The 109,536-nt window shown below is 30.6% G+C and overlaps 17 protein-coding genes and 1 pseudogene across 22 annotated transcripts; 9 read left to right on the top strand and 9 right to left on the bottom strand.

The window, feature by feature from the left end:
• Positions 1-10,738: 10,738 nt before the first annotated feature.
• LOC113872129 (vacuolar protein sorting-associated protein 60.2) lies at positions 10,739-15,272 on the top strand. 2 transcript variants are annotated; one of them, XM_027509420.1, is made up of 7 exons: positions 10,739-10,975; positions 11,387-11,538; positions 12,071-12,164; positions 13,088-13,159; positions 13,250-13,361; positions 13,696-13,850; positions 14,857-15,272. In XM_027509420.1, the coding sequence occupies exons 1-7, from the start codon at positions 10,907-10,909 to the stop codon at positions 14,908-14,910; spliced, it is 708 nt and encodes a 235-aa protein (XP_027365221.1). In that variant the 5' UTR covers positions 10,739-10,906; the 3' UTR covers positions 14,911-15,272. The 2 variants fall into 2 exon arrangements, with proteins under 2 accessions (XP_027365221.1, XP_027365219.1); XM_027509418.1 differs by having other exon boundaries at positions 10,907-10,975; positions 13,696-13,856; positions 14,857-15,182.
• Positions 15,273-19,668: 4,396 nt separating this feature from the next.
• On the top strand, positions 19,669-20,462 carry LOC113873731 (RING-H2 finger protein ATL70-like). Its single transcript, XM_027512015.1, has one exon. It carries the CDS (start codon positions 19,734-19,736, stop codon positions 20,268-20,270), a length of 537 nt encoding a protein of 178 aa, XP_027367816.1. The 5' UTR covers positions 19,669-19,733; the 3' UTR covers positions 20,271-20,462.
• A 2,646-nt stretch (positions 20,463-23,108) lies between these two features.
• On the top strand, positions 23,109-23,600 carry LOC113871733 (RING-H2 finger protein ATL70-like). Its single transcript, XM_027508833.1, has one exon. The coding sequence runs from the start codon at positions 23,109-23,111 to the stop codon at positions 23,598-23,600; it is 492 nt and encodes a 163-aa protein (XP_027364634.1).
• Positions 23,601-25,124: 1,524 nt separating this feature from the next.
• On the top strand, positions 25,125-25,538 carry LOC113871732 (RING-H2 finger protein ATL70-like). Its single transcript, XM_027508832.1, has one exon. The coding sequence runs from the start codon at positions 25,125-25,127 to the stop codon at positions 25,536-25,538; it is 414 nt and encodes a 137-aa protein (XP_027364633.1).
• Positions 25,539-31,791: 6,253 nt separating this feature from the next.
• Positions 31,792-32,190, bottom strand: LOC113871731 (classical arabinogalactan protein 10-like). Its single transcript, XM_027508831.1, has one exon. The coding sequence runs from the start codon at positions 32,188-32,190 to the stop codon at positions 31,792-31,794; it is 399 nt and encodes a 132-aa protein (XP_027364632.1).
• A 1,843-nt stretch (positions 32,191-34,033) lies between these two features.
• LOC113871730 lies at positions 34,034-35,173 on the bottom strand. Its single transcript, XM_027508830.1, has one exon. It carries the CDS (start codon positions 35,171-35,173, stop codon positions 34,034-34,036), a length of 1,140 nt encoding a protein of 379 aa, XP_027364631.1.
• Positions 35,174-37,749: 2,576 nt separating this feature from the next.
• Positions 37,750-42,227, top strand: LOC113872772 (7-methylguanosine phosphate-specific 5'-nucleotidase A). Of its 3 annotated transcripts, none has more exons than XM_027510579.1 (10): positions 37,750-37,957; positions 38,112-38,253; positions 38,451-38,511; positions 38,747-38,879; positions 38,988-39,111; positions 39,256-39,312; positions 39,432-39,528; positions 40,649-40,856; positions 41,430-41,490; positions 41,861-42,227. In XM_027510579.1, the coding sequence occupies exons 1-10, from the start codon at positions 37,863-37,865 to the stop codon at positions 41,921-41,923; spliced, it is 1,041 nt and encodes a 346-aa protein (XP_027366380.1). In that variant the 5' UTR covers positions 37,750-37,862; the 3' UTR covers positions 41,924-42,227. The 3 variants fall into 3 exon arrangements, with proteins under 3 accessions (XP_027366380.1, XP_027366379.1, XP_027366381.1); XM_027510578.1 differs by having other exon boundaries at positions 38,112-38,269; positions 38,437-38,511; XM_027510580.1 differs by having other exon boundaries at positions 38,133-38,253; positions 41,861-42,157.
• A 3,374-nt stretch (positions 42,228-45,601) lies between these two features.
• Positions 45,602-47,414, bottom strand: LOC113873445. The gene is made up of 2 exons (XM_027511568.1): positions 47,009-47,414; positions 45,602-46,875 (listed from the first exon to the last, which is right to left on the bottom strand). The coding sequence occupies exon 2, from the start codon at positions 46,756-46,758 to the stop codon at positions 45,946-45,948; it is 813 nt and encodes a 270-aa protein (XP_027367369.1). The 5' UTR covers positions 46,759-46,875; positions 47,009-47,414; the 3' UTR covers positions 45,602-45,945.
• LOC113871729 lies at positions 46,988-50,000 on the bottom strand. The gene is made up of 3 exons (XM_027508829.1): positions 49,600-50,000; positions 47,883-48,035; positions 46,988-47,695 (listed from the first exon to the last, which is right to left on the bottom strand). Exons 1-3 carry the CDS (start codon positions 49,936-49,938, stop codon positions 46,988-46,990), a joined length of 1,200 nt encoding a protein of 399 aa, XP_027364630.1. The 5' UTR covers positions 49,939-50,000.
• A 3,254-nt stretch (positions 50,001-53,254) lies between these two features.
• On the bottom strand, positions 53,255-54,422 carry LOC113872365 (probable glutathione S-transferase). Its single transcript, XM_027509869.1, has 2 exons — positions 54,072-54,422; positions 53,255-53,775 (listed from the first exon to the last, which is right to left on the bottom strand). The coding sequence occupies exons 1-2, from the start codon at positions 54,378-54,380 to the stop codon at positions 53,413-53,415; spliced, it is 672 nt and encodes a 223-aa protein (XP_027365670.1). The 5' UTR covers positions 54,381-54,422; the 3' UTR covers positions 53,255-53,412.
• A 3,500-nt stretch (positions 54,423-57,922) lies between these two features.
• LOC113872232 (pentatricopeptide repeat-containing protein At3g23020-like) lies at positions 57,923-60,749 on the top strand. The gene has a single exon (XM_027509626.1). It carries the CDS (start codon positions 57,978-57,980, stop codon positions 60,432-60,434), a length of 2,457 nt encoding a protein of 818 aa, XP_027365427.1. The 5' UTR covers positions 57,923-57,977; the 3' UTR covers positions 60,435-60,749.
• Positions 60,750-64,788: 4,039 nt separating this feature from the next.
• Positions 64,789-66,587, top strand: LOC113872233 (annotated as a pseudogene).
• A 3,963-nt stretch (positions 66,588-70,550) lies between these two features.
• On the top strand, positions 70,551-71,941 carry LOC113871188 (ethylene-responsive transcription factor ERF062). Its single transcript, XM_027508097.1, has one exon. It carries the CDS (start codon positions 70,726-70,728, stop codon positions 71,911-71,913), a length of 1,188 nt encoding a protein of 395 aa, XP_027363898.1. The 5' UTR covers positions 70,551-70,725; the 3' UTR covers positions 71,914-71,941.
• Positions 71,942-73,532: 1,591 nt separating this feature from the next.
• LOC113871189 (superoxide dismutase [Fe], chloroplastic) lies at positions 73,533-78,925 on the bottom strand. The gene is made up of 9 exons (XM_027508099.1): positions 78,851-78,925; positions 78,722-78,762; positions 75,453-75,503; positions 75,011-75,199; positions 74,762-74,933; positions 74,359-74,477; positions 74,208-74,234; positions 74,059-74,082; positions 73,533-73,958 (listed from the first exon to the last, which is right to left on the bottom strand). Exons 1-9 carry the CDS (start codon positions 78,864-78,866, stop codon positions 73,854-73,856), a joined length of 744 nt encoding a protein of 247 aa, XP_027363900.1. The 5' UTR covers positions 78,867-78,925; the 3' UTR covers positions 73,533-73,853.
• Positions 78,926-82,247: 3,322 nt separating this feature from the next.
• Positions 82,248-83,823, top strand: LOC113873036. Its single transcript, XM_027510990.1, has 3 exons — positions 82,248-82,341; positions 82,907-83,195; positions 83,749-83,823. Exons 1-2 carry the CDS (start codon positions 82,275-82,277, stop codon positions 83,122-83,124), a joined length of 285 nt encoding a protein of 94 aa, XP_027366791.1. The 5' UTR covers positions 82,248-82,274; the 3' UTR covers positions 83,125-83,195; positions 83,749-83,823.
• Positions 83,824-83,990: 167 nt separating this feature from the next.
• Positions 83,991-84,739, bottom strand: LOC113873035 (stellacyanin-like). The gene is made up of 2 exons (XM_027510989.1): positions 84,580-84,739; positions 83,991-84,415 (listed from the first exon to the last, which is right to left on the bottom strand). Exons 1-2 carry the CDS (start codon positions 84,737-84,739, stop codon positions 84,018-84,020), a joined length of 558 nt encoding a protein of 185 aa, XP_027366790.1. The 3' UTR covers positions 83,991-84,017.
• Positions 84,740-91,872: 7,133 nt separating this feature from the next.
• LOC113872067 (wall-associated receptor kinase 2-like) lies at positions 91,873-100,676 on the bottom strand. Of its 3 annotated transcripts, XM_027509296.1 has the most exons (5): positions 100,261-100,676; positions 99,953-100,150; positions 95,312-96,450; positions 94,147-94,329; positions 91,915-93,335 (listed from the first exon to the last, which is right to left on the bottom strand). In XM_027509296.1, the coding sequence occupies exons 3-5, from the start codon at positions 96,183-96,185 to the stop codon at positions 92,104-92,106; spliced, it is 2,289 nt and encodes a 762-aa protein (XP_027365097.1). In that variant the 5' UTR covers positions 96,186-96,450; positions 99,953-100,150; positions 100,261-100,676; the 3' UTR covers positions 91,915-92,103. The 3 variants fall into 3 exon arrangements, with proteins under 3 accessions (XP_027365098.1, XP_027365097.1, XP_027365095.1); XM_027509297.1 differs by lacking the exons at positions 99,953-100,150; positions 100,261-100,676 and having other exon boundaries at positions 91,873-93,335; positions 95,324-96,223; XM_027509294.1 differs by lacking the exons at positions 99,953-100,150; positions 100,261-100,676 and having other exon boundaries at positions 95,312-96,534.
• Positions 99,978-100,513, bottom strand: LOC113871728. The gene is made up of 2 exons (XM_027508828.1): positions 100,261-100,513; positions 99,978-100,150 (listed from the first exon to the last, which is right to left on the bottom strand). The coding sequence occupies exons 1-2, from the start codon at positions 100,511-100,513 to the stop codon at positions 99,978-99,980; spliced, it is 426 nt and encodes a 141-aa protein (XP_027364629.1).
• Positions 100,677-109,536: the final 8,860 nt, after the last annotated feature.

Below are 109,536 nucleotides of genomic sequence, written 5' to 3'. Positions count from 1 at the left end.
TTATTGTTAAATTAATATTTATTTTATATTTTATATTTTTTAATAAATTTTAATTTAATAATAAAAAATATGTTGCCAGCATTCTTAATGTAAAATGATATTCGGAGGATCAACTTATGTGTTTCAAATAAAAAAAATGCATATAAAAATAATAAAACTGTTAAAACTTTCGTCTTATATCTTTATTTGAATCAATATTTTTTTTGACAAAATTACAGTTAAAATCTTATTGAGAGCAATAGTCTGATATGAAGACACGTATTCTATGTTTGGTGAAATAAAAATATTATTTTAAAAATTACTGTTTCGTAAAAAGTGGTCTAATTCAAAGAGTCATATTGACATAAAAAAAGTTTTGACTCGTTTTAAAGAATTATCTGAATGTTAGAGGAAGCTTTTAGTTTTTTTATGTCTATTTGGCATCAAGCTGAACTCTTTAACTCATTCAGTTTTTAATTTGGCTAAGTTAAGATTTTAATTTCTAAACAAAATATTCAATTTTTTAATTGCATACATATAGACTAAATAGTCTCTTTATAATTTTTTTCCTGTTTTGATTTCTTTAAAAATCCTGAATTTTTCATTTAATTTCTAAAAAATTGTATTTATGTTTTATTTGTAATTTAAATTATTTATCATAAAATTTATTTTAATAATTTTCTCCGTGTAATCACGATGATGTTTTTTAAAAAATACATGTGCAATTTATAAAAGAGGATTTTGTCGTAAGATGAATAACACTTAACTGAAATTTAATGGTATTAATTTTCAAGGATTTAATTATAAATATTTAATCAAAAAAATTCAATTATAGGAACTTAAAAAAAAATTATAGATATTAACATATTAATTTATTCAATAGTTTTTTTTAGGGACCTTCCAATTACTTTGAACTTATTGATAAGCATGTTGAGTAATAACAAAAGCTTCTTCTTTAACTTAAACAATTCCATCATTCACACCAACAACACTAATTTTTTACTGTATTCCTCCTTTATCTATGGTCGCACCGGGAATGGCTTCCGAGAAGGGTAGTGGTGACAATAGTGCCACTTAAATTAGGCATTATTGCATTGGCTGGAAGAGGATGATCGCAATGTTAGACAATGAGGTAGAAAGAGATTTTTATGTAAGGATATCACAAGAGTTGAGAGTGATAAAGATTTAGACAACAATTTTTTTTTTTGAGTGAATGAATTATGTAACACCCTTATTTTTTTATTGTCTTGGTTTTTAGAAAACAGAATTATGTGTGGGGTTTCTTGTTCAGGTGATATAGAGTTTTCTAAGTCATGCATTTTGGGCACTCTCACTTAAATGAACTGTGTCTCGCTCAAGCAAGAAAAGATATTATCATCCCAACTGTCATCTTGCCCAAGTGAAATGAAACTTGTCTAGTTGAGGAATCATAAGAAAAATGAAGAACTCTTTAAACTCATTCTCACTTAAGCGAGAATGCATTTCGCTCAAGTGAGAATATAAAAAAACTAGGTAAAGTTCTTATCTGTTTTCTTGAGCAGGCAAAAATTGACTTCACTCAAGCAAAAACGCGCGAATTTAGAGGGATATTTAAAGAACTTCTAACTTAGGAATTTTCATTTATAACGAAACAGTTTCTCCTCTCATTTCTCTCTATTCTCTCATCTTCTCATTCCAAAGAAAACTCTCTTGCACTCTGAACCTCTTCCAGATTCAAGCTTGAACATCTATTCTATTTGGATCCTAAGGTGTTTACTTTGTAATATTTTGAGAGATCTTCATCTTTTGAACAAAACCTTCCATCGGAAGTGTTATACCTTTCTTTTGGATCTCTAGAACTTGATCTTACAGATTCGTTTTCAAGTGAGGAAAGTCAATCCCAAACCCTAATTCCTACTTAAGTATTTTAGTTTTGAAAATACTAAATTCTTCTATTAGAACCATAAAATTCAAATATTTTCTTAAAATCTGAAGTGTAAGAATGGAGATTTTAGACACGAAAAACTCATGATTGGTTTTAGAACCATCTAACTATAATTTTATAGTAAAGACTCTAAACAAAACCATTTTTACAAGTCTTATAATTTTATTTTTGAATATTATGCATGTACAGTGAAGGTTTGCTATTTATTATTTTGAATATGTGTATTGTGAATACTGGATGATGTTAAACTCTAAGATAGAATATTTTATTAAGATCGAGAGAGTGTCCGACCTTCGACATATTTTATTGACTTGTATAATATGAAATTAATTGATCAATGATTATCTGCATGAGAATGATATATGACAATGACTATGGATTGTGTTTGATAGTCTATATATATTGAAATTAATGAGTTTATGTTATTGATGAAAAGTATTTGATTGCTCTTGAATGATAAAAATGTTTTATTAGTGAAAATTGATGAATAGAGAGCTTATGTGAATGAGTATACATGAAAAATTAAAGTTGTTGATATTATCGAAATAGAAATAGAAATGTTGATAAAATATATGTTATGTGAAATGTTGAGAAAGTAAATATTATGAGAAACGCTGAGAATATGTATAGATAGTTATAGAAATACACTAGAAGTATATAGTCTAAAAATGATTTGAAAAATCTTCGAGAAATAAAAGTGATGAATGTTTTAGTAAGTCGGTGCACATGATTTGCTAAAAATGAAAGCATCACAGGCCACACATTCATCTCCTGTGTTGTTCAGGCTAGCTAGCAACTATCTATATTTATGAAAGACTTTAATAGATTTTAGGGGCAATAACTATAAATTTGTGAGATGTGTGTTTGTAATAGGTGAGTCATAACAGACTGATTAATGTGATTATAATACATATATTGTAATACATCGACGAGTGTAATTATAATGCATGTTTTGTAATGCATTAATTAATATAGTTGTAATGCACTTATTATGACACACTGCTCGGTGTGAAAATGCATGAAGTGACATAAACCTAGTGTATGTTATAAAGTAATGACGATATGATGGATAATATGTTAATTTATTGTAGCATTTGTTAGTATAATGTATGATTTGGTATTATTTTAGTGCATATTATATGATTTAAAGTATAAATAATATAACTTTTGCAACTGTGATTTTGTTAATAGAGTATTGAAACTAATACTTTTTACTGTATTTTGGCACTAATTACGATGAGAATACTCACCCTTATAAAATATGTTTCTAAGAAATGTTATATTGAAGAAGTTAAAGAATATTAATTCAATTCAGAATCATACTCACCCTCATGCTATAAGGAGAAATTGCTCTGGTAGTGTTAAGATTAATTGGATGATTGTAATAATTTTGATTAGGTTTTCATTTAAAGTTGTCAAGGATATGTAATTACTTTCATATTATTTATTCTAAATATATAATATTTAGATGAAATTGATTGTAATTAATACTTTGAAGTGTATATGTAATATTGGTAGTTAGTTATTTTATTGAAATTTACAATAAGTTTTAAATAAGAAAATTTGTACGTTCAGATCTGAAGAACTAGTGCCAGATCAGATGTTCTCTAACCCCTAATCTTTTTACTTCCTGTTCGTCCAAGGATAAAGTATTAGGTGTAAATGATTTGGATTTAGCTTTTAATGGTTCTAAAATTGTTAAATCAGTATTAGAAGATTTTAACCTAACATCTGAACTAGAAGATAATGAAAAAAATTTGATATTTGTCTCAAAATCTTTGTCCGGACCTTAAGATTCCCCTTGAGGATTATGAGGGGTGGTATACCCCTTGGAAATTCACATTAATTGTGAAACTTCTTGGCAAATCAATTAGTTTTTAGTACCTAAATCAGAAACTGAGTAATATTTGGGGAAAAAATGGCTCTTTGAAAATTTTAGACTTAAATAATGAATATTTTTTAGTCAAATTTGATAGTACGGAGGATTATAAGCTGGCCCTATTTGAAAGGCCTTGGTTGGTCTTGAACCATTACCTTCTAATTCAAAGATGGAGGCTCCTTTTGAAGACAAAATTATAATGTTAGGAAAATTGTTGTCTGGGTTCGCATACCTGATCTTCCTTTAGAGTTATATAATTCTAATTTCCTTTGGCAGGTTAGGGCGTGTTTGGGATCAATGTTAAAGATTGACCCCCTATACATCTTTACTTTCTAGGGAAAAGTTTGCTAGAATCTGTGTCGAAATAGACCTTAGAAAGAATTTAATTCTTGCTTTCAAAGCTTTAGGACAAGAATTTAAAGTGGAATATGAGTGTTTGCATTTAATATGTTTTAAGTGTGGTAAATATAGGTATCGTCAAGATCAATGCATTGAGATAGAAAGATCTAACCAACCTAGTATGGGGACTGAAACTAGGATTCCTAACAATTCTGAAGCAGCTGGGGATGTGTTGGGGAATAACTCTAATCTGAACAGGGACATGGTTGTGGATTGCACTGATCTTGAGGAAGGAAAAGAAGATGTTCAGAAGAAAACCTAGTTCTTCCTTTCCAACTGGGGTATCATCTAGAAATGGTAAAGCTAAAGATATCTCCTTAGGATCAAAATTTGAGGTTTTAAGTAGTTGTCCTAAGGTTCAAAAACCTGTAGATATTTCCAATACTGAAAGATCGTTAGGCTCAATTAGACTAAGGTTTCTTTTTCTAAAGATACTTCTGCTAATCTGCATCCCAATAAGCCTTCTAATAATTCTAAAATGTTTGATATCACCAAGAGGAGTGCAAAACCTAGACTCAACTATAGAAAGAGTGGTATCAATAAATGTATAGGAGGGAACACTCAGCCTGCCCATAACAGTAGTGAGAATAATAATCACGATGTTCATGGTTGTGATCTAAGTAAGGAAAGTAAGGAGACTTTCATGTTAATGAACACTTACCAACATATTCTTAAGGAAACTATGGGCTCTAGTCATAGTGTTAGAGACCTTGTAGGTCTTAATCCTACCTTTCTTTGGAAGGATCAAGGGTCCCCCAACCTAAACCCAACTGATAGGCCACCTGATGGGACCTTATCTATGGATCTTGATAAAATTCCTATCCAAGAACAATTTCTTTTGAGCAATACTAACTCTTTAGGTATTTCTTTTAGTTCATCTCTGCATTCTGAAGATGCATCTACCCTTAATTCTTTGAATTCATGAATTGTATGTTTTGGAATTGTAGGGGAGCTGAGGGAAAGACTTTCCCTAGACTAATTAATGACCTGATTAAGATACATAAACTGGATTTCTTGGCTCTGTTTGAACCTAGAATTAATCTTAGTAAAGCAGATCTTGTTTTGAAAAAGATCAATATTGATGGCTCAGTTAAAGTTGATGCTTTAGGTTTTGCAGGAGGTATTTGGTGTTGTTGGAATACTAGGACAGTTAAGATAGACATTATAGACCAGAACAAATATTTTATTCATCTAAAAATTAGGAATGGCCAGCAAGAGTGATTTTTTTCTTCTGTGTATGTCAGCCCTCACGAAGGGCTCAGAGCTCAATGCTGGGAATCCCTCATTAATTTTAGTCACATAGTCTCTGGCCCTTGGTGTTTAGTTGGAGACTTTAATTCTGTTCTTTTTGAAAAAGAGAAAATGGGTGGTAGGCTTGTTAACCTTAGGCTTTTAAATCAATTTGCTGATTGTCTTAATGTTTGTGGGCTTCAGAATTTAGGCTTTAAAGGGAACCCTTTCACTTGGTAGAGACGGGACATTAAGGAAAGAATTGATAGAGTAGTGAGTAATGATTCTTGGCGACTGCTTTTCCCTAATAGTTCTATCATTCACCTTCCTATTATGAAATCTGACCATGTTGCCCTGTGGTTAAAATTTAGAACTAAAGAGTGTCATGTGCCTAATAATAAATCCTTTAAATTCTTAACTCCGTAGATAGGCTATGAGGATTTTAAAAATCAGGTTAAAATTTCCTGGATTCCTTCAAATATTTGGAATGATAATGTTATAAATTTTCAAAGGAATATTCTGACTGGAATATAAATGTTTTTGGTAATATTTTTAGAAGAAAAAGGAGGTTATTAAACAGGATTAGGGGCATTACTGCTAAGTTAGATGTTCAGTGTGAATCTTAGGAAATTTTTATGGCTGGAATACAATAATATTCTGGACTTTGAAGAAGCTTTTTGGTTCCACCATTATAAATCTAGTTGGATTAATTTAGGGGATAGGAATAATGGGTTTTTTTGTAAGGCTGTTATGACTGGAATATAAATGTTTTTTGTAATATTTTTAGAAGAAAAAGGAGGTTATTAAACAGGATTAGGGGCATTACTGCTAAGTTAGATGTTCAGAACAACCCCTTCCTTGTGAATCTTAGGAAATCTTTATGGCCGGAATACAATAATATTCTGGACTTTGAAGAAGCTTTTTGGTTCCACCATTATAAATCTAGTTGGATCAATTTAGGGGATAGGAATAATGAGTTTTTTCATAGGGCTGTTATGATTCGTAGACAATGTAATCAAATTGAGGCCCTTAGAAATGACATGGGAGACTGGGAATTTGATCCTCTCATTCTTCAAAACATGGTGGTCAAGTATTTTCAGGATATCTATAATGATCCTTGTCCACATGCTGCCCCCCTTAATACTATTTCTAATTTTCCTACCCTTAGGCCTGAGGTTCTTGACATTATAAATTCTGTCCCAACCATAGCTGAGGTCAAAACTGCTCTCTTCAATATAGGGAATTTTAAGGCGCCTGGCCCAGATGGGCTCCATGCTGTTTTTTTTAGGACCTAATGGGATTTATTGACTCCTTTCATTTTTAAATTTGTTACTGAAATTTTTCAAAATCCCTCCAAAATTACTGATGTTAATAAGACTGTAATTTCTCTAATCCTTAAAATTGATGCCCTTTCTCATGTAAAACATTTCAGACCCATTTCCTTTTGCAATGTTAGCTATAAAATCTTCACTAAACTATTGGCTAATAGAATTAGGGGAGTCCTTCCTCACATTATCTCTCCCAACCAAACATTATTGATAATTTTATTCAAGGTAGACAGGATATTAATAATCCTCTTATTCTACAAGAGCTTGTCCACTCTTTGCATAACATTAATCATAAACAAAAATTCATGATAATTAAAATTGATTTAAAGAAGGCATATGATAAACTTAGATGGAATTTTATTAGATTACCTTGCAGTCCATTGGTTTTAATGATCCCTTTTATTCTCTTGTGAGTCATTGTATTTCTTCCTCCTCTATGTCTATAAATTGGAATAGTAATAAATCTGAGGTTTTTAAGCCTGGTAGGGGTATTAGGCAAGAAGATCTTATTTCTCCCTACATTTTTGTTATATGTATTGAAAAATTGACCCATATGATCCAGGATAAAATTAATGATAGATGTTGGGTGCCTTTCTCTTTCAATAATAATGGTCCTAAAATCTCCCATTTAATGTTTGTTGATGACATTATTCTAGTGACCAAGGCTGATAGACAAAATGTTTTAGCTATTTCTGATGTCTTAAATAGCTTTTGTGCTGCCTCTGGTCTCAGTTAATAAGAATAAATCTTCTGTGTTTTTTTCCAAAGGTTGTGCTCCTAATATTTCTCAGAATCTTAGTAATTGTTTAGGTTTTAAGCAGTCCTCTCAGATTGGTACCTACCTGGGAATTCCTATCAGTCATCTTAGTCTTTCTAGGTAGGATTTTAAATCAGTTCTTGATAGAATTGGAAAGAAGCTTTCTATTTGGAAAATGAATTCTTTGTCTATGGCAGGGAGGATCACTCTTACCCAGAGCTGTTTAATGAGTATTCCTAACCATTTGATGCAGGTTGCCTCTATCCCTATCTCTGTTTGTAAAGAGATTAATCAAATATGTAGAAGATTCATTTAGGGATCTTTGAGTGGGAAAAAAATGCCATTTAGTTAGTTGGAAAACCATTTGTAAACCTAAAAGTGAGGGGAGTTTGGGATTTCGTGATATTCACTTAGTTAATAAAGCTTTTTGTATGAAACTTTGTTGGAGACTCATTACATCTCCTCATGATCTTTGGGCTCAAGTGGTCTGGCATAAGTATAAGTTTAGTTTCGAAAAATCACCTACTTCTTCTGATTATAATAAACCTTCTCCTCTATGGAAAAATCTGATTGTTGTTTGGGACTCTTTTTACAAAGGTCTTAGTTGGATTCTTGGCAATGAACAAACAATTAGATTTTGAAAAGATTCTTGGCTTCCTAATATTAATAATCTTGCCAGTTTTGCTCTCCATCCCTTAAATCAGGACGAATTGGGTGATCTTGTGACTTTATTCTCAAATCTGGGCTGTTGAGACTGGAAAAAAATAAGGCAAATTTTTCCTATTCATATTTGTAATTTGATTGCTTCTTTTGATCCTCCTTTGCTGACTAATAATAATGATCAATTTTTCTGGAAGTTAGAAGGTAATGGTAAATTCTCTCTTAGGTATGCTTATAACCTATTATCTGATTATAACCATGAGAATTTAGGAAGTAACCAAATTTTTAATCTTATTTGGGATTGGAAGGCCCCCCTAGATTTTCTGTTTTTCTCTGGAAAGTAGCTCATGGAAGGCTTTTAACAAATGTTGAAAGATTTAATTACAATATGACTTCTTCCTCTTTGTGTCCCAGATGTAATGATGTTCTTGAGACTGTGATTCATGTCTTGAGAGATTGCCGGTGTGCTACTCAAATCTAGTCCAAGATTTTGCATCCTGATAATTGGGTTTCTTTTTTCAATTTAGGTCTCTTTAGTTGGTTAAATTTTAATTTGTCTAATAATGATGGTCCTGGTCAGGTTTGCTGGAAGTCTCTTTTTATGTTTGTGGTCTATAATCTTTGGCATAATAGAAATTGTTTTATTTTTAATAACTCTCCTTTGGATAATAATGCTTTGTGGCAGAAAATTATTCATGATTTTGATTATTTCTCTCTTTGTAGTAGGGGTACTTTGAATTTAGCTGTTGATCTTTCCAAGCACCAGAATTAGATTCGTTGGCATCCCCCCTTGATCAATCAGTTCAAGCTGAACACGGATGGGTCAGTTTTGACTAATTCTGGTCTTGGTCGCTGTGGTGGCCTCATCCGAGATCATAATGGTGTTTTTGTGGCTGGCTTCTATAAATCTCTCTTTAGCTGCTCTCCCCTTGCTGCTAAGCTCTGGGGTATTTGTTGGAGTTTGCAGTTAGTCATTCATAAAGGTATCCATGTTATTTGGATTGAAAATGATTGTAAAGAGGCTATCTCTTTAATTGTAAACATTCAAGGTAGTAGTCACCCTCTTTTTCCTGTAATTTAAGAAATTAGATCTCTTTTGCGTAGTATTAAATTTGTTAGATTTAGTCATGTTTTAAGAGAGACCAACCATTGTGCTGACTGGTTGGCTAAATCTGGGGCAGATCTTGATTTGAAGTCTCGATTTGATGAAGCTCCTGCTTCCCTCCTTCCCCTTCTTAGACGTGATTTAGTGGGCTATTCTTGGCCCAAATTTATTTTCTAGTCTGTTTGTTTATTTTGGGTTTTGAAACCCCGTTTATTAGCAAAAAAAAAAAAAAAGAAAAGAAAAATTGTTTTGTTAAGTGACAATATTGATTATGTTTTTAAACTTATTTGTATGTAATATGAACTAAATAAATTGTTACATGTAAATTTTGTTTTTACTCTAACTATAAATTTAAAATTTTGAGAATTTTTTCAGTTGAAAACTTTTAAACATTTCAAGTTTTTATAATTCAGTTGATAAAAAAATATAAAATTTTCTTTTCTTCAATTCTTTAAATCATAAATATAAAGAACTTCACTTTATATTTCTTTATATTTTTATTATTCATATAAATTATTATTCATGCTAAATAGGAAATTAAGTATGTTACACATTAGACTCAATTTGAACGAAAGAAAGTTCATAAAAACTTGAAAAAGAAATAAATTATTCTAAATGGAGTGGTGTGGTCTCAATAACAACAATTTAATAAACTAGACTATGTACATATTTTTTAGTTTAATTATTAGAGAAGTGGTGGAATATGGCAATGGTCATAACACAATTTTAAAAAAAAAATGAAATAGAAGAAAGAAAGAAGATAAAGAAATGTGAATGTTTAAAAATTTTAAAAGTTAAGAATAAAAATGAATTATTTTTAAAAAATTTTAAAATAATATTATTTAAAGTTTAAAAATTAAAATTTAATAAATATAGTTCAATGAAGTAATACATTTTAGAAACTAAAATAAATATTTATTTTTAATATATTTTATAATTATTTTTTATATATAATATTTAAAAATAATATATACCAAAATATAATATTTTTAGAAAAAATACAGAATATGAAGTTTTAAAAAACACCAATGGTATTGGTACTGATGCAAAGATTTAGGAATGGAATAACAAAAAAATTGTAAAGTTTAAAACATCGTCAGGGTGATTTTTCAAAAAAATATAAAAAAGATTTAAAAATCAAAACTAGTCAATGTCAACTTTTTAAAAATAATTAAAAATAAAAAATATCAATGAAAAATTTAAAAAAATAATTTTTTAAAGTACTAAAAAACTTCATTGATAATTTTTAAATTTTTTTTATATTTTCATAATTCTATTTAAAATACCGTTCTTTTAGTAAAAAACAATTTCATATAAAAAAGCCTATATTTCAATAAACGTAACCCAGAAAAAAATATGGGTTTGGCTGCGAAAATGGGCCTGTCCTCATTTTTGTATTGGGCCCAAAAGTGGTCCTCGTTGCAAAAAGCAATCTTTCGCTGGGTTTATATGAACATTTGGGGGAAGCTTCTATTCTAAGCTGAAAATTGATGAGAAAGTTCTTAATTTCCCAACAGGGTGGGGTGATTTAACGCGTTAAGCAAAACCCCAAATTCAGAGTCTCTCATTTACGTTGTTTCGGTCCTTCCATTGTTTTCTTCTCTCTTTCATCCAATTTCAAAGGTTTAGAGAGAGATCCTGAACGATGAAGAGGGTCTTCGGTGTCAAGAAGAACAAGGATCCTCCCCCTTCCATTCAAGATGCCTCCGATAAGGTCCCTTTCTCTCTCTCTCTCTCTCTCTCAACTATCAATTTCGCTCACTCCCGCAGATCTGTTTAATTTTCCCATTCGAAATCGCGTTTTGAAGCTAAGATTATAATTCACATTATAGCCCAAACCCTAGAATGGAATGAAAGACAAAATGAAATTTAGATCCTGAATAACTCTTTTAGTTTGGATGCTTGTATTTTACTACACTTGATTGGATTTTGGAATTCGGAGTTTTTTTTTTTTTTTTGCTTCTTAATTCTGTGATGAGAAACTTATGTTTTTTGGACATTGCTTCAATTGTTTTTACCGCCTTCCCCCCCTTTTTCTACTTGTACATTTTTAGTTTATTTTGTTTCACAATTTTGTACTTCAATAATTTTTCAGAATTTCTAAAATATTGCATATATATTTCAGATTACTAAACGAGGTGATTCGGTGGATGACAAAATTAAGAAGCTTGATGTTGAACTTAGTAGATATAAAGAACAGATTAAGAAAACAAGACCTGGTCCTGCCCAGGAAGCTATTAAAGCTAGAGCCATGAGAGTTCTTAAGCAAAAACGAATGTAAGTTGCTTATTCTTTGTTTGCTTAGTTTATTTGTCCCACTTTAATCATCAAATTGATTAACCCAAAGTTATAGATCAGAGATGGGAATTTATCGCAAAGTTATAGGATAGCTTTGTGTTAATGAAATGGGACATTGATCAGAAATCTGGTAAAGCTTAGCTACTATTCCAGATGAACCTTTGCATTGATACTGCTTATTCTGTCAAATACTAATATGTCATTACTTTGTGGTGTATTTGCTATAAATTTCAAGATCGATAATGTATTATTTGTTGACCAGAATTTGTTATTGTAATTTTAAATTGTCAGATTTTTTATTTATTTATGAAGCCTCTCGACCATTTCCCTCCCTAACCTTATAACTTTAAGCAATATATTTATAAAACAAAGGAAACAACTTTCAGTATGCTGTAAGTTCAACTTAAGCAGAGGAAATTACTTATAAATTTATTCATGTAGCAATACACTGCACAAGAAATGAATATTATATAGCTGTATTCATGTAGCTATACACTACACCTTTGGTCAGGTATGAAGGCCAACGTGACATGCTGTATAATCAGACATTCAATCTTGATCAAGTTCAATTTGCTGCTGAGGGCATCAAAGATGCTCAACAAACTGTATGTATCCAAGCACTTACGAGTTTTCTTTGTGACCCTTAAATTGAACTCTCTTTTATCCTGTATTCATCTGTGTATCAGGCTTCTTTGTTCTGTGTAGAATGTGTGGAGCATTTAAGTCATAGTAGACAGTCTCAAAAAAATCTACAGATTGAATCCAATAATTTATGGCATAGTAGACAGTGATAACATTGCTCGCATTATTGCTGTTTTCCTAAGGATATTAAGCTGCGAGGCTTAGTAGCTGTGTTTATTGAATGGGGAAACTTTATCAAATTTCTGGTTGTTTTATGATTTACCCTGAGGCTGGGCCCTGAAGGTACTGCCTTGTGAGTTGTGACTTACATGTCACAGGTTTTAGTTGGGAAAACAGCTTCTCCAATAGCTTGGTAAGGCTATGTTCATTTGAAGTTTGCACGTCCCAAGACCCCACAATGGTGGTAGCCTTGTGCAATACTAGGCTGCTCTTTTATTCTATGATTTATTTGAGCTTAATTTTTAAACACAAATTATTTAGATCTGTAACTATTTGTTAATTCCTAGAAGTTTGAAGATGCCAATTGTATGCTATATATAAAGTGCGGTTGATTGGGGTACCCATATTCACTATAAAACATTCGTTTGTCTTGGTAGCGCTTTAAGGGGCATGGTTCGAGGAGGAGCTTTGTCACCCTGTTTGGAACCTGCTGCCTACCTCATGAGAGGTAGGTCATGAGGTAGGGGATGAATCGTCTGTCATTTGGGAGGGGTTTCTCTATAGAGATGTTACACATTATGCCTTATACATCTGTTATAACCAATTCTACTATATTTAAATTCAGAAATCAGATGACCTCAAATAATGTTTTTTTTCAATCTGATATAGAATTTGCATTCAATTGTTTACAACTTTTTCTTTTTTCTTTCGCTCTTCCCCTTTTCAGATGTCAGCTTTGAAGTCTGCAAACAAGGAGTTGAAGGGAATGATGAAAACTGTGAAAATCCAAGACATTGATGTCTGTATTCTCTTTCCTTTTCACTTATAGCTTCTATATAGCTGATATTAAAATTTTTGACCCTTAACTGCTGAGCTGTGCTATGTGTAGAACTTGCAAGATGAGATGATGGACCTCATGGATGTAAGTAATGAAATCCAAGACACTTTGGGTAGAAGCTATAATGTGCCTGATGACATTGACGAGGATGAACTTTTGGGTGGTAAGTTAAGAAATCGGTTAGGCTTTTAATATTTATGTTGGATTCCTTCTAAAAACTCGTAGTTAACATGGCTCCATGGTTGAATAGGGCAGTCGGATTTTCTTGCTATGTGATGAAAAATGGTTGATCTTGTACATGCTTGCCTTCCTAGTTTCAATTATAAAATGTGCAATATTTTAAGCAATATATTTTCAGCTTGTGAAGGGTGTCATCAGCTTCATTTTGTGTGTTGGATACTTGGATATGTCCTAATATACCATACTTTGTTAGGGAACTTGTAGTCCAATAAGTTTTTGAATGATCTATTTCTTTATTTTTGGTTTTGGTAAAACAGAACTTGATGCACTGGAAGCAGACATGGGAAATGAGACTGAAGCTGATGGGGTCCCATCCTACCTCCAGCCTGATAAAGAACCTGATTTGGATGCAGAGCTGAACTTACCCTCAGCTCCAACAGGACAAACAGCAGTGCCGCCTGGCAGATCCGAGGTCCAAGTATAATGTTTTGTCCTTATTTTTTTATCAGAAAGGAAAATTTTGCTGTGTTTTTGTATTTAAGTTAATAGTTACTAAATTTGTGTGTTTATTAGAATATTACTTGGCAGCAACTTGGATGTGTTATGAATGTTGGTTATGGGCGGACACTATTTTTCTTGAGGAGTGATTAACTTAATGGAATGGCAAGAGCATGTGATAATTTATAAAATGCAGGAAAAGCTATAGGAAAAATGGTTGTTATTCATTGCAGTCTTGGTTGCAGAATGTCAAGACCGCAAGATATTTTCTTAATAAATAAATAATCTGTAGCTATGTTGATTGTGGAGCAGTCTTGGTAATTTGATTGGAAGTCCCTTTAGCTGGGTGGGGTTTTGGATTCTAAAGCAGGTCAGAAAAAGATGATAGCTAAACCTGTTTGATTGCTTGCCAATATTGTCCCAGATATTGAATCTGATTTTTTCCTTGGTTTTGAAGGTTGAAAGACAAATGTTGGAATTAGAGTTTTAAAAGATAGCATACCAACGATTACTCTAAAGCACTGAAACTGGTTATAGTTGAATATAATCAATAAGAAAATGGAAATTAGTAGGGTTGTTTCAATGCATCTTTTAACTGTTTTTTTCACGATAGGGAGGAAGGGAAGCTTTACCTGGTAAACTTATGGATGCTTGAGGTAGCATTATCATTTTTATGTATACTGATGTAACTTGTAAGAATATGCCTCTGCTTGATTTCCCGATTTAGGTTTATGTGCAACTTTTCACTTGAACTATGCTTTTGTGTTTTTTGAAAGGATCATCATCAGTGTTCGAGTCAACCTTTGTATAGTTTACACGGAGCCTCTGTTGCTCTGGTTATCTGCTGACTGACAAGTGATTCTTGATACTGTTTAATACAAGAATCTGAACTAAATGAATTGCTCTATTTTCTGCCTTTTTGTTTTATTAATATTATGTGCCTTTCGTTTCTGATTGATTGATTACTTTGACATTGACAGAGTGAGGATGAACTGGGTTTACCCACTGTTCCTCGGGCATCCATACGTGGTTAAAGAATGCTTTTTATCCGTTGGCATAGCTGGTGCAGTCACGAGCAAGTCCATGTAAAGATGTGCAGATCTTGAGAACGTTGATACTATGATTTAATTGGTCTGATGTTGGCATTATAGACTTCTTCAGTACCTTTCTTGTAATAAACCAACCTTGTGGGAAGCTTACTTTATATTTGTATGAAAAGCTTATGACACGGGAAAAAGAAAAGGAAAAATATTACCGAGTTTGTCAAAAGCTTTGGACCCTGCTAGTGGTGTTTAGAGTAAATTATATGTTCACCTTCATTATCCCAATTTCACTGTCTTCTTTAAAAAATGATTTTAGCGGGTTTCCTAATTTATTTAATATTAATCAAACCCTTAAATATGAAAAACTATGAAGTTGTGACAAAAATGTTTGAACGAAATTTCTGATCCGAAATTATTATCAACAAGTGCGACATTAATGATTAATTCCAGTTAAAAGAACAAATAAAGGTCAGTTGATTAAGCTAAGTGGGCTTAAAAAATTTCGTCTGAGCCATATTACTTTTATTTTTCTTGTTATAATTCATGAGGATATTTGATTGGATTTTTTGGTCAAAACTTGACGCTGATTATAGTGCCACTCAGCAAAGGAACTCCCTTTAGCGATTGAAATTACAGAGAATATTTAATTAGAGCAAGAATTTGGACCTTGATTATTTTTTAATCTTTTGGCTAGTTCTGCGAGCATGATTTAGGTGCTTCATGGCGATAAATTTTGAATTTTTCGGAGATGAACATCATGCATGGATTCTGGTTTTCATGGTTTGTGCTACGAAAGTGACTCCACCCAATCATAATCACAAATTTTAAATTTTAAATTTGACTAATTATGCGACCATGGTTTTTAAGTGCAACTTTACTAGACAAAGGAAAACAATATGTTACATATTTCGAAGAAAATTTGGCATTTATGTTCCTCATATTTACGTTATTTCTCATTGACACAGCGAATCATCATCTATATATTTTTGAATTTTTTTTGGGATGAGCATGTATGTGTATTTTGCTTTATATGGGTTGGGCTGTGAAAATGACTTCATCCAATTAGAATAAAAAAATTCAAATTAAAATTTTGGCTAATTAAGCAACCACAGTTTTAGTGCAACTATGGCTTAAATTATTTAACCATGATTGAAGTGCAAGAGTGGTTTTAAGTGCCGTGCATTGAAGTGAAGAAATGAAGGACTCACTTGGCCATTCCCCAGAACTAAGGATGGAAAATTCATTAGTAACGGTAACCCCTTTACGTCACGCTCATGCATGCATCAACACCCTCTATACAAGCACGCTGTTACTACTACTATAAGCCATATAGAAGGGAAATTGAAAATGGATTGTAGGATCAAATTATCCAAGGCACCTTGGTTTAGTCTTCATATTGATATGCTGGAGAACATCTCAAAGAGGCTTCACATAGTTGAGTGTTATAATTTTCGTGGGGTGTGTTCAAGTTTTCGTGCTGTAACTGTTCCTCGTGTGCCAGTGCATCCAAAGCTTCCATTCCCAATTGAACTCCATTAGAATGAGAGCATTGAAGCAGGTTGTTACTTTTCTGTAGTTGAGAGTACCACTTTGCGCATCCAGGAGTGCAGGAACAAGTCTTGCTTCATGAAGGTTGAGGCATTGGAAGTTGCCGGCAAGGTGCATCTTAAAGTGAAAAATCCACTTTCTAGGAACCCCTTGATGATTCTCACAAGGAATTGCCCAGATATTTGAACTTGCTCCTAAACAAGGTCACTGTGGTAGCTACAAGCTATATCCTTGAACTTGTTGACAGTTTTGGGAAGAAAGAACTCGTTGAACAACACATGCCTATGAGAGTTGCCGTGTCTTCTAAAGATGGTTTTGCAATAATGGCAATTCACTCGGGTTGGAAGATTTCTGCTTGGAAAAATGGTTTTGCAATAGACAATGTAGTCACGTAGATAGTGATGGTGATCATCATTATGAAGATGTTTACCATAAGGGTAAGTTCTATGCTGTGGATCACACAGGATTAGCTATAACTGTGGACAAACAGTTGATAGTTACCACAGTAGCTTGCTTCCCTCTAAATCTAAACAAAGTTTTGGTAATAGCAAGCATTTGGTGAAAAGTGAAAGAGGGGATTTGTTCGGTGTAATTTCAAACTAAGTTAGCATTGCTTCCTGTCTTAGTTCTCATACCTGTTTAGGACCTTTGAAACCATGAAAATGATTGAAAATGGCATGTGTGTGTGTTACTGTTATGTCACCACTCCAAAATTGCACTTCAATTTGACTCTAGAATCCCAGCTGAGAGTGATATTGCATCCATATTTCTACCATTTGACATTTGTCACCGTTGTTGTAATTTTCTCTCTCTTTCTCTGTTCAATTTTGTTTTTGGTACCATTATAATGCAATTCACTTGTTTATTGCTGCGTATGACTGGATGACCGGATTAGGGAACTTCTAATACTACTATGTTTGTAAAGATTTTAATCCAGCATGTTTCCTCAGTATATTGTCCTTAGCAAGTATATGTTGTACTACATCTGCCCCATCCATACTCAAATTCTTTATGGATAACTCATTTAAAATGAAGATTTTGAGTGTTTTAACTTTTAGTACCAGTGGGCCTTGCTTGTTTCCTCACAATCCCCAAGCAAGTATATTTTTTGTGATGCCAAAGCAATCATTTCCGTGGAATGTGGCTAAGCAGCAAGTGAGTTCATGTCATCATAATTTTTTGCTTAAAGAATGTATGTAATTTCCAGACACACGTTGAACAAATAGTCCAACTTTCTATGATTTCTCAAACTTGTTGCTCCTACCAACCTGAAATAAAGTGACCATACAAAGTAGTAGGGTTGTTTTTTTTAAAGCAAAAACTGATCAATTGATATTAAAAGAAGGTCTTGAGAACAACCCTTTAATTATTTAGGCATAAACTAGGTGGATACAAAATCAAATAAAATATGCCCATAATGCACCTATTTGACATCCTTGTTTCATGACATCATCGACTGTTTTCTTCAGTTGGTACCATTTTTGTGACGACCGTATTGCATGGTAAACTTATGGATGAAAGTGTTACAAAAATGTTGTGACTTGCACGACAGTTTGGGACAAAAGCATAATTAATTTTTTAATGAATTATTTTCCATTTAAAATTTTATCCGAGTGATCCTTCCCTTTTATTTTTCTTGTTATAATTTTATGGGAAGTTTTAATTTGATGCTATTAGTTGAAACTTGAAAATGTGATTACAATGCCAGTGAGCAAAAGAATTCCACCCTTTTTGAGCAATTACAGTTGAAGAACATTGACCTTGAAATAGGGTACGGAAAAACTTGTGTGCAATTTAGGCTAGTAACATCCATATACCAGAAAAATCATCAAGCTTATACTAATATATATTATTTAGCATATTCCTTAGCCTAGCAAGTAGCAACTATGGATCCAGCCGGGGGAAAGCTTTTTATATGGGTTGACCAATTTTCTTATCCTCAGCTCCTCTTTTTTCATTTTATAGTATATAATCACAATCCAATGCCGAAATTTGCACATACCACAAATCAGTGAAGCGTGAACACATTAAAATCATCCAACTTAAAAAAATTTGGCGGCCACAGACAAAACTTCATAATTTTTAATAAGGGTGGTTACTTCCTAATTTGATACATGTTAAATTAGTCACAGGTCTAGTTTGGAGAAATTTTTTTAAAAAAATCTTATAAAAAATCAGTATAAACAATGAATATATATATATTTTTTTTACATGAGTTAGAAACAACTTATTTTCTTAAATTTTAAAGAAGTTAAATGAGAAATTTCTCAAATGACAAATAAGCATAAGTTGTTTCTAACTTATTGAAGAAATTTTATTATTTTTTATATTGATTTTGTTTCTTTTGTAAAGACTTCTTTAAGAAGTTATTCAAACAAAGTTATATTTAAAAATTTTATTACAGTACACATATATGGAGTTCCTATTATCCATTTAAATTGCATTTGAATAAGATATTTTAAAATTACTACAATTATTCATGTATTTAGATAGTAAGAAAAAATAGTTTTAAAATACTAAAAAAATTTAATTAGACAATTTTTATGTCAAATAAATTTTTTTAAATAACCTATTTTTAGAGAAAATGTCATACCTAAATCCTAACTTCACTCATTGTTATTTTCATATTTTATAGAATTTTAAAATTCTCGGTACATACAGATATAACCTGGGAGAATTTAGTACCAGCATAAAGAACATGCCTAGCACTTGATTTCTTTTTCACCCTTGTTAAATAACTTTGTTGGATTGGACAGCTTATATATTATTATGCTAAGAATTATTGTTAGTAGTGATTTGCAGTCTTTTATAAAGTAAATGCAGAATCAGAAATAACATATTTCAATTTGAATCCGACCCACTTAAAACATTGTCTAGAATCTAGATAAGTAGCACTAAACCTTGGTTGTTAAGGAGACACTTGGGGGGGGGGGTGGTTGTTAGAATATGACACATGCATTTAGCCGACACCAGCTAGTAACTCCAAGAGCATACGGTATACATAAACTACCACCACCACCACCACATAGCAACTCCCCACGAGTTGACAATTTATTCCTTGTCTCTATTAGCACCCTACAAGTTCTAATCAATTGACTTACGCAACATAACTCTCTTTCTCCTATCCAAAGGAAGATAAAACAAAACAAAAGGGCAACCTCTACATTATTCCTATCCTCTCTTGTACAAGCCTTTTGGTTAGTGACGTTTCTAAAGCATGCTACGAAATTGCCATGGAAATTGAACTACCCAACACATAGAAGATCATGAACAGAACTTCCAATTCTGATGACCCTTCAGATGCCTCAAACGCATATGCATATTTCTCCATTGGATTGTCTCTTGGCTTCCTCCTCCTGATGATGTTCATAGTTCTCACTACATACTATTGTAGCCAAAGAAATCTTCGAAACAGCCAATCTAGAGCCAGAGCCACTGCTAGCAGTTTCAGCAGTTCTCATAGGACAGTGGTCATGGATAGTGATCATAGAGCTATCACTATACAAGTTGGTGAGGAAGAACTTGATGCCATCCTCAACAATTACCCCATGTTGTTGTTCTCTCAAGCCAAGCTTCATAAGCCTGATTCAACACCACTAGGCTGCTCAATATGCTTAGCAGATTACAAGGATTCGGAGTGGTTGCGCCTCTTACCCGATTGTGGTCATTTTTTTCACAAGGAATGCATTGACATGTGGTTGAGGCTTAACCTCACATGTCCGATGTGTCGAAATTCACCATTCCAAACTCCTCTTCCAACTCCCCTTGCTGAAGTTACTCCCCTGGCAACAAGACGTGATTGAGTAGCACAATGTGGAGTTCTTAAGTTTTACAAGGCAATAGGGTAGAATAAGATGGAATGCGAATCTTGTCCATGAAACTGTTTAATGTGATTTGAGTCTTGTATGGTTAAGTTAGAACATGAACACAACATTGTCCTAAAGTTGTTATTTGTTAGCATTGATTAGTTGCAAAAGGATACAAAGAATATACTGTATGATTTGATTAGGCACCAAGTGAACTATGTAGCTAATAATTCTATATATCATTAAAAGCATCACAGAATAAAAATTTCTCATGCTGTGATTTAGGTCCACACAACGACATGTAATGTGAACATAATTCATGAAACTGATTTTGAAGATAATCAACGCATGGAATATTACAAGACAACAAATCCAAGGATTACGACAGTACAATCCCCATTGTAAGGGTTAAATGGTGTTAAATCTCCTTGAAAATTATTTTACTTTGCGAGGTCGAAAATTTTTCATTAAGCTGAATAAACCTTTTACTTACACAAAAGATATGGTGTTAAGTCTACTTGAAAATTATTTGCAAAATGCTTGGACCAAATTTTATCACTTAGCTTGAATACATTACGTTAGACAAAATTAGAATTTAGAAACTTGTATCGATTACCATCAGTTGGTATTGGAATACCACATATATCCGATTCCAGAGAACTTATAATCAAATGTCATATTTTGGTATTCGAATACAACGTTTGAAAACATGTCTTGTCATTTTATAATATTTATAATAAATATATAAGATATATTGCAGAAACAGACATGTCAATTTATTAAAACTAAATAGATAAATCCCTTAACAACCATGTGGTTGTGAATATTTTTTTTAATTTAAAAATAATACTTAATTATATTTTTATCTCTATGAAGTTAATACATTTTGTGATAAATACTTATAAAATTTTTGGTTAAGATTTAGTCTCTAAAAAGTTAAGAAGTTAAAATTTAATTTATACTATTAACTATCTTTATTAAGTGGTGAGCTAACTAATAGAGAATCAGTTTAATACTGAGATATAACAAGTCATGTCATTTAATTTTAATATATATTATTATTTAAAATAAATATTTCTAAACAAATCTCTTAACATATTTTAAAAAAAAAAATTTTAAAAAAGTCTCTCATCTTCTTTTTTTCCTCTTCTCGCAATCTCACCTCCTTCACCCTATTCCTCTCCCCTTCCTCTCACCCCTAAATTTTCAATAACAATTAGCTTCAATAAACATAAAGACATTGGTAAAATCAAAGAAAAGTCATACAAACACTACAATGAAAAGACAGGCAAAATCAAAGAAAAATTATACAAACATTACAATGAAAAGACACATTGTAGCCACAAACTCAGAGCTCCTTCACTATATTTTTCTTTATTATATTCAATTAATTCTACAAAGAACTTATTATTAACAAAGAGAAAAAAAAATTTGTGGTTCTCAATTTTTTAATCAAGGGAGAGGGTGAGGTTGGGAGAAGGGGTGTGGAGAAGGAAAGAGGAGAAGGTGCAAAAAGAAAAAAAAGCTATAAAATTTTTTATGCAATTATGTAAAATATATTCAAAGATTTATTTATAATTTATAATTTTAAATAAAAAAATAAATGATATGACATATCTGTTTATTAGCGATAAAGATTAAATTTTAATTTCTTAACTTTTTACTAAATCTTAACAATTTTTTTTTTATAAAAACTTATTGTAAAATATACTAACTTTATAAAGACAAAAAATATAATCAAGCCTTAAAAATAAATAGACTTAAATCTTAGGATTAAGAATAATATAGACATGTATTTCTATCCAAAATAATAAAATTCTATATTCTAATTATTATATTTTTACACCCAATTTCTCTTACTATTTATTTTTTATCCCCTCTTTCTTTTTATTTTTATTTTTCATTACATCATTTGTTATGTATCTTACTTTGATCTCTCTTTTTAACACCCAAAATAAGTTACTTATATGATATAGTTTTTTTTTAATTTTCTTCCACTCCTTGTTACTTGTAACAATTATATATTTATAACAACAAATATTTAATTTTTCATAAATTATTTAAGATTCATTTAAATAAAATTCCAATCATACTTCCAATTTTAGTAACTAAAGATACATTAAAAGGATAAATAGATAAAATATCCTTACCCAAAACGGAGTTATGTATTTGTAGGTTTGATCTTGATTTGAAAACCGACCAATAACATGTAAATGTGATGATTAATTTCACTATGGAAACTCAGAAAAGAAAATATTGAAGAAGCTTGAGGCCAATCAAACATTGCCAAGTAGTAGCATCAAAAGCTGATTTTGAATGATTCCACTTGTAATTTGCAGTCCCGTACACGCATTGTTGATATTTTAAAATACATGTATGGGTCAAGTAGTTTTTTTAGTCGTTAGTAATCACTAATTTTAACAACTTTGCTATATCCGTTTATATATTTTTAAATAAAATTTTAATTATTTTATAAAATAAATACAAAATAAGTAATATATTTATTTATTATCTTAAAATATACACATTTAATAATTTCTTCAAGGTCAGATATATATATATATATAGAGAGAGAGAATTTAGCTTAGCACAAAGTCCTTGTCATGGCCCTTCGTCCTACACCACATAGAAACTTCTCGCACAAAGAGAAGCCAACGAACAAATGCCATTAAATTATATGAACGAGGTTAATGTATGAACTATGAAAAAGACAAATACAAACGTTGACCACTAAAACTATGATGCCTCATCCAAATTTTGTTAAACCTTGTAACAAAATTAATAAGCATAATAAGCAATTCCACCTACAAACCCCACTAAAATTTTCAATTGAAGATGAATAGTAGCACCAACAACGACGACGGTGGTTTTGACACAAATGGCTTCACATATGGCTTAGTATTTGTAATTGGGTTGATCTTCTTGCTTCTCTCTGTAGCTTTTGCATGCTTTCGCCTTCGCATGTCTCGTGGCCCAAATATGCTAAATATTTTGGCTGGTTTTGCACCATCTCATGGAGAAAATCGAGACCCAGTTGGGATCATGGATCGAGGCCTTCATCAATATCACATTGATACTAGTTTTGAAAGCTACCCAAAGTTACTTTTCTCTCAGATAGAGAAAAATAAAGGGGGTTCAAACAATATGATTTCTTCTAGCTGCTCCATCTGCTTAGGGGACTACAAAGAAAGTGACATGTTGAGGTTACTTCCAGATTGTGGCCATCTTTTCCACCTTGATTGTGTTGATCCATGGCTTATGTTGCATTCAACTTGTCCCATATGTAGAAAATCTTCTGTTCAAGCTTCAAATAGTGCCTCCAATTAATATTAGGAAATTACTTTCTGTGTTGTGTAGATGCATAATGTTGTTAAATTAAATCACTGTATATAATAAGATTAGGACTTAGGAAGATTAATCGTATACCCGGATTTAATTCAATGCAGTTCTAAAGAGTGTTGTTAGTGTAGTCAAACGCAGAATATCAACATTTTGTGATATTTTACATTTTGGAACTACATATTATTCTTATAAATAATAAAGGGTATTGATACTTTGCATTTGAATTCATCAACAGTTTACTTTTCAACTAAATTGAATCTGGATCCGTGTTGTTATCTCATGTGGATACGTGATCAATCAATTGTTTTGCTGAACTTCTCATGTAAAACTGCTGCAATTCTCATGAATTTCATATAGTCCGCACCCAGTTTGCTTTCCTTACCGCATTTTAATATTCTAGAGTGGCACTCACGCTTTCCTATATATAGAAATCATACTGATAATAAAATTAGTAACTACAATTTTTGTTTTTTTTTTCTTTTCATATTCTATGTTATTTTTTCATCGTCCTATTTTTATTTTAACTACATCTGATTAAATTGAGTGGTAATGTAGTGAGTCATTTAGTAAATGAGTTGTGGGAATAAAAAAAATACGTTTTTATAAACAAAATCATTTTTAAATATTGAAAAAAATAAATATAATAGCTAAATGATAATGTGCAGTATCTGTTAATAAACTTTGGATTTGTTAATGAAATCTCCAAAAGTAGCAAATCCTGCTACTTGTGGGTATCAAATAAATGACTATTAGAATTGAGGTTTTGAGACTGCCCTAAAAAATGGACCAAATTCTTGAGTGTCTTATAAAACAACTCATATAAAATAAATCATATAATCCATGAATGTTTAATATGAGAATTAATTAAAATTTATTTATTTGACAGATACCATACAAATTAGTTTATTCACGTGTATGGGAGGGAGGAACAATTACTAAGTCAAGATAAAAAAAAATAAGAGTGTTTTTAAGGTTTTTTTTTTTTTTAAATTAGAACATTTATAGAAATATTTTTCCTATGTTAAGTAAATTTTCTTGAATTGGACATTTATTTTAATATTTTTAAAAAATGATTTTTTTAATACAGTTCCCAATATCCATGCACAGTTTTTTTATGAACATAGCACCCTAAATGACTAATTAAGAATGTTAGAAAATATATATATTTTAGATGTTATGATGGATGATCATGGAAGATGAGCTACACCACTGTTGAATTTATTATACGTATATAACGGTACGCAGCAACTGCAAATAAAGATTTAATAATTGCTACAGAATCAGGACAAAGCTCAAACATAACATAATGTTAGATTTCCCATTACGGAAAACATGAGAAAATCATAGGCAACGTCGAAGGTACCTCCATAATTGCTTGATTTTCCATTACGGAAAGCATCAACAAATTCACACACATATAAATATATTATCAATGCATATATAATTGCACATAAATACTGAGCCTCACCAAAACCATTGATTTTCTCATATAATGAACATTAATTCACGATGAATAATTCAGAAGAGTCTTTGTTGTTGCTTCTAAGCTTCATCATTCTAACCCTTATTGTTACATTTGCAGCTTACATGTGCTCTATGGTTGTTAATATTCCGCCAATTTCTTCTTCCACTGCTCCATCTATGCCTATTGGTGACACACACACTAATCACACCACAATCACTGTGGAAGCAACTGAGCCACGCTTAGATGAGACTTATGCAATCTCCAAAGGGAAAATTTGTAATAGTGGTTCTTCAAGTTGTAGTTCTTCTTGTTCCATATGTTTGATGGATTACAAAGAAACTGATTTGCTTAGAGTGATACCTGGTTGTGGTCATTTGTTTCATGCCAACTGCGTTGATCCTTGGTTGAGAATTAATTTTACTTGCCCTGTTTGTAGGAGGACAGTAGGACACCAATAACCCATGTAGATTAATGTTTTAATGAAGAAATTGTTGTATAGTTTCGATCACCAAGTGTTTATGCTTTTTATTAACAAATAAATGACACTTTAGTATATTTATTATTGAGGTATCAATGTAATGGGGAAGACTGGATCGAATTTAATTGAAAAGAAAGAGAATAATGGAGACAAGATTTTAATGTGGGAAAAACTCCCAATAAGAGAAAAAATCCACGGACAACGATGAGCAAAATAATTACACTATATAAAAAGGAAAGTACAAGAAGTCTTCTAAAATTATGAGGACAAAGAGTAATAAATCTCTATTTTTTTTCTCTTAATAAATACTCTCTCAAAATGGAATAAGAGTTACAAAATAACACTCATAATTTTCTCTTAGTAATTTTTTCTCACTGATCTATGAACAATGTACCTCACTGACTTCGTTAATTCGTTGCCTTTTATAGGCAAAAAACTACTACAGTGATTTGTTAATTTTTCAACGTTGCTACAGTAACTTACTGTAGCATTTTGACAAATCTAAAGGACGGTGCCAACTGAATTTGAAAACTGAGACACAAAAAAATGGTGCCTACAAATTTTGACTAACACCATCCAATTTTGACTAACAATCTCCACCTTGGATCAGTTTTGATAAATTTGCTCGACGCCGCTTAAATCCCGAAGGGTGTTCAAGTGCTGGAGAGACCAACCAAGTCCAAGCAATGTTGGAACTTGGCTTTTGGTAGAGGCTTAGTAAGCATATCAGCTGGATTCTCAGATGTATGAATCTTCTGAACCACGACTTCACCCTTAGCAATAATTTCTCGGATAAAATGATGTCTCACATCAATATGTTTTGTCCTGTCATGGTAGCGGTTATTCTTGGTCAAGTAAATAGCACTCTGACTATCACAAAACACAGTAAGAACATCCTGTGTAAGACCAAGTTCATTAATCAAACCTTTAAGCTAAAGAGCCTCTTTCACACCCTTTGTTGCTGCAACATATTCAGCTTCAGTCGTAGATAATGATGGAAGAGACTGAAGCTGAGCTTTCCAACTAATAGCACAGTTACAGAGAGTAAATATGTAACTAGAAAGAGATCTTCTTTTGTCAAGATCCCCACCATTATCTGAATCAACAAAACCTGTAACTTCAGTTGTTTCATGATTTCTATCAAATACCAAGCCAATATAAGAAGTACCTTTGAGATACTGAAAAATCCATTTTACAGCACTCCAATGATCCTTTCCAGGATTATGCATATACCGACTCACCATGCTAACGGCATATGCTAAATCAGGTCTAGTGCATGCCATAGCATACATAAGACTACCAACAGCACTAGCATAAGGAACGCGTGACATACGCTCTATGTCTTCCTCTGTCTCAGGACAAAGGTCAGATGATAACTTGAAATGTGCAGCAAGTGGAGTAGAAACAGATTTACAATTAGACATATTAAACCTGTCAAGCACTTTCTCAATGTATTTTTGTTGAGATAGAAAAAATTTACCAGCTTGACGATCCCTGCAAATCTTCATACCAAGAATCTTTTTAGCTGCACCCAATTCTTTCATTTCAAACTCATTATTGAGTTGAGTTTTCAATTTCCTGATCAGAGACTTGTCACGTGATGCAATCAACATATCATCAACATATAGTAACAAGTATATGTAAGATTTATCAGGAAGTTTTTGAAAATAAATATAGTCGTCATATTGACTTCTGCAATAACCTTGCCTAATCATAAAGGAATCAAACCTTTTGTACCATTATCTCAGAGCTTGTTTGAGTCCATATAAAAATTTCTTCAATCGGCAGACAAGATGCTCCTTACCAGGAACAATAAATCCCTCAGGTTGCTCCATATAAATTTCCTCTTCCAGCTCTCCATGCAGAAAAGCTGTCTTAACATCAAGTTGCTCCAATTCCAAGTCAAATAAAGCAACAAAAGCAAGCAAAACACGTATGGAGGTATGACGAACAACAGGTAAGAAAATTTCATTAGAGTCAACACCTTCCTTTTGGCTGAAGCCTTTAACAACCAATCGTGCCTTGCATCTAGGATCTTCAACCCCGAGAATGTCGTCTTTCTTCTTATAGACCCATTTGCATTTCAAAGGTCGTTTGCCTTTGGAAAGCTCTGTTAAACTCCAAGTACCATTCTTATGAAGACTTTCAATTTCTTCATTCATAGCGACTAGCCATTTTGAAGAATCAGCACAAGAAACAGCCTCAGTATAGCTGGTTGGTTCAATGTCATCATTTATTTCTTGTGCAACAGATAATGCATATGCAATTAAATTATCATCACAAGCATAATTTGCATATCTAGCTGGCTTAGTAATCGTTCTTCTTGGTCTGTTTTGGGCAATGAGATACTCTTCTTCCTGCGGCTGTTTGGAGAAGTGGTAATCTCATCAACATCATCATCACCACAAATATCAATACTAGACTCATTGATAGAAGAAGATGGAACATCAACATTAGGAGTTGTAGATTTCAACTCCAACTCCACCTTCTCACTAGTACCCTGCAGAATATTAGTACTAATAGAAGAAATCACAGAAGATTATTTTCCAGAAGATAATAAAACATCATCGTTAAAAGTCACATCTCTACTAAGAATTAATTTTTGTGACTTAGGATTCCATAAACGATATCCTTTAGATCAGATGCATAACCAAGAAATATGCACTTAATAGCTCTTGGAGCTAATTTGCCATCATTGACATGTGCATAAGCAGGACATCCAAAGATTCTCAAATTGGAATAATCAACAAGATTACTTGACAAAATTTCTTCTGAAATTTTGAAATTAAGTGACGAGTGTGGAGAACGATTAACCAAGTAACAAGCAGTTGATACTGCTTCGGCCCAAAATTCACGTCGATGCCATAACCCAGCATTTGAGAGCATACAACGAGCTCTCTCAAGTAGAGTCTTGTTCATTCGTTCTACAACACCATTTTGCTGAGGTGTTCTTGGAATGGTTTTATGTCTAGCAATTCCATGATTTGCGTAGAACTCGATAAAGTCACCGTCACAGAACTCCAATCCATTATCTGTTCTGAGCTTCTTGACTTTTCTCCCTGTCTGGGTTTCAACAAGAGTTTTCCACTTCTTAAAAGTGGAGAATGTCTCATTTTTATACCTAAGAAAATAAACCCAAACTTTGCGAGAAAAATCATCAATAATAGTCATCATATAACAGCGTCCTCCATAAGAGGAAACTTTAGAAGGCCCCCAGAGGTCATAATGAATATAATCAAGAATACCCTTTGTACGGTGAGTTGCAGTAGAGAAACTTACTTTTTTTTGTTTCCCAAAGACACAATGTTCACAAAACTCCAACATATCGATACCTTGATTACCAAGAAGACCTTGCTTGCTCAAAAGATGCATGCCTTTTTCACTCATATGGCCCAGGCGCATGTGCCATAATTTGGTGACATCATTATCAAGCATAGAAGAAGATACAGCTGCTGAACCTGTCACAACAGAACTTTGCAAGAAATATAAAGTACCAACTCGGTTACCTTTCAACAAAACAAGGGCACCTTTTGATACCTTTAGGACTCCACCTTCAGATGAATACTTGCATCCAAGAGATTCAAGGGTGCCAAGAGAGATGAGATTCCGCTTTAATTCAGGAATAAAGCGAACATTAGTCAGAGTCTTAACAACACCATCATGATTGGGTATCATTAGCCATCATGACAATACCACCATTAACTGGTTCAAAAGTGGTAAATAAATCTCTATAAGCACACATGTGGTATGTGCATGCAGAGTCAATAAGCTACTTGTTTTTGCTTCTCTTGTCAGAAGAGACAACAGATGCCATAACATCTCCATTAGAATCAGTCTCAATATTAGCGGCTTCAACAAGTTGTTTACCTTTTTCTTTCTTTTGTTTATTTTCTTCTTTTTTCTTAAAGATAAAACAATCAGAAATGTCATGCCCATATTTTTTGCAATAACGACAGGTAGTGTTAGATTTTCGTCCCCTAGATTTGGATCTACTTTTTTTGTGACTAGTACTCCCTTTTACTTGAATTCTACCTCTAACACTTAGACCCTCACCCTTGTCCTTAGAATGGATTTCAAGATCAAATTTTTCTTTGGATAATAAATTAGATTTAACATCTTTAAAGGATAAGGTGTCATTATTACCATACAACATAATTTCTTTGAAGTGTTTGTAGGTAGAAGGTAAAGAGACAACCAACAAAACAACTTTATCTTCATCATCGATTTTAATATCGATATTTTGCAGATCCATAATAATAGAATTAAACTCATCAAGATGAGATTGAATGGAGTACCTTCTATCATACGGAACGTATATAATCGCTCCTTAAGACGAAGCTTGTTGGTGAGACTTTTAGTCATATACAAGGTTTCCAACTTTAACCACAATTCCACAGCGGTAATTATGTCGGCCACTTCACGTAAAACCTCCTTGGATAAGCAAAGTTGGATTACTGAAAGCGTCTTTTCATCCAACTCATCCCATTGCTCATTGGTCATGGAAGCTGATTTTTTTAACTTTCCATCTAAAGCTTTCTTTAATCCGTTCTGAGTAAGAACAGCTCTCATTTGGACTTTTCAAATAGAAAAGCTAATCTTGCCATCAAACTTCTCAATGTCAAATTTTGTAACGGTAGACAATTCCAATTAAATAACTGTTCTGATACCACTTGTTGAGGTATCAATGTAATGCGGAAGACTGGATCGAATTTAATTGGAAATAAAGAGAAGGAAGAGAATAATGGAGACAGGATTTTAACGTGGGAAAAACTCCAAATCGGAGAAAAAATCCACAGACAACGACGGGCAAAATAATTCCACTATGTAAAAGGGAGAGTACAAGAAGTTCTCTAAAATTATGAGGATAAAAAGTGATAAATCTCTCTATTTTTTTTCTCTCTTAATAAATACTCTCTCAAAATAGAATAAGAGTTACAAAATAACACTCACAATTTTCTCTCAGTAATTTTTTCTCACTGATCCGTGAACAATGTGTCTCACTGACTTCGTTAATTCATTGTCTTTTATAGGTAAAAAACTGCAACAGTGATTTGTTAATTTTTCAATGTTGCTACAGTAACTTATTGTAGCATTTTGACAAATCTAGAGGACAGTACCAACTGAATTTGAAAACTGAGACATAAAAAAATAGTGCCTACAAATTTTGACTAACACCATCCAATTTTGACTAACATTTATAAATCAAGAAAAAATAATAATAAAATTATTAGTCATCTGTGATTTTGTGATTACTTGAAACTAAACACATATAGTGATTCTATATGATACAATAATTTCTTGTTTTATTAAAGAGGAAACGGTGGATAATCGTATAGCAAAGTTTTCCTTCCAAGTATTTAATATAATTGTATTTATTTGAAACAACCTCTTACTAATTGATTCACATTCTTAGGAGTAGTTTTATAATTTGAAATCAAATAATTGATGATATATTTATATTATGTATAATTATTCTTATTTTTTACTTACTTTTTATATTTACTATCAGTATGCAAATCATTAAAAATATTCTTTTAAAATAAAAAGAACCAATTTCATTGCTCGACTGGACAAAAAGGATTTTTCATATAGCAAGCATAGCGCAATTTTTAGTAACAAAATTTAGTCACTCTTATTGGATATTTATATTAATAGTATAACATACTATATTGATGATACATATCAAATTTTTATCCCAATAAAATAACTTGTTAATAATAATTTATCATTTTATTAGTACAAAGTTACAAACCAGCAATGGTTAGATTAACAATTTAATTTCTACTATAAAAAATATATTAACAGAAATTAATTTAACTCTAAATCGTTAGTGTATTGCAGGTTGCCCCTGATTGTGCTGTTGAAAAGTACTAATAAACATGTCCATAAGATTTATTCAAGTAATCTGACAATTAGCAATAATGTTTCCTTGATAACTGTTGTAATTGATCTATGGGATTGGATAATGGATAGTAATGACACGAACAAGGGAATCTTCATTAGACCTCAAAAAACTATAACTGTTTCCTGTATATATATGTCTAAACAAAGACTCAAATATTATAGAAAGCAAGCTAGAAAATCCAAATATCCCATTAAAAAACTACCAAGTGAGATTCATAATTTGAAACCAAAACCCAACCAAATCACTATAAAATCAATTTAATTACCTAAAAGTGCACCGTGATTCTCAATCATCACTGTTAACGTTAACAAAATTGATTTATTATAGCCTACATGACCCAAAATCCCAAGAATGTAACAAGCATAGATAAGAGTTGGCCCAAAGACACAATGAAACTTTTCCCACATACCAATGCCACTGCATTAGACTTGCCCCCTTGAGTGGAAGATGGCATTGGAGAATTGCTACCATTACCTCTTGGTGTAGTTGTAGACGGTAGAGGAGGGTTAGTTCCATGAGGTTGAGGAGCTGACCCCTTTGGTGATAATTGTGGAGAGGTTATTGGTACTTGGGAAGGTGAAGGTGATGGTGATGGTGATAATGATGATGGTGGTAGTGGTGGTGGATTTTCTGGGGCACGTTCATGGACAGAAATCGCAATCTTCTGGCCTAAACAACAGTAGTTTGATATGCTACATATGAAGAAATAGACACCTCTCTCCTTCATTGGAAAAATCACTGGGCTACTATGGAATACCCTTTTAGGTTCAAGTGATGTGCAATGCTCGTACTCATATTTTGATACCTGAATTAGGTTGTAGAATTTGTCATCGAAGTTGAATTCTGTATTAACATTTCAAAATTCATGAGAACTCGTATATATGCTAAATTTAGCAATCAAATCAGTAGTGTACATGTTTTGTATATATATACATACATATAAAACAGAATACAAGCAGCTAAACAATCTATAAATTCAAAAAAATTTATTGCAGATTCTTAACTTTGTCAACAGAATTTATTTGTGTCCTTTATTCTATGTAAGTATATAAATCCATGTTTTTATTCTAGTCCAAATTAAATTGATATTATTTATACCCTTTTTAAAAAATAAAGATAATTTTGGAAGTAGTGTTGGTTATCATCTATCAAATGAAAATGCACACTTTTCAGAGGATGTCAAATATAGTATATATGCTTGTTAACAGAATGATATATCCTCCCATTGCAAGCAGTCAAATTACATAAAGAAAACTATAGAGAATATAGTTTTTCAAATAACCTACTTGATGTTTTCTTAATGAAGCTAGAGAATAAAGATTCAAAAGATTTAACTGTTTTAGGAGAAGTGATCTATTTTAGCAATGAGAAATTGAAGATCTTATGAAGAGAAGGAATTGAAGTCTCCTGCTATGTTCCTACCTAGCATAGATATATCAAAGCAAAAATAAGAAGACAAAATCCTCCAAATTTAAGAACATTTCATCGACTTTTACCTACAGAATCTCCTGCTCTTATGAAATGTGAATGCGACCAATTACTGTAGTAGGTTGGATATGGTGGAATAACCCAGCCTGATGAATCCCCCACTGTGAATTGTGTAGCAGAACAGTGACAAAAGAATGCTAAAAACAATGCTGAAAATAAGAGAACAAAAGGGTTTTGATGCTGCAACATGTTGACCTTTTGAGCAAAGAGAGACAATCCAAGGTAAAGATTGAGGAGCAGCCCAAAGAGTTGTTTAAAATGTTGGCATGCAAGGTAAACCATTCAGAGATGTAACCGTATATTAATAATATTCATTGATGGATTTGACGTTATAGAGAAAAAATGAGACTAAACTGTGTTTGATGATTAATGTCTTTTACTATTTCAAAACGAATTATGAATTCAATTATGGTGATTATTACACTAAAAAACATAAAACCAGGGAATGAGTGTTGTAAAATTTTTGTTACGGTTTTTAATATGATAAATGGGATTCAACATGCAACTGTTTCGGTTCCTAAATTCATAATAGGCAAAGGTAGCTCCGCATTTTATTTTTCTAACATCTTTTTTTCTACAGCAAAATGATGATATGATACTCTTGGTGATTGTGTTATTATAATTTTCTTATTTCATATATGTTGTTGTTTATATATATCAAGACGATAGAAAATAGGAGACTACAATAAAATTTAAAGTAGTCCTCACATTAACAAAGGAAAGGAAGGATATTCCACTGGCTTCTGATTCAAGCAATTACTATAGAATATTCAAATCTTGCAACTAGTAGAATCCTTTTATTAAGGTTTAAAACTAGATATACATTGAAATAAAAAGGCACACCGAATCTGAAATTCAAAGGATTTCAGATTTGGTCCAAGAACCAATACAAACAGGCAATGCAAGGGCCTATCAACAGTGAAAAAAATTGAAAGAATGATCATTACCAAATAAATAAATAAAAAATCCAGTTCCCACAAATTCAATTACTTACAAACTCTATTACTATGGATAGAACATAGTAAGTATAAAACTCCTATCACTTTAAATAAAACACAGAAGTGTTAACTGATATTCTGCAGCTAGCAGCAGTAAGGGCATACAATCAAGCCATTCTCATTACACTGTGAGCACTGATTGATCTCTCCATTTTCTGCAATGACCTTGTTGCTACCATTACACTTGAAACACAGAACAAACCTTATCCCTCCACATGCATCACAAGGACCATTAGACCAATCCATTGGAACCCCTTCAAAGAGTTGCTTCAGCTTTCCTTGCTCATGCAAATTCAGAATCTCTTCAGCTCCACCAATGTATCTCCCCTTAACAAAAAGCCTTGGAGGCAATGTTTTCCCATCCAAATTGCTCCACAATTCTTCCCTGAACTCCTTGTGCATTGAAATATCCCTCTCAAAATAGATAACCTTGAAACTTTGGAGGAGGAAGCGAATTTTGTTGCAGTCTTCGAATGTCTTCCTGATTCCCCTAAGCGTTGTTGTGTAGAAAATCACAGCTTCATCACCTCCTGGAGGACACTTTTCTTCAAAGCACATCAAAGGGTCAGTGTCAGGGTCTTCACCTTCCTCTTTCTGTGAAGTCTCTTCTTCAACTCTGCCTCTTCTCTGTTCTTCTGTCATTGTAGTATGTTCCTTCACAGCTTGCTCAAATGCAGCTAACAGATTCGGATCGAATAGTGTTCCGGAATCCAAGTCCGGCCGCCGGAATGACGAAAAGTTGTTTTCCGACAAAGGGGTTTTTCTGCTGCGATCCCTATCAGCTTCTGCTGGTGATGATCTCTTTTCCTCCAAAGCCCATCTCTGTTTCGAATCTGTTTTTCCTTCGTTCTCATTCTCTGAACTACCTTTGTGGCAAAGTTGGTGTTTGGATTTCATTGAACACGGTCCTATGTTCTCTTTGTTGTCATTGTAATCATCCAAATCCATTTCCTTATCTTCATCTTCATCTTCAAGGTCTTTCATCAGTTCTGTCACGTCAATGACCTCAGGTTCCTCCTGCACTTTCTCACAGTTCTGGACATTTTTCTTGGGTTCATTTTCTCGGGAAACAAACGGGGTGCGAAGATTGAAAGAAGAAATCTTGGGGAGAAAATCGACGTACCCATCTGAGGCCTTTAGCTGAAGGATTCGATCTTGCTTCAGATACCCGATTTGCTTGATTGATTTGAGCTTCTTCATGAATTTTCCCTTCATCCCCTTCATTTTTGTGTGAGCTTTTCCAACGGAATAATCTGCAAAACACAGAAAATTGAAATGGGTTGATTTTGCTTTTGGTGTTTGAAGTGGTTGAAGTGTGAAAACAGAGAGTATCAATGATGTTCTTCTTCTTGGATTCCACGAACAGAGTAGGAGAGAGTGTCTGATGTGACACAGTTCCAACGGCTAGAAATTTTGCTCAACGCATTTTAAAATTCTGGAAAAAGTCTCTCCAATGGATGCGTGCCACGTGTTCAGTTAAGTGAATGGAAGGTTTTGTTTTTGTTTTTGGTATAAGATATATGTTAAGAATTAATCTTAAGTTTGTCAAATTAGTAAAATTTTATTTAAAACATTTATTGTTTCTAAGATAATTAAATAAAATTTTACTGATTTTGAACTTTTAATTTTTAAAATTAAGATTAACAAAATTATTAATATAAATATAAATTTGAGAACACAGAAAATTTGTAAATAACGTTCCTGGTTGTGAGGGGCCTACCTTTTCAAGAGTATATTCATAATTCTCTTTATTCCTTTTTCATCTTTTTAGGTTCCTTTTGTCTTTTTGTTGCCAACTTTTTAAATTTGTTTTTCAGAATTTAGCATTCGATGTATTCGTTTTCGTAAAATTATAACCCTATTTATTTTAATATCTGATTTAAGTGTTTATATTAATTTTTTATATAATTATAGTATAATTATTTTTTAATTTGTATAAAGTGTATAGTATAAATATTACATTGTTCTAAGAACAAATTTGGCTCGCTCTGAACTTTTGATCATTGCAATATGTTCATTATATATAAAAAAAAATGTAACACATGTATAAATTTTATTTTTTATATATTTTTTTTAAAAAATTATCCAAATTTAACTTAAATATTTATTTGAATGGCAATTAGCTAATATTTTAGATCTATAAGCTACTTTTAATTATTTCATAAAACATCAACTATTTATAAATGCTAAACTAAACATGTATTAATATAATTAAAAAAAATAAGTAATTCTTTATCAGTGGGTGTAAATATTTGAGGTGAAATAATTAAGTATAGTTTTGAAATTATTGATTTTAAAATTATATTTTATGTTTTTTAAAATAATTTTCTTTACAGATTATTTCCTAAATATTAATCGATGTATCATCACTGGAAATAAATCGATGTTTACTACCTAATCTCATATTAAATTATCTTAATTTAGTTTCTATAATCTGATGATCATTATTAAATTCCTATTTGACATCCCATTTCATATCTAATTAATGATGTATTTATTAAATATTGATACTCTCTTTTTATCATCGTATAATGTATGTTTATAATCTAATGTGTTAAGTGTTACTCTTATGTGTGTAACATATTTTTTTATCATTATTATTATTATTATCATCACCGTAATTATTACCTCACATACATAGAAATAATAATTTTGAACATTCTAAATCTTAAAAATAATTTACACCTCAAATAAAGTTTCATATTTATCAATAAAACAACTGATTTGTTTTCTTGAATCAAGTAAATTGTGTTAATATATACTAATTTATATTTTAGAAAAGATATGTTAGCTAGCTATATATATTTTATTGTTTTTAACACAATTACTTATATTTAGTCAATTTCATTTCTTTGCACAATATATCAAACTACCAAACATAATATATGATATATTTTAATTCAAAAAATTTATTTCAAAAAATTCTTAATTTAAAAATAGTATTTTTCTTTTTTACTTATAGTTAATAAAAAGAATCTTATGAATAATGAAAACATCTAAGATTATATATTTTTCTATCATGTATGATTTTATTATTATTATTATTTACTAAAGATATATATATTTTTAAAAATATAAAAAATGTAAATATTCATAATAAAAATATTAATCAAATCTAAAACAGTGATTTAAAAATAACTAAGCTTATGTTAAAGTCAACGCCATTAATAAGATATTTTTTTATAATTTTATTAAATAAGTCACACTATATTTTTAATGAAAAGATGTCCACAACACATTTTTTAACATATTTTTTTCTAGATAAAATTTATTAAAAATTTAAAATTATAACAGAAAAACATTAAATTAATAATGAGACTTTCATAATTTTTTTTATTTTCAATAAATTTTAATAAATAATAAAACATAAATTAAAGAATGTTACGAATATTTATTTTCTTTAAAAAATCTAATCAAATCTCAAAATAATTTAATGTTAAAAATTTTTTAGTCAATATCTTAAAGACATTAGTTAAAAAATAAAAAATAATTTTTTAATAAGAATCATATTAAGATATATTAGTATTAAAAACGTGGATTAATTAATATAACATGTAATTATTTTAATTTAATTTATTATCTCAAGTCTGAGTCATATTAATGTAATTATGGTCTGTTTTTTATTAAAAATATTAATATTAATTGTTAATGAAAAAACTTTTATTTTTAATTATTTAAAGATAACTGTTAACGCTTGCTTGTGTTAAACAAACGAATAAGGAGCTTGAAAGACCGTATGACAGTAAAGTCGTGCCACTGTACGATAAATAGCATCCATACATTTGTTTGGTAACATCACTCACAAATCACTGTTAAAGATCCACAAAAACACTTAATTAAGTGCCATTAAGGCCATTAAACTTGAATTGTATCCACTGATCCTATTCAATTTTGAAACTTCTCTCACACTCAAATGAGTCATCGCCTCCAACTTCAAGGCATCATCGTCACCACCATTCGCCCACGTCACTCTCCCTTTCCCAGCTTTTCCCCCAACACTTCCCCGAGGTCCTTTTTCTTCATACCCCTTTTTTTGGTTCACCATCTTGAATTGGAATCTTTCCCTTATAATATTGCTATTGCATGCCGTGTCTATGAGTTAAAGTTTGTATTTTTATCTTTTTCTTTATTTGTTAATTGTTCTGATGTTTTTTCTTTAAAGGGTATCGTTTTCTAGTTTTAGTTGCGGGAAAGGTTTGGAAATGGAGGAAGTGAAGGCAGTTTCAGACTTGTTGGTGGGTGACCCGGTCATGCTAGAGAAGAAAATTGATGCAATTCGTTTGGCTGGCCCCCACAAGCTTCAGGTTTCTGCATGCATTTGTATGATAATTAAGTGTTGTGTTGTGTATTTTCCTTGATTTTTTATGTGCTTATTGAATTGGCTTATTGTGGTGGCATAAGAAAATTGGGTACCTAGTAAGAAGTGATTTTTAGTTTTCAAAATTTCCCATCACTATATGTTTCTACATTTATGATTGTATTCACAGATTCCTGCTACCAGGTGATTGCTGATTTTGATGCCACGTTAACAAAGTTTTGGGTTAATGGAACTCGTGGCCAAAGTATGTTTCCTCAACATCTAAAACTTGATACATGCATATAATGATTAGTGAAGTAATAACTTATAATCCGTTAGATATAAGTTAAATAAAAGACTCGATTAAGTGTAAACGTTTCTAGATTTACACCGATGTAAGAAAATCGCACTTCACACACACACACATATATATATATATATGTATGTATATCTCATCAAGAATTTTTCTATGTATTATATCTTAATACTATCATTTGTAGGCAGTCATGGCCTTTTGCAGCAGGGTAATCCAGAATATGATGCCAAAAGGGAGAAGTTATACGAATATTATCATCCACTAGAATTTTCACCGGCAATTGGACTTGCAGAGAAAACAAAGCTCATGGAAGAGTGGTTTGTGATTCAGTTTCTTAATGGTGGAGATATAACAACTAAGTTGAACAGTGACATTCAGTATTGAAGTTAATGCTTGCTGTTGAAACACTAAATCTGGTGTATCAGGTGGGGTAAAACACACTCTCTTCTCATTGAGGGAGGGCTTACCTATGAATCAATAAGACAGTCAGTTGCTAATGCCAACATAGCTTTCAGGGAAGGTGTTATTGAGCTTTTTGAGTTTTTGGAGGTATACTTTCCATCCTTGTTTGGCAAATATTGGTTCTTGCACCTTGATATTTCATTCGATATCAGGTGAAATGATGAAATGTAAAATAGGTATGTAAAATCTATAGCTGACACTGGTTCCCATTTTCTATTTTGTAATTTTCAGGAAAGAGACATTCCTGTGTTAATATTCTCCGCAGGGCTTGCTGATATCATTGAAGAGGTCTGAAAAATCAATTTTGTTTTATGATGGCAAGGTTGCTGAACATATGCTCTTCAGTTTCTTTTCTATTGTTTTCTGTGCTTCTCAATTGCAATGTATTCGTTTTCTGATAATAACAGGTTCTGAGGCAGAAACTTCACAGATCCTTCAAAAATGTGAGGATTGTATCCAACAGGATGGTATTTGATGATGATGGCCACCTTGTATCTTTTAAAGGTGATTCTATGTTTCCTGCATGCGTTAGCTACATATTATGTTGGCCTTTCATCACAGTTTTCTCATCCAAATACATCTTTTGAGGCTCAAACATTACATAATTGTTATTTATTTATTTATCTATTTCTCTTTAGATCTTGGGGAGTGAGTTGGATAAAATAACATTGCAAGATCTACAGTATCTTTTACTATGACTGCCTAACTAACATGAAGCTCAATGGATGATGTCACTTAGAGTTGGGTGGGAAGTGTTTGAAACATGCAAGGTATATTGCATACTTTAATAAATGGTTGCTTGCTTGGGAGAACTGACAGCTAAAGAAATTTATCTTATCTCAGTATCTTATGAAGTGAAATATCAATGACAGGGTCTAATATTATGGGGTAACAGAAAACCTGGGTGAGCTATGCATTGTTGCATGACAGCTTGCTCAAATAATATGACCACTATCTTGAATGTGAACCTATGATCCTTGCCTATACCAATCTCCGCTAGATTTTGAAAGCACATTTAAACCTGCTTGAATTCCTTGATTCCCAAAATATAAAAACTTTGGAGTTTGATACATGGTATTGCTATTCTTTTGCTGGGCGGAAAATAACGTTCTGCAATCTCTTAACCTGGATATTTTCATCGTAACACCAATGATACCACTTGTTATAATGGGCCCAAGAAATGTGTGAAAAGTGACTCAATTGTTAGTTAAGTTGACACTTACCCTAAGTAAGTTCTGTATTCACTGTCTAGAATAACAAAAAGCTCATGCAAGTTACAACTAATGGATGAATTCTTTTTGGTTTTAATAAATCTATCTTATGCAAATTCAACCATCATTCACAGAAGTTAACAAGGAATTCAGCATCAGTATCCTGAAAAAAAAAAGATACAGAATTGTAAATTGATGATATCAGCCTTCATGTACAGTTGTGTTTTCTTCTGTACCAATATTCTGAGTTAGAACTTTGCAGCTTACGGCTGGGTTGGAAATTAACGGTTGACATTCTAGTGCTTGTTGATAATTGGAATTTATTTCAGATAAAATACAATTATTTTAGGCTTTTAAACATCTTTACATGATAAAATTAGTTCTTACTTTTTACTTATAAATTTCAATTGCAGGAAAATTGATCCATAGCTTAAATAAAAATGAGCATGCTCTTGACATGGCTGCTCCTGTTCATGAGCAATTGGGTGATATGGACGATCCTACTAATGAAAGTGCATCATTCAAGAAGAGAACCAATGTTCTCCTTCTTGGTGATCACATTGGAGACTTGGGAATGTCTGATGGTTTGAATTACGAAACTCGAATTTCTGTGGGATTCTTGTAAGTTAAAAGTGTGCTTTTCCAAATTTCATATATTCTAATTCCTTGGGGTAACACATAACTTTGAGGTCAATTAATGTGTACAATCTACAATGTACTTATAAATGTGACTTGATTTCTACCATAATTATTGTTGTGACATTTTAAATGGCTGGTGTCATGCCCAAGGATAGGATATGGCCAGTTAGACAGGGCATAATGGTAGATTGACAATTTTGTCACTTTTCACAGACGTCTATATCAAAATACTTATTGAAACAGTTACAGTCTTTTGTTTATTGGATGCTAAACTTCTAGACTTGGGCCTGCAATAGAAGGAAATTTTCATTTGATTTTCTGCTCTTGATCCATGTAGCCAATGCTACCTAGTGGTAGTTATATTTCTCTGTTTCTCCTTCCATGATCACCTGTTATGAAATAACAACTGAAGCTATGTGGATTATCTGATGTGGTCTTCAATTTTTTTTAATGTGCATTATCTGAAAATTTACACTTTTCCCCCCTAGTTTTTGGGATGGTATAAAAACTTGATAGTTGATAAAAATGCTTAACCGTATAAAATTATTGTTGCAGGAACCACAACATTGAGAACTCACTTAGCTGCTATCAAGAAGCTTTTGATGTTGTTTTTGTGGTAAGTGGATTTGATGGATGGTGAAAAATATCTTTAGGTTCCTTGTTCCTTCCAATTTGTGCAAGAACAATCCTGTTAATTCTTAATTCTATAATTGCTTTTGCAATTGTGAGGAGTAACATCATTTTAAACTAAATTAATGCATATATGGGGAGTAAGGTCATTTAAACTGAATTAATGCGTAGATACATGTTAGCACGTGTGATTTGATTTAGATGACTACTCTTTTACTCTTACAATGGGGTTTGATGTTCATTGATGGTATATAATTGACACGAAATTTCTTATAATTTATGTTAAGTTGAAGTGAACTTAACAGGAGAAGGAATGACTAAGCAGCTAACTGTAACTTGGACATTATTTCCTGCAGAATGATGCACCTATGCGGGGAGTTATCAAACTGGTCTCTCATATGTCTTCAAGTGGGAGCTAATTATTTTCAGCTATTATATATTCTTAGCAGTCTCATTCTTTACATCTCAGGAGTCAGGATTCCTTTTGTCTACAGTTTTCACTAAACTGTACGCACGCAGTCTCAACCATTAAAACGTTTTTGTTTTACCTAATAATATAAACTATATATAAAAAATGCTAAACCAATGGCAACAGTCAGATGTGTAACTGCATGACGTGCAGTTAATTTTTGGACTGCATATGATCCATTTCCACTCCCAAATATGTTACAGTGATGCTGTACTATTTCCAAGGTACACAAACTTTATGCATTGGCTTTTCTGTACTTTTGTGTGCATAATCATTTGGCATGTTCCATAAAAATTAGAGCACCAAAATATTAATTGCTTCAAGTCTCAGAACTTGAAGTATTATCTTAGTGAAAGTGCTCTGTAATAAGCATAGACAGTGTTTGAAACCGTAATGCGTGTATAAACTAAAAGTAGAATTTGAGTGATTGAGACCAAAATGAAAAACTAGCTCAAATTCATAGTAATAATAGCATATCTTCAATTATGATGTTAGAGATGCTTGACCTGAACAAAAAACAAGCTTAAAGAGAAGCATTTATATTGTGTGTTGCAGGTGGTTGATCACAGATTTTTAATTACCACCTATAATACTGCTGCAAAAAAATAATTGAATTAATTTGGTTTATTAAAATGATAATAATTTAAATTTAGATAGATATATCATATCATATTAAATTAAAGAGAAGTGTTTCTTTATATAATTGAATTTTAAAATTAGTTTACTTTTAATAAATCTTAATTTGAATATAATGTAAAAATTTAATTCTATATTAAATTAGTAGATATAATATGAAATATTTTAAATGATTTATTTATAATTCTTTTTAGTTTCATCATATGTGTAGCGACACAAAATTATATTTTTAGCATATATAAATAAAAATAAAATATCAATTTAAAATTAATCATTAAGTGTAATAATTTTTTTTTTGAAAAAAATCCATGGGAAGAATGATTAGTAACTTTCTAAATCAAATCAAATACTTTGAGGCAAGAATATCCGGAATTAAAGGACTGAAATCATATTAAAACAGGAAACTGAAATCTCAATTACACTGTCTTGCCTTTAGTAACTCATCAAAGCGTCTCTTTATAAATTTTCTCATTACTAAAACTCAGAGGCTATATCTTCTGTGCAAAAAAAAAATACATACATACATATATATATATATATATATATATATATATATATATATATATATATATGTCTGTAAGTATATGTTTAATTTTCTGTTTACAGTCTAATGAATGCCTATGTTCTAAAAATTAAAAATAAAAAAATTCATTTATTCTCTCTGCAATGAATTTCAAGCCGATAACTACACAGATGAGATATTTCAAGTGAATAATTTATATTTTTTTTAAAAATTGTAATTGTGTTAAATTTGCTGTTTGTATATTTAATTTTAAATATTTTAAAAATTTAGTGGGATTTTTAATAGACTATTTTGAATTCTAAATCATAATAAAAGAGTGAGAATTTGAAATTATTATTTTTATTTATTGTGTTTTCTTTATATTTTTATTTAGTTATTATTCATTTAATAATTAAAATTATATATTTCTAATTAATTTTGTCAAATATAGAGATAACTTTTTTTAAGAATATAAGTAATTTAATCACTCTATCTGAACAAAATATTTTAAAATAATGAAAATTTAAATAATGTAATTTAATTTTTTTAGAATTTTAGAATTAAAAATTTTAATTTTCCTATCCAAACGCAACCTAAATGATTAATTTTCTTCAACTTTGAAAGATTTCCATTCTCTATTTCCTTTTTCAATCTCTGTTTCATTCTTATCTCACTTTCTTTGTTTATTGCTACTGCACTGCAGCAATTTTAGGCAAGTGATTCAAGATTCACACAAAATTCAACTCCAAGCCCAATTTAATGCAAATTTCAAAGCTCAAATCTTCAACTAAAAGGAAAAAAACCATGGTTTTCATTTCACAACCACCGAGGCTGAGCCGAGTGAATAGAGAATGATTCTCTTATATTGAAATTTTACATGATAAGATCATATATAAATTTTATGTTTATTTTTCTCTTAATAGATATTAAATAAGTAGGATCATATAAAAATAAACAGAGAACAAATAAATACAAAATATGCATTGTTACATATTCTGTCTACAGTGAACATGATGATGATAAGAAGAATGTAGAACCACACATTGTCGGAATATAATGTGCAATAATATTTTTGTGATAACACTACTCCACCATGGCTCTGACAAAAGAAAGAGAGCACATAATGGTAATGCCTTGTCCAATATGTTTGGAAGATTTAGGTCAGAGTCCCCTGTGTTTGCCTCTCTGCTCCCACAATGCCACATAGCAACAGGCTTAGATTCTAACACCCTCAAGTGAGGGTACATTTTATGTTTTAAAAAATAAGGACACAAATAAAATTAGTATATTATATTTGCTCTCTCCATTTTAGTACTGTGCATACATATTAAAAATATAATAAAAAATTTGATTTCACCGAAATACTCATGTTAAAAGTACTAAAAATATTGCAGTAGTTAAAGTGATAACTAATCTTGAAGTTATTATAGTTGTTAGTTGACAAAAACTATATTTAATAAGAGTATTATTGAGAAAAATAATAAATAATTTTTTTAGTATTTTTAAGCGACAAATAATTTTAGAAAAATAAAAAAATGTTCAAAAAACAAAAATACTATTATTGTTATTATTATTATTATTTGGGTGTTTTGGGGCACAAGAGATGTCAATTGATGTCTTCCAGACTGATACAGGCTGTGACAAATAAGAGAGTGGGCCTCATAATGCATTAGTAGACCCCTTTTATCATCTACAGGCCCACTCTGTCAACTTTTCAATGCACCCACACGTGCTATACTATCCCCCATGTCTGTTTTGTTTCCATCTCCAGGACAAGTCCACAAATAGCTATATCTTTTCTTTCTTTACCTCTGCAAAGCCATTATTCAATGCTTTTGTCATGTTCTTCTTTCAGTTTTATTTTTTTTGGGATGCAACATATAATAAAAGCATTGTTTATCCCTTGTCTAAATGCACGTTTGTGTTGAGATGTTAAATAAACAACTCATATCACCTGACAATTAATGCATGTGAAATATGATACCAAGTGTCAAACTTAGTAAAAATAATACAACAATAATCGAACCTTATCATACTAAGTAAAGTCGATTATATGGATCACACAACTTTTATTAAACTTGATAAAAATTAAATTTTTACAAATTTTGTTAATCAAAAGATTTCTTTTAATAATTTAATTTAAGATTTTTCTGGATCTCTTTTTACTGAACTAATAACCATTATATCCATATTCTTTTCACTAATCTTAAAGTGTTCTTTGCCATTAAAAGTGTTGCTTCAATATTCTCATGTTACTTTTTCACACAATTACTCATTTACCTGAATTTTTTCATTTTTGTCACTCTAATTTCTTTAATTGTGTTGTTCCGTAGTAAAAAAATACATTCTTAATTCTTTATTTAGAATTAATATTATCAATCTTACTGTTTAATCTTTTTTTTTTTTTTTTGTCAATATTTGATGAGGACAACAGAGTTACACAGGGATGTAAATAGCTTCTTTTTTTTCTTTTTTCTTTTTTTTTTTGTAAACTTCTATTTTCTGTCTTGAAACAAATAAAAAAGAACATGCAAGGGAATGACAAGTAACATGCACATGAAATGTGATGTGTTAGATGTTACGATCCGAAAGTCCTCAACATGATCAGGAACATTATTAACTAGAAGACCAGGCCACAAAAATTCACAAAAACTGAATCTTCAGCTCAGGCTAAGCAACTAAAATGGTTTTCTAACACTAGTTAATGTGAAAAAACTCAAGGGGAAAACATTAGTTACCAATCACAGTAACTCTCTGAAATTGCACTAAGAAACAGCCAACACCACTGCCATTATTAACAAATCAGCTATTGTTGCTTGTATCATAATGGATTACTAAAGGTGTGTGTAGTGGAATTCAATTTGTAGTCTATGATGCAGTGGCATGGATGCTTTCATGCCTTTCTTGACATCAACCTGGAGTTCCCTTATAGGAATTGCAGCCAGGAAGCTCTTAATGTACTCTTTGCATGAATCCTTGCCTCTACATATAATCTCCTTCCTTCCATCATTTCCTTCATTTTCAACAGTGAGATGTTTTGGTTCCAATGCTTGATTTCCATTACTCAGTTTATCAATTTTGGTGTTTGTATCAAACTTCAATATGTAGGCTTGATTGCATCCTTCATGTAGTCTCTCTCCTAAAGTGTCAATAATGTAGTAAGCATCTTGCTCAACCTTTAGGACAAAAAAATGGTCATTCCAACTTACTATGTACACCAAGGGCTCACTAAACATGTGCAGTTCTGATGCAGAATGGCTTATTTCTTCCCATATGCTATCAAAGGACATTGCACCATGAAGGAAGTCAAAACCTTCGCCGTCGAGTTCTTCGGGTATGAAAAATCCGATGAAGGACTTTTCTGGTACTACAGATACCGGACGGATTTTGGCTTGTAGAACAGTATCAAGATCAAAGTGTTTATCCGGAAACCTCTTTATGTAGTCCTTGTTCTCACAAAGGATTCTCCATTCTGATGATCCATCTCTAATCAGGCTATCAAATTCACACTTGATAGGCATCACAACTTGGTTCACTTTCAACCAATCAGCAATGAGAGCAACCAAGACTGCACATGCACTCTCCCCTGCAGCACGTTCGCTCCTTTGATCGATTGAAGCGAAAAATATTTGGGTATGGAGCTTCATCTGTCCATCTCGGCTAATAACTTCCTTGTGCTCCCAACTTCCTACTGTGAAACTGTTCTCCCCGAATTCAGGAACAAATGATTGACTAGTGGTGATATAGTCTTGTACTTTATGCCACTGCAAGAAACATCAAACATGGGTACACTTCACTCAAAGATCTTCAAAAGTTTCTCTAAAATACAAGACAATGAAAGCAACAATAGAAAGGAAGAAAATTGGAACCAAAAAGTCAAATTGTGCATATACATACCTTGCCACAAGTGTAATAATCATCAGAAGAGCTCAGCAGCCTACGATCATAATCAATATCATCTCCACCCTCTTCTCCATAATGTTTTTTCAGAAGTAGCTCCCCTTTCACCTTGGAAGATCTAAAGTGAAGTTTCCTCTTCCTCCAAGAAAGGATTCGGTATTTTGAGATATGATATTCAATCTGATCACATGCATTATAATTCTCAAGATGTGCACCTCCAAAATCAGAATTTTGTCTACTATAGTACACCCAACACTCATCTTTACCATTAAAAATTGAACTTGAATTTGGTGATCCTCCTACACTGTTTCCTGAGGCCAGAGTTTCATAATTCAATGAATGTCTTACACAAGAATCGTCCTTATTCTCCTCTGATATAATCAGAGTGTCATTATCTAGTGAATCCGTGTCAGATGTATACCTATATTCAGAATCTTCACCTCTATTGGAGCTCCTACCATCACTTCCTTCATCTTTGGAGCTTGACTTCTTTGCTCTTCCAGTTGATACATAATCAGTGAAGATTTTTACTCTTCTGAGTCTCGCTTTAAGTGTAGAAATTTCATCTTTATTTATTGAGAGAGCTTCTACAGGAAAGGGTGATGAAGGAACGCACACAGTTGATCTTTGCACTGCATCCAAATCCTCTTGAAGGGCCTCCAGTTTCAGTAAACTAAGAGATAACTGAAATGAAACACACATGAAGTTTGATAGAGTTAACCCAAAAAGGCAAGATGAAAATTTTCCCATACTTAATTTCTCTTATTGGATGAGGGAAGTGGATTGAGTATTCAATCCAGTTAGCCAAAAAGATCATTAGAAATCATTATAACATTCTCAAAGGTGATTGAATGACATAAAAGAAACTTACACAAAGTGAGAGATTAGTATCATAGGTGCCGGGGACATTCAAAGGAACTACTATTTCAGTCTTTTTATCCACAGCTAAAGGCACGTATTCAGCTAAGTTTATTGATGCAACTCCAGCTACAGAGGCCCTGGTTTTGGCCCCTTGGTTACACACCTAATTCAATGCAAAAGAAAGTAAGGAAAATTCAAACTGCTATAAAAACAAGAAGAAGAATTGAATCTCAGTTTTTCCCTCTCAAAATTTAATTCCAGCATGAATAAAAATCTTAGTTGAAATGCTGTGAAATCCTAGTCAAACATACAAGTAATGTTAATCAGTACACTTAGGACATCAGTTAAGAACTCAAGTAAATTTTTTTATTAAAAAACATAGAAAGATACTAACTATCATGATTTTTAATGCATTTCAATGTAATATTCAATAAAAAAAAAAGTACTATTTATTAGTTTCTTGAGCATTAGGGCACTGGTTTGTAATATCCTTTAGAAAAAGATCAGAGTGTAATCAGAGGACAAGAACACGCTACCGGCCAAGAAAACATTTCATGTGCTTCATGGCACATCAAATTATTTCGTGTTCCACAATTTCATTTGTCCATAAATAGGTAATATCAACAACTAATCAGAAAACTTTACTGCCTAGAAAATTCTAATATAGAACATTTCCATTCTTCTAAACTTTTGAAGTATATCTTTTGTCCTTATTGGTTCTGTAAAGGTTTTTTCGTGACAACTTTTGAGTCAAGAGCCAGCAATCTTAAGGGCATATTCTCATATATCCTCGTGCATTTAAGGGAATTAATTCTCTTACAGCACGAGACAAGAATATAAATGTAGATATAGATACATTTTTTAAATTATATGGGATGACACGATCATTTTATACGAAATATAAAATTAACATAAAAATATAAATCTTTAATTAAAAGAGAAAGTTCATATTACTTAATAAAATGCTTTCATTTTTAAGTACTACAATATTTCATTTCTAATTAAAAAGTTAAAAATAATAACAAATGTTTTCAAATATCGAACATGAATGTCTGTATTTGGGAAGACAAGACAACCAGTGTGTTACGAAGGATGACTTCATTTAATTAATCTTAAAATTGGATAACAAATTCAATGACAAATTGTTCTAGATAAAATTATTTGATTTGAAGAATTTTTCTTTTCTTTTCTTTTTATTTCCTCTTTTCATTCTGAACAACCCCTTCTTCAGCAAAAGGGGTAGTGCAAGTATGGAATTGATTTCACACAAAAATTACTAGAATTTTCCAAAACCTGATCATGATTGGTAAGTGTGCAAGCAAGGAATGTCTAAAGAACAAGCGTGCCCTACTCCCCTACCCAAATAAATTCCAATTGTAGCCAACGGCATCAAAGAATTCTTCAGTGCTGAAACACCTCCAAAACTAAGAAAGGCACATCAGTGTTCTTACTCGTTAAAACTTGGACAAACCAATGATCCTCCTTAATGCCAAAAGAAACCCTAAGAAGAACAAAAAACTACACGCCCCATGATTTAAAAAAATTAAGAAGATACGAGGAAGAAATTTCAATATGCATAGTCAGTTCAATTATTCAAAGTCCATGTGTATGTAACAACCAAAAAGGGGACTAATATTATAATTGAAAATTGAAATGAATAATATAGACTAGTGTAAGATAAGAAAACAGCGGATATTATTATAAATTTAATCAGTAACTCAACTCACATTGGAGAGTGTGAACATAACTTCCCATGGATAAAACACGTTCTCCTTGTAACCATTAAAGGTGCACACATTTCTAAATTCCTGGTTCCATTCAACTACCCCTGAATCACTCAGACCCACTTCTTCTCTGGTGAAATTTCTCTTGGTGGAGGAACGCTTCAATGAACTCAAGGCCACACCTTTTTGACCTTTCCACTTGATTTCAACCACCAAGGACCTCACCTCCACATGTTTCTTCAAACTTGATGACCCTTCAAGCCTTTGCACAATGACAAGTGCTTCAAATTTCTTGGAAGAGAGAGGAGGCCATGGAGGCCATCTCATCATCTTCACCACCATTAAGACCCTTCAAACCAAGCCAAACAAAACTAGTGTTGTGGAGAGCAATGACAATGAAATTGTGGGGTGGAAAGGAAAAGACTAAAGAGTGATTTTTGGGATTGCAGGAACCAAAAGTTTGTATCTTTTTGGCAAATGGGTGTCAGTGATTGAGTAAAGGTCACCACCACTCACAGGGTTCTCAAAACAGGATGAGAGAGAAGCTGGCACAGAGTTTTGTTTGAAAGACAGTTGAAAACTTTTTGAGGGTGAAAATTTGGAGGTACCAAACAATGATGGGTTTTGGAATTTTAGAATATATATATAAAAGATTTTTGGTAGACAACATACACAGTGACAACAAGATTCTGAAAATCCAAGGGTAGACACTAAAGACAGCTTATTCACTTACAGTTGGAAATTGGAGTGAGTGGGGTGTAACCTTTTTTTGAGTCTCTTTGCCGGCCCTCCTCTCTAACTCACTACACCTAAGTTCCAACGAAGTACAACATATTATTAATAATCTGCATTTTCTCCATTTACCATTCACTATTGCTGTAACATCCCAAAAGCAAAATGACAATAACTATACCTTATCTTATTTGATAATTGTCTTCTTAGTATTTTGTTTTTTGTTGACAAATTAAGGATAAATGGGTTGGTTCCTATTGGATTCAAGAAGACAAATTATCAAGGTTTCAGCTCCTCCTTGTAGTAGTAGTGTATGTGATAACTGATAAGATCTGACTGTGGTGATATTAAGTATTTAATCCTCCAGTGAATTGGAAAAAAATTATATACCTAGGCTAACAATTAAAATGTACTAGTGTTAAGGTTAAGCCCGAAATCCTATCAATTAAATTTAAACTAGTTGCATTCCTAAAAGTTTGTTTCTTTGCAATCTTATGAGCCCCCTGTTATATTGTCGGAAGAGGAATGGTACAAATTTTAGACGAATAGACGTGATAATACGTGATTAGTTAATTAATGATTTTTAACACATTATTTTTAATACAGTCTTAATTATTAATTAAAAACTTATTAAAATTATAAAAGTGTAAGAGAGAATTGTTAAATTAAAATTGGAAAAGAATGAGACCACAGAAACTAAGAATGTGTTGCTAATATTTTTCTTAGTCAAATAATTAACTAAAGGAGAAAAAGGTTATAATAAAAAAAAAGGAGAGAGGGAAAAATTATGTTTACTTAATAGAAATCATGTTAGGCTTCGTAATTCAGTTTTTGTATATGACGAATTAGTATCATTTTGCATTTTGTCCAATCATATTGGTTATGGGCTTAATTATCTTTATACTTATTAATTAGTGTGCATTTTTTGTCGAGAAAATATGGATTTCGTTGTAACAATTATTTAACCAATCATTTCTTGGTAATATACTTTGTTTTTTCAATAAAAGCACTTTTCAGAAAAGCAAAATCTTGTGACAGCCCAATGGGCAGGGACTGGTTGGGTTGCTACAGAGCCTACCACAATTCCAAACCAAACCATTGACATGGGATTTAGATGTTGTTTCTGATTTAGATATGTAGTTGGGTAGCTGTGTCCTACCAAAGGAAATGTTGGGTCGAACCAAACACCAAAGCCACAACCACACAAACTTGGACTTCTCATGGTTTCTCTTTCAACCTACCCATTTGTACTAGTGCTGAATTTTATTTTTATTATACTCTTTATTTATTATCATGAATTTAGCTCATGTGATTTTCCTTAACTTAATTATTTATTATTTTTTAAAAGATATTTTCTTAAAAATAAACATTTTCTTAAAGTTAATTCTCACGAAATATGTCTTTCTTTTCTTGTTAAGTATAACAATGCAACCCAACAACTTTCTTCTGATCTTATCAATTGTTAAGTCCAATTCACTAGAAGTTGTACCCTGTGGCCATAATATGCAATCTTTTCAACCTTTCTCGTATGCTATCCAAGGCTTTATGGGACACTGAGCAACGTTAATGTCTTTGTTGAGGCATGATGATCACCAGCACTAGGCCATGTGTAACCACAACTACCGTTTTGAGGGAGTGTAATCAAGTTGCAGATTTTCTCACTAATTAGTACAGATTATTAACTGTTGTTTTTCTCAATATATTAATAATTAGTGATTAAATATTACACCTTAGTCGGTACTTCATTTGACTATTTTATTTTAACATGTATATCATACTACATACTCTATTTATTAAATAATGTCAAAATAACAATAAACCTCTAACTTGGCATCAATTATATTACACATAGTATGTATGGTTTCACTTATCTTGAGAATGGTCAAAGTGAACTCCAAGGCTGAGGATTATGCAGGCTCTCTCCCCCAAGGCAATTAATAATTCAGCCTATTGTAACAATAAATCAGATTAATGTAAATAAAATAATAATTTTTAATTTGTACTTTAAGAAATGGACCAGCCTCATGAGCAAGACATGGAAATTCGATATGAAGATAGCCCACCACCACCAACTTATTAGGGTCTTAAACAAAGATTTATTAATGAAATCATGAAATTAGCTTGGGAACGAAGTGATGCTGAGGATGAAGAATTTGCAAGGCACAAGGAGGTCAGTAATTAATTGAATTGGTATGTAATGTTGTGCAATACATTCCTTAGAGTGAGAATCATGTCTCCTTGTGTTACGGTAACAATTTTTGCATAAAGATTCTTGTTTTAAGACTCTGAGATTTGCATGAAGATGCTATGAAAACAGGAACTAAATTGAAACTTAACTGTTATGTATAGGGATGATGAGAAGTATTGACGGTCTTACTTAATATGGGACAATTTCTACAAATGATGCTAAAAACCAATAATAGTTAATGATGACTGAATTGAAAACTGTTCTTGTTTAGGTACTAGATTGAATATAAGTATAGAGATCAAAAATGAATTAAAAAAAATCTGTGTAGGTAAACGTTGGTATTGGTGTATGAATAAAATTGTGTCGTGAATTGTATATTCAGAAAATATTTAAGGGGAAAAGGGTACTGGATTCTTTTTTGTTGCTTCGTTACCGTTTGCTTTATCTAACTAGCTGCATGTTCCTTAAAAATTAATATTGCTGCAAACGGGATCAGAGTAGTCCAATTCACATTTTGTCCAAGTCAAAAACATTTCCTCTCATCAAATAGGGGTTGGAGATGCCATTATTAGCTGATTGATGCAATATTTCACATAGCTTGGATCAAGTTTGAGTGCTTATAAAGAAGTCAGTTAGTTAAAAGCAAGACCCAAAAAGAAAAAGAAAAGATTGCAAAGCTAGCTTACTATTTGATATTGGAGATTCCAGAGCATTAATTTAAAGGAATCTTCATTTAATATAAAAGTAAATACTATTAGCTTAAACTTTTACTTCCACAGTTACAATAAGTAAACCAAAACAAAGATAGGTAACATAAGGAAATATGTAAATTAAGATGACTCAGAAAGATACAAATGCTTTATTTATATATCACCTTATAAATACTACTGTTTTGTTTAGGAAGATGCTAACATTTTTTCTCTAAGAGGCTTAAGAAAAGTAACCAGTTTCTCCTGATCAGGTAGGTTTTCTGCAATTAGTGGGACATTCTTAAAATTATAAAACCATGAATGCAAGCGAGGGAATTTTTGAGCTTCTAAGACTTCCACTTCAAACATTGCTTCCAAAGCCAAAATAAATTTGACTGCAGATCCAAAAGCTATGTCCACAACGTTAATAGTGTTCCCCCCAAGATATTTTTCTTGATGATCTAAGCACTGATCCTCAACCACTCTGAAATACTGCCATATCTTCTCTATGACCTTCTTTCGCTCTTCACCATTGTTGCTACGGAAGAATGGCGCAAGTGTAGAAGAAACCTTTAAAGATTGAACCCAATAAAATTGTTACTTCAATTAATTAATACATAGAAAGTGATTAGGGAAAAACACACGAGTGAATTAGTTAAATTCAGAGCAGGTTCAATTAGGATTTGAACTTCAAATTTTGAACACAAATTGAATTAAATTTGTATAGCCTAACCCACTAATACTTGTTGTCCACCTTGTTTTACTAATTCTAACTAAATTATTTTAAGGTAAATTGAAAACAAACTGTAATCAAGCTAATAAAGGCTAGAAAAATGCACAGGATTAAGTATTAAAAAACATTGTACCATGTCTTCAGCATATCTGACCCAAAAACGTGCCAAAGCTCTCTCATAAGGATCAACAGGAAGCAATGGATTGTGTGGCCATATCTCATCAATGTATTCAACAATGATCATGGATTCACAAATGGGTTTTCCACCATGAACGAGCACAGGAGTCTTCTTGTGAACTGGGTTGTGTTGAAGAAGTTGAGGACTCTTGTTGAAACGGTCTTCCTCTATGTTCTCATATGATATGCCCTTCAACTTTAGGGCCCATACCACCCTCATAGTAAAGGGACTATACCAAAATCCATGTAACTTAACCTCTGCCATCCTAATTTGTGTTTTCCTAAGCCAACAATACAATACCCTGTTTATATAATTGGGTTTTCAACAACCTCAAATCTCAGAAATTAAATAATATATTAACAAATTAATTGTCAAACTGAATAAACATTGTACTTCGACAGAATACATAGTATAGGTACGAAGTTTCCTTCATCCTTATTTGCTTTTTGTGGGCCATGTCCTTTGACAACGAGTTCTTGTTTTGGTTGGCACAACACTTTTGCTTGAATTGAATAATCTCTTACAGAAATTTTGGTGTTTGATAATCGAAAAGGGGTATGGAATATAATAAGCATCTTATGGTAAATCGGGGTCGTAAGTGCTTGCATCACAAACTGGTAGCTAATAATTAAGAAATAATTTATAAAAAAGCTATTATAAACACACTTTTGCTATTTTAATACATTTTTATTATAAGTTTTGTTAACTTCAGCCAGTTTAAATATTCACAGATAAAATTTTTTTATAAAAAATATATAGTTATTATATTAAAATTATAAAATAATATAAATATTTTTTTTAATAAAATTTTACTATACCTCAACTTTAAGAGTTGAAGTAAATAAAACTCTTTTATTATATTTTTAATAAAAGATTCATTAACTTTTTAACTAATAAATAAATACTTCATTTGTCAATGCGATTATCGAATATTTCCATTTTCCCTAAAGATGAAAGTTTTAGGAAGCTGCTACTGGAGTGAATGTCTTATGAAGACTTAACAGGCAAGCAAATTCAAAGATGATCACTGCATGTTCTGAACATGGACGTTCAAATATTCATATCATTTAACTATTTTATTTTCTCAATTCACTAAATTCAATAAAATATTAATTAAAAATGATTTTTAATTTGTCATAAAAAATATAGTTTCAAAGAAACTCGCTCATTAAATTGAAAATTAATTTGAAACTAAAAAGCCAACCACGAATTTTACAATGCAAAAATTTAATTGTGCTAAAAGGAATTATTAATCATACCTAATAAAAAAGTAATTATAAATGTTGATTCATTTTAATTTAATCTAATTTTATTAAAAGTAATTTAAATTAGATAGAATGATTTCATTTTTATAATATAATTTGTTATTATACAGAATTAATCATTCAACACTGTAATCGTATATATTATACTATGTAAATTTTATTACCCACCTCATACAAATCGTACAAACTTGAGACACACTTTTATACTAATATGATTATAATGTTAAATGTATCTATCGTAAAATTCATCGTAACAAATGATACTTATATTTAAAAATATTCATTTAATCTAAATATATTATCCTATTATCCCATACTTTTACTTTAATTAAATTTCTACTAACTTAAATATTAAAATACAAGTAAAAAAAATAATGAACTCACAAATTAATTTATCGTGATATAAAAGTTACTTCAAACAAATAAATATTTTCTTATGCTTGTTAGTAAATTGTTTTAAAAATTGCCTTAAAATAGATAAATAGTCAAATCATAGAAAACTTAAATTTATCTTATAAATTATTTTTTTATATTTTTTTTGTCGTACTCCAAACACATCCTAGTAAAAGTAACTTAAGATTATAAAACTAAGACTTAAATATATTATTGATCCTATAAATATAGGTTATTTTGTGATTAGTCCTTAAAAATAATTTTGTTAGAAAGTAGTCATTCTAAAGTTAGTAATTTAAAAATTAGTTCCTGTCATTAACTATTTTTGTTAAGTGTTGAGCTGGAAAATAGAGAGTCAGCTCAGCACTTCATGTGGCGTCACGTGATATGTGATATCATTTATTTTTTATTTTTTATTTTTTATTATTTAAAATAAATATTTACAAATAAGTTCTTAAACATATCTTATATATTTGTAAATCGGTATTTATCCACTTTACTCGTTTCATTTTTTAGGTTAGTTTCTCTCTCCTTTAGCCCAAAACAAAATCATATATCTCACTAGAGTAGGGAAGGGAAGGGAAGGGGTTGTCGGCATTAGTATAACTTTGCAGATTATTTTCCTTATCGTTTTCTGAGAGCTCCACCTTCCTTTGTGGCTTGAGAGAGTACGATTAGTATATCTAAGCAATAAAGATGGGGTATATGGCTACACTATAAAATAATATTTTTAACTTTCATTCTTTGAATGGTTTGCACGGCTGTAACAAACAAGAGAGCTGTTTTTTAGGTGCTAGTTCTGCTTTGGATCATAGTTCAAGAAAAAAATCACCTACCCTATACCAAATTTGTTTTAGCAATTACTTTTGTCCACCTAAATATTTTTTTTCGGAGAAAGGATTTTATTGTCGAAGATTTTAGGAAAATATTTTAATTGATAGAGTTAATGAGATTGACCATGAAGATTGGGGCTTTGGAAGTGATTATGACGATGAAAGGGGAAAATCCATGGAACTAGTAGATTCAAACAAGTTTATAAACAAAAAGACCGTTTATCTAAAATGATGAGATGACCAACAATAAAATTCTTTAGAAGCTCTGTAGTCGAAGAAGGTTACTGGTTGCGGCAAAGTTGATTGATATTATGGCACTCAAAAGTCAAATACCCAATTTCCTTTCTTGTGCAAATTTGATTCGAGGTTTTATCAAAAATGGTCTGATAGATAAAGCTTGCAAAATAATGAATGTAATGGTTATGTCTAGTGGTGTTCCTGATATAATTACTTACAACATAGTGATTGGTGGCTTGTGTAAAAGGGGTCATTAAAAATCTACTATGGATCTAGTAGAAGATATGAGCTTGAGTGGTTGCACCCCAGATGCAATTACCTATAATTCAATAATTCGCTGCGTGTTGAGTTGCCAGAATGCCAATTTTTGCAGGTGAAGGTGGGGAAGCAAGTGATAAAAATTCAGCATATACCTAATAAAGCACACTAGGGGCAAATGTGCCCATTACTTCATGCTTACATATTCTTTCCAAAAAATCATTATATAAATTTTGATATAAAACAAGTTAAATTTAAGCAAAATAATCCAATCTAGAAACAAAATCAGGATATCAATATTGTATGACAACTCAATATTTTAACTTGAACAAGTAGGGGAAAGTAAGAGAGTGAGAAAAAAGAAGAGGTAAGAGAGGAGGTTGTAGGAGAAGGAGAAGGAATAGAATTGAAAAAAAAAATGCTCAAAAAAGGCGTAAGAAAAAAAGTAAAAAAAAGTACAGGAAAAAAAAATAAATTTAAAAGATATACGAAATTATATAAAATATATTTAAAGACTTATTTATAAATATTTATTTTAAGTAAAAGATAAATAATGTAACATGCATGTAGAGTATTAGGCTATTTTTCTATTAATTAACTTAATATTTAACAGAGAGAATTAATAATAAAGACTAATTCTTAAATTAATTATTTTTAACAAAAATATTTTTAAGAACTAATTATAAAATAAGCTACGTAGAGACAAATATAATATTTAAGCCTAAAACTAATTCGATCCTATAAAACTTGAAGCAAACAGTTTCGCTGACCCGTCGAAACTGAAAGACCAAAGTCAGCAATGACCGAACTTTGATATCTCATGTGGTGAGTGACGTTGAAGCAACGGCGAAGTCTCATTCTTTCTGTTGGTAGAAATGTTTGTGAAGCTGCAACTCTTGTACCCCCACACTCCCTTATTCGCAAACGGAAACAATGCTTCTCCATCAGAGAAAGCAGAACACTTTACCCACACAAACAGAAAACAGAGACTACCGCTTCATAACGGAACCAGCACCGTTAAGAAGCAAGAGACCCACTTGAAGAAACGGGGTCTTGAGAAGAATTCAGATGATGGGGTTCTCAGAAAGAGCAAAACGGAGACAGTGCACGCCAAGTGTTCGACGAAATGGTCATCTTATGGTGGATGCATTCCAGCGATTCTAAAAGCCTTGGACACGGTTCGTGACGTGGATGAGGCTCTGAAGCCGTGGGAAGAGAGGCTTAACAACAAGGAAAGGAGCATCATTTTGAAGGAGCAATTGAGGTGGGATAGAGCTTTGGAGATTTTTCAGTGGTTCAACAAGAAGGGTCATGAGTTGAATGTGATTCATTATAACATTATGCTTAGGACCCTTGGTAAGGCACGCCAGTGGGGCTGTGTGGAGAGTTTGTGGAATGAGATGAATGCAAGAGCCGTTGGTGCCACTAATTCCACTTACGGCACCTTGATTGATGTTTATAGCAAAGGTGGACTTAGAGAAGACGCACTTTTGTGGCTTGATATGATGTTAAGACAAGGGATGGAGCCTGATGAGGTCACTGTGGTGATTGTGGTTCAATTGTACAAGAAAGCAGGAGAGTTTCAGAAAGCTGAAGAGTTTTTCAGAAAGTGGTCATTAGGTAAACCGTTGAGAAGCAAAAATAACATGGTGGATTCTCCAGAATTGGATGAGAGGTTGCCCAATGCTAATGCGTCTTTAAGCTCACATTCATACAACACCTTGATTGATATGTATGGAAAAGCTGGTCAACTTAAAGAAGCATCTGAAACTTTTGTTGTGATGCTTAAACAAGGCGTATCACCAACCACAGTGACATTCAATACAATGATTCACATTTGTGGAAACCATGGACACTTAGAGGAAGTAAGTTTGCTTCTCCAAAAAATGGAAGAGCTTCGACGCTCACCTAACACAAGGACATATAATATTCTCATAGCTCTTTATGCTAAGCATGATGATATAGATATGGCGACAAAATATTTTATAACAATGAAGGATGCCTGCCTTGAGCCAGATCTTGTGAGTTACCGTACCCTCTTGTATGCATACTCGATAAGGAAAATGGTTCATGAAGCAGAAGAGCTTGTAACAGAGATGGATGAGAGGGGCCTTGAAATTGATCAATATACCCAGTCTGCTTTGACTAGGATGTACATAGAAGCAGGAATGATTGAACGGTCCATGTTATGGTTTCAGAGGTTTCATCTAGCTGGCAATATGACATCCGAGTGCTATGCTGCCAACATTGATGCATACGGTGAGCATGGGCGCACTTTGGAAGCTGAGAAAGTTTTCATTTGGTGCCAAGAAAGGAAGAGTCTCAGTGTTCTCGAGTTCAATGTGATGATTAAAGCTTATGGCATAGGGAAATGCTATGAGAAAGCATGCCACTTGTTTGATATTATGGAGAAACATGGTGTAGTTGCAGACAGATGCAGCTTTAGTTCTATCATACAAATTTTGGCCAGTGCTGACCAGCCGCATATTGCCAAAGCTTACCTGAAAAAAATGCAGGAGGCAGGACTAGTGAGTGATTGCATCCCATATTATGTTGTGATTTCCAGCTTTGTAAAATTAGGCCAATTGGAAATGGCTGACGGTATATACAAGGAAATGATTGGACATGGTGTGCAGCCTGATGTTATAGTTTATGGCATATTGATAAATGCTTTTTCTGATGTTGGAAGGGTTAAAGAAGCCATCAGTTATGTTGATGAAATGAAAAAAGCTGGCTTGCCAGGTAATACGGTTATATATAATTCTTTGATCAAGCTGTATACAAGAATTGACAACCTGAAAAAAGCACAAGAAGCATACAAGTTGCTCCAATCATCGGAAGAAGGTCCAACTGTATATTCTTCAAATTGCATGATCAATCTTTATGTTAAGCGATCTATGGTTGATCAAGCAAAAGTGATATTTGAGGCCTTAAAGAAAAATGGAGCTGCAAATGAGTTTACATTTGCAATGATGCTATGTTTATTTAAGAAAATTCAAAGGTTTGATGAAGCCATTCAAATTTCAAAGCAGATGAGAAAAATGGGACTCTTGACAGATTCGTTAAGTTACAATAATGTGCTTGACCTGTATGCTAGTGCTGGGAGATCCAAGGAGGCGATAGAGACTTTAAAGCAGATGGTAAGAGCTTCCATTCAGGTTGATGATTGTAGTTTTAGATCACTTGGAATTCTTTTGCTGAGATATGGAGTATCAAGACAGGCTATTGGCAAATTAGAAGTATTGGTGAAAAAGGATGCATCCAATGGCTTGCAGAAGTGGGTGTCGGCACTCTCAAGTGTGCTTCAAGTAGATGATTATGATAATGACTAGACAAACCTTGCCTATACAGGCATGCAAAGTTCAGTTGATTGTTTTATGAGAATGGAACAACTTGACATCATGTCAATCCCCCCCATTCGGTCACCAATTCAAATTTCCAAGGGGTTGAAGCTGTGAGAACAGAAACAACTTTGGAACATGATCTATATAAATCTCGCAATCTGACTGGGCAGAGGAATGAGGACCACCTTGTACTTTTTCCAAATGCAAAACAAGAAATTCTGAAGCCCTAAGGCTTCCACACAATGACAGCAAGGAAGAATCCAAGCTCAAATCTTTTAAATTTGGAAGAACCTTGAGATAGAATTCAGTGTAAATTAAAAATAAAAAGATAGTGTACTTCATGAAATCCTTTGTTGTATATAAATTTTTTCTGTATGTAAATTTTCCTTTATCAGGATGGAAGGGAAGATCATAGGCTCAAATTTTTCTGACTAAATCCTTTGGGGAAGGTTGTAATTTGAACCAATAAAAAATTTGTGAAAATTAAATGTGCAATTAAAATTAGGACTAAAATTATATATAAATTAATGCACAAGATTAAAATTGCTATTAAGTCAATGGGCTATTAGGGATTGACGAATATTTTTTTTTTAATATTTTAATTAAAATTAGATATTTTAATGTGTGCATTTTGGGTAAATAAAGGTTTAAAATAATTTAGTCGCTTGATGTGTTAGTTTTGCCTATACACCGGTCCAAAAAAGCAACAAATGACACCTTTTCAAATGTAAATGATTTCAAGGTTATTAAATAGTAATAATTAATAAAAAAAACATCACATTTCCTAAAAATATCTGGTCAAAGAAATTAAAATTTAGCACAACTTCAAAACTGGAAAATATAATTTTTGCGGCAACAAGTAAGAGTTTCACTGAATGTGAGGAGCATGAGTTACTAAATTTGAGTAACCTGAGAGAGGAGTCAGTCATTCTTAACTTATGAACTTGATTTTAAGTTCTTATGAATGTATATAGATACTTGTGGTTTAAACTAACAAAAACTTAAAATTTGAGTACAAATTATTTTAGAGTAAAGAGAGAATTTACAATTAATTAATAATTTGAGAGATTTTAAAAAGATATAAAAATAAAGCTAAACAGCAATAAACTCAACATGTTTTAAAACAGAACAAAGTATGCTAAGGTAATTTTTAATATGCAGAGAAAACAAAATAGACACTCTTTGGTTTTTTAATTTCACCCATTTTTAATGCAAACAATATATATATATATATATATATATATATATATATATATATATTATTTTATTTTTTTTAATCTCAAATTTTATAAAGAGACTATTTTACTGAAAACCCCATTCTATTATAAAGGGGTATCTTAAAAGGATAATTCATGCTAGAGCTTTCCCTCAGGGCACACAACATAATGAAAACAAACAAGGTTTCAAAAGTCCCAATCCAGACACAAATTTCCGGCAGCAACTGTAGCCTGTAGTTAGGCTATTTTTACATTTTTGCTTGAGCAAAAATACAAAAAATGGCCTAACTCCAAGTTGCAATTGGTGTCAAAAAATGAGAAAATCTGGATCCATCCCAATCCTATGTTCCAAACTTAAATAATGAAAAAGTAACTGCACATTTGAAGGGTATTATATGCCTTCTTCTTTAGATTCAAAGTTTGAAAAGTAAAAAACTAAAAATAGAGGATCGGATAATGACTTCTGCATACCTTAATCCTTACAACTAGTAATGATTAATCAAAGCTTCAAAATTTTTAATTTTTTTTAATTTCTCAAAGTTTCAAAATTTTTCATAATATCATGAACAAAAGTTTTTCGAAGGAGGAACAGTATAAATGGTGATTTAAGAACTATTCCTATATTTGCCACCTCATTCAACTATATCTTATGCCCCATTCTTCTGTATGCATTATGTTGAAATTCACACATTAAAATAAGATTTGTGATGGTTAATGAATGAAGAAGATTCATGCATATTTACAGATGCTACAGGTTGGACGTGAAAACTCACAAATGTGTGAATAATTGTATACTTGCATTGATCTTAGATTGCACATTTCTTTCCAGGACAAAGGATCATATCTTTCCTACATCAAAGAACTAATTTGATGGCACATATCTATTTTACCAATATGATGTTTGGAAATCATTGCTCTTATAGAGAAGAAAATAAAGTTTGGAATCTTATTTTAAATTTGAGAAGAAGAAATTACAAAATAATAGTAATTTCTAAATTTTAAATCAAAGAACCATTTAGAAATAATGATTAAAAAATATTTTAAGAATTGATGAGTAAATGATTTTTTTAAACCTTAAATATAAAATAAATTTAATACTCTTAAAAGAGGGCACTTTATACCCCTTCAATCAAGACACCATAGATTTTATCATGTTTTTTATTCTTTCTATTTTTTGTCTAATATGTTCTGTCATAGGAGGAACTAATAAATTCCATGCTTAGGCAATATGAAAGGTTTCAAAGAACTAAGTGCTTATTATGTTGGCAAAATCCGCTCGGATAATCCTGTACAGTACTCTGAGCACATTGACTTGCATGTGAAAGGAAGATCAATGGAATACACAGAAGAAATGCATGTAATTAATCTTGCTGATCTTGCTAGCAATCATCTATCCGGGGAGATCCCACAAACATCAACACAGCTTTCATACTTGGTTTCCTTGAACTTGTCTTATAACCACTTGAGTGGAGGCATACCAGCAAATATGGGAGCCCTACAACAATTGGAGCCTTGGCCTTTCTAGGAACCATCTCTCAGGTGCAATACCTCCTAGCATGGCTTCCTTGACATTCTTGGGCCATTTGAACTTGTCCTGTAACCACTTGTCTGGTGAAATACCAAATGCAAATCAGTTCCATACTTTAACAGATCCTTCCATCTATGAGGGTAATCTACACCCTTTGTGGAATGCCTTTGCCCACTTAGTATTTAGATCATGTTGATGAAGACCCCAAATTTAGACACTTTTCATGATAAGTTATGGTTCTATTTGAGTATAGGACTTGGCTACATTTTGGGATTTTGGGCTGTTTGTTGCAGCTTAGTAACGAAGGAATCTTGGAGGCCTGCCTATTTCCAGTTTGTTGATTCTATGAAAGATAGGATTTTGGTTGTTACAATTGTGAGTTGGATTCGTATTAAAAGGAAGTTTAATTTAAACTAGAAAACAATTAAGATGGCCTCTTTGTACTAATTAAGGGTGCATTTTCATAAGCTTTTATGAATTAACCCTTCAAGCTAGCATATGATTATTTATATAGAAGTATAATCGTCTATTATTTAGGATGGAAAACAATATAATAATAACATGGAAATTTATCCTCTCATATGACATTGTTATTTTAATTCTATAAATCACCCTTCTTGTCGTAGCATACTCTACTGATACTCGGTAACTAGCCAGACATAAACATTAAACAACCACAAAACTTCTGCAGCAAATTCACACGGAAATTTTTCAAAGGTTTTCAATTTCGCTATGAAATTTCGTAACTCAATCTGTAGCTATTGCCAGGTTAAGTTGACCATGTCCTTGCTAATCCGTATCTTATTCATTATCAAATGTGATGCTAATTGTAATAAAAAAGTTGTGATGCTAATTACTTTGTAACTACTCCATTGCCAAATTGGAACTAAACCACAACTGTTCTGTAGCTAAACCATTGTCAAATAGTAGCCACTTGGGATATAATACTTGGACGTTGAACAGTTTGTGTAAATATGAAAAAAAAAAAAAAAAGGAAGCACAATTTAAAATATTTATCATAAATACTATCTATAATTATATAAACTTCTCAAATAGAAATCAATTGATAGAAATTAACTTCCAAAATCATTATTGATGTTAGAGGCATGCCTTTATCTTAAAATGGAAAGAATGTTTTTTACTTTTATTTATATAAAAAAAAAGCTAATATACTTAATTAGTAAAATCTTTAACAAAATTTAATCCATTTTAATTCAATCATTTAATTATCATAACAGATTAATACTTAATAAATAATTAAATATGACAAAATATGCATAGTACATAACACTGTTTCGTATTTGCCAATGACCTCTTCCTTGTTTCCAAATAAAACATAATGGCAACAAAAACACAAGTGTTAAACTCCTAATCTACCTTTTCAGTTCAATCAAGTGTATGATTTTATGACAGTCAAGTTTTTCATCCTTGGCCCCCGCGTATGTTTGATTATTCATCTTGCGTCTCAAACTTTTCTTGGGTAATAACTAGAACCACGAATTTTCCTCATTTCAGCTATATAAAACTAGAAGTGCCAAGATAAAACATTATTCATGCACCACATAAAACATTCATTAAAACATTAAAGCAATCAATGATGGAGGATGTAAAGGTGTTTGGTTTGTGGTCAAGTCCATTTACCCAGAGGTTGTTTGGGCACTAAAATTGAAGGGTGTGACTTATGAGTACATTGGTGAAGATCTTGTTAACAAGAGCAACCTTTTATTGCAATACAATCCAATCTACAAGAAGGTTCCAGTTCTTGTACATAATGGAAAACCAATATCAGAGTCAATGCTGATTCTTGAATACATTGATGAGACATAGCCTCAAATCCCTCTATTGCCCCAAGATCCTCACCAGCGATCCTATGTTCGTTTTTGGTCAAAATTCATCGATCAAAAGGTGAGAATTAAATATGCAAACTTTTGTAATATGTTTTCCATTTTTCTCAAACCGTTCTTTTTTAAGAAGTCATAAACATTAGAAACAAACAACCATTCCCAATGATGATGAAATAAACATCAACTCTTAGACATAAAAAGTATTTAGTTTGATATTTCTTGAGGCTTGTTTGTAAAGCTTTCAACGAAAAACCCCATATCTCCAGACATTTTTAAGAAGGTAATTATTTCAATTTTAGTAGAACAAAGTTTTCAACTTTGTCCAAACAGTTACTTGTTAGAACCTTTTTGTATATTTTTTTTTATCACATATATTTATCGTGTATTTTCAATTATATTTACCAATACTTGTATACCAAAATAATTTTAATTTGTTAATATGACTATACCATGTCATGTTCTTGCATTTTTTTCAAATTTGAATTTGTTAACAGTACCCTTAAAAGTTGATTATAAGCATAAATAATAATAATTTTTATTAAAAACTATTTATTACACTTATTTTTTGTTAAAAACATTTATTAATAAAAATTTACTACTTTTCAATGTTTAAAATGATCCTTAAGGGTTGATATTAAGAATTTTTAAAATTTTGTTCTTCTCTAAGAAAATATGAACAAGAGTACTCCTTACTGAATTTTCTATATTTGTAATAATTTACTATAGAAAAGAGACATTTCCACTTGATATTGCTTTTTAAAAAAGATATACTTAATACAATTTAATTGAAAAGTGAAAACTATCGTTACAAATTAATCGATCACACTTTTTGTCCATTTTTTATTTTTCAAATAAACAAAAATAATCTCACTATAAGAAAACACTTTTTATAACACTTATTAGTTATTACATATATCTCATCTCTTTTACCACATTTAAATATATTATAATAGTCACAATGAATATATCAAAGCCCAAATGCTGAAAATATGGACACTCAAATAACAAAATGCTAAGCATGTTATTTGCCTTCATTAATTGTAGTGACAAAAATTGAAAGAATTAAATAAACACCGATTATATATTTCACTTATTATTTAAATAATAATAATAATTCAATTGTTATCTTGACTAAAGTTACAACTTTCAATTTCATAACTTGTTTTTATTGCAGACAATGCACATGATGAAATTTTTTCGGTACGATGGAGAACTACAAGAGGGGGCAATGAAAGAGACTTGGGAAACTTTGAGAGTCATAGAAAATGAAAGTGGGCTTGGTGAAAAGAAATTCATGGGTGGCAACACAATTGGATTGGCAGACCTTGCCTTAGGATGGGTTGCACATACTTTAGTGGCCATGGAAGATGTGGTTGGAGTCAAGTTCATCACTGCTGAAGCCTTTCCTTACCTTCACTCTTGGGTGTGCAATTTCTTGGAAATTACTACTATTAAACACAATCTCCCACTTCATGAACAAACAGTTGAGTATTTCAAGGAAAAGAGGGAGATGTTTCTTTCAATGGCCACCCAAGCTTGTCATCATCACTAGAAATGTGTGTTCATGTATGTTTAATGTACTATAATTGAGGGTCTATTTATATTCTTTTTAATTCCTGTTTTGTTAATAATTATTAAAAAAATATAACTTTGTTTTCAAAGATTTGTAGGCAATTTCAAATCTTTTTCAAGAACTAATGTCAGGATCTAAATTCTAGTATATCAATTTTTTCATTGAGAGTGTTAGAGAATTTTGTCCCTCAGCTCAATTAATTATGTGATGAAACATTAATTATTAGTGTAAGTTTAATGATTCACAATGCACTTCATCTTTTTTCATTCTTTTATTCCTCCCCCCTTATAAAACCTTCCACGAGTCTTCTTATAGACTGAAAAAGATAAAAATAAAATAAAAAGAGTTAGAGCACTTTGCCAGCATTCTTGAATTAGAAGGCTATAATTAATGCTAATTAACTATGGTAATAACTATAATTTTTATGAAATTGTTTGCCAAAAGCTTGAGTTTAAGGCAAAAGTCTAAAAGAGTAACTCCATTTATTTAATGTTTCTATACTGTAAAAACAAAAGATATGGGAATAAATTAATTAAAATTTTGAAAGAAAATATTTCATGGTTTTATGGCTGAGGAATACATAGCAATAGCAATAGCATAGACATGCTTGACATGCCTGGATCATTTTGAAGAAAATAAGAAAAATTATCATAAACATAATTGCATATTGTGTTTCACGATCAAGCTTGTCACATTTAAATATGATAGACAAATTTTATTATATGAAAGCGAAGGGTTCATGCATTTGCCCATACATTTGTACCACGAGACTTAAATTAGAAATAAATTCTGTATCCTGGGTGACAAAACTATATCATATTCTTTCAAGATTGAAAGAGGTATATGTGCTGGATAAAAAGATAAAACAGAATCATTTGACAAAGGTACTCAGGTTGACGTAATTCTATTATTCTTTTAGTATTATCTTCTTGCTTTCTTTTTCTTTTTCACCTTTACTATGACGTTTTCTTGTTGGAAATCGATCTATCTTTTTCAATACATTAACTGGTAATTAATTATTGTCCATAGTTCAAGAATATCCTTCTCAGAGTGGTTCATGAATTCTACAACATACCGTATAGTGGACTACCAAAAGTAAAAAAGGTGACGTTTTTCCATCAAATGGATCGGAGTGGTTGCTAATGTATTGATATTTTCAATGAAACTCTTTTTCTTTTTTGTGGAATCGAAATTTAGGAGCTTGGTACGAGATTCTCTTATATTCTTAAGTAAAAGGCATGCCAGCTACAAGTTATTTTGTGATAACTTGTAGAAAAAGTTGCAAGTGATATAGTAATAAAACCCAACCAATGTGAATTAAATCCAAAATCTTTGAGTGAATTAATGAGGTTTAACATTCAGCCATTGAAACCCATATGATCTCAACTACAACAATTTGATTTCAGAAGTTATGTGAAGATTGGATATATCCTTTTGGGATGCTTTATTTTCTAAATACATCTTGTAATATTTAACTTGTGACCCACTATTGACTAAGAAAAAATAAAATAAAACTTATGACCCACTACATAATAAATTTTAATAGACGGATCATAGGGTAGTGGTGCAAGTTAACATATCCTCCTGTAGCATAGGCCCTTTATATTTCATACACCAGCACTAGTGTTATATAAAAAGACATATAAGTGTGCTTACAAAAAAATGTGGATTATAATATCTATTAAATTTTGACTTGATTATACCTTTGTATATGAATGCTTGCGTTGAAAAAGTAAACGATGGAAATTAAATAACTATCCATTAAGAGCTTGTTTGGATACAAAAAAAAAATGTGTGTTTCCACAGAATAAACAAATTCTAACTTCTCACAAAAACTTGCTTCAGTTTTCATGTAAACTGAGTTTTGATAGATTTTTAAGCAGGCTGTAAATCACTTAAAAATTAGCAAGTTTCGAGCATATTTAGAGTTTTAGTCATATATTGTACTGAAACTTTTTAACTTAGAAGAGATTGAGGCGATGATAAGGGTTAACGATTCTTACATAGTCAAAGAAGCTCTAGCTTGTGTATGCTTAAAACGTTAAATTCAGATTGAAGTATGATTTGTGCCTTCAATAAGGCAATAGTGAAGGGAGTGATTGACGAGGATGCATAAACATTTCAAATATTCCTTGTTTCTTTATTTTGTATATTTATTTTAAATTTTATATTAACACAAAATTAAAAATATGATACTTCCTTATCTCATATTAGATGTCATTTAAACATTTTTTTTTGTTTCAATTTTTCACTTTAGAATATCAAGAAAGTCTTTATTATTTTTTCAATAATACCCTTTTTCATTAAGTCAACTAACTACTAAAAAAACTCTAAGATTATTTATAACCTAACTACTACAATAAATTGAACACTTTTAATAGAGATATTTAGGAAAATTAATTTAATTTATCATAGTAACTTATAAAACTAGTTATTTCCTTAAGATGTGAGCATTAATACTTTGTTATGTGATACAACCAAGCTAAATCTTTATTTCAATAAACTAGGTGAACAGCAAGAATGGTCCTCAGTTTAGACAAAGATGATGTGGAAGAGGTTCGTTTTTAATTAATCTGTTCTTGATTATCATGTTGAGGTTCAAAACAAGGCAAGGAATTAGGAATCATACTTGATGTGGGAAAAGTTGACAGCTAACAAAAGCAACATCTGATGCATGACCTCCTGTCCTGTTTATTTTACTTAACAATTTAGTTTGTGGTATACATCACATTCTTTCTTGGTCAGAACCATGTGCATGTTTATTATAAAGTAATTGGGAAAACAGCTGCACTATTGAATGAACCTATTGTAAATGGTATAAAGTGTTATAAAAAGTTACATGCAGAGTGAAAGATGCCAAGAATCTGTCTCACATACAAGCATTTAAAAAATGGTGTTTACTTCCTTAGGTTGGTCATGCCATGTGGCATGAAACAAATGGAATGGCTTAAAATTAGAGCAATGAATCCCACTTCAGTTCTAATCATTATAGCCTCAAATTTGGAGGTGGATACTGCCATTAGCTTCCGCTACACTTTCATTTTTGCATCTACCATTAGAGGCGTTTTCAGTGTCTTTAAGCCGTTCTCAAAAGACATTGAAGGGTGGGCTGAAAAGAAAATACATAAAGTACATACCTTTGTTGTGGTCATTCTCTTTGGCCATTTGTTTAATACTAAACCTGGAAAAGGTAGCAATGACTTCATAAAACTAACACAAAGGATATTAAAATTAAATCTTTGAAAAATATAATATTCATGTACATGATAATATAGATAATAAACCTTTGTTCTCCACACACGCACAAGAGAACAGATAATAAACCTTTGTTAATTACCTGCACCGCTAAGCCTTCCAAAATCAATGCATTTTAACGAAGAAAAATTATGTAGTTTGCCACCTAACTTGGTGATTAGGAAGACATTTCAACTAGTGGATAAGTGGTTATCTATTTTTATAAATTTACATCTCTTATCATGCTTATTGTCTATGAAATGTATCAGTGACAAAAAACAAAAATTGTGTCATTGGTGCATTGGCTGTCTTCATTAAATTACATTAGCACAGTGAAGAGAATAATACAGCATGTGGGGGTGTTCAACAAAATCACATGACTATTAATGAGAAGAAAATAGTAATACTCCACATAATTACAAAACATGAACACCAAGGTCTTAGATTAAGTAAGTTGCTGTCATGAAAAGAATGTCAATTCTCCATGCTTTGCATCCTGTAAGACAGCTGATCCAAAAAAAGTTTGAGCTGTCTGATTCCGATTGGTTGTGAAGGAAAATAATGTTATACAATACAAGCATAAATAGTAAGGAGAAAATGGAATCCTAATAAAGAAATATACCTAATTGAAGCCATAACAAATTCCTAATGAAACACAAAGTAGGTTCCTTTACTATTATAATAATAAGCTTTAACTGATACCTGTCAATATGAGATGTTCCTTAACCCCAAGGAAATGTATTTATTGTAATGCCTGCATTTTAATCATTTCTATCCATCAGTATTTTATCTCAAACTTACCGTCTGAAGGATCTATAAGAAGGATATATTTCCCAAGAAGGAAAACTTCACCCAAAAGGAATTTCCAACTTGTATGCAATAAATGGCAACAAGATCAAAGTTTTTGGACGATGCTAAGATAAGAGTTTCCCACACTCTCACGGCTTCTCATCATGTTCAAAGTGGGGTAAACTCACCAATAGCAGCAACTGAAAAGTTTCTTTCATGTTCACATTCTACTTCAATGAAAGAAGAGGTGCCTTTAGCCACTTTGATTAGTCACATCCCTGCAAAGTTCAATGGTCATGAAGACATCAAGAATGGGAAAGAGAAAAACCAATCCATCTCTGGATCCAATTCTATCTTCCAAGCCTCAGATACAAAACATAGCTCTATTCCTCTAAACCTTTTGGAAACTCTCCCAGCATTAACCATGTCACCTGTTTTTGATGAGCCAGCAACTTCTTTAGCTTCTTCTTCTTCTTCTGCCATACCCAAATTTCCAAACTTGACTTTGTTTTTGCAGGAACCCTCCATGCTATACTCATCATCCTCACATATCAAAGGTGGTGAAGTCATATCAACAACTTCAAACCCCTCATATCATGTGTCACAGTTTGGCCAAACCCAGCAATATCAAGCAGGTAATGATTCACACAAGAAGAGCAAGAATCTAACAAATCCACAGTCCAAGGCCTTCAGTGACAATTGGTTGAGTACCACTAGGACTCAGCCTCTGAAGTATGCTGGAAGAGGCAAGTCGTTTAAAGGTGTGAGGCAGAGACATTGGGGCAAATGGGTAGCAGAGATTAGATTACCAAGAAACAGGACAAGAGTTTGGTTAGGTACCTTTGACACAGCTGAAGATGCTGCCATTGCATATGACACAGCAGCATACATACTTAGAGGAGATTATGCTCAATTGAACTTTCCAGATCTAAAGCATGTAATTAAGGCCAATTCTCTTAATGGAACCACTGCTGCACTTGTGGAGGCAAAACTACAAGCAATATCACAAGGTGTGTCTTCTCATAGGAAGCCATCTGATTCTCCTGGAGGGTCAAACAGCAAGAACAGTGATGAGAATGGTAAATTGAAAAATGTAAATGGCAAGGATTCAACCATGAAGGAGTGGCAATTTGATATAGAGAACAGGGTTGGAGCTGAGGTAACTGACAGGAGCAAAAGTGCACACCATGAGATATCAGATGCGGAGGCTGTTCAGTTAAGTAGAATGCCCTCTTTAGACATGGATATTATTTGGGATGAACTTTTAGTCTCTAATTCATGATAAACTTAATGTTTTTTTTTTTCTTACTTTGAAAGCATACATATAACAGCTCTTGTATGATCTACAATTATATTTTTCACTTGGACCACAGCTTCAGTGTTAAGCTCATTAGTTCATTCTAGATTTGGTAGTTACCATCCAACACCTCACATTATACTGAATCATCAAATGTCTGTTTTCCTATAATAGTATATTGAAACTAATATCCAATTTAACACCTTTATTCAGGGCCCTTTATTGATAGAATTTTAGTTTCCACCAATTATATATCATACTAAATCGTTCATAAGATTACTATAAACCAAAGTCTTGTTAGAGTGGCAAGTGAGTGAAGAAAGTCACAAATTAAATAACAGTGAATTGAGCAACATGAAAGTGAATTCCTGGATCTTTTGTGAGAACAGAAATTGAATCCATTCCACTTCCCCGAGTTGTGGATGGAGCCAAGGGACCGGTAAGATTGTTTTAGCTTTTGATGTTACATAGATTTTGGTAAACTTCACCACAAGACCTTATTAGAGAATAAATAAATAAATAAATAAATATATAAATAAATAAATATATATATATATATATATATATATATATATATATATATATATAACTTCTCTCTTTAAAAGTAATACATTTCTAAAAAAAAATAATCAAACTAAACCTAAATATACGTCGAAAAACCTTTTCTTATTTTAAGGTCCTGAACACATTATATTTTATAAATGTGTGTATAAAATTAAATAAAAACAATGATATGTGATATTATATATTATTAATTTTGAGAACTTCAAATAATAAACTCTTTACTAAAATGTGAAACATGATCTTTTGCCATATTATTTTTTCATCTTTTTTACACTTTTATATTCATTAATCAAAAGATTTTCACCTTAAAAATAACAATGAGTGAAAGATAAATGTTTAGAATTTATATGTAAAGTGTAGTGCTAAAAATGGTACATAATATCTATTTTCTATAATTACTAAAATACTAAGCTGCACTTTGAACCACAAAAAAAAATTTTTAAAAAAATCTGTCGATGTAAAAGAAATATGAGAAAAATGAAAAAAAATATAAAAAGAATATTAACAACACACTTCTCATTATTAGTTAAAATTTATTGAAAATTAAAAAAATATAAGAAAGAAACATTAATTTAGGAAACATACAAGATTTTTTTAAATTTTAATAAATTTTAACTAATAATAAAAAATGTGTTATAAAGAGTGTAGCAGAAAATATGTTGTTAACATTATTCAATATATAATAAAGATGGGAAGAAAGCGTAGAAAAAATATTTGATTATAATTTTTATTATTTTTAAAATATTATTTTAAATTAATTTTTATCCCCATAATTATAAAGGATTCCATAGTTTCAGTATATCTATCTATATGAACAAAGGGAACCATATTTTATGACCGATTATATTTAATTAAGTAAATACATTTTCGACGATTAGAAATTATTTAGATATAATTTTTGTGCGTGTGAAACTTAATCCTTTTAATTTTAGAAATTATTTTTTAAATACATATATATATATATGATTAAAAATTAAAAATAGCGTTTTATTATATATAATATTAAATATAATATCAAATAAAAAAAATCAGTAATCTTGACATATGCATTCAAAGCATATATGTATTTTGAATAAAAATGTGTTATTTAAACATCATAGAAGTTATGTAAAAAACATCAAGTTCTCCATCATAGTATTATTTTACTGTTTGTTTATGCATAAACAAACTTATTATTCACGCAGTAAAAAAGAGAACCATAACTAGGATTTCTAACCATAGAACATAATCTGCAGGATGAAGTGATTAACCCTTTTACCACACCTATCTATAGTGCATAGACATAAAAATAATCAATTCATTGCGCATCCAATTCAGCATCACTATGAGGATAAATCACTTATTCTGCATTCAATTCAGCTTCATGCAATGCCAATTAAAGCCTTGGCTTCTTCAAGTCTAGAGCTAACCGCATCCCAGGAAACAAGCTTATCCATGAACACTGATATATAATCAGGGCGCCGATTCTGGAAAAAATATAATATAAAAAAGTCATATAGTTAAATTCGATACAACTCTAAGAGATAGTATTATAACAACTATTTAATGCATGGAGCAACATGTCACCTGAAAATCAAGGTAGTAAGCATGCTGCACAAAAATGAAAAAAAAATATTACAAAGTCAGCAATATGTTATTAGTGAATGTTACAAAGCTTGCATGTGCAAATTCTTTCATCAAATAACAAACAGAATGCAAATTTGAGTAATAGATACCTCCCAAACGTCAATTGTAAGGAGTGGCTGCAAGAAATTAATATGAAATCACATAAGAATTTATCAGGGAAATGAAACTCAATAGACCCAATTACCATATAAGACAAGTAATGAATAATGAATATTATTACTATAGTTTCTTTCTACTTACATAATAACCTCCCCAAACAAGGGGATTCACAGCATTGGGACTCTTGAGCACGATTAGCTTATTGTCCTCATCTGATGGAGGATTTGCTGCATTGCTCGCATCAAGCTTGCTTGCTTTAACTATATTTAATCAATAAAAGAAGAATGAACTAGAGGGGTAACCAAAGCTAATGGTTATGATTAGCCAGATATACTAACAGATATCACAAAATTAAGCCACAAAATGGGAGAGAAAGCTATTAACGGTTAGAGAAATGCTACTACTATACTCCCTAGCATAATTACCTAAAACTTAACAATTTTAATTGATACTTGTGCATTTTTCAATAAATTTTAACCGGTATATTAAAAGGAATGTATTAGAGAATATGTTCTTAGTAATCCTCTGAAGGGTTGTCACTCACATGCAAGCCAAGCCCACCCTGAACCAAATTGTGTTGCAGCCGCAGTCTTAAATTCATCAAGAAATTTTTCAAATGAACCAAAGTCTCTTTCAATGAGTTCTTGAAGTTCCCCTGATGGCTTTCCACCACCACCTGGTTTCATGCACTCCCAAAAGAAGTCATGGTTCCAAACCTGCAGTGAGCATAACAAGATTACTATGCCATGGTTTTGAAACTTGAATGAGATTTTCTGGTTACAAGCATGCAAACCTGTGCTGCATTGTTGAAAGCTGGAAGAATATCACCCTTATTGTATGATGTAACTATAATTTCCTCTAGTGACTTCCCATCAAGCTCTGTCCCAACAACTTGCTTTTTCAGATTTTCCACATAAGCTCTGTGGTGCTTCCCCCAATGAAACTCAAGTGTATTCTGGCTCATAACCGGCTCCAAAGCATTCTGAAATTTTTCATTATCAAAATATTGTTGTACTTTTCTGCATTTGAAATTCTCTTAATAGCTACACTGGGTTTTATAAGATAGGATGAACATAAAATTGAAATTGATTCAATTTTAAGTTTATTTTCTACATTAAGACTAACCATAGTTTCAGTAGAATGTAAAATTGAAATTGATATAACGATGTGTGATTAGAAGCATAGCTCCACTTGAAAAATTACAATGAAATCTAACTTAAAAATGAATATCTTACTAGTGGATACGGTGGCGGCTTTAGCTCAAACTTTGCATTGACTTTGGGACCCTGCAGTGTACAACATGCTTTCTTAAAATAAAAGAAAAGGAAAACTAGACATGTCTTAAGTAACATTGACACAAACATGCGACGTGACACACACACATTACACTAAGTTCTTAAAATTGCAAGCTATTTCATAAAACTCCTATAAAAAAAGGTAACTAAAAACTCTTATGTAAAAAACTTATAACATTATTTATAATGACATATTCTATTTTAAAAAGACTTGTCGTAGTTATATACCTTTTAATATGTTGTCGACTAACTAATGTCAAAGTTATATATCTAAACAGCTCATACTTTAAATCATGATAAATAAATCAATTAACAAAATTAAATCCATTTTAACAACTTTATTAAATATAAAATCAAAATGTTTTTTTTTTTTTTTGCTTTAAGATCTTAAAAAAATTATTAAAACCTGAAAAGGACAAGGAGAGGAGATTTAAATTTTTAATTGGCTAACATGTATTACTCCCACCTATCAAACATATTAAAAGGTGAAATATATATTATGACAAATATAATTTATGTCAAGGAAGTTAGAATCCATTACTTGCAGCCATTAATACTCAAAAAGATGTATTGGCTGTCAAATTTGAGCACATTTTTTTTCTTTTCATGCTACATAATTCTAAGGTAAGAGGTGAGCGACAATCCAAACTTGCAGTTTATCAATTATGAGATTTAGTCTCTTCAGGTTGTAAAATTTGAAAATAATAATTTACAAGTCATTAGAAACTTCAATGTTAGTTTTTGTTCATTTTTTAAGTGTATATTAAAATCTCATAAAATTGGTTATAGTGTAATTGTGTGTTAATTTTACGTATCTCTCCTTTTATATAGTAAAAGATAGTTATATTAAATAGAAAATTAGTTAGTCGTGTTATTCATTTGATAATTCATCCTTTTGTGACCATTTTAGTTAATATATTTATTTTTTACTTAACTTTTTTTTTCTTCTTATAAATAATATTTTTTAATATGATATTAGAGTGATCCCACCTTGAGAAGAAATTTCTAATTGCCAGTATAGGAAACGTTAATATTAACTTTAAGAAATTAATAAAAAAATTAGATATTTGAGTACAATTTTTCTTAATTCATTATTGTATCATACTCAGCAATATTACTACATTAGTTCACTCTTTACTTTCTATATTGAGAGTTGAACTTGAAAGTTTCTCTAATAAGACAAGTGAAAATCTTATTTTTTTATATATATATTTTCTTTTAATTTCTATCATCACATTTCAAAAAAAATTTCAACTCTAAGCAATCATTCTTCTTAAATACAAAAATTAGTGGTATATTAAATTTATTTTCTTTTGGCCCCTTTGAATGGTTTCTAAATTCGTTACTGCTAATCACTGAAAACAAAGGTCTTTTAACCTCATTTCCTTTAAGTTTTCCTCATTTTCACCCTTTGTTTCACACACCTCTAATTTCTTCTACTTTGTTTCAACATAAATTGTGTTTTCTATTTTTCCTTCTCATTTATTCATTTCTAAATTGACCTGATGCACACAAATTCTAATTCCCACCTCAAAAATTTTCTATCTTTTTCTCATTCTGAGGTCTCGTGATCGATCCAATGGTGCTTGGAATCGTGTGTCTTTCTCCTTCAATGGAAACATCTTGTTGCCTTTGAATTCAGTTAGTGAAGTAGTTAGGTTGATTAGTATCATGTCACACTAGTTTTCAAAATTCAAAAGGTCATTGTCTTGGAGCTGCCCTATGTCTGAAGAGAGAAAGAGGGCAACGATAGTAAATGAGGATGGGTTTGAAGATGGAAGAATCATCTACCCCAGCAATTCGACATGACGCATATGAGGTCTTAACCGAGTCGAAGGACTCCACTCCACTAATCAAGAAATGCATCAAGATCAAATCCTAATATGTTCTTGTTATTTCTTCCTTTTTCTTTCGAGGCCTTCTTCTTTGTTGGTCACCCAGGCAACAATTGACCTTAGTGAAGCTTTGTGCATAGATTGTTGTCACCATCATAAGTCTTTCTTTGATTTCAGATTGATACTTCCTACATAGTTACATTTTTCACTTCTTGCTTCAAACAAAGAAAAGATGATTTTTGTTATTGTTATCTCTCTTCTTGCTGTAGATAATAAAGTTTTATTAACCTTATTCATGGTCACATTTGTGGTATGTTTATCTTTGTTCCTTTTTGCACACCAAGTATTGGGTGATTCAGTTCTTTATTTGTTTTTTCATATGACTTTACCTTTATAAACTAAGAGTATCTTCTACTTGAGTGGCTAAATTGTTTATTATTATTAATAATGATGCTTACTTTTGTTAGACAATTAAATAATAAGTGAAGCTTTTATATAGTGATAATAATGAGTGAAATTTTTATTTACTAATTAAGTATAATTGGCTTCTATCTTTTATAGTAGTTAAACAAATATTCTTGATTTGTTAATTTAATAATTTTCATTTTTACTAATATATTTTATGCAATGTTTATTATGTCTTTTCTTTTACGTACATTTATGTCGTTTATTCTAAAGTAGATGTGTTATTACACACTTTTTACCCTAAAAAATTGTTAAATATATAAAATTTAATTAGAGATTAATGATATTAAATAAAAAATTAATTGATTGTATAAACCATATTATTTATCGTATAACTTATTCTTTTAGTATTACTCTATTCAATATAATTTTATCTTTTATTCAATTATTTCTGTTTTTCTTTTTGCAAACTATGTTTCTTAACATATATACTTAGATTTGAAAGTATAATTTAATTCTTTAAAGTGAAACTATTAATGTATATATATATTCATCAATAATTAACATAAAATAAGTTATGATACTTGTTTTAAAAGATCTGAACTGATTCTGATTATTATTAAATTTCAAGTATTTAAAAGGAACTTTTTTAAAACTTTATTCAAATTAGACCATATTAAACTTTGGCACGAAATCCTCCTTCTAGCTGCTAGTTCCCACTGGCAATCTACTCTCAGTTTCACTTATAAATGTGTTCTATCGTGCCCAACAAACATCAATCGTATGTGTTGCTTGTCAAAACCAGAATCACGCATAAGAATAAGGATTTCAATTAAAATAACATTATAGTTATGTGAGAAATATCGAGATTTAAGTATAACAAGTATACATGCAAAAAACCTTCAGCATGCAGATGAACAAAAGATGTAGACAATGCAATCACACTTAGACTTTGTTATGAAAACATACCTCTTTGATAAGCACATTGATGCCGCTTACAGTTTGGAACCCTGCTAAGCAAACACTAACTAGTCAAATTGGAGGAAGAAAATGTGAAGGAAAAAGAGTGCATAAGGAAAGAGTTTGGGCAATACGTACCACCCAATGAAGCCATGTCTTCTGAGGCGTGTGGTCGGAGTGTGGATTTTGGAGAAAGGTCAACCTCTTCCTTGCATGGCTATTTGGCTAATATAAACAAAGAAAATGGTGTCAGTACAATTCCAATGTTGTAGTACACTAAGGTGTGCAAGTACGAAAGAGCACCACAATTTCCCAGTACCAGTAGTACAAGTTCCTATGTTGTTCATTTTCTATCACTAAAAATAATGTTTCTATTTGCTAACATAAATTTTGTCACGCACTAGGACTATTTTGATTAGGATATATAATCTATATTTGATAAAAAAAAATTATTAATATAAAGTTTGAAGATCTAAATTAATAATACATGTCAATATCTTATATTAATCAAATTATTTATTAATATATTATATTATATCAATCTAGTGTTGATATTAACATATTATTTTTATTTAAAAATTTAATTTAATATTATTTTATTAGTTAATCACATTTTGTTAAGTATGTCTTTTTGTAGGGAAAGAAAAAAAGACATATTAGTAATATCCTATCTCCACTTGCCCAAAAACATCTAACTCGAACAACAAAAATAATATTTTATATATCAAATAATTATATGAATTTTTTAGTGAAGTAATAATTTTTTTATTATTAATTAATTTAAACTACTTTATATTAAGTTTAATTATATTTTTAGTTTCTATAAAATTAACACAATATACTGTGATAAGTCTTTATAAAATTTTTATTAAAATTTAATTTTAAAAAATATTAAAAAGTTAATATTTAGTATCTCTTAAATTTTCTCTATTAAATATTAAGTGACACGTATAGAACTACTTTCGTTAAAAAAAATATAATTTTTGAATGAAATAATAAATTTTCATTATTAATTAATTTAAACTGCTTTATGTTATAAACAGAATTTACAAAAATATTTATTCCTCTTGAGATTTATTTTAGAAACAAAAACACGGTTGCATAAAAAATAAATTTTTGCATTAGAGCAATCTTGATAAGAGAGGTAATTTTTAATTCTATTAATTAGAGCAAACAACAAATATAAAAATTATTGCAAGCATAAATATAAATATTCTCGTATATCATAACTAGTAGTTAGTGTTATCCCCATGTCAATTACTGTATTTTTAACGTGTCAGTGGATAGATTTAGTTGTTTTTTTTAAAACTGAATAGATGTGTTAGGAGAAAATATTTTAAAAAAAATTAAAAATATTGATTACTGTTATAAAAAAATCTAATTTGTATACTATATTAATTACTGTGACTACATTATATAAATTAATCACATTTAACTTTCTATATCCTGCTTTTATATTATAAATCTGAACATTTATTTTTTAATAGAAGATTTTTAAGAATTATTAGCTTTCTTGCTAAATTATATGACATTTTTATTAAGTACTTAATTTTTTGCGTATTCACATTTTTATACATTAAAAATATTAATACTTATCTGTAATTTTAATTATTAAATTATTATACATTATAGCAATTAAAAATGCTTTTTTAATATTTTCGATTTTAAATTTTATTTTATAAAAAAAAATATGACCTCATAAACACGTGTCTTTCACTCTTGTTTCCTACTATTGCTTAAATTTTTGTGGCTTGTGGATTTTTTATTTTATTTTTTATCGAAGTTTTCATAGATCGTAATTTAAAATTGAATTTTAAAAGTAAAATTTGACAAATTATTTTTATAAAGATAATATGTTATATCTTAAATATTTTTATATTTTAAATTTATTTTTATCTTTCTATTTTATTTTTATATAATAAAATAAAGTATTTATATTTTTTACTTGTAAAATTTATTTAAATTTAAAAAGCTAATATTTAAATATAAAATTAAAAATACTAGTGTAATAAATGTAAAGTATAATTGCATTTGAGATATGTGCAATTTTTGTCTTTTTAATTTAAATTGTTTATATTTAGTTGATCTAATTTTTTAAATGCTAAAATTAAGTCATTTATCTTAAAATTAAGCCTTTTATTATATTTTCTATTTATATTTAAATATTTTTATTTTTTATTTTTTGTTATTACAAGGGGCTAGATGCCTAACAAAACAAGAAACCTAAAGTCTAACACTTCTGGAGCCAGAAGCATCTAAATAGAGGAAAGGAAAAAGAGGGAAATGAGGGTCATTAATACAAACATAAGAATCACAACTCTCAACTTCATACTTAGCAAGTCAATCAGCACATTGATTAGCTTTCCTACGAACAAAATTAAATTTAACAAATTGAATTTTTTCCAATAAAAATTTGATATAAGAAAGCAGGGAAAAGAAAGGATGATAGGTAGATGGAACATTCAAAACACGTTGAAGAACATATTTAGAGTCCCCTTCAATCCATATGCATTACATTTGCTTTTGTATGACCAGATGCAGACCCTAATAAAAGGCCCATAACTCTGCAACTAAGGGAGGACAACAGTGGGTATTACCATGGAAACCAGCAATAAAACTTTCCCAATCATCCCTAATAAGACCGTCATACCCAGCAATCCGTTTATTAGGCTGGACTGATCCATCCACATTAAGTTTAAGATGTCCATATCTGGGAGGGTTCCATTTAACTTGAGTTTGCTTGACCACTAAACCAAAGATAGAGTGAAAAGAATGATTAAATCAACAATTAAAGAAGTTAAATTCATGCATAATCCTTCCAACTAATTGGTAAGAAGAAGTAGAGGTATTCTGAAAAATAATGAAATTTCTATTATTCCAAATGAATTAGATAATAAAGAAAAATAGTCTATTTCACATAGAGAACTTGTTATGATGATTGCTGAACAGATTATATTTCATCCAATTATCAACATTACAACTAAAAAGAACAGACCAGTTATTAGAAAATATGAAATGGTTCCAAACATCTTATGCATAAAAACAATCACAAAAAATATGAATTATAGATTCACAACTAGTCTCACACTTAAGACAAATGAAAATATCAGTCATACTCTTATTCTATCTCTCTAAGTTAGTTAACAATCTACTATGTTCGACTTTCCACAGCAATAAATTGATTTTGGGATAACCTTTATCTTTTCACATCAGTTTGAAAATACAACTGCCCTAATTTTATTTATCTGTATAAATTAGTAAATATTATATTTTTATAATTATTAAATAAAAGACTTAATTTAAACATTTAAAATTAAATATAAGCTATTAAAACTAAACAAACTAAAATCCCACCCGAATAAGAAGGTACAATTAAACCTAAATATAAAAGTTTAATTTGCAAAGTATATAAAGTTGATACATTTGCCCTTATGTAATTGAATTGTGGCTAATAATTATGGAGTTTTGATGTAATTAATGGCATAGTGACAAGTGTAAGAAATTAAAATATTATAAACAGAGTGGGAGAGGAAAAGGTGAATTTTGTGTTGAATCTTCTGCCATGGCGTTCAGATCTGCGGCAAAGCTATTTCCTTCTTCTCAATCTCTTCTCTCGAACTCAGCATCAGGTAATTTCTCTCCTACCATAAACCAATTATCTTCTTTGTGATTCTCTGTCACTATTATGGGGTTTTGGTCGTTGAAATCAACACATCATTCTCAAATGCCCATATTCCAATGTTTGTTGCGGGGGAATGTCTTAAAGGCGCAAACTTTTTGTTTTGCCTCAACAACTTGGCTTGACACATGCTTCCCAATTGGGTAGCGTTAACCCTTTGCTTGTGTGTGTGGATTTTATTTTATTTTGTTAAAATGTGTTTTCAGTTCAGATACAAGTGATTCTTATCCAATTAAACTCACGCTATTTTCACTACCAAGCATCAGGTTTTGAATTCTAAATATCACTAACTTTATAGGAAATTTCTAAGATTTCTATTGACTTTAGTGCCATCTATTTCCTGGATCATCCGTTACCTACACCTTTATCATGCTTGTCATGTTGTCATTTGAGATTTACATAAACTTTTGACGAGTCGTTTATTACAATGTTCAATAAACTTTTGGCCTATGGAAGACAATTTTCATCAGTTTACAAACCCTGTGATAAATGACAACAATTTTATGTTTTGACAGTGAGCAGAGGATTTCATTCCACTGGCTTGAAAAGGATGGGAGGTGGACATGGCCATGATGAACCTTATTATATTCATGCCAAACACATGTACAACTTGGACAGGATGAAACACCAGAAATTGAAGATGTCCCTTGCTGTGTTCACTGCCTTCAGCATTGGTGTTGCAGTTCCTGTCTATGCAGTCATTTTCCAGCAAAAGAAGACAGCTTCTGCTTAGTTCATCATCTGATGCTTTTGCAACGGTAGGGAGCAATTGGGGGATCCTTGACTAGCTGATTCATTCTCTAGGTCATTACTTTGTTGCTTTAAAATTGGTTTATGTTTAAGCTTTTAAATGGATTTTGCATATATCTCTGATGAAATAATCAGTTTTGCTGTTGCTTTCTGTGCTGCTCTAAGTGGCAATGCTTGGAAATCATCATGTCTTATCATTTGAGTCTTCAAAATTTGAGTTTGATGTTGATTTTAAAGATTGATTATCTGCCATACTACTCCAATGTTTAATCAAGAATAGGACAATTTAGGAGAACACAATCAACTCACCATTTAGCTGATTGGACTAGTATATTGATCAAGTTAGGTGTCATGACCCATGAGTGCTAAAACAATCAGATCCTACGTAGACTGAATCATTGTGTGGCTTGTACAATAACACGTGAAGAGTGCTTCGGCGTAATGTTGTACCACTCTCATTACTCACAAGGAAACGTGGGTTTTTTAAAATTATTTTTTAAATCCAAATAAATATTATGATTAAAAAATATCTATACATGAATGTAAACATTTTTAAACACCATTTTTCAGATGTCCTTAGCGAAGGTGATTTCTGAATGTGTATCAGGTGAAAAGTAAGAGCACCCCTACTAGGCAGAGTAAATACGTATTCAAATCTTGGGCATAACATTTTCATGAGGGGACAATATGGTAAGGTTGTTACACATAAATAATAAGAATGTGCCTGTCATTTAATTGTGTTCAACAATCATGTACAACGAATGCTGTATATGAGTCTTTCAAACCTAGAAAAACTGTTCCTTTTTCCCTTCCAATTAAATAATGTATTCAAAACATGAAGTAATATCCGTTTCTGTTATGGTAGTCCTCAGATGCTCAAATATTCAGCATCCCATAGACAGTGGCCATAAGAGCAATATAAACTAACTGAAGCGCATCCCTTGCACAGTTCACAGCTCCCTTTGAAAAATGAGTGTTTTTCTTTGATGATCGAGAGTGTGTAAGTGTAGAAGTCGTTTGATCTGATCCAGCCACAGCCTTAGGTGCCAAAGCTGGTGCTAGTGATTTGTCATCACCTTCTACATGCACATGAAGCTTAATCCCTCCAAGGCAATACAACTTGTTTCCAGATATAAAATACCTGTCCCCAGCTCTCGTCAATGGCACTGTTGTGTTCCCATTCCCATAAGTTGCCAAAACATTGGTTGTGTTGCATGTGTAGAAGTTTTCTTTTGTTACCTCTTCTACACTTTGGCCTGATGAATATTGAAAAACTAAAAAAAAAAAAAATTCTCAACTGTTGTTAACAATAACAATGAAATTATGCATATCCCAGACAAATAAAATTTTTGTTTAGATTATAAATTCAATACATAAAACTTGGGCAAGTCCATAATCTACTAGATCTTTGAAGTTTCAATTTCTATTTAATACTTACCAAGAGCATCTCCAACTTTGAACTTCTTATCTGCTATCCATGTATCAAGATTGGTGCTAATGTCCCAGCCAGAGTTATCTCCAACAATGTAATTAGTTGCTGAGCATCTGATAATTGCGAAAGAACAAAGAAGAAAATAAACTAGAAGCACCTTTTCCATGTTGGTTAACTGCGGTGGGAACTAACAAGTTGGGCCATCATTTAGTCCATCTTATATACTTGAAGTTTACCCTTATTGGATAACCTACCAGCCAAAAAGAATAAATTAAATAGAAAAAAAAAATTTAATAAAAGGAAAAAGTAAAATAATAGTTGCTGCTTCAACATTGGAATACTCTGAGAAGGGGTTATGTTAGCTGGGCAGGGGTTAAACGACATTGAACTGCCATTAAGCCTTTCGATTTGACTTTAAAATTATTCAAGATGTACATTCTTTTTCTTCAATCCTACTATGAAGCTAAGTCCTCATACAAACTGATTATGTATTTACTTAATCAATTTTGTAATAATCATAAATGTATTCACGAAAGTAATGTTTAATTTTTTATTAATTGATAATTTTAAGGTTTTCAAAATTTATAAAACACTAAAATCTTTTCTAATCCTAAACCAAAAACCTACAATCTAATTATGGTTTTCAATTTGTGGAAGTTGTCTTGCTGGCTTTTATCTTCTGAGAAAGGTAACATTTTTCTACTAATTATTGGTGCAACGATTGCACGAATTTGAGATCAAGTCATTTCTTTCGCATGCAAGCAACAATGACTTTCGGACTTGATAGGAATCTTGGGAGAAAGCAAATAATGGTTAAGCTTTGACCATGGCATAATTTTAGCGAACTCAAGTTTTCTCCGTTACATGATAAAATCTACACGAATGTTAACAAGTATTTTCAAGATAATAATTAGTTAAGAAAATATTTTTTAAAAAAATAATGAAAAAATTAAAACTGTGTATCATTTCAGGCTGATTTGCATTAGGCGAATATTTTTCGAGTTTTAAGTTGGGAATTAATAATTTACGTGAGCCTAATTCAGCCCTTTATAAATTAAACGACCTCATCAATTAGCTTACTTTTTTCTTTTTATTTTGAAAAATACTTCACTTGTGTATCAATGACTCACTTATATGGACAAAGACAAGTAAAATTCTTACTTTTTTTATCATATTCTATTATTAGTGTACCCTTTCATTATGCCTTCATTTTTTTTATATTTAACATATTTACAATATAAAGGAGCTCGTCACAAACATTTTCTATCTTCAGAATTGCTTCTTCTTTTTTAATATACTATCGAAATAAATATAAACAATTTAGTCCAAATAACTAAGGGTGCAAACAAGTATAAAAGTTATATTAAAAAAAGTAGTAAAAAAATTGAGCCAAGCAATTTAAAAGTTGGTTTTGACCAGATTGTGAGTTTTGATGAACTGAAAAAATTTTATTTTAAAAACCAATTATATGTATAATCAATTATTATGATGATTGATTGTATGAAATAAATTGTGTCTAAATATGTTAGATGAAAACACTTCAACTCGTACCTACTGTAGTTTTGTGGTAAAACAATAAGATATCTCTTAACAAAGATTTGAAAATATTGATAATACAGACAAATATATATGGAAAGATCTTATACTATACGTCTAACAGGCTCTTTCAAATAAAAGCCAAAGTGCTTAAACTGATATTATGTCATCCGAATATTTACATTGTTAGATGAATATATATAATCTATACATTATATTAAACCTGTCTAATTTTATTGTGAAACAGGGAGATTGTGCTTTGTTTGGAAATTGTTGCTCTTATTTCTAGTGCAAATGCAAGGGTTGATAGCTCTAGTTTTATATTACATCTCTATCATACATGACCTAAAAAACAATGCAGAAAAATTAAATAAATAAAAAGGATGATAGAAGTCCCACATCGTGTGGGTTAAAATGGAAGGGACCCTCTTTGGCTTATAAAAGGAGGCATAAGGGTCCCTTAACAATCATTCCAAAATCTTCTTTCCCTCTCATCTTTGTATTACACTGAGATCTTGTACTCGGTAGTAATAGTCTCCTATTTTGAGGAGTAAATTTAAGAATGAGGAGTAGTGTAATTTTTTTTTCTTCTGTGATAATTTTATATTGTCTTTATTGGCTCTTATTTTTCATCTCTTATTTAAGTTGTGTGTTATTATACTGGTACTCTGGTCTTAACAGTGGTATCAGAGCCACTAGGTTGTTTATATTATTCCGCTGTAGTGTACATTGGTATAGTGCTAGAGAAAATTCTTAGTATGCTCTGTGGTTGCAGTATTGTCTGATCTGCCACATCAGAAAAGAATTATTCTTGTTACTGGGTATACAATTTTGGTAGTGTAAAAGTGCATATATAGTGTGTACTTATTCACAGTCTACCATTATTATTGTTCCAGTAGGTAATACTATTTACAGTGAAAGTTACATAAGTCGGTATAATTAAGAGAGAAATTATGGCAGCAAAATATGAGATAGAGAAATTTCATGGGAGTAATTTCTCCTTGTGGAAATTGAAGATAAGAGCAATTTTGAGGAAAGACAATTGTCTTGATGCAATTGAAGGCAGACCCGCAGATATTTCAGAAGAAAAATGGAGAGAAATGGATAACAATGTTGTTGCCAATTTGCACTTAGCATTGGCAGATTCAGTGTTATCCAGTGTTGCAGAGAAGAAGACTGCAAAGGAGATTTGGGACACACTGATCAAGTTGTACGAGGTCAAGTCACTTCACACCAGAATATTCTTGAAGAGGAAACTCTACACTCTTCGAATGAGTGAGTCCACATCAGTAACGGACCACATCAACAATCTGAATACGCTGTTTGCTCAGCTTACAGCCGCAGATTTCAACATAGTAAAAAATGAACGTGCGGAGCTTCTACTCCAGAGTTTACCAGATTCATATGATCAACTCATCATCAATATAACAAACAACAACATTATCGGTCGTCTATCCTTTGATGATGTTGTTGGAGCAGTTCTTGAAGAAGAATCCAGATGAAAGAATAAAGAAGATAGACTTGAAAATTCTAAACAGGCAGAAGCATTGACGATGATGAGAGGAAGATCAATGGAACGTGGTTCTAGTGGGAGCCAGAATCATGGTAGATCAAAATCTCAGAGAAGGAAGAACCTCAAATGCTACAACTATGGCAAGAGAGGGCACGAGAAGATTCAGTGTTATCCAGTGTTGCAGAGAAGAAGACTGCAAAGGAGATTTGGGACACACTGATCAAGTTGTACGAGGTCAAGTCACTTCACACCAGAATATTCTTGAAGAGGAAACTCTACACTCTTCGAATGAGTGAGTCCACATCAGTAACGGACCACATCAACAATCTGAATACGCTGTTTGCTCAGCTTACAGCCGCAGATTTCAACATAGTAAAAAATGAACGTGCGGAGCTTCTACTCCAGAGTTTACCAGATTCATATGATCAACTCATCATCAATATAACAAACAACAACATTATCGGTCGTCTATCCTTTGATGATGTTGTTGGAGCAGTTCTTGAAGAAGAATCCAGATGAAAGAATAAAGAAGATAGACTTGAAAATTCTAAACAGGCAGAAGCATTGACGATGATGAGAGGAAGATCAATGGAACGTGGTTCTAGTGGGAGCCAGAATCATGGTAGATCAAAATCTCAGAGAAGGAAGAACCTCAAATGCTACAACTATGGCAAGAGAGGGCACGAGAAGAAAGATTGTTGGAACAAGAAGAGTGGAGGAGGGAAGAATATTAAAGCATCAACCTCTCAAGGTTGTGTTGCAAGTACCTCAGATGATGGTGAAATCTTATATAGTGAAGCAATAAAATCTAGAGGTGGAAGACAACTTCATGAATGTTGGATATTGGATTCAAGTGCAACCTGGCACATGACTCCATGTCGAGACTGGTTTTACAATTATGAACCTATCTCGGGAGGATCCGTATTCATGGGAAATGATCATGCCCTAGAAATTGCTGGAATTGGTACTGTCAAATTGAAAATGCATGATGGTACTGTTCGAACAATTCAAGGGGTACGACATGTGAAGGGCTTGAAAAAGAATTTATTGTCCGTTGGGCAATTAGATGACCTCAATTGCAAGATCCACATTGAAAGTGGAATTTTGAAAGTGGTTAAAGGCAATTTGGTGGTGATGAAAGCAGAAAAGATCACAACCAATTTATACATGCTTTTGGGAGATACGTTGAAAGAAGCAGATGCATCAGTTGCAATTAGTCAAGAAGAAGAAACAATGATGTGGCATCGTAGACTTGGTCATATGTCAGAACGAGGCCTGAAAATTCTAGCAGAACGTAATCTCTTTCCCGACTCAAAATGATAACCTTACCATTTTGTGAGCACTGTGTGACAAGTAAGCAGCATAGATTGAAGTTTGGCAACGTGACTACAAGAAGCAGACACATACTGGACTTGATTCATTCTGATGTATGGGAATCACCGGAAGTATCTATTGGAGGAGCAAAATATTTTGTATCATTCATTGATGATCACTCAAAGAGATTATGGGTGTACCCAATCAAGAAGAAGTCAGATGTGTTTCCAGTGTTCAAGGAATTCAAAGCACTAGTAGAACTTGAAACTGGGAAAAGAATTAAGTGCTTAAGGACAGACAATGGAGGAGAATATGTAGATGGTGATTTTCTAGCATTTTGCAAGCAATAGGGTATTTCAAGGCAATTCATAGTGCCTTATACACCTCAGCAGAATGGTGTAGCAGAGCGGATGAACAGAACTCTTTTAGAAAGAACAAGAGCTATGCTAAGAACAGCAGGAGTGGCTAAATCTTTCTGGGCAGAAGTAGTGAAAACTGCCTGTTATGTAATAAACCGATCACCATCAACAACAATTGGTTTAAAGACACCAATGGAGATATGGAATGGAAAGCCACCTAATTATTCTTCATTACATGTGTTTGGATGTCCTGTGTACGTGATGTACAATTCCCAAGAAAGAACAAAACTGGATCCAAAATCCAGGAAATGTATATTATTGGATTATGCTGACAATGTTAAGGGGTATCGCTTGTGGGATCGCACTGCCTGCAAGGTTGTTGTTAGCAGAGATGTAATCTTTGCAGAAAATGAACTACAAAAGGAGCAGAAAGATGACAGTACTACCAAAGACACTACTTCAGTAGTGATAGAAAGGAAGGCTAAAGAAGATGATAACTCTGAAGCAGAACAAGAGCACGGAGAACAAGAACCAAATGATACCAATGATGGAGAAACTCAACAAACAAGACGTGAGATAAGGAGACCATCCTGGCACTCAGACTATGTGATGGCAAGCCACGATGCATATTGTCTTCTAACAAATGAAGGAGAACCATCAACCTTTCAAGAGGCTGTGAGCAGTTCAGATGCTTCTCTGTAGATGGCAGCAATGCAGGAAGAAATGGAAGCCTTATATAGAAACAAGACATGGAAACTTGTAACACTTCCAGAAGGTCGAAAAGCCATTAGAAACAAATGGGTTTATAAGATCAAACGTGATGGCAATGATCAAGTGGAGCGATATCGTGCAAGACTGGTGATTAAAGGATTTGCTCAGAAAGAAGGCATTGATTTCAATGAAATATTTTCTCCAGTGGTTAGACTTACCACTATCAGAATAGTGTTGGCTATGTGTGCTACGTTTGACTTACATCTTGAACAATTAGATGTAAAGACTGCTTTTCTTCATGGTGAACTTGAAGAGAAAATATATATGCTCCAACCAGAAGGTTTTGAAGAACAAGGAAAGAAAGACTTGGTTTGCAGGTTGACCAAATCTCTGTACGGTTTAAAACAGGCGCCAAGGTGTTGGTACAAGAGATTTGATTCCTTCATTGTTAGCTTCAGATACAATAGACTGAGTTCAGACCATTGTACGTATTACAAGAGGTTTGGTGATAATGATTTCATCATTTTGTTGTTGTATGTGGATGACATGCTGGTGGTAGGCCCCAGCAAAGATCGAATCCAAGAATTGAAGGCACAATTAGCTAGGGAGTTTGATATGAAGGACTTGGGATCAGCAAACAAGATCTTAGGAATGCAAATTTATCGAGACAGAAAAGATAGAAAGATTTGGCTTTCTCAGAAGAATTATTTACTGAAAGTCTTGCGACGCTTCAACATGCAAGATTGTAAGCCAATCTCTACCCCACTTCCTGTCAGTTATAAATTATCCTCAAGTATGTGTCCTAGCAATGAAGCAGAGAGGATGGAAATGTCTCGAGTACCGTATGCATCAGCAGTGGGAAGCCTTATGTATGTCATGATTTGTACTAGACCACAAACAGTGGGAGTAGTCAGTAGGTACATGGCAGATCCTGGTAGAGAGCATTAGAATGTTGTAAAGAGGATTCTTAGATACATAAAAGGAACCTCTAATGTTGCATTATGTTTTGAAGGATCAGAATTTATTATGAAAGGCTATGTTGATTCAGATTTTGCAGGAGATCTGGATAAAAGGAAATCTACTACTGGTTATGTGTTTACACTTGCTGGAGGGGCAGTAAGCTGGTTATCTAAGTTGCAGACTGTTGTGGCTTTGTCTACTACAGAAGCTGAATACATGGCAGCTACTGAGGCATGCAAGGAAGCAATCTGGATTCAAAGGCTATTGGAGGAACTTGGGCACAAACAGCAGACTACTACTGTGTATTGTGACAGTCAAAGTGCTTTGCATATTGCAAAGAATCCAGCCTTTCATTACAGAACAAAGCACATAGGTATACAATACCACTTTGTTCGTGAAGTAGTAGAGGAAGGTAGAGTGGATATGCAAAAGATTCACACCAAAGACAACATAGCAGAGATAATGACAAAGCCAGTGAATAATGACAAGTTTACATGGTGTCGATCCTTGTATGGCCTATTAAGAATATAAGCAACATATAATTATAATGTGTGAAGATATGATTAACTTAATCATAATCTTCAAGTGGGAGAATGATAGAAGTCCCACATCGTGTGGGTTAAAATGGAAGGGACCCTCTTTGGCTTATAAAAGGAGGCATAAGGGTCCCTTAACAATCATTCCAAAATCTTCTTTCCTTCTCATCTTTATATTACACTGAGATCTTGTACTCGGTAGTAATAGTCTCCTATTTTGAGGAGTAAATTTAAGAGTGAGGAGTAGTGTAATTTTTTTTTTCTTCTGTGATAATTTTATGTTGTCTTTATTGGCTCTTATTTTTCATCTCTTATTTAAGTTGTGTGTTATTATACTGGTACTCTGGTCTTAACAAAGGACTCAAATAAAACAATGTTAAATAAATAAAAGTGACTCATGTTAAACAATGTCTTGGAATAGAAATATAAATCAAGACTATTTTGTGCATTTTTTATAGCATGTTTGGCTTTACGTTAGGAGGTGAATCCAGGTTTACTTCAATGCTACAGGTTGTAGCTTCTTAGATCCACGTTTACAAGCTGGTCAAGGAATTTAAAATCCTAAATTGCAACCTGCATGATCCACGTTGTGGCCCTTCAATTATCGTCCAGCACCTAGTGATTCCAAAATCTGGTTTTGCATATTATAGAACCTAGAAAATGCACTACTACTACTGCTACCAACTCCACAATCAACATTAAAGTTGGTAGTGGGTGAACCAACTTTGAGGAAACACTCGGTCTCTTCTTTGGACACATTATTTGCTCCTCCTAATGAATGTTTTTCCATGACCCTTATTCCCTCCAACTCCATTGCCACTTCTTTCATGCTTGGTCTTTCTTGCCCCTTTAGCCTAAGACACCTCTTTGCTAGATTAGCAACTTCTATTATATACACAACATTTGCATCACTCACAATGTCACTGTCTAGTATTTGATCCAAGCGATCCTCATCAATTGAAGAAACAAAATACATAGACAAGTTTCTTTGAACCTCAGGCCTGAGAAATGAAAGTGCCTTCTTACTTGTCAACACTTCTGCAAGCACAACGCCAAAGCTATAAACATCACTCTTCTCAGTTAGTTGACTTGTTTGGAAGTATTCAGGATCAAGGTAGCCCAATGTTCCTTGCACCAAAGTGGTTAACTGAGTTTGATCAAGAGGAACAAGCTTTGAAGCTCCAAAGTCAGAAACCTTGGCTGTGAGATTTTCATCTAGAAGAATATTTGCAGTTTTAACATCCCTATGAATGATTGGCGTGGAAACAGCTGAATGCAAGTATGCAAGTGCTTCGGCGGTTTCTGCTACAATTCTTAAACGTGTTGTCCATGAAAGTTTGTTATTGTAACATGCTTGACCCTCAATGTGTAAATGGTCAAAAAGGGTCCCATTAGTGATGAACTCATAAACAAGTAGGGGAAACTGTGTCTCTAAACAACAACCTACGAGTTTGACAACATTCCTGTGGTTGATTTGGGAAAGCACAACAACTTCGTTTATGAATTGTTCGATCTCACTTTGGTTAGAAACCATGGACTTCTTAATGGCAACAACTCTGCCATCTGATAATGTACCTTTGTATACTGTTCCATGGCCCCCTTTGCCTATGATTCTGTCCTCATCATAGTTGTTGGTCGCTTTCTTCAGCTCCTCAACAGTGAAGATTGTGGCTCTTTCAGATGAGCCATGATGTGAATCAATCTGTTGTTGTAATAATAAACCACCATTTTTTTGGAAATAGCTTTCTCTCATTTTGATGAGCTTTCTTTCACGGATTTGAGGGCATATGTTTATGCATCCCACGACTACTGCCAATAGAGTTAAGCTCAAACCTGCATATAAAAGTTACAAGGTTTTTTTTTTTTTTAACTCAGGAATTTCACTTCCCACGAAGTGGATCCAACATTTGTAAATATATAGCTGAAGGTTTTCATAAGTTATATTTACTATAATGTTCATGTAGAAGCTTTTACATCATCACATTCGTAATCGATTATTCATATTATTAGTTTTTTTTTTAATGCCACTTTTAAAAGAAGATTTTATGTTATCTTTTTAATTGTGTCTTTATCTTTGTTTAATTATTGAATACTTAACAAACTTATCGTAAATTAAAAATAATAACAAATGTCATATTCGAAAGTTAAAATAATTTCAATAAAAACAAATAAAGATATGAATTATTTCTTTAATCTATGTGTTATTTTCATAAGTGAATAGATTAAAAAAAGCAATATATTATTAAAACAGTCGAATATTTTATTATTTCAGTCTTCAATAATCAAGATTACATCTAGAGAGAAAAGAGTAATTATCATTCTATTCAGCTTTATCCTGTTCTAAATACTTAAGCATTGAAAAACTTAATGAACTTTTAATAATTTTTATAATATTTACATATAAGAAATAGTAACATTTGTTGAGCCAATTTCAATTATAATTTCTGAGATTACGTAAGCATTGATAACTTTGGTTCTTAACTTTGTAAAAAAATTAATTTAGTCGTTAATATATAATATTCCATTTACTTCAACTTCTGGTTTTATAGTTTTATATATAAAATACTATTGACCTTAACCCTTATCCTCATTGAAAAATATAATTAACATGAAATAAGGATAAACATGGCATACTTATACTTACTCAGTCCAATTATTAGTATGAGATTTCCTATGGATTTGTCGTTTATATGTCGGCAACCTTCTCCATCTCTCAATCCATCTCCTTTCTGTCCCTTCGGGCATGAACACTTAAAACTGCCAGGAAAGTTTTGGCATTTTTTGCTGCTGATGCATGGGTTAGGCTTCATATTGCATTCATTGATATCTGAAGGAAACATAATGCAGCCATTATTTTAATGTAGTTTCAACATGACTATTCTTTAGTTGCAGGAAAGAAAAAGATAGAATTTCATTTGGTTTTATCCAATTTTATCAAGAAACAATAAAAATAGGATTGCTTTATATTACCCTTTTACCTAAAGACATTTCCCAGATTAATTAATATTTTAAATACATTAGTTGAGAAATAAAAAATATCACTAAAAAATGTCATTAATTAGACGCTTACCATAATTTTTAATACGTTTTCAATACATCTCTAATTAAAAAAATTATATTAATTTACTTATTAACCAATGCTCCAGCTAAGACTATTGTCTATGCTACAAGAGCTTATAAAATGAGTGGAGAGAGTAAAAACATATGGAGACTAATATTTTTACTTCACTGATAATTATAAAAATGATTATTTTATTTTATTTATTGGTTTCAAAAATTATAAAAAAATATATGAAATAAGTAATTTTTTTAAAATAATATTTTTATTTTATTTTTACTATTAAACGAGCCTAAACAGTGTAACAAACTATAATAACGTGATATTTTATAATTATTGATAAAAATAAAAATATCTCGACTAGATTGCTTTATAGAATTAAGTTAATATGGTGATATGTAAAAAAGTGAGATAAAAAACTATAAATGATATGCAATAACAATTTATTACATTGAAAATTATATTGACACATCAATGTTTATTCAACATAGTAGTGTTAACAATACTCTTTCAGACATGTCCTTAAACATTCTCTTTATGAATAATCAGTTTAAAGAAAAATTAATTAATTATAAAAAGTATATTAAAGAGTGAGTTTTAAATTTTTTTTATTTAACAAAAATCATATTAGTCAGAGTTTTACAAATTATCTCCTTGAAATAGGTTCTAATCTTTTAAGAGGATAATAATTTTAGGTTAAAATAAAACATATGAAGTAAGTAAAATACATATCAGACAAATAGAATTTTACCTTGGCACCCACCATGGACGTAAGGGTTTCCCTGGAAACCATTGTTGCATTTGCAACGATAACCAATCCCGTTTGTTGAAATGAGGCAAACACTGTTCTTATCTTTGCACGCATAGCTACCAATATTTTGGGCCTCTTCGCACGTTTGATTTCCCACTGCCCAATCAAGCACAACGGGCATGCTCTTAGTCTCCAAATTCTCAAGATTTGTCGTTTTGAAGTTGTAATACCCTTCCCCAACACAAAACGCATAGTTACAAGGATAGGAGTCACGTACTGGGGAGTGGTTGTTCATACTCCAAGTTTGCATTTCAAAACCATAGACTCCATTGGGAACACTAATTTGGCAACATCCAGTGCCACCACATGATCCATTGTTCTTCATGATTTCATCAAGTGTGCTACATATGGCTACACATCCCAGTGTTGTGGCACGGTTTTTATTTTTATCATAGCCCATGAATATTCCAACAGTGTCACAACCCAGTGCTGTGAATTTGTTCTTACTTGGTGAGATTGAAAACCGAGTCAAATTGAGACCTTTCTCCTCTATAGAACTTTGATGATTGCCTTTGGCACCATCGCAATCATGGACTACAGGACTTGAAACTAGAAGTTCTCCGTCGTCTAGTGATATGTTGAGCACCATTATATTGTCAGGTCCCAATCGAGGAATGGGTGTGGTGGAGCTATGGTTGCAAGTGATGAGAAAAGTTTCGTCCATGTAACAACCCTTGCTTGTCCCAAATGGGTAAGGAATGTTAAGGTTGCCACAGTTTTGAGGACAGTGTAGCATGGGTTGAGATGCTACTTTTGATGCTACTAAGATCATAAGATATAGCTTATGGAGCTTCAGATTTATGTGCATAGCCATGGAAAAGTTTTAATTTGGCTTCCTATGTTGTTCAGAAATATGAAAAGGGACAGAAAATACAGAACAACAAAGCTTAGTTTGAAATTAGAAAAGAAGGAATTTTGATTGTTTACCCCAAATGAAGCTGAACAGTGTCTCTTGATGATTCCTCTGCTCAAAATGCCAGAAAATTAGAGCCCCCAAACAGTGGAATTGGTATATCTTTTGGTTCATTTTGGGTTCAAGAAAAGTCGTTACTTGTCATGTTGCAGATCAAATATCTATTCTGGAAATGCATTTTTCAGCGAATTTATTTCAGCGAATTTATCAACCACAACCTCATTGCAGATTTCCAGCCAAGCATCTACCCAATCATATTTTTAATCTTTATGTTATATATATACAAAGAAATGTAAAACTTTAAAAAATAAAATAAAACAGTTAAAACGAGGTCATAATTTTAAAAATAATACGAGCATAAATATATCACATAAAAGTTTCAGTAAAACAATTTTTACACTATACTAGAAATCTTAATTGTATGAATTAAATTGTGCATAATAAAGAAAAAGAAACATATTACCGGCAATTTATAAATTTGATTTTAAATATTTATAAACAATAAAAGAAAAGTTGTTAAAAATATTTATTATATTTTTTAAAAGGAGTTGTTTTTAAATATTTAAACTTTTAGAAAAATTATTAATAAAACCGTAAAAAAAATAAATTGCTGAACCTGTCTTTATCATGTACTACATTTAGTTATGTGCAGTAAGCATCAGTACTTGACATAATTTTGAAAATAATAAAGGAAAATACCATTCAGAACAAGGCATCTATTGTAATAAATTCTTAGTCTTTGTTACAACGATGGGTATTAAAACTTAATTGTACGTGCTGATTTGATATATTACACTGATAATCGATGAATTAATTTATTTGAATAATTTAAAATTTTAATGGGATTAATTAAATTTTGATTAAATTATAAAGTTAAAAAATAATTAAAAATCTATTTAAAACTTTTACTTATTTTATTTATTTATTTTTAAATAAATAAAGACTCATATATAACATTTATCTATAATTTATTAGTGTATAACTATTTTTTATATTTTTCTTATAAAATATATGACATAGTTATTTTATACTAATAAAAAATTTTACTCAACTTAAATTTTTTAGTAATGTATTATTTAATATATTTTATTGTTATTATAACTCTAATTTAATCAATGTATTACGTTGTTAATTTAATGACGAGTTTTAAAAGTATTATTATGATAAATTTTATACAAAAATTATTTATTGGTATTTTTATCTTAATTAGAAGAAATGAATATATTTTTCAAATATTTTAAGTGTTATAATTTTTTTATATTTTTATTTATTGTTTATTCATATAAGTGAAAATATTTATTTTTTTAGTGTATATTACAATAATTTAATTGTTTTTTATCATAAATATTTTTAAATATAAGTATATTTATAGTATAGAATTATTTTTAATTAATTCCAATAAATTAAATATTTATTTTTATAAATAAAATCAAAGAGATAAGATCAAATACACTTCCAACGAGTCACCTCATAAGTCAACCTTGGATAACGTTTAGATGGGACACAGAGAGAGAGACTTAACCAGAAAAGTGGCAGCATTAAGAGTATATCTGATTTAGATTACGTATATTTAAATCGTCATTTTATTTCTTAAAATGATAAATATTATTTATTTTATCTCCTATTTTATAAAAATAATTTAATTTAAATTTTAGAAAATATTATAATTTTCATCTATTTTAATTTATAATATTAATGAAATATTGAAATGCGTAATTTTTATAAAATTACAATATTTATGAATTAAAACAGTTAGCTTTTACTTTTATTTTAAAATTTTGTATTTTTAAAAAATTTGTGAAGCATATAAATTATTTTAATAAACTAATTTTTAAAATTGTACTTTTACTAAAAATTGTTATAAACTTATTAACATATTTTAGTAAAATATTAAACAAATGACAGTATTATTAAAGAATTAAAATCAATTGTATTTTTCTCTCTCTTATTATAAAAATATTTAATTTTCAAAAAATAAATATAAATATAAATTTATATTTCAACTCATTTAATTGCAGATAAACTTCTATGTAATTTTTCTTTCACTGTGATTGTTTACATTAGGCGATTGACATTTAGTTTTGGAATTTTTTTGTCTTTACCTTAGAAGATGAAATATAGTTTCAAAAAAATCTTAAATCATAATAAATGTATTTTAAAAATTATTTTACCATTTAAAGTATAAAATTATATTGTAAATGTTGAAAAATAGTTAATAAAGATTTAAAGCTATAAAAAAATATAAAAAGATAATATTGAGAAACATACATTTATGATTGTTCATTTTTCTTAATTCTTAAAGAGATTTAGTTATATTAAGAAGATAAAATATAATTTAAACATTTTTTAAAAATTAATAAAATTTATTCAAATTATTTTTTTATTTTAAAATAATAAAATTTTTAAGACAAGTTAAAATGCAAAATTATAAATAAATTTTTTTATAATAAAAATGGTTTAATTTGTTTAAAATAGAAGTATTGATATCAAATTTATTTAGGTAAGTGTTATACATATAAGATGATAATAAATAAAATTATAATTTTTTTAAAATGTAATAAATAAAACGTGTGTGTGTATATATACATATATACATATATAAATTATTTGCGTCGTTTAAATTATTTAACCTACCTTTAACTTTAAATTTATTTATTTAGTTAAATAAGAAAAATAAATGAGTATTTAATAAAATAAATTAAAATAATTCAACTCGTTTATACTTTCACAAAAACAGTAGGTTCATGGACTTGTTAAGACCTTCTTCTTCTTTTTTTTATCAAAATTTACTAATACTTATGAATGATGTAAGATTTATTTGTTGTTTATTAAGGCTCATTCACAGGTTTACTGGTCATAATATATTTTAATTAATAATTAAAAATATATTAAAAAGTATATTACTAATTTATATTTTACAAAGAAATAAAAAGTATCAAATAGCAAAAAAAAAAAAGAATCAATAAAAAACACAATAGAAAAAATATTAAATTTTATTAATAAATAATATTTTTTAAATTAAAATATAAAATAAATATGTGTAATAACTTTATCAGAGAGTACCGGTACAATTTTAAAAATGATATACGTGAAAATAGATTCATGTAATACTAATATGCAACATGAATAGAAAAATATCAATTCTCTTTTGTATTATTGTAAATTATAAGAAATAAAACATTTTATTTAATTAAATTTTATTTCTAGTTTAATTTACTGTAAAAACAATCTTGTTATATCTGAATTAAAGATAAAAAGAAGCCTATGAATTCATGTCCAATCAATTTTCTGGGGTTCAATTTCATGTAAAAATATAACTATATACACATTTCACAATATTTAATAGTTGAACATTAATATATGTGGCCACAAACTAAAACAGTTTTGTACATTTCGTGACGATTAACTTGGATAATCTCCCAATGCATACCTAAAAAATGTATGTTTTCTTTAAACAGAGCTTAAGAAATAATTCAATTAAATAAAGAATATTAAATTTAAGTTGAATTTAAACAAATCTCTCAATAAATACTTTGATGAATTAAAAAACAAATAATAAAACATTTTACGTATATTTCTTTATTTTGTAATTGATATTTTGAAAACTTAAACAATATAAGTTATTTTAAATTTATAAAAAATATTTATTTTGTATATTAACTTTCTACCTTTGAAACCGGACTTTGACCAACTTCAGCCCTTCCACATATTTAGATTTTCAGCAGCAAATTCTTTTGTGGATATGTCTTCTGAGCTCACAATGGGTAAGAAACCCATTTGAGTGCCATCGCTATCACTTTCAAATTCTCCTTCAATACTCAATCCTTGAATTCTTGCTCCAATAGGATCTCCTATAAATCCAGCATCTATTCAAAAGAAAATGTCAATTAATTCAAAATTGAAATCATATCAACGAAGAACTAGAATTTGAAACTCATAAAACAAATTTGAGTGGATGTTGTTCTGTATGATTCACCTGGATTTGAAAAGAGCCAGAGAATGAATGCACAAACAATCAGCACCAAAGGGATAACATGCACTGCATTCTCAGCGTACTTAACACGCGTCCTCTCCCTCTTAGCCAACTCTGCAATGGGGTCATATGTGGGCAAATTGTTGCCATCAAACATAGAATGAGATGATCTACGCCCTGATCCTGAAGATGAAGAACTCGTCGCATGCTTGAAGTAATCATCAGAGAACCTGTTCAAGCTTGCAGATCTGTACATCTTAATTACTTTCTTGATTCTCTTTTTTCTTGCTGAGAGAATTTATGTGATATTTGTTTTTGTTTTTTTTTTAAATGATCATAAATGGTTGTTCATCAAAACAAGAGCTCTGTAAAAATTAACTCCAAAGAGTAAGCAAAATGGGGAAAGTCTCTGCGAGAATGAAGGCGCTTTCGTTGAGTTCGCTATCATTTTCTCTTACCAATTCAATCACTGAATTTGTCAAAAGCAATAATTAATTACAATAAGATCAAGTTTCGCAGTTTTTCTTTGTCCGGTGATAGATAACTTACTTTTTCAAAGATATTTTTAATTATTAGTCAAAGTTTATTAAAAGTTATAAAAATTACACAACTTTTATTTTTTTATTTATAAGTCAATATCTTTTATTTTTATAATTTGTAATAAATTTTTATCTAATATTTTAAATATTTTAAAACATATTGTTAGTATAATGACTAATTTCTTTTGAAATATTTTTTTATTTAAGTTTTTTTTAACTCTTATTTTCTTTTGAGTTTCGAGAGGATCCCCGGTTAAAGATTCACATCTACACGTTGAAAGTTCAGAATGATCAATCTGTGACTAACTGTTAGAATTAATAGGTCTTCAAAAAATATTTTAATAACATTAATTTTCAGAGTTAATTTTAATTATTTAAAAGTCATATTTTTATTAAAAATGTTTATTATGTTTTTATATAATATGGTTATTACTTTTTTATTTTATTAATGTGTGTAAAAGATCATAAAAATAAAAATAAAGTTGAAAATGTAACATGTAATATTATTAATATATTTAATTCTATAATATTTTATTATTTTTAACATAAAATTGTTATATAAAAATACTTTTAATATTATTACTTTTAAATATTTAAAATCAACAACGAAAACTAATATTAACATTTGGAAGCATAATTTTTATTCCTTTTAAGGCGATATTTGGTATTCCATTTGTTAATTCGAAATTCAATTTTGGGATCCGGTGTCCATTATGAGTTATCAAAATGCAAACCCCATAAAAGTTTCTATGCATTCGAATCAAAACCTTTTGATCATATAATAAAAAAGGTTCAAGTAGTGCAACTGCTGAAATGCTCCAATCCCAAATAATGTTTGAGGAGAGGATGATCATAAGGTGGCGGAGGAGATCATCAGCGAGAAAAGAGGGCAAGAGATATTTCACTGTAATGATTCTCTGCTACTCACTTTTCAATTGCTTTCAATTTTATTCCTCTGCATATGATTTGATTTCCCTTTTGTGTTTCTTTGTTTTTATCTCTGTGTTGTCTAACTTTAGGTGTTAGAAGAAGCCAATAGAAAGAAACTCTGCTGCAACAACTTTGATTAATCTGTTTGGATAGCAGATAAACGAGCTTATTTTAACGTTTTCTTTTCAATTTACAGACACATTTAATAGGGTTTCTCTAGAAAAAAGTAAAAATCAATTCCACAGAAAGGAGGTTTCCAACGTGTATACAAACAAGTCGTTACTTTTTCTTCATTTTTCCTGCAAATTAAAGGTGAAAAACAATTCAAACTAAATAGCAACTAATGCTGATTCTAAATTGTTAGACTTTTATTTTTATATGTGGTTTAAGGTAGTAAATATCTTAATAAGTAAAATAATTAAATTATCATTATTATTTATTGTTCTTATTTCTTAAAAAAAGCTGACTCACACGGTAATAGAAATTCATTACATTTATTGTTTATTTGGAACAGAAATAAAATAAAAAGCTATAATTCGTTAAAATCTCAAAATATTATTTGATTTTTTTTACTAAAATTACTTAATTTGAAAAATAATTGAAAAGCTGTTCCTTTGGCCACATACCTTAAGAGAGGATTTTGAAAACAAAATCTCACAAATAATAGCAATTGAAAGCTAATAAAACAGTTATAGTGATCAGCAATGGCATAGTGACCAAATAATAGCCAACTGATACAACCATTTTAGTAATAGAATAAAACAGTTAATTAAAAAGCTTTAAAAGCCAAATATTCAATGTACTCAATGCATTCGTAATCTCAACAGTAAATGTATATCGTCATCATTATTGTTATTCTAAATGAGAATTAAAATTAAATGACACTTAAATGTTATTATCTCAACAATAAGTATGTGAAAAACCCATCATCTTAATTTTTTTTTTCTAAAAGGCATTTTTGAATAAAGTTTATTTTATAGGCCAATCAACTCACTTATCATGTAGGAAAAAATGGTCTTGCTTATGACTTTGGCCTAATGTAATGTTTTCAATTGATTCAGTTTTTCTCATTACGAAATTTCATTTGGTGTAGAGAAGAAAAAATATCTAAAGGCTACCGCGAAAATTGGTTCATTGCTATATGATTGCCCAAAACTGCAATTCCATAATACGATATTTTCTATGGTTTTTCTATTCTCCATTTTGATCCTAACAAAAACTTTACTGCTACAGCGAACGAGATGTTATGGAGCAGAAGGGGGAAGTAGAAGTTCATTGATAAAGTGAAGGGTAAAGTACTTATTTTTACTTTGCATTCATATATGATGGTTACTTTTTAAGTTTTATAACCCAATATCTTTAATTATAAGTAAAGTTTTTTTTCTATTAAATCATGTATTTTTTTTATAATTTTTTAAATTTAAATATGTTATTAGTTTATGTAAATATAATTTATTTTATGATAAATCTTTATATAATTTTTTATTAAGATTTAATTCCTACAATGAGAGAATAAGGTTGAGGGTTGGAGAAGGAGAAAGAAGAGATGTACGAAGAAGAAAAAAAAATTAAAAGAACTTTTATATAATTATATAAAATATGTTTAAAGATTTATTTGTAATTATATAATTTTAAATAAAAAATAAAAATAATAAATGACATGACATGTCATATAATGACACATATAATTGTTGAGCTCAGATTACATTTAATAGAAGAGAGTTAAAGGTTTGAAGTAAATCTTTTTATTTTTTATTTTTTAGGGACTAAATTTTAATAAAAAATTTACAAAGACTTATTATAAAATATTCAACATTTATAGGGATCAAAAATATAATTAAACCCTAAATCTTTTGTAACCATCATCATTCTATAACTTTTCATTCTAATCTATAATTTATATTTATATTACTATTATTTTGCACACACCATGTTTATGTCATTTTTCTCCCTCACTCTTCCTTCTCGTTAACACCCTACTCAACACATTACATCAAGTGTAACTTTCTATAACAATTAATAGCTCAAATCAAATCCTTTTAAAGAGAAGCAATAAATAAGATTTAGAAATTTTTTGGCAAATATTTAAATATATTTAAAATTTTATTATAAATATTAATTTTAAATAATAAAATATTAAAAATTAAATGACATAAGAATATTGAGCTAATTCTCTCAACTTAACACTTAACAGAAGAGAAATTAACTACATAAACTAAATTATAATTTCTTAACATTTAAAAGACTAAATCCTAAAAAAAACTAATTATATATTTAAACATTTTTTTATTATAATGTTATGTGACATTTTTTAATATTATGTTTTTATTTATAGGTGACTTGTTCTTTTATATTTTTATGAAATAAAAATATATAGTTAATGATTACTATTATTATATATATTAAATAGAGAAAATAAAAATATACATTATTATAATACTCATATGACAAAAGAAATATTTATTTTAATAATATTCTACTATAAATATATATTTTATTAATTAAACATTGATATTATTATAATTAATATTTTATTATTTTAATTATATTTCATTGAAATTTCATTTTTTGTTTTTTAGTTATTCAATAGGACTAAAGGCCCAAAACAACAACACTTAATCAATAGCTCTAGGATATGACATGCTACTATAATCTAGACTTAAAAAAGGAATAAGGAAAAGAGGAATTACTTTAAACTCAAAATAAGAAGATAAAAGATCAAGTTTTAGTTTAATTAAAGAATGAGCATATTAATTTGCCCCTCTCTCTCTCTCTAGACATACAAAATTCTAACAAATCTAATCCAATAGATCTTAACATGTCTCTAATTCTACAAATTAGGAAATTGTGCTACACATTAACAACTTTTTTGAAATTTTATTTATATGTTAATTGATATTGTGCATTCCACCTGTTTTAGTTTTTCCAAATATTTTTATAACTATTTTATATTTTTTAGAAACAAAACTATAAAAAAATTAAAAAACATAAAACGTTTATTATATTTGTTAAATAAATAAATAAAAATATGTATTAATATAATACTTAAAATCATAAAAAATTATTTATTTTGATAATATTTTATCTAAATAGAATGTATAAATAAAATAAAATAGAATAAAGTAAAATAATTTAAAATTAAAGCCACCTAATTTTGTTGACATGAGACTAAAATTATATTAAAATAATAACACTTATGGATTGGACTTTATTAAAGTTTTATTGTATAAACTAAACTGGTGAAAAGTAGGTAAAATAGGAAAAAAAACTGTTTACGTGATTCGTAGTAAAGGAAATAAATAGTTTCCATTCAGATACAGAGTTAAAACCAATACTAACCTTTTTGAAGTGCCCTTCATTGGATATATGCTTTCATTTGAATGGTAAGTGAAAAAGGAAATGTTTATTTAAAGAGATTAGCTAATATATATTTACTTGTTTTTTTAAAACAAGTATTTATTTTAATACAATATATGAATATATTTTAGCACTTATAATTACTGACTTTCATTTATTGTTTTTTTCTTAAATATATTGAAGGTATAAGTTGCTAAATTTTTTCTTATAAAAATTAGGTGTATTAAATCATTTATCTAATATATGTCTTTTTGTCTAAATAAATTAATAACTTCTAATTTTATTTTTCTAATTGTGATTTCTAACCTTATAAAATATTTCAATTAATGCTTGTTGATAATGGAATGTTTCAAGTGATCAATATGTTATTTTTATTAATTTATTTTGAGAGATAATAAATAATATATTTTTATTTATTTATTTATATAGAAATTTAAAATAATATTAAATATTATTTTTTTATTAATGCTTTTCATTAATGTTAGTATTTTTGATATATAGGAACATTAGCAACATATTTTTATTATTAATCAAAATTTATTAAAAACTATAAAAATTGTATAAGTTTTACTTTAATTTATTCTTAAATGATTTTTATAATTTTTAATAAATTTTAATAAATAATATAATGTATTAAAAAGTGTGTTATTAACGCTACTTATTCATATATGTATCAAACTTTGACACTTATACAATCAACATTTTATAAATATGTTTAAAATTTAATATTTATTTTTATATGATATTTTGTAAAGTTAAATTTACTCTATTTATACTTTCAAACCAATAGTTATATTGATCAATTTCACATTCTATTAAAAGTTGTTAAGTGATATAAGTGTTTAAATTTGACATCTAATATTAACAAATTTAATTTTTTTTAAATATTTATACAATTTAAATAATCTAAAATTAAAAAAAAACACATCAATAAACATTAAGATAACAAATTTAATAATTATTTTATTGGTCATTATTAGATCAATAAAAATATTGTTCAAATAAAAAATAATATTATTCGCATATATTAAATTATTTCATTGTAAAAATAATAAATTTAATACACCTGTCTTATTATGATTCGTTATTTCGACTCGACTTGGATTACCAAATAAAGTATTATCATGATTATATTGATTTTAAAGGTCTATATATTAGGTTTTTCATTTGTACTTCTTTACTCTTTTTTGCGCCGCTTTCAAACCCTAATCTTTAGTCGTCACAAAAATCTTGATCTGGTTTTTCTTTCTGTTGTTGAGAAGATCGCTGAAAGATCAAATCTTATCAGGTGAAATTTATTTTTAAGTATAAATTTAACTTCTATTTATTATATTTTGTGTATTTTTATTATGAAAAAATATGCATTGTGTTTATTTGACAAGGAAAGACTGTTCATCTATCAAAACACTTGAAGTTTGAGATCAACTTGGACAAAAGTTTTTGTTTTTTAACTCATGTTGATTGATTCAGAAAAAAAAAATCAATGATTTGATTTTGTTATCAATTTAATAAAAAAATTAGTAAATTAATTAGGTCATTTGCTTTGATATTTTTTTTAACATATCTACATTTAACTTTACTTGTAGATTGTTTTTATTTATTTGCTTACCTTATACTACATATAATATGAATTTTTGTGTTTATTTTAAGCTTTATTTTATCAGAATTTTTCTTAAAATTGCATTTTTTTCAATCCCAAATTTGATGTCAATTTTGATTTTTTTAATGGAAAATTTATTAGGTCATCAATTTGGACTACTCAACAAATTGATGGAAAACAAAAATCGATACAAAAAAATACAGTTTGAATAATATTTTTAATATTGTTTTTTCATAAAACATTTTAAAAATGCTCGTGCATGAGTTCTATTATTATTAATAAACTTTTTTATTATAATTTTGTTTATCGAGTAAATTTTTAAGTTAGCTATTGAGATAGTATGAATAATTATTTTAACTCATAATTTTTTTAAAACATTTTGTTTGTATTGATTTATATATATATATATATATATAGATATATAGATATAGATATTTATTATTTTTTACTTTTATTATTGTTTTATTCTAAGATTTGATAACTAATAATAAGTTTTAAAGCATTTGGAGACTTAAATGTTTAATTCATATAATCTCAAGGATCGGTACAAGAGTTTATTTATTAAAAGACGTGTAATATGTTTTTTATACTAATTTAAAATTTTACTTAACCTTATTTTCTTACATTTTATATTAATTTATCATTTAATGTATTAAAAAATATAAAAATATATTGCAATTACGAATTTGACTCGATTCAACTACAACTGAATTTATAAACTGCAAGTCAATACCTTTGCTGATCTAATTATTAATCTAATGTTAAAAATAAACATTATATTAAAAAAATCATCACTAATTTGTCCAAATAATGCATACATTGTATTGATTTTTTTATTTTTTATTTTTTATTTTGCTTTATTTGTATCAATTTTAAAGTTTCATACATTGGCTTCTCTAATTTTACTTATTTTTGCTCACTCCTTTTTGTGCAGATAATTGAAAGTATCTTAAGGAGATTATCGAAGTTCAAATCACACCAGGTAATTTGTAATCTGTTTTAGTAGAGATTGTGATTTATTAATTTCTATATATTCATCATAATGGATTTGATTTTTAATTTTGTTGTGTAACTTTGGGGAGAATTTTATTAAATTTTAATTTGTTATAGCTACAAATTTATATATTTATTTTTTATAAATCATTTTTACTAAGGATAAAAATTACTTTTGGTGAGGTCTGTAATTTATTCTTTTTACGCAGAAGTCGTATTTTTTTTTAAAATCTGTTGAATAAGCTGATAAAACATGCGTAACAATAAGTATAATCAAACTAAACAATAAATACTTATAATTATGCGAAATAACACGTATTTATTTTGTTGATTTTCTTAATTACCTTTACTTTTACAATATATTTTTATCAATTTGAGTGAATTAATAACACGTCGAGTTATTTCTTTTTATCTAAAATTTTTATTCACTTTTATTTTTCTCAATACTTTTTTTAGACCTTATTTAGTGATTAAGATAAGAAATTTTATTTTATTTTTAGTATTTATTAAATAAAATAATATATTAGCTTATCCTGTTGAGTTGATTTATTTTATTTTTATAATTTAAATTCTTATCTGAGTGATGAGTTAAAAATATGTAATATGATAATTTTTTATTATATTTTTATTAATATTTTATAATTTTTTAATATTATATAAAAATAATTACTAAAACTATAAATTTAATATTTTTATAAAAATATCATATGAATTTTTTTTATCAAAAAATTGTTTCATATTTTTTACTTACTTTATAAAATATAATTTTAACTTTTTACAATTTATTTTTGTATATATAAATTTCACTAAGAATTAATTATTAAGAGGTAAGAGAGACAGAACGACATAGGAACAGTGCAGTATGTTGTTGTCGTCGCAAGGATATAAATTTGGTGTTTCTTCATAAACTTTGCTAACAGTTTTCTTGTCTTAAACCCAACACATTCTCATGTGGTTGCATTGTAAATTTGGAACAAACTTCATGGCTTTTGATGCCATTTTTGGTTCTTCCTTCTGGACTCACCATCAATCCCTAGTTCTCTATGGCCCTGCATTGGCTTCACCCTCTTTCTCTCTCTGCTCTTATTTTCCTTATGTTACTCCCTTCATCTTCTAACCCTTTAACCCCTTTTGGGGCTACCCATTTGCTTCTTTTGCAGCTTAAGCTTCTTTTCTTTTCACAATCTATTGTGCACAACACGTTGCTATTGTTTCTGGGTCCTGAACTTCTCTCAATGTGTATCACAATCCTTTTTAGTTTGGGTGTTCTACATTATCTCTTTTATTTCTTTCAATCCATTCTTTTGATTATTGTTTTGTAATTGATATCTCCATGGTCTCACACATTCCACTCCTGTCCCTTATCCATGTGTTGTGTTTTGGTAGAAGCGTGCCTCTTGCAGAAAGGTGGCATTCTACATGCACAATGAAACATGGATTTTTCGTAATATTGAAAAGAAATAAAGGTCTTAGCTAACTTGACTGCATTCCCTATGTGTGTGATATGCCACAAACAAAATGTTGCCATGAAAAATGGAGATAGAGAGAGAAGAGAATTTGGGGTGTTTTGAAATGGGTGGTTGAGCAACTTTCCAATTTTGTATTTGCATCCCTGGAGGCGAATGCAAGTGTGCATCAACTGCATAGAAACAGGCACTTTCTGTTTTTCTTATTTACACTCATTGTCAGTATATTGATTAAAATCCTGCAGGCATGCCAGTAAGAGTAGTTTTTGCTGGATATTTTTCTCATATATGAGCATACATATATTATAATCATCTATTATATGTTATCTATGAAGTTTTATCTATATTGAAGTAATTTTATAACAAGTTTCTTGGGATTTATAACATCTCATTT

Source organism: Abrus precatorius, unplaced genomic scaffold, assembly GCF_003935025.1.
Source record: "Abrus precatorius isolate BTA unplaced genomic scaffold, Abrus_2018 Scaffold7, whole genome shotgun sequence".
Taxonomy (NCBI): Eukaryota; Viridiplantae; Streptophyta; class Magnoliopsida; order Fabales; family Fabaceae; genus Abrus; species Abrus precatorius.
Note: the sequence above shows the minus strand (reverse complement) of the source record. Positions and strands in the feature narration are given on the sequence as shown.

Bases quoted from the DNA above. Each gene is read 5' to 3' on its own strand.
- LOC113872129 (XM_027509418.1), top strand. From the start codon at position 10,907: ATGAAGAGGGTCTTCGGTGTCAAGAAGAACAAGGATCCTCCCCCTTCC. The intron at 13,362-13,695 runs GTAAGTTAAGAA...TTGGTAAAACAG, and splicing joins CGAGGATGAACTTTTGGGTG to AACTTGATGCACTGGAAGCA. The intron at 13,857-14,856 runs GTATAATGTTTT...TGACATTGACAG, and splicing joins CTGGCAGATCCGAGGTCCAA to AGTGAGGATGAACTGGGTTT.
- LOC113873731 (XM_027512015.1), top strand. From the start codon at position 19,734: ATGAACAGAACTTCCAATTCTGATGACCCTTCAGATGCCTCAAACGCA.
- LOC113871733 (XM_027508833.1), top strand. From the start codon at position 23,109: ATGAATAGTAGCACCAACAACGACGACGGTGGTTTTGACACAAATGGC.
- LOC113871732 (XM_027508832.1), top strand. From the start codon at position 25,125: ATGAATAATTCAGAAGAGTCTTTGTTGTTGCTTCTAAGCTTCATCATT.
- LOC113871731 (XM_027508831.1), bottom strand. From the start codon at position 32,190: ATGAAGGAGAGAGGTGTCTATTTCTTCATATGTAGCATATCAAACTAC.
- LOC113871730 (XM_027508830.1), bottom strand. From the start codon at position 35,173: ATGAAGGGGATGAAGGGAAAATTCATGAAGAAGCTCAAATCAATCAAG.
- LOC113872772 (XM_027510578.1), top strand. From the start codon at position 37,863: ATGAGTCATCGCCTCCAACTTCAAGGCATCATCGTCACCACCATTCGC. The intron at 39,112-39,255 runs GTATACTTTCCA...TGTAATTTTCAG, and splicing joins AGCTTTTTGAGTTTTTGGAG to GAAAGAGACATTCCTGTGTT. The intron at 39,529-40,648 runs GTGATTCTATGT...TTTCAATTGCAG, and splicing joins CCACCTTGTATCTTTTAAAG to GAAAATTGATCCATAGCTTA.
- LOC113873445 (XM_027511568.1), bottom strand. From the start codon at position 46,758: ATGAAGCTCCATACCCAAATATTTTTCGCTTCAATCGATCAAAGGAGC.
- LOC113871729 (XM_027508829.1), bottom strand. From the start codon at position 49,938: ATGGTGGTGAAGATGATGAGATGGCCTCCATGGCCTCCTCTCTCTTCC. The intron at 48,036-49,599 runs GTGAGTTGAGTT...GCATTGAATTAG, and splicing joins TTATGTTCACACTCTCCAAT to GTGTGTAACCAAGGGGCCAA. The intron at 47,696-47,882 runs GTAAGTTTCTTT...GTTTCATTTCAG, and splicing joins ATACTAATCTCTCACTTTGT to TTATCTCTTAGTTTACTGAA.
- LOC113872365 (XM_027509869.1), bottom strand. From the start codon at position 54,380: ATGGCAGAGGTTAAGTTACATGGATTTTGGTATAGTCCCTTTACTATG. The intron at 53,776-54,071 runs GTACAATGTTTT...CAATCTTTAAAG, and splicing joins TCAGATATGCTGAAGACATG to GTTTCTTCTACACTTGCGCC.
- LOC113872232 (XM_027509626.1), top strand. From the start codon at position 57,978: ATGTTTGTGAAGCTGCAACTCTTGTACCCCCACACTCCCTTATTCGCA.
- LOC113871188 (XM_027508097.1), top strand. From the start codon at position 70,726: ATGGCAACAAGATCAAAGTTTTTGGACGATGCTAAGATAAGAGTTTCC.
- LOC113871189 (XM_027508099.1), bottom strand. The intron at 75,200-75,452 runs GTAAGATATTCA...GAAAAATTTCAG, and splicing joins AGCCGCCACCGTATCCACTA to AATGCTTTGGAGCCGGTTAT. The intron at 74,934-75,010 runs GTTTGCATGCTT...TGCTCACTGCAG, and splicing joins CTTTCAACAATGCAGCACAG to GTTTGGAACCATGACTTCTT.
- LOC113873036 (XM_027510990.1), top strand. From the start codon at position 82,275: ATGGCGTTCAGATCTGCGGCAAAGCTATTTCCTTCTTCTCAATCTCTT. The intron at 82,342-82,906 runs GTAATTTCTCTC...ATGTTTTGACAG, and splicing joins TCTCTCGAACTCAGCATCAG to TGAGCAGAGGATTTCATTCC.
- LOC113873035 (XM_027510989.1), bottom strand. From the start codon at position 84,739: ATGGAAAAGGTGCTTCTAGTTTATTTTCTTCTTTGTTCTTTCGCAATT. The intron at 84,416-84,579 runs GTAAGTATTAAA...TTTTTTTTTTAG, and splicing joins CAAAGTTGGAGATGCTCTTG to TTTTTCAATATTCATCAGGC.
- LOC113872067 (XM_027509296.1), bottom strand. From the start codon at position 96,185: ATGGCTATGCACATAAATCTGAAGCTCCATAAGCTATATCTTATGATC. The intron at 94,330-95,311 runs GTAAAATTCTAT...TGTTTCCTTCAG, and splicing joins CGTCCATGGTGGGTGCCAAG to ATATCAATGAATGCAATATG. The intron at 93,336-94,146 runs GTAAGTATAAGT...TTTTATATGCAG, and splicing joins CATACTAATAATTGGACTGA to GTTTGAGCTTAACTCTATTG.
- LOC113871728 (XM_027508828.1), bottom strand. From the start codon at position 100,513: ATGTACAGATCTGCAAGCTTGAACAGGTTCTCTGATGATTACTTCAAG. The intron at 100,151-100,260 runs GTGAATCATACA...TCTTTTGAATAG, and splicing joins CTGGCTCTTTTCAAATCCAG to ATGCTGGATTTATAGGAGAT.